Genomic DNA, 144,179 nt, shown 5'->3' on the forward strand with positions numbered 1-144,179 from the left:
CATCTCCTGTTGCCTTGTTATTAGCAATGCTTCTTAAGGCCCACTCAACCTCACTCTTCAGGATGTCTGGCTCTAGCTCATCGACCACACTGTCAAAGCTATCCCCGATATTGTTATCCTTCCTATACAGGTTTTCTGTATATTCTTGCCACCTTTTCTTGATCTCTTCTTCTTCTGTTAGGTCCTTGCCATCTTTGTTTTTGATCATACCCATTTTTGCCTGGAATTTACCTCCAATGTTTCTAATTTTCTGGAAGAGGTCTCTTGTCCTTCCTATTCTATTGTCTTCTTCCACTTCCGCGCATTGCTTGTTTAAAAATAATTCCTTATCTCTTCTGGCTAACCTCTGGAATTTTGCATTTAATTGGGCATATCTCCCCCTATCACTGTTGCCTTTTGCTTTCCTTCTTTCTTGGGCTACATCTAGTGTCTCAGCAGACAGCCATTTTGCCTTCTTGGTTTTCTCTTTCTTTGGGATGTATTTTGTTGCCGCCTCCTGAACAATGCTGCCAACTTCTGTCCAGAGTTCTTCCGGGACCCTATCTACTAAGTCCAGTCCCTTAAATCTATTCTTCACCTCCACTGCATATTCCTTAGGAATATTAGTGAGCTCATATCTAGCTGATCTGTGGGTCTTCCCTAATCTCTTTAGTCTGATCCTAAATTGTGCAAGAAGAAGTTCGTGATCGGAACTACAGTCAGCTCCAGGCCTTGTTTTTACCGACTGTACAGATGTTCGCCACCTTTGGCTGCAAAGGATGTAATCAATCTGATTTCGGTGTTGTCCATCTGGTGAAGTCCATGTATAAAGCCGTCTCTTAGGTTGTTGGAAGAGAGTGTTTGTTATGCAGAGTGAATTGTCTTGGCAAAATTCTATCAGCCTGTGTCCTGCTTCGTTTTGTTCTCCCAGGCCATACTTACCTGTAATTCCAGGTGTCATTTGACTGCCCACCTTAGCATTCCAGTCTCCTGTGATGAAAATAACATCTCTTTTAGGCGTGTTGTCCAGTAGGTGCTGCAGATCCTCATAGAACTGCTCTACTTCAGCTTCTTCAGCATTTGTGGTTGGGGCGTATATTTGGATCACTGTGATGTTAGATGGCTTGCCCTGAATTCGAATTGAGATCATTCTATCATTTTTTGGGTTGTATCCAAGCACTGCTTTAGCCACTTTACTATTAATTATGAAGGCTACTCCATTTCTTCTGTGGTCCTCTTGTCCGCAGTAGTAGATCTGGTGGTCATTTGATGTGAAGTGGCCCATTCCAGTCCATTTCAGTTCACTGACGCCCAGAATGTCTATCTTTAATCTTGACATCTCACCAATAACCACATCCAATTTGCCCTGGCTCATAGATCTTACATTCCAGGTTCCGATGGTGTGTTGATCCTTAGAACATCGGATTCGCCGTTCACCACCAGCACCGTCGGCCGCTAGCCGTCCTTTCGGCTTTGAGCTAGCTGCGTCATCACGTCTGGGGCTAGTTGAGCTCATCCTCTGTTCCTCCCCAGTAGCATTTTGACCATCTTCCGACCTGGGGGTCTCATCTTCCGATGGTATACCGACATATCTCTGGTTGTACTGATCCATTTAGTTTTCACGGCAAGAATACTGAGGTGGGTTGCCATTACCTTCCCCAGGGATCGCATTTAGTCTGACCTCTCTGTCATGACCTTCCCGTCTTGGGTGGCCCTTCACGGTTTAGCTCATGGCATCATTGAGGTGCTCAAGCTCCAGCACCACGACAAGGTAACGATCCTTTGCTGAAGTAAAAATGAATAAATAAATATAAATATTTTAGAAGCAAATAATACTATGCATAGCATTTTAACAATTAGCTGAGCATAACAGCAAGCAGACAAATTAATGATCCTGATTTGGTTTGTAGTCTCACAAATGGAATCATCTGTCCATATGTTAAGCATTAAAAGTAGCTAGAACTACTTTCAGCAGGAGAGATTCCAGATTAGACTGCTCATGGTGTGAAAGACCATGGAAGAATGCAAACCCATACAAACAATACTTCACTACCATGTGCAAGTGAAATTCTGCATTAAATTGGAACTTTCCTTGAAGCAGGATGAAAGAGTAACTAGAGGGGAGACATCAATAAGTGGCCATGATTTATTAGCATGCCTGGTGTCATTTAAGCTATCAAATGCCAGATGTATTTAGCAAACACAACCAGACATATAGGTATATAGCCTAGTAGTCATTTTAAAAGATTAGGAGGAAATCTTCTTATCACTTACTCCAATGCAAAGCATCCTAAAGCGTACACATGGAACTCTTGCATGCAAAAGGTGCCAGGGTGCAAAATTTTATTTTATAAACACAGCTCTATCACTGGGCAATAAAAATGGTTTGCTCAGGTAGCAAATGCTGTACTACACCAAAGTAGCTCGACACCTTCAAAATCAGTAGAGCAGGAGAATGCTGACCAATTGTCAGGGCTTAAGGAAGATTCAATGGTAAGTAAATGGGCAGACTGCCATGTTGCTCTTTGGCTCAAAACAACCCTGCAAGCAGACTTTGAACCATCTATTCAATTGAATAAAATAGATTCAATGCTTGGGGAAATTGGGTTTAATCAACCACAAGGCTGGCCATGGAATTCTGGGAGTTTGAAGTCCATACATCTTCAAGCTGCCAATGTTGAAAAACACTGTGGTAGATAATGCAAAACTAGCTTCATGCCCTGTTGATTCAAATTTGATGGAGAGGAACAAGTTCTGCCCTTTCTTTGCCTCTTTGAGTCAAATTTCTTCAAATGATGAGGGGTAGCTGATTCATATGAAAGGATATATGGTCAGGAGTACCTGATTACTATTAATGTAACAGATAGGTTTGCTTGATCCCTTATCTTGGTCACTGGCCATTGTGATGGTTTGTTTATTTGGAACATGCACTCTCTATCACAAATAGTTTTCTGTGCTAGTTCAGTGCTTGTTGCAAGGAGAAATTAAATTTGAGTTATTGAATTGAAGTCAGACTCTTTCACTTTTTCCTCATTCCAGCCTTCCAGACTGTAAACCCCAGGATTCTGCAGAATTTCCAAGGTATAATGATGAAACAAGAAAAGTTAAATTGGAATTCCTACTTTTGGAGTACAAATTCAGATGACGGAACAGCTTAAAAAGCAAGGGTTCTTTATTTGATCCTATATCAGCCTGTTTCCTGGCACACTTGCATTTCATTTCATGTCCATATTAATCTCCAGGTTTTAAAAATCAGCATCTATATTTGCATATTAAAGTATAGATAATTCTATATTTTTCTTCGCATTTAAACTTTTTTGCATTTGGTATACTTGTTTTGCATTAATATCTCTATGCAAATATTTGTGCAAAAGCCGGTAAATGGCTACATTTCCATGTGCACCTTAATTTAGGGCAACCTTCTTTGGTGCCACACCCTCTACATAGGATGGCATAAAACTCTCATGTTTTCAAGCTAGTGTGCTTGTTAGCCTTGTTAGTTGGATATAATGGAAATTTGGAGGATATCAGTTTGGGAAGGCTGATCTAGGAGAAGCTGATTTTATCCGTTTATATATAAAACAAATATTGCATTCCTTAAACACCCTGTATCAAGTATTTTTCAGAATGCTATTTTCCAGATGATTCTTCTTCTTTTCATCCTTTGGCTTTTATATACATATACACAGAGACACACAGAGACACAGACACATACATGTGCAACTCCAAGGACTTGCTTGATGAAGCTTACGTCCTGGCAACATTCTTAACCTAACACTGATTAGCTTCACCCCAATAGGTCCTGGTCTGTATAGGATTTGTAAAGATCCTGCAGTTCATGTCTGGAGAGTAAAGGCCTCGAGGAAGCCTAACAGTGGCTAACTTGCTGTCACTGTGTTGTAAGATTTTGTGCTACTCTGCAACCTCGGTGGTGCACAAAGCATCACCAACAGAGCTAGAGTGAAACCTTTTCATTCAGATGTTCATAACTGAACATTTCAAGTTAATTAGTGTACTTCAGTGTTTCTCAACAGCATCTCGAAATAAATAAAATCCTGTTTAACCAATTCTACAACAATATATATTAGCAATATTTAATAAATATACTTGGGTTATAATAATATACTTGGGTTATAATAACAATAATTAAAAAAAACATCAGGACTGAAGCCTTCAAATTGTGATCTACAAAGACAGCAATTTTGGCCTTCAACCTTGAATGAAATTGAATCTTGAATTTTAATATTAAAAAAAAAACAACCCTGTAGTACAGGCAGCTCCCATCAAACTTAAAGCTAAGCCATAGGGCATTATTTTATATAACAAAGTTCATTGGACCACAACATTGGTTGTCTTATATGCAATGTTTTATTTATTTTAAGGGTAGTAACAGTGTGATTAATGCTTCCCTTTTGTGTATGCAGGACATTTAAAGGATGTGTGTAAAATAACTTGCATCCTACAGATGGCTTGCTAAGTCATTTTAACTAGCACTTTGTGACTTGGCTTATAGAATAAAGTGTTAGGAGATCTGCAAACATATGTCAAAATAACAATTCCGTGTTGCTTTCAAAGAATTTCAGGCTCTGACTGGGATTTCTGGGCTACTATTTCTAAATAAATAAAAACCTAACAGGCTAAAACATATATATTGTTATGAGGCTTCTGCCAGTTGAAATTTGAAATATGATTTCTTAATCCAAGTGCTTTGTTAGAATTTCCTGACTGATTTAAATTTGGAATATGAAAGCTATCCAACTGAAAACTGTCAAAGAACAATTCTAATTCCATATTAACTATTGCATGCATTTATTTTCCACACTTTTAGATTACAACACATTCAAGGCAGCTTGCAAACTTTAATTAATAAAGAATTTGCGTAAGAAAATGATATGACCAGCATAAAAGCAACAGTAGGTTTATAATACATTGACAGTGTTACTGTACACAAGTTTCAGTTGGTGCAAACTTCATGGAGCACAATGGAGCTTACATCTAGCTAAATGTGTAGTGTACAGGATTATGGTATAGGATCTTAATAATGCTTTTGCAATAAGATGATTCTGATGCCTTACCACAGTGTTTCTCAACCCTGGCAACTTTAAGATGTGTGGAGTTCTGGGAGTTGAAGGCCACACATCTTAAAATTGCCAAGGTTGAGAAACATTGCCTTACCAGAACGTGCCATTTGATACTTTGGGTGCTATAACTGAAATGCCCTTCTGTACCCTGTGCCCACTAAGAAAATCAGCATTTTGTATAATATCTATTGCTGCTGCAGTCCATGATTTTTTTGTTTAATGCATTGAAAAATCTTCTAATTTTTCCTTTGTGTAAAAGTGACCTGTGTTTTATTTCCTCATTCTTAAGAATTCCTGTTGCGTGGTTGTGAAGTAGCATCAGGTGCTGGTCCTGTTGTGGTTTTCTGTTACCTTTCTTCATAAATCTGTGACCTCCTTAACTGTGCAAGTTTCTCAAGCTAAAAAAGCTCTGTGGGAGAATTGAATTAAAGTGCACAAAGGCTACAAACTACCTAGAGCTGCTTGTGTAATAAAAGACAGGACACTCATCCCCTGTCCTCCTCTGTCAGTTCACCACTAAGGGAAGTGCAAGAAACCTCAACTCTATCCTTAAAATTCCCCTGAAATTTTCCTTTATTTTACAAAGAAACAGATGCACATAAACACACAAGCAACCTCATCCTATCACATGAAATGAGAATGGTAAAAAAATGCAGATCTTCATCTTAGCACTTCTGTTATTTTATATCTTAATCCTTTATATTGGATTAAAGTAATGTTTCAAATTGTCAATTTAGTGTTTTCTTCCTTATCTTTAGCCCCCTTGATTTTTTAAAATAAAGGTGGGATATACATGTTTTAAAATAAACACAATGAAAATTTGAAATGGTTGAGGGCAAACATTAATTTTATCTTGCCTTTGAAATCAAAAGCCTATGAGAACGGTAGTTTCTAAATGGCTGAATGAATATTTCACAGCAGGGAAAGCAAAACCAAACTCTACTTCAAAGTATAAATTCATTCAAAGTAGCATCACTGCAGGGCAGAAGTTTTCAGAAGTCAGCTCAGTTATTGCATTCTGCTATTCTTCATGTTAATGCAGCTTTTCAGACTTGCTTACATGAATTAGATCAGGACGTGTTTGGAAACTCAGCTACTCTAGAGCAGCCTTTTTCAACCTTTTGACCCTGCAGGAACCCTTGACCCTTTCAAGCCTAGGGGAACCCCTGCACATTCAAGCTCAAATATAGGCCAGAAGTTACAAAATTATTATATTTGTTTCATGTGTAGGCCAGTATATATGCATTAACAGTGTCCTTAAACTAAACATAAATAATGAAACTTACTTCTTTAATGGGAAGTTGCCCGAATTTGAAATAATTTTTTAAATAAATTGCGATCTCCCAGGGAACCCCTTGCGGAACCCTCGGGTTCCACGGAACCCTGGTTGAGAAACCGTGCTCTAGAGGAAAAGTCAGCCCAGCTGATTTTAAACTAGCCTTCCCTCCACCAGGTGCCATTCAACTACTATGAACTAGATGATGAGATTTGTAGTCCAATACATGTGGAGGAAACTAGGCTAGTGAAGAGATATTTAAAGTGAAAAGTAACAGTGCTGAGCTCAGGAACTGTTTATGGTATGTATGTATGTATGTATGGCCACCGTTCTCATCTAAGCAACTCTGGGTAGCTCACAACAGATAAAATCAATCCAATAAAAACAAGTTGAAAACCAACGTACAAACATATAAAAACACAGAACGTGTCCATAATCAATTTAAAAAACAGAAACTCACAATCAGCAACAGGATTCATTCTACATCAGTTCAACACAGCCATTGTAAGGATTCTACAGATTGTAAGAGCCATGTCTTCAGGGCCTTCCTAAAGGCCAGGAGAGTCAGGGCCAATCTAAGGCCCAGGGGAATGATATTCCACAGGGTGGGCACCACAGCAGAAGAGGCTCTTTTCTTGGGTCAGATGACACTCCTTTGTAGACGGTACCTGTACCATGCCTTTCCTGCTAGTCCTGATGGGATGGGTAGATGCAACCGGGGAAAGGCAGTTCCTCAAATAACCGGGTCCCATGCCATATAGGGCTTTATAGGTCATAACCAGCACCTTTAACTAAACCCAGAAGCAAATCGGCAACCAGTGTAGCTCACAGAGCAGAGGTGTAGTGTGTGCTGATCAAGGATTGCTCACACTGCCACATTCTGTACCAGAATTGTGGGTGTCTTCGAGTCGGTGTCAAGTCCTGGCAACTGCCTGGACAAGTCCCTGCTGTTTCCTTGGCAAGGTTTTTCAGAAATGGTTTGCCACGGCCTCCTTCCTAGGGCTGAGAGACAGTGACTTTTCCAAGGTCCCCCAGCTGGCTTTGTGCCTAAGGTGGGACTAGAACCCACATCTCCTGGTTTCTAGCCTGGTGCTTTAACAACTACACCAGACTGGCTCTATTTATGGTATGTTTACACCAGAATTATTTATATAGACTTACCGAGTCATATCCCCAAGCTCCGCAAAATCAATCTTTTATGCCTACCTATTACAGGTAGTCTTCACTTAATTACCATTTGTTTAGTGACAGTTCAGACTTAGGAGGGTGCTGAAAAAAATGAATTACAGCTGGTTCTCACACTTATGACCATTGCAGTGTCCCCACGGTCGCATGATCACAATTTGGGCGCTTGGCAACTGGTTCATATTTGTGACTGTCGCAGCATCCTGCGGTCATGTGATTGCCATTTTTTACCTTCCTGGCCAGCTTCTGGCAAGAAAAATCAATGGGGAACTATGTGATTCACTTAATGACTGCATTATTTGCTTAACGACCACCAAGATAAAGGTCATAACATCAGGTTGGATTCACTTAATGACCACTTTGCTTAGCAACTGAAATTCTGGTCCCAATTGTGGTAGTTAAGTGAGGACTACCTGTACTGTTGCTCTTCTCCCAATTAAACCTTCTCCAAACAGTCTGAATTTCAGCCCTTAACATGACTTTTTTACATTAAAGTTTAAGTAAATTAGAATGTGGCTTCTACCAGGTCTGATCACATAGCCAAGTCCTGTACACTTTTACTGGGGTAGCTCATCAACATCTTAGGCAGGTCTTCTTCTAATCATCTTGCTTTCTATTTTTCCACATTTTTGTACATGAATATACAATACCATTCTGCTCCCTCATGCCCAGAGTAGAAGCAGTCTTGGGCAGGTGGATTGGAGGGAGATCCCTTCCTTCCTGTCAGCACTTGGAAAGTGTAGATCACTGGATCACTTCAGAACATCACCTCAGATCATCAGTACCACACAGATTCGCTTTCATCTAATTTCTCAATAAGTTAAAAAAAAAATCAAACCAGGAAACATGTAACTGCTATTATGTGGAGCTTTCCATAGTTCCCACAGTTTATGTGCTTTCATATGGAGTCCTATGCACCATGATTCTTTTACACAATCCCTAACACATACTGTGTTCTACTGTTTATTTGCATGTATCTTAGCTCTAACATGTTTTCCTACAACTTTTAATTGTACTCTGATTTTTATGCCACTTTCCGAAATGTGTATGAATTGTTAATAGACTTTTCTAATGGAATGGCTGCTATCTCACCAGACATTGCTGTGGTGGATGATGCTGTTTGAGATAAAAATAAACCTGACACAAAGAATGTTTCTTATTCCTTTTGGCAGGCCAAATTAGTACTTCCCTTCCTCCTTGCCATGGTTTCCAGCTCTTCCTTTTGCTTTCTGAGTTGGCTAACTCTTTCTATCTAGTAATAAGCAGCAGCAACCACTGCATGTTCACTAGCCTATGGAGGTCCAAGGAATGATGGCCAATAGAATTTGAACACTGAAATTATTTTGGGAAAGCACAAGGAAATGAGGATTCTACTGTGCATTACATACTTACAGAGGCAAAGTCAGTAATGTTGCTAATCCTATTAGTCTGAATTCACTTATAACAAGAAGCTTGTCAAATCAAAATGCACTACTTTTTAAAAAAATACTATTAAATGCCAAATCCCTTGACCAGTGATTGGTCATGTGGCTCCTCAGATCCTGCCCAAATGCTGATTTTTTGGCTGGCAGCCTATGACAGTAAAGGGCAAATCTCACCAAATGCTCCAAAGGCCTGCTTTTCCTTGAGACACTTTTGTTTTGTAGAAGGTTTAGTAATTATCACTGATTGCTTGTTCAACATTTTCAAATTTATTTCAGAAAATAGGTCAAATACATCTTAGAAAATAATAAGGGATTGTTTGTTTGTTTGTTTGTTTGTTTGTCTGTAATTAGGTCAAACCTCCCTATCTTCCTTTCAAGCTTGTCTTCTCTGCTCATCTGAGGTCATCTGATAATATCAGGCCAGCTAAAAACCAGAAACTGACTCTGCTAACTACAGATGTGTCACTATAAGACAAAGTATGTCTATACTTTGTACAAAAATCATCCAGAAAGAAACTGTCTCTGTGCTTAGGAACATAGCAAACTAATTAAACTACAGTAAGTCAGCAATTGTTCTGTAAAGCTCCAGATTCTCAATACTTTCCAAGATTTCAGGCAGGATGTTTTCCTGAATGGAAAAAAATGGAAATGCTAAGGATGAACTTAGGATCGCATGTATGCAAAAATATGTCCCATTGGTATTATGACTTCCTTAAAAAGTTCCAGTTTAAGAGGTTCACATTTGTGGTATCTTTGGTCAACAGACTGTAGACTATAGACCGTAGGACCAGGAAACCCTCTGTCTGCTGTACCTGGAGGACTGTCCTACCTCAGTGAAAAAGCTGCAGAAGAAAGGCCAATGGTTTGTTCCCATATTAGGCAGTTTCTATGATTAGAGGTACCAGATGTGGTCTGCAGATGCAAATGGCAGCCCTATTTGTTTTTCAATTGTTCTGGGTGAGAACATACAACTTAAAGACCTAGGAGTGAAGTAAGCCTAATGAAAGCCATCTGCAAGATGTCAGCAAAGCAATTCTTCCAGCTGTTTTAAGATTATCTTTGGCAGTCATAACATTGGTTTGAAATTATAGATGTCCATGAAAATAAATACTTGGCATCAGCAACCTCCTAAACTGGCAAAAATTGCCTTATTTTCTTCTTATTTATAAAATACTATACTAAGAATACAGTAGAAACTTTCTACTAATACAACTGAATACAATGGAGTTTAGTTCAGGATATCCATGCAAATTATTTATGATATAGCATTATTGTTAAATGCAGATAAAGAAACCAAGGTATTGCTGAAGAAGTACTATCTTTCTGTATTATATATTTTTCTTCCAAATGTACACTCTGTTGAATTCTTTTGAAAATTAACTTCATACAAGGACTAATTTATTTATTTATTTATTTATTCATTCATTCATTCATTCAATTTATATTGCCGCCTATCTCAAACTCTGAGATGGGCGGCAATACAATAATAAAAAGCCATAAAATAAAACAATAACAACAATAACAAAACTTTAAAATAAATATAAATACAGCCGAGTGATCTAAAAGCCATGGTGTTAACTTAACCATGAAATGGGGCCCTTCCCACACTCGGGGCCCCAGGCCCGGGCACAAAGCCAGGTTTTCAAGGCCTTCCGGAAAGCCAACAGGGTCAGGGCCATCCTAATATCAGGAGGGAGGATGTTCCAGAGGGCAGGCGCCACAGCAGAAAAGGCTCACTTCCTGGTCCCTGCCAGCCGACATTCCGTGGCTGACGGGACCTGGAGCATGCCCATCCTGCTGGACCAGATTGGACAGGCAGAATAACTGGGAGAAGATGGTCCCTCAGGTAACCCAGTCCCAAGCCATGAAGGGCTTTAAAGGTGACAACCAACACCTTGAATTGCACCCGGAAACACACTGGCAATCAATGCAGCTCCTGAAGCAGAGGTGTTACATGTACTGAGTAGACGGCACTATTTACAGCCTGGGGAGCTGCATTCTGTACCAGCTTAAGCTTCCAAATGCTCTTCAAGGGCAGCCCATGTAGAGTATGTTGCTGTAGTCCAAACGGGAGGTCATGAGGTCATGAGTGACAGTGAGTAGTGCCTCCCAGTCCAGGAATGGGCGCAACTGGCACACAACCCAAAGGTGTGCAAAGGCCCTCTTCCAGCAGGAGCCGTGAGTCCAAGAGGGCCCCCAAATTGTGCATCAGGTCCATCTGGGGCAGTGCCACCCCATCCAGGACCAAAGATGGAAAAACCCTGGTATTGGGAGGCCCAAACACCCAAAGCCACTCAGTCTTGCTTGGGTTGAGCCGGAGCCCATTGCACCCCATCCAAGCCCCTACAGCTTCCAGGCACTGAGATAGGACATCCACGGCATCACTCAGCCTGGGGAGGAGATATAAAGCTGGGTATCATCAGCATACTGATGACACCTCACCACAAACTGTTGGATCACCTCACCCTGTGGCCTCATGTAGATGTTAAACAAGAGGGGTAAGAGAACCGAGCCCTGCATCACCCCACACAGTAGGGGCCATGGTCTGGACCTCTCCCCTCCCACCAACAAAGACTGGAACCAACCCTGGAGGAAGGAGAAGAACCTGTTGGCAGATTGCTGGGAAAGCCTTTAGCCCATGAGAGATCAGAAAAGTCACACACACCAGGCATATCTATAAAAATAATTTATTTACAGAAAGCAAAACAAAAGCAAAACATATTTAAAGGATGTGGCTCTCATTGAGAGCAACCTAGCTTGCTACATGCCGGCACAGAAGAGAAAAAGGAACTGAAACCAATCCGGGCAGGTTCCTCCCCCCAGGTGCAATAATTAACATTCGAAAAGGGGGCAGTTGAATTCAACCTCTGCACCCGGCCAAAATGATTAGAGACAATAGCACCTTAATCTGTTAGTAGGAAAACCATTAACAGAACCAGCGCAACACTGTGCTGCCCACCCCCAACTCCCAAAGCCAGTCCAGAAGGATACCATGATCAATAGTATTGAAGGCCGCCGAAAGGTCAAGAAGAACAAGGATGGTCGCACTGCCCCCATCCCGCTCCCACCAGAGGTCATCCAAGAGCGTGATCAATGCTGTCTCAGTCCCATATCCTGGCCTGAATCCTGACTGAAAGGGGTCCAGATAATCTGCTTCATCCAGAGCCCTTTGAAGCTGCCTTGCGACCACTTTCTCAACAACCTTCCCTAGAAAGGGGAGGTTGGAGACTGGACGGAAACTATCCAGATTGATTGGGTCAAGCAATGGCCCCTTCAGGAGGTGGTGCATTACTGCCTCCTTAAGAGCTGGTGGGACCACCCCATCCCTCAAAGAGGAATTAACCACCGCCCAGACCCAATCATGTGTCCTCTCCCGGGCAGCCTTGACCACCCAGGAGGGGCACGGATCTAACTCAGAAATGGCCAAACTAACAGCTACAAGAACCCTGTCCACTTCTTCAGGTTCAATGGGCTTGAACTCCTCTCAGATGGAACAGATCCTGAAATATTTTCATGATGACATTAGCCACATAAACTGAGAGGTTTATTATACATAGAAGATATAATTCCTTTTCTAAAATAAGAACATTTTTGGAATAATTTTGACTTTTAAAAAAGCTAACATTACTTAATAGGGGAGAAAGTCCTGCTTTATTCACACATTAAATGTAACAGTTTATTCATGAAGATATGTTTTTCATAAACAATATCACGAGGAAAATGGTATTCAACAAGAAATGCCTGGTTTCCTTCCAATGAATGCCACACATTTAGAAGGATCGCTGATATTTTTATGTAATTAACAGAAACTAATTCTTTGTTTCATCTCTGTTAAACTTAGCCACACAGATATGTTCTAGTCTATTTGCATGCTATATCTATAATTAGAAAAAAGTTAGGGACAGAATATGTAGCTTCATTTCATTATTCAAATGAAATATTTATTTCATCATTCAAATATAAACCTCCCATACATTTGTTCATCTTTAATGCATTCCAAAAGTTTTTTGTTCAGTATCTGTCCATAATTGTGTCCGGAGTGACAGAGAATTCATTTAGAACATTGCTGTTTATGAACTTGTTAGGAAGCTAGGATAACTAAGTCTTACTTACACTGTTTCAGAATAGTTAGAAATACATTTTTGCATGTGTCCTTTCTTTCACTGTAGCCTCTTTGCCTTTCTATAAAACAACAACAACAAAAAAACAAATTTGGCAAAAAATGGGTTCATACATTTTCACTACACGAATCAAAGGCTTTTTCACATCTTATAAAATCAAGACTGTTGATTTCCGTGTTTCTAAATGAATATACAAAATATTGATGAATAATCTATTACAATTAGATACTTGTCTACCTTACATAAAACCAGACTGTGCAGGATAGATAATCTAATGTAGGATTATCTGTAATCTGCTGGCTGTGGTTACAGTTGCTCTTTTGGTATCAACATTTAATCAGGAAAATATATTTTACCCTCACTACCCTTTATAATAAAAATCATATTATTTTGTTGTAGCTGTTTCAGTCACAAGGCCAGTAGTTTACAGGCCTTTCTCCTTGTTCCCAATATATTTGGTTAATACAATTTGATAAATATTCTGTACCAAGTGCATAAGAGGAATTAAGTTAGCATGCATAAAAGCTTTATATAATTCTCATGTAGTTGTTTTCAAAAGTTCCTCAGTCAAGAAGTTCCTTCACTCCTTAACTCTCCCCATCCAACTGTCTTGTTTGAGGTATGTATGTATTTATCTGCCTTTTTCCATGAAGCACAAGCAATCATACAAGCACATACAGTATATATGTCTTAAAGGTGACCCAAACCACAATTAGATTCAGAATCTCTATGTATAGAAAATTAATCTATAAACCTTTTTCTTCTTGAGAAGGATTTAAAAGTTGTCATATAGCTGCCAAACTGATTCTGATCTACAAGTTTGTAATATTTTAAGTACAGAATTAAAATTTAAGTAGAATTATGATCAAAAGATCTGAAAGTTTATTAAAATTCCAGCCATAATGATCTGATCCACATAAAATAAAAATATGCTCAAAACATCTATGTAGTATATCTGGATAATCTTTAGTGGGAGAATAACAACTGATAAATTGCAATATATTTATTAAAACAAATTACCAATATTAAAAAAAATCCTTCTGCATAGTTTAGTTCTTGTTCCACCATTAATGCTGAGTACTCATTAATCAAAGTTAAGTACTCCCCAGAAAGTTTGAAATTTCCACTGACATATACTTGGCCAATCTATCTCCTAGTTAAGAGATCTTTCTCTTGTGGAATGAATTTCTATATATTTCTTGGAAGGACATCTAAAGCCTTTTACATTCCATTAAACAAATAAAGAGATCATGCTGAATGAAGACTTAAAAAAGAAAAGAGAAAAGTTGCAAAGACCAATATTTATTTGGGTCATGGGAAAGAAAGAAAAAAATGTCTAACATTTAAAAAACTTTTTAAAGGAACTCAGAAATAGCAAATAAAAAGAGAGAAAAGGGGAGAAAACCTAACTGAAAAAAAAAACTAAAAAAAAAAACTAAACTAAAACTAAAACAAAAACAAATTCTCACCTTCCCCCCTGTCTCCTTCTAGCCCCCTCCCCTCCAAATCTATTGCTGCTAGGACTTCAGGATAGTACCTGCTCAAAATATAGTACAGGAACCCCCTCATAAACCAAGATGGTCTATCTCCCTATAAAGATGAATGTTTGTATGTGTGTGTGAAAAAATATATATAATGCATAGTTTAATAATATAACTTTATTTAATACATATATTACATCTGTATGTGTGTATGTATTTATACTACCACTTTACTTCTGATGATCTAAAGGTTTCAAAGGGTTCAAAGGCTATAACTTTTGTGGCCTCTCAATCAAAAACCTTCCTGATGCAAATATCAAGCATTAAACAAACAAAAAAGTGTAATTTTTGTTTAGTGACTAAAAAAGCCTGCTTCTAAACTCTCTGTAAGTCATCTGGAAACATCATAACCCTCTTTGTTTTCCATTCCAGGGATCCCACTTGTCACAATAAATGCAGAATATGATCCTGAACCCCGGAACACAAGAATCTCACAACAGTAGGGTTGGCTTTTTATCTGAATGAAAACACAGACAATACATGGCTTCAGTTTCAAACTTATACGGCATCTGCGGGGGTGGGGACACACACCATATTTTTTTCCCATAAAAGCTACTAAGGTGTGATCATGCTCAGTATTAAGATGAATGCTTAGAAATCATAAACTTTTGTTATTTGAAATATAACTAAGTAGCACATGCAACAGTTTAAACCTTTGGCCACACCATTACATGCATTCAGATCATAAATGTGCATATCATCTTTATTCCATGGACTTTTTCTACCTTCATTGCAAATTTCTGGAATGTGGGTGGTAGCTGGCTTCTTTGGGCTCTCTTATATCCTCTGCTAATATGACTCTTGAATGCTGTCCCCAAAGAGTAGCCAAACAGATGCTTAAATGGTTGCGTTCTGAAAATAACTGCCTGGTGCTGATTTACAATAGCGAAGGGGTTTACCGCTAGTTTCCATTCACACTCACCATAACTGTATTTCATTCCCCTTGTAAATATGCATCACCTAGGAATGTTCTCTGAAGGAAAACATCCTCTTTTAGGTGTTTATTAGAACATTTATCAAGAACATTTGAATTCAGGCTTTTAGTATGAAAGCAATTTATTTCTCTTCCTTGAAGGCTCACTCACAGGATCTCCACCTAAAGATTTTCCAGAATTTTGAGTCAGAGTCACAAGAAAGTTTCAGATTTATTTATTTTTCTTATCCTTAAAAGAGCCAGCTGAACAAGTAAAAAGTTTGTAATAGCAACTTCCATGATCTACCATCCAAAGCTGTGAACACAATAGTTACCAGCCAGTCTTGCAATGGATACTGTCCTGAGTTATTATTTCCCTGTGTTGCAAAAGGAATGATTTGGAACTGGCAGCATAAAAGGAAGAAGAGCTTTACAGCACATTTTGATTTATTATTGCCTACTTATTAAATGTGTTTAAAAAGGTTTGGATTAACCACGTACAGATTCTATTTAATCCATAGTAAACTGACATTAGCTATGAATATAATTATTAAATAAACTTTGTTCATAACTTCCAATTATTAACAACAAACATGAATTTCCAAGATTTTCATAGTAAGTTGGATGTGAGATGATGAATGTAAAAGAATCCATTAGGAATTTATTAGATGTCAGAAATAGAATATTCCTTCCACCTTCCCTTAAAGTAAACAGTTTTATATATGCCATGAGATATATGCCATTCCTTTGTAAACTTTGTAGTAATTTTTATTATGGATGTTTTTTTTTGTTTGAAATTAAATTCAGTATTTTCTTTGTTGAAGAATGAACCCACAATTTAATATTTAAAGTGAGTTTTTTTTATTATTATTATATCAAACTAATTAACAAAAAGTGCATATAGTTATACAGCAGAGTTAACAATATAACACAAAATGTGTCCTTTGAGGCAGCCCAGATCAGGAAATTGACTCAAGAATACCTGGAACTCTATTGAGATAGGCTGTAGTAACAGAATCATGAAAGCCTGTCCTTGTTGTCCCTTCCTTTCCTCTTATACCCCAGGGAGTTAAGGCTTAAATCTTGTTTTTGTAACTGTTGCTGCATAGTTTCCCCAAGGTCATCTCTGTGGCTCTCTCCATAAACATTAAAAAAAAAAAAAAACACCACATGAAAAAGTCTGTGGAATGATTTCATAAACAAATAGCACCTAATTTATATATTGACAACCAAGGCACATTAGCAACCCTTTGGGTTAAGTCTGCTGTAGATTTATTCTTCCAATGATATATGATAATGTTTTTAGTGTTTCTGCATGTGCAGAATGTGTAGGGGTATAGCCAAACAGAACATATGAATCCTTAAGTTACAATGATTGGTCTAAAGGCATGTCAAGAACCCTATGGAACAGGACATGTAAGCTGATTGTTCCAAATATTATATAAATAGCTAATATCAACTTCATCAACTTCTTAGGAAAAATAATATTTTAAGAATAAGTAATTTGGAGTTAGGATTCTTCTAAACTCTTTAACAACTGTGAAACTTCAGAATCAGCAATGCCATCAGGTCTGAATAATTCAAATAGTAAGTGTTTAATTTGAATAGACTGTTTAAAAACTTTCTTAAATAAGTCAAGCTCAGCTTAAAAATCTAATTTTCTTTTAAAACAGATTTGTTATTTAGTCCAAAATAAGGATGGGGGAGGGGAGGGGCTACACTGGATATATTTAAGAAACACTATTAAAATCTCAGCATCTATAAGGATATTGGGCTATATACTATTATAAAGTCCATGTCTAATTTGGGAACTGTAGTGTTTACCTGTAATATTTCTCCAGGATTTTATTTGGAAAACATTCAGTATATTCAGTGGTGCTTAAAAGTTTGTGAACACATTTGAATTTTCAATATTTCTGCCTAAATATGACCTAAAATATGATCTGTTCTCCACACAAATCCTAAAACTTGATAAAGAAAACCCAATTAAACGAGTGAGACATCCGTTGATGAGATTTTGGCACTATTCAATTTGGAATATATATTTTTTTAATGTTGATCAATGAATCTAGGATCTCTATGTACTTTCCCACGTGTATCACAAATAGAAGATAGTACACCGTATTGCTTAATTGCTTAAGACTAAAAGAACACTAGCTTACTCGATTTCTCTCCCTTTTCTCAGTATTAGTTCCTAATGCAATGTAATAAAATTCTGTTAGAAAACGAAGTCTGAGAAGTTCATATTTAGTAGAGACTACTGGTCTCAATTGCTCAGGAGACGAATAAAGGTATTTTTTTAAATTTCTATTTTCATTATTATTCAGAAGGTAAATGCAAATAATCATGTGGAAAGAAAGAAAGAAGTGGCTATTGATATATAAAAAAATGAAAGAAAGAAAAAAGAAAATGAACAAAAGATAAATACAAAAATTAGGAAACTACTTAATTACAATTTGTACTCTTCTCTCCCACTGTATCCTGACTGATAGTTGTAATCAATATATTTGTAAGCATTAGGAACTGTTTCTGATTTCTGTTTAAATCTTTTGTCTTTTGGGGGAAGGGGGAAGTTGAATAAAGATTGAAAGTTCTTTAACTTTCTCCCCTAGTTTCTAACAAGAATCTAGCTGTTGCTTCTTTTATGGGAAGTACATGCAATGATATGATCTCAAATAAAAGCTTTTACAATAACCCACACCAGGCAGACACTGATGTAACTGGGTCACCCTGTTCCATCGGCTTAATGAAATCTTTTATCATTCAACAAAGAAACATTCAGAGACCATTTGAAAGGTATATTTAAATTATTGTCAAATAAAACTGTAAACTTCACAAGGAAATGGTATGAAATAGCAACAGCATCTATGCCACATGCTTTAACTTTGCCAAGGAGTGTAATTTCAAGAAATAATATAAATGAAAACAATTTCTATGTATGGAAGAAATGAAAATGTGAAGAATTACTACTCCAAAGATTAAATTACATATATAATCTTGAAAAAATATTAAGAAGTCAGTAACATAATTTTGGTGGGTGGATGTTATGATCTGGATTTGATTTAGATGCCCTCTAGTTATTATATTAGCTACATATATGGTATTATATGACTTGGTATATACAGACAGCATCATCTCAAGATGTAACAGACTTTCTTCATCTGATGTCTTTTGCAATAATTTACATTGTTACTTCTAGAAAACAGGGAATTTTGGTTCCCTGTTACAAAATAGACTGCCACAAGAAATAATATTGGAGCAAACAAGAGAAAAGTCAAGAGAACAAGTTGCCATTTCCATCCTGAGTACACAGAAACAGCAATATAACCATCCCACATCACAGATAAAGTTAAATAAATAAAAAATAAAAAATAGTGATCAGAAAAATACCACTTTGTACTTCTATCCATGGTAGTTATATGTATTGCAGGCAACCATGACATATCATGGCAGGGGAGATATCATGATCTTATGATTTTATAAAAAACTGACATTACTTTTTTCATGGCAGTGTGGAAGATTTTTCAATCTGTCTGTATTTTAGCATTGTTATGGCACAATGGATTATAACCTGGTTGACCTATAGAGGCTGAAAGAGCTACTGGCACATCTAGTCCTGGTTCAGTGGCATCATTGCTATTGCTGCTGAAGAATTACTGATCTTAAATAAAAGCATTTAACTTATGAAAAGCATTTAACATTTCTTTCACAATTAAAAACATGGTGCCTTGCACGTGTGGCCAAGCAAAGAAATGGAAGCCATACTGGAGTGTGTCTTTAGCACAATCATCAGGCAGATTCCAAATGAAACAACTGCCTAAGGAGATGGTGAGCTGCCCTTCTCACCATCACATCCTCAGATGTGTTCAAGCAAAAATTATATGGACCTTTGTCAGAACTAGTTTTATTTGGGGATCCTTGCAAAGAAGATTCCAGATCTGTAAGGAGACTGGAACTGGAGTTTCATTGGAGCCATTGGAGCAAGAGTCATTCATTCACTAAATCACTTACTTTATCTACAGCAGGGATTCTCAGCCAGGGTTCCGTGGCACCCTAGGGTTCTGCGAGAGGTCACTAGGGGTTCCCTGGGAGATCACGATTTATTTAAAAAATTATTTCAAATTTGGGCAACTTCCCATTAGAGGTAAGTTTCATTCTTTATGTTTAGTTTAAGAACCCTGTTAATGCATATATACTGGCCTACACATGACAAGAATATAATAAGGTTGTACGTTGTGGCCTATATTTGAGCCTGAATGTGCAGGGATTCCCTGAGGCCTGAAAAATATTTCAAGGGTTCCTCCAGGGTCAAAAGGTTGAGAAAGGGACAAAAGAAGTGGCTGGAAAAGCAGGCATGCTTTTCCTGTATGTAGACAAAGTAACATTGACAAAGGGAAGGAGAATACTCAATAAAAGAGGTATGAAAATGGAAATAAACTTGTAGTATTATGACATCCAGATAACTTTTACATGTCACAAGCAACATTGCCTATGCTCTGACAGAAACAAGAAGCACTTCAAAGAGCTGTGCCCTTTTCCCCAATATGGTTGTGTATGGCTAACTAGCAAAAAAGCTATATAACCCCCCCCACCCCCGTTTCTTTTTTTTTTCCAGACTGACCAGTTTGAGCAATGGGCATCTCAGGCAATTGCACAATGAACAAAATTACTGTAAATAGTATTTACTACTGTGCTATTTTTTGAAAAAAACATGCATAAATAAACTTTTATCTTTCCATTTCCAGCCACTTTAAGACAGAAAGTCTTATATATATTTCTCTTGGAATTAAAGCCCAGTGTTGTCTGATTTCTTCCCAGGAAAATACATATAGGATTGTATGTATACAATCCTATGGATAGGGGGGAGGGGTAACACAGGATTTTGAGCAACACTAGGTTCATGGAGGAAAGCAAAGAAGTTTCTGACTGCTACTGGAAGTCAAAAAGGGCCCTTGCAACAAAGGGGCGGGTGGGGGATAGAAACAAAAAATGGAGAAATTGCTGAAAAATTCAGCTCCTACTGCATTAGTCAATAACCCCATCAGTGGTCATGTCTCTACCCACTCAAGAACTGACAAAAAAATGGTGATTCCTAGAAGAGAAATCATTATTTATTCCTGATCTGAGTTTTCTATAGTGCACAAATGTGAAAAGATTCTTCAGTCGCAAGTTGATACATGAAGCTCCCTTCCCCAATCTGGTGCCCTCCTGCCATACCCACTCCCCAGCCAATATGGTCAGTGCAGTAACTGATCCTGAACAAAATCTTAAGACAGTTAGAGTGAATGTATTAGAATGAGGCAGATACTGAGTACACCTAATTGGTCTGGTTCATACAATACATTAAGCAGTAACATGGCATGTCTTGTTTTGACCAAGCAGTATTTGAGGGATTTGGGGCCCCATGTTGGCTTCCCAATCTTCTGGAGATCTGCAGAGGCCATCCAATGAGACAATACCAGAAGGAGGGGCTGGTCAGTCTAAGGATATCAACAGGAAGCCTCCAAGGGACAAATGCCTCCCATAACCAGATTAACACTCATGAAATCCCCATGTACAGGCCAAATTTGTGTTGTTGAATTTCTTATATTTTGCTGCCATAGACCGCCCACTACTGGGGTAGCATCCTGTGTGAAACTAGTTAATTGTAGTTTATTCTTTGGTTAAACAAAGAAGGCTTAGTACATTGTGCTAAGCCTGGTCATTATATGAAGTAGAGTTGTGTATGTCAGGAGGTTGAGTTTTACCAAATGCATAATGTACATCCTTTCCAAGTAATGAAGTTCCCAAAAGTCTGGTTATTCTACTCTACCACATCATTTCAGGCTACCTACTCATCAGCTAAAGTTATATATGTTCTATATATAATGTTATTAGTAAGAGAAGGACAGCAACAACAGTTAGAGGATATCATGATGAATTCTGGAGTGCTCTTTATGACTATTCTTCACAAGTTGGACTGCATTTGGGGAATGAATTAGAGATGCTAGGAAATTAGGAAATGAACAGTAGCAACCTATATTTAGGCTACTTAAACTTTTGCTTTATAAGATACCAGCAAGGAATTTGAGAGTTCTCATATTTGTACCTCCTATTCAAAGCTCCAGGAGAGATAGCACTCAATGGGCCAAATTGTGAACTGAGTGAGGTACTAATTCCATATGGAAATAAGTGACATCTTAGACTAAAGTCATTGCAGAAGGACTAGTTCCCTGCTAAATGGAGTGGTGACAATTCAGGAATGAAAACTGAGTAATTTGCCTTGTGATTCGCACCTCATGTGAGTCAGAGAGGAAGATGCACAGGAAAAAGAATTACTCATCATGCTGGAATATCACGTGGTATAAAAGAATTTAATTCTAAAGCCAGGTAAACCCCAACTTTGCCCAAGCAAGTCACACACACTCATGATTCTTCCAAATTAGCTAAGCCTAACAAGACTGTTAAGAGAAATTAAAAATGTGAGAATATAATAATAAAGCAATATATAACGATTAGGCATTAATAAATTATGCACTTAAAACAAGTCTTTAAGACCTATGGAGACATGTTTGTAAGCTCATCAAGTTAAATCAAAGCTCTAATGACAAAGATTGAAACCTGATGGAGTATTAGAACATGCTGATATTGTAATAAGGAAATATGTCATAATTTGAATGCATAAATAAATAAATAGATGAATGAATAAATTTCTCCCCACTGTGCACTCTCCAGATATACTCCCAGAATTTCCAGGCAGTATGAGAGCTGCAGTCCACTACATCTCAAGGCTGCCAGGCTGAGGTAAAACAACAGAGGCCATCATGATTGTGATCGCCAACAATTCTATCCTATGAATAACAGAGTGAATTCAGACACTTGAGCAACTCCACTGAAATGAGTGGGATTTTTTAGTCACAACCAACTTAAGTCTTGACTAAGTTGAGATTCGACCCATTAAGATGTCTGCTAAAAAATAGAGGGATTTTAGGAGAAAGCACTTGGAAGACAGCACTTTATATTGTATCCTTTATATGTAAGCTGAAAGGAATATAAGATATGGAGCTCTGGCAGTGCAACATTTTCTTCTATACCAGCCCTGTCAGTTGGATAGTATATTCATAAACTGCCTGGTGATAACTTCAGAAGATTGTAGCACAGTGATATTAACAACTGCATTTACATGTATATGTGCAAGAGCACACGATTATACTGTAGGCTTTAATTCTATATGGAAAGGTTTGGTAAAGTAACCTGAAGATTATTTCCCTGAAGTAATCAGTTGAAATTTCCATGCATTATTTCTTGTATAGGCCAAACTGAAGAGCTTAGTCAGAGATAAATGCAATAAAAGCAACTAATGATGCAATAAAAATTTCAAGAATTAACATACCAGAAAATATTTTTTTTATCTTCTCTTAATCACCCTGCTGAGGATTAACTTTATATATTTCTCTCTCTCTCAGTCTCCCGAATTTTCCAGTTATATGAATGAAGCTGTACAAAACAAAACAAAACAAAACCCCTTTTGATTCCACTCTTACCTGAAAAATAATTCCTCACTTCCAAAGCTTTGTTTTATGGCATGACTTGATTCTTCTAATGCATGCCCTTTCACAGGCCAAGTATCTTTCTGAGATTTTGCTCAACATGAAAGTTAGGACTTCATTTCATAGAAAATAACATCCACAAAGCTTATGCATTTATGTGCAAATGAAAAATTAGGCTATATAAATTAAAAAATGAAAAAAGAATAGATTTCTGTTATCATTTGCCAACACAATCAAATTTCTAAAGAAAGTCTCCACTTCATTACCTATATTTGGCTGTTCCATGAGAAAATGAGCCATAACTGAATAGTAGAGGACGTGCTTCGTGTGCCGAAAGCCGCCACCAGTCACTAAAGACAAGCTTTCACCAACCTGCTACCAGCCAGCTAACATGATCAACAGTTTGGAATTCTGGAAACAGTAAATACATCTGTAGGGCACCAGATTGGGGAAATATGGTTTATAATTTTCTATTCCCTGGCTCATTCCTTAAAATGATATATTCTGGCACAAAGGCCTGTCCAGAAACATTTTCCTAAGAAAACCTGTTCCATCATCCTGCTGGCAATAGCAGTCATGTTGTAGATACTATTGAGCAATATCTATTTTACCTGTCAGACTCTAAAAAAATAGATTAAAAAAACATTCCCTTCACTATGAATTGTATTCATAATTATGCCTTTTCACATGGCACTGTCACAATCAAAACTGGATGGTGCTTAGGGGCAGTCAACAACTTCTACATGACAGGCATGACAGATGTTATACCTATCATGGTACTCAACATGTGAGATCTCCCTTACTCTTAATCACATTTATCTTCCTGTAGTAAAAGTCCAAGCTTATTTCCTTATACTGTACATTGCATTAATGTATTGACAAAGATGACTAAGTGAATTACTTCTGATTTTTCACTTGTTTAATAAAGCCCCAGTACAAGACTCTACTTCTACTACAGTGGACAGATCTGTTTCCCCTTTGCAACTCAGCCACTCAGAACAGCCATTGGAGTACCGTTGAAAGCCACATTGTGGATGAGAGCAAAATGCCCAACCCATAAAACAGCTGTCAGATCTGGCTAATGGATAACTAGAGAAATGGGTCGTTACAGTCCATAAATCCATCCGTAATCGAAATGTTAAAGATTTGAGTGTGAAGGAAGCATTCTCAGGCAGAAGTGGGAGGGGGAGACTGCAAAACTTTTCTTTGACATAGGCTTGGGTTGTCCTAGACTGACACTGAAATACTAACAAGAGAGGTAGATTGACTCAACTTGAGTTGAGTTCTTTAAAGGTCATACAGAACCTGAACCCAAAGCCAATCAGAGTTGTCTAGAGGGTGGCCTTCCCCTTAAAGAAGTTGCTTGACCCAGACTCCTGGGAAGAGGAGGTTTTCCCTAAAAAGTCAGGAATGCCTCAGTGTCCAAAACAGAAAGTAGTTGTAGTTTGAAGAGCTTAATCTGGCCAAATTTCAGCTACTATTTATTTCACTAATGGAGGAAAAGATGATACCATTTCCTTCCTATCCCCAGAAAGCAGAATTTTGAAGGCTCTGTTATGTATTTTGAATCATTGTTTTAACCATATGCATGTTCACTTGGGTGCCTTTGAATATATATTTCATTTTTTAGAAATCTAATAATTAATAATATAGCACTCTTAGGTCAGCTGTTGTTTGCCAGTGGAGGAAGAGATTGTAAGTTAATGCCTTAATGGTAAATTGAAATAGAATTACATATACAGTAGAGGTCAATATGGCCTGTAATATTTATTACACTTGATGCAAAAAACAAAAACAACAAAAACATTTTATTATTTTATTTTTATTGGCCTGATGTTACAAAATGATATAAGAGCATCAGTTAACTGAGAAAAAAACAGTTACATTGTACCACTGAGCTTAATATCCAAACATGGTAGATATGTTTGACTTATTAAACTACTTTGTAAACTGTGTTTAGTAAATTGAACGAGTGTACGAGTGCTTGCATGAATGATTTTTTGTCTTAAATCTTGGCCCAACCAAAGTTCATTATAAGTTTTCTTGGACAGAAGCAGAAACATGTTATTTAGTCCAGAGTTTAAATAAACTAAGATACATGAATTTGACCAGAGATGGCTGTTTTTATAATGTTATTGAATCTTCAACTAATAAATTAAGCTTTCTAAGCCTTTTTTTGGTATAGTGTTGGTTTGTTTAATATATATTCATATAATATTTCCAACTAGCAAATTCCACAGTATGTTAGGGCACTTTCAGCTCTGTTGCATTTCCAACTACCAACATATTTAAATATAATTTGTGATTTAGGAGGAGGATCATGGCAATCAATCAATAATGCCCTTGAACACTGCTATAGATGGTTCAGAGAAAATTAATTCAGCTGCTCAGAAAATTCTATTAAATAAAAAGTGTGAATAGATTTCTCTTTCATGCAGGAGCAGGTACTGCGTATTTTACTCTCCATTTTCTTTATATGCATTGCTAATGAAGTTTCTGCACATACGGTATATCAACTGACTCCTTTTTGAAATGATTTCTCATTTGGCAGTGAGCGTGCCAAAAGTGTACAATACTGAGACCAATTCTATATGACATTATTGAAAGCTGATTCCATACTGAATTAAAATGTGTATAACAGTACTAAATCATAACAGTGTGCAAATCCTTCAGAAGGCATGCTTCACAGCACCCCAAGGTGCATATAAAAGCATCTTTTGTTTGAATCATTGAAGCGGCCGTGATTTTTCCAGACTTGCATAGCTAATTGAAAGCTACTCTTAGATGTTCCCCTATATGTATGTGTAGCACAGCCATTTTTCCCAGCAACAGGCAGCAGCTGCAAAAAGGTTCTAAACAACAGTGGTCTGCTTTATTGATTGAAAGAGATGCTTTCTCAACTTTCGGTGAGGACTTGGTGAGTTAAAATGTCCTTGAAGGAGGGGGGACAGTGTTTACGGCAGAAATCAGCGGCTGGATGCTGGATTGTGGCCAGAGAAATTTCTCAGGAGGAAGGAGAGAACATGAGATTGCCCACATGTACTCCGGACAGCTGCTCCTCATGAGTAGACTGCAGGAACCGAGGTTTTAGCAGTAGGTTTTAGTTGGGAGTCAAGGGATTCCATCTAAGGTTACAGTCATAACGTAGCCTATTTGGACATACAACTCGACCGAGGCTCATTTCTTAATCACTTTCGGAGTTATTTTTTTTTACTGCTTTTTAAATATTAAGAACCTTCAGAATAGCAAATTTTTACTGCATTCCCTGGGTGATTCTCCTTCTTAGAGAAAGAAGTTTCAAGTACAAGTTTAAGGATTTAGAAAAAAAATACTTTTTGGAATAAACAGCAAAAGGGTGTTTAGACTGTTGATTCTGGAAAATTAAAAACAGACTAAGGGTCCAGATGGATTTGAAATAAAACTTTGAAATCAATTATAAGAATCCTTCCCATGGGAAATTACTATTGTTTGGATTCCTTAGGGGGGGAAAAAGCATGATAGGATGGAAGTTTGAAGGTTGGACATTAGAGGGAGCTGGAAGAAACTAAAGATTACAATAAAAGGAGAGGAATGCTTAAAAGTTGACTTGTTAATACAGAATAGAACAAAATACCTTAACACTGAATGTTTTCAAGGATATTTCTGAACAATGGACTCAGAAGTTAATTTTAAGAATGTCTGTTATCATAGATAGATGGTATGTAAATGATGTTACAGAAGAGGAACAAGCTCTACTGGGTAAGACTGAAGTTGTTTTAAATGTGGATTTAAAATTGAGAAGCTACAAGAATGATATGGAAAAAGATGACATACTGGATATACAAATGAAACTGGTTGATGTGTTAATAATTAAAATGAATATACAAATAACAAACCAGAAGAGTGATTTGGATAACCTTTCTATACCAGATTTACAAAAGAGACGTGTTAAAAGTTTTGAAGGATTTTCTGAGAAGGGATAAAGAAAAAATGAAAAGAAATCAAGTTCTAGGACATTATTTGAAGGGATTAAAAACCAAGATTGTTAAAAGTATAGGAAAGGAGTATAAAGTTGGTTTATTTCATCAAGGTTAAAATAGATATGTTATCTCTGGTAACCCTTAATGGACTTTTGCTTACCAGGACTGAATAATGAAGCTTTAAGATTTTGTTTCTGGTTAAGAGATAAGATATGGAAAGAAGAGAGCATTTGTTTTATATTAAGGTGATAAGTTACTACAATTGTTTATACTTGTTGTGATCACTTGTTATATATTTCTATTCTATTCTACTGTATTCTATTTTTTTTCTGCACTAATTTTTTCTACATACACACATACAGTTTGTATTAGTTTTTATCTTTTCAATTGTAATCTCTAATAAAATTATTATATAAAAAAATGAAAGACAGATGATTTGTCCATGCTCCTGCACATTACAGAGCAGTTATATTGAAAGATTTATACTGGCCTATTAAATCAAGGCTTTTGAATGTTCTCTGAGCTGATTGGCTCACAATCATTGGCTTGGCAAATCAGCTTCCTCATGGATGTGTTAACATACTCTTTCCCAGGCCATATAATGCAACAGCAGTTTCTTTTACTATTTCTAGCTTGAAATGAAAGCATTCATAAGTACAAGCTGATTAATATTTTGGTTTAAGAAAGTTGATTACATTTTTGTTCAAACCTTTTTTGTTCACTAGTCTGTTCATTTCAGAAAGTATTTGAGATATGGAAGAGAATGAGAAGTTATCTATCATCATCATCATCATCATCATGTAAGGAACTACTGAGTCATTTAATATATCCACCTCATTCTTTATACAAGTGCTCTTTATACAATTATAAAGACATGGATGTGGTTTTATTATTGTGGAGTTTGATGGCATAAGAGTACATAACACTCATAGTTTCATAAGCCAGTCAGGCTGTGATATCCAACAAGAATGTAAACTAAATATTTTTTGTATGACTGTTTAGAATCATTACTGAATATGTTACAGTTCTGTTTGACAGAAGTTCCATTTTAGATACACACACAGATTATAAAATGAAACAGATGACAAATGTTCCTCAAAAACTAAGACTATCACAAGTTGTTTATATTCTAAATGCATGACTTAATGTTCCTTAAGTTTTTCTGAGACACTGCTGTAAGCAATGTACAAGTTTTTTTCATGGTTAACATTTATAGGAATGTACATTTATAGGCATGTATGTTGCATTTTGATCATAATTTAAAATATTCAGAGCAAAAAGATGTAGATTCAAATGTAATGAGAAGCAGTGACAGGTGAATACACTAGTGTCTCGTACTTCTGCTATTTCAGTTCAGCATAATAAACAGAACTGCATACAGAATATAGAATAAGACCCCTGCCCTTCTTGCGCCCAAGTATCCTGTCTAAAGCAGAACATTGTTTTATTCTGCTTTGGATAGTTGGGTGGGAGTGGTGTCTGCAGTATATTTGGGAAACGATTCATGCCTTTCTCCAAGGTAATGTTGGTACCATCACCTTGGAGGAAGTGCTGGCATACCCTCCACTGAAGAGAACATTTCTCTATTTGGCTGTATCAGAAAACTTCTGCCCAGTTTACAGTCTTTCCTTTTGGAGGAGCCTAGATGAAGTGGATTATCTAGATTCCTTCAATATTCAGACCTAGTTATGAAATGTAAATGGCACTGGTTGCTTTGGTGGATGAACAGCTTTGGGACCTGCAGGGAATAATGTATCTCTCCTGGTTCTCTTAGACCTTTTGGTGGCTTTCAAAACCATTGTCCATGATCTCATGTTGGACCACTTGCAAGGGAGTAGGGCACTGTTTTATGGTGGTTCCACTCTTACCTAGGTGGGCAATTCTAAATTATAATTAAAGGGAAGGAACAGTTCAATCTGTGGTTGCTCCACTATGGGTATCACAGAACTCAGTTTTCTCCCTGTTGCTATTTAACATCTATATGAAGCCAATGTGAGAGAGATCATCTGTCAGTTCGGGGTGAAGTATCATCAGTGTGTAATGTGTAAGTGGGTATCATCACCGTATGCTGATGATACCCACTTACACATTACCACCCCAGCTGGGCCAGAGATGTTGTGGAAGTCCTTACCTGGTATCTGGAAGCTGTGAGGTACTGGACAGGACAACACAAGCCTAAACTTAATCCCAGAAAGATAGAGTAACTGTTCAGAAATACCTTGATTCTGTGTCAATTCTGGTGATAGCTCTGAAGTTGCCTTCTTAAAGTTTAAAGCTCTTAAGAAGCAAATCCATCACTTGGTGGCCCTCTGGAACTTGTAGTTCCTTGTGGAATATCAGGTGGTAGCTGCAGCCAAGGGACCCTTTGCCAGTTTAGCCTGGTATGCCAGCTGAAGTCCTTCCTGGACTAAGAATTATAGGGACAAATAAAGGCCCTTCTCTATTATCTATATATGGACAGGTTATGTACACAGAAACCAAGGTAATAAATTAGCATGGATGTCAGAATATTTTAGGATGGGCAGTGACCAGTCACTGTTTTAAAAGTTTAGATACTAAATAAAGTTCATTAGTATCTGCAAAGAACCATGTTTAACTATGCTAGTCTAAAGCATACATGAAACCTGAGAAATGGACATGTTATTTTGCACATGTGTGTGCTGGTATCTGCTCCTGCAGGATAGACCCAATGATCATTGCTGAATAAACTTTTCTCTTTACCTGTCAGCCTCCTCTACTCATTGGGTGCATAACTGTTATTCCACAAGACAAGCCATAGACTCATACTTTCATCACTACAGACTTAGACACCAGTTCATTCTGTATGCAGCTAATTTTGAAATCAACTTGGTAAACTGCTGCTGGAACAAAATATGATGGACAAGTTCTATTGGGTAAGAACTACTATTGCAAGGTAAAATCAATTTTATGGGTTGCTGCATTGGTTATCGATAGAGTTCCAAGTCCATTTCAAAGTACTGATTTTAGATATAAAGCCTTTCATGGCTTGCCTCCAAAATACCTTAGGAACTGCCTGTTCCAGTGCAAACATCCAGGGAAAGGTTCCTTAGAGTCTAGACCTTGCGAGAGCTCAAGAAAACATATACTCAAAGGGAATCTTTTTCTATGATGGCTGCTGTGTTATGGAATACCTAGCAGTCTTCTTCCTGAAAAATGATTTTAAAAATGACTGAAGCTCTATGTAGTTTTTTTATACTAATAAAGATAGAAAGGTGTCTCGGGCCACATGTTTTACCCCTGCCCCCACCCTGGTTTTTCCAGGTCTTTTACAAATGGGAATAATAATTATATCTACTGTTAAAACATTTATATTAAAATAATCCTTAAAGTTGTCTAAAAATGATATAGGATAAAACAAAACATTCAATGTCAACAAAAGGTCCATAACTTAGAGCCCTGGAAATTGGAAGATTCTGCTGGTAGTGGCTTCTTATTACAGACATTACATGCCAACTTGTGAAGGGCTAGTTGGAGCTATGTGAACTGAAGGGAAGCATCAGTATTCAGGCTTGAAGATCTTTACTTGCTTCATCTTTGTTGAAACTACAGTAGGCATAAAAGGTAAATGTCTTATTTCCACATAAACAAACTGTTAATCACACAGTGGTAACTATATCTGAACTGAGATGTAATGATTGGTAAAAACATAAGATTTGTTAATGTCTCTGTCATCATATATCAATAAAACTATCCCAGCAAGATCAACATGATATGACAAAGCAGGCCTGAACTGCTTGCTGGTCACATGATTATAGAGTATTATAAAATTTTGGTCATTAAATGTAGATTTAGTCTTATCTGTTCTTCTATTGTTTTTTGAATAGAACAATGCAGTACTAGAATCTCATTTTTGGTCAGGACCCAGTGGGTGGAAATTGTACAGATAGAGATCCAAATTCAAAATAAGAAGGAATTTCCTGACTGTGGGAGCTATTAAGCAGGGAACAGCCTCTTCCTGGAGTCATGGGAGGTTTTCATGCAAAGGCTGGACAGCCATTTGGCTGGGATGGTCTAAGGATTCTTGCCCTGGGCAGGAGGTTGGACTGCAAGTCTTCTAAGGTCCCTTCCAACCCTATGATTCTAGAAGAAAAATGGATAGAACACTATTTTGCCTTACCCCAAGCAATTTACTTAAACCATTTTACTTAGATGCTTCACTGTGCAAACATAAATTATCATTTAAATTATGAGCTTGATCATACATGGAAAATTTCACACAGCTTTTCACAGACATTTTTAAAATATTCATACAAAGTATTTATACATTCAACTTTAAAATTTACAAGAACAGCCTTGGATAGAACTGCCCTACCACACTGGATTTAAAAAGCATGCAGACCATTGAAACATTTACAGGTTCAAATCTTTATTGTTTTAAAATTCTACATGTCTTTTACAGTACAATAATTTGTTAATTAAGTGATCTTTGTATAGTTAATGTACAATGGATTTTTTCTCCCTGAACCTTAGCCATGAAATACAATTTCATCAATATGATTTTTTTTTTTAAATAGATCAATACAAGACTTCTCTGAGGGCTGGGAAGGTGTTTCATTTAAATACAAGAGCATAGCTATTTCCTTTTAAAATCTGTGATCAACCCTTCAAAAACCTCAAAGACTGATCCATATTAGCCTAGCAAGATACTTTTTTTTCCTTTCTCTTATATTAAACGGCTTTTTAATGCAATAAAGCAAGTTGCAAGAGTTACCTTTTCATCTATTGAGGCAAACTCATGCTGAAGAAAATTATGATTATCTGCATGCAATGAACACTCCTGTATTATAAATAACTGATGGTATTATACATATTATAAAGAATCTGATAAAGAGTGAAAGTAGTTTGATAATGGTTTCACAAAAGGACAGGTGCTGGTAATGGTAGCTAACATTTAACATCTAATATGAACTAATGTATATTTAAACAGGCAATTAACATGGCTAGTAAATAAGCCATGATACACAAGATTTGTCCTTTCAGAAAATGAACTCTTTTGGTCCACATTTCTAAAGTTATCTGGATAAAAAATTGGAACAATTAGGCCAGACATTATGATGAATTTTCTGTTTCTAAAATATAACACATTAAAAAGAAAAAAAAAGGATCATATTGTGGAGCATTGCCATATGACCTCTATATAAAAAAGATGGCCTGCTACTTGAATTGATGAATGGGTACTGACGGACTAGCCAGAAAATATGGAATTGAGTTGAGTTTCCACCCTGTGTTATACTTTCTTATTCCATGGTACTGCTTTTACTCTGTAGAATTTTGTACCCAGAGGAACTTTAAATCGGTTTTGTGCCTAAGGAAGGAAGGAAGGAAGGAAGGAAGAAAAGAAAGAAAGAAAGAAAGAAAATTATTGCAAGTGTGGTACAAGATCTATAATCAAGTGTAAACACTAAGTTTTCTAGTGTGCAATGTGTATATACATGTGTACTGTGTGTTTCTATTTTTGTTTTTTGAAATACATGACATTTCAGGTACTTTGTAATTCAGTAGAACATGGCATTCCATATCCTTCCAAACAGTCTTTTTTATCTACTGCACAATATTGAAAGTATGAAGAAGCTGCATTATTCCTCTCAGCAAAATAATACTCAAATTTTGTTATACAATTTAACTGAACCATGACGAATCAGATAATTAAACCTTACCTTTTTTGCCTGACAATATTCCTTTTCCATTACTTTCCCTAACACCCAGGGTCTTCGAGATGTGCCAGAAGCTAGAAGGAAAATGTTCATGACTTGAAAACATTGTATATAAGCAACTGCCTACTCCATTAATCTTGACAACACTGTTCAAGGTCATATATAGCTGTTTAGCTATCTAATAGAACAAAAACTCCATGTGTGTACTCCCATTCTGATATTGTAGGACACATTGTTTTTTCCCCCTTCCAACCTCTAAATGGTATGATTAGAATATCCAATTTTACAAACATACATAGAAAACTGGTACTGAGAATGTTAAATATATCCAGTGGCATAATTTCATGTGATGTGGCATACTGGCATGAAAATAGGCAAGGAAGAAATAGATCAGTTTCACTGAGTTACGATGAAGTCTCTCCTGCACTTTAGTTGCCACCACAGCATCATATGAAACTTCAGACAAAAAGCACTTCCTTGATAACTTTAAAGCAATATGCTCAATAACTTTTATTAGTGAATCATATTTTTGTCTTATAGGACTATTTTCAAAAGTGGAATAGACTTTACTCCTCCACTTTACTTCTTAAATCAGCCCTAAAAAGGGTGGATGGGTGGGTGCAGAAAAAGAACAAGGAAAGTCCCACTGGATGAGAAGAAGTCCAATCACATGAGGATATTGTACAAAGCTCATAGATTTTGTTTGATGCCAATTCCTCATATATAGCATTGATAATGGCTGACTCTAGATTGATTGCTTAGTGTTAAAAGATGTCTGTGAATTCTTAAATATAACTCCAAAAATTGGAATTTATTGAGACTTCAAGAGCTGTGGACTTTTAGGTTGTGAATGCAACATTTCAATTTGTTGTCGTTTTGACAGAGGAAAGGACTTCCAAAAATATTATATTGCAATATAAACGTTACAATATATTTAATTGTACATTAAATATTTCTATTTAAGCATAGTTGTAAGTTTCTAATTTTACTTAGCTGTGTCCATACATCTTTATAAATAATTATATAATATATGAGTGTGTACATATTCATAAATACACAATAATTTAAAAAATCTTTTATCTAATGGGTGATTATATTTTTTAAATACATCAGAAAAACACTCTCCAGGGTTATGACACTTACCATACTCACCTGGTTTGAGATCTAGTGCCGCAAGGGATTCTGAGTGTAAAAAATACAAAGTTGGGCTAACAGTAAATAATACATAGTTGTCATGACGCTCGTCCAGGATTATGAGGACCAAATCACCAACCTGAAAACTAGTTAAAAAGGAAAAGGCTAAGCAGGCAATACATAATACAATACTAAGAAGATATATGTACTCAAAAGAAAATCCCAAGTAACCAAACGCAAAATTACATCCTCAGTATTTATTTTTGTGGTCCTGGTCAACAGAAATGTAAATCAGGAAATGTTGGTTTCAACTGGAAAACATTCCTTTTTAAACTCTTAATGTTAAGAAAGTGTTTTTGTTTTTGTTTTTTTTGCAGCAGCTTGAAAGTACATTCTGGAGTGGTGGGTGGGTAACTGAAGATGAAACCGTGGCACATAACTCTAGTCACAGATATGTAGTTAAAAAAAAAATGTTAAAAAAAAGGTTGCATATGTCCAACTCTGATGAATACTAACATGGGCTAATGAAATCTAATCATTTATAATGTTTCCCAGTGCTTTAGCTTTCATCGATAAGCATGCCTGATTATTGGGTTAATAATGTAATGTACAGTAAACAATATGCATACTCAAAAAGTTTCATGTTTCTTATATATAGAAAGAGTCCAATGCTGTGGCCCAAGTTAACAAAGAACAGCCATGGTATACTTACTGGTTTTTTTTCTCCTGAATGACTATATCTTAATTTTCTCAAATTTTTCAGAAAGTATATTAATTACTAAACCCAAGATCTAGGGAAATACACAACATGACAAAAGCTTCATGCAAATAGGGTTCTAATTTCACTGTTCAACCTGGAGAGAACAGTAGAAATTTCACTGTTCTACCTGGTGTGATAGAACAGATACTCTATCATCAATAGTGAGTCAAGATTTAAAAATGTTCCTTAGTCATTTTATTGGCAAGAGCAATAAGAATGCTGGATTCTCTAAGAGAAAGACATTTGGAATAATCTTCTATAGCAATTATCACTACAACTTTGACCACAATCTAACGGGGAACGAAAGAACAACTGAAAGGTTATTTTAAGGGCTAGGATTTGGAAGCAAGAAAAACACAGAACAGCAGAAACTGGATTGTTGCTTTCCTTCCATATATTATTCTTAAGGAAGGGAAATTCCTATAAGAGGGCATTAACTGGGATGCCTGAGCTAGATGGATGTCTCAATTGCAAAGCAAAGTCTGCTGAACGCCTATAGAGTACTGGAAAGTACTCTCTAAAGGGCTTAGCCATGTATCTATATGACGGCTTTAGGGTTCCATAATAGCAGTTACCTTTTTTTTAACCTAAAATAAATTTAAATAATATAATGAAAGGAATCCTCATACACAAGATAGTAGGGTTTTCATAAGGCATGTCAGCAGCTTGAGGACAGGAAATGTAATTAGCAGTGTGTGTGTGTGTGTGTGTGTACATGCATGCATATTTAATTTTCTGTAACTTGTTTTCAAATTCTTACACAAGTTAACTCCTAGATATCTATCTCAACACAAACTGCATGGTAAGTTCTATTGTGTCTTTGAAAAGTAGTAGCAGGGAAAGGATTAATTTTTTTTTTGAGTTTTTGCAAGTAAACAAATATAAACCTACTTAATATTTTTCAGATATATTGGTTTTAGTCTGTATTAATGACCACAGTAAGACAATTTTAAAGAAGAATTTAATTTAAAAAAATACATTTCACAATTACCAATATGTATACTTACTCTCTGATAGCAATTTTTTCAGAATGTCTTAGAGAAACTGAAGACATGCTTTGAGACATCTGAAAAATGCAACATTGCTATTATTTTCCTGTTACAGCATGAGTGATATAGCATATTCTAGGCATAAATTTAGATCAATCTTGTCACAGATTGACATAAGAAAAGGAAAAATTGGCTTTTTACACTTTATCTCCACTTTTTGGACAAACTTTTGTTATAACCTTAAAGCAATTTCATCATATGAAGACAAAGGAAGTTATTCATCCCCATCATAACTGATTTTTAAGCAGACTTATGCTTTTATGAATGTCAACACATTTTTCTTCAATCATACATCCTATATTATAACTTACATTTTGCATTTATCCAGATAACTTACCAATTCTATTTCTGTACTCAACGTTCTATAAAACATGAAATGCCAGGGCATAAAAACTTATTCTTTCTGCTTTACTAACTGGGGTGGGACGAAGGATGACCAATCTGGGCTGAGTTATTGTTGCAGTGGTAACTATATATACCATTCATTTGAAACATGCAAAAGGTTTATGGCTTTTTATCAGCCTTTTTAGAATTTCTCAGTTACAGCACTTAGAGTACATGTCTGTCATGAAATCAGACACAAAAGAAATTAAGATATCATTTTCCAGTAAGTCTGGAGGAGATTTGATTCTGGCCAACACCAATAGGATTCTGAAATGACATATGTAACTTAAATGAATGGAAAATTGAAGTTAAATCCTTAAACCTCTGGTAAATCTAAAACCTGAGCTGAGAAAAGATCAGAAGTCTTCCTTATTAAAAACATCTGACTTATAGTAAATCCATCTTGCTCAGCTACAGTGGTGATGAGTGCACAGTTGGAAGACTTGAAACAACAGGTAAGGGATAGATCGTTATGGAGAAAATCTATGGGGTCTCTAGGAGTCAAAAACATAATCATCATAATCATCATCAAATCCATCTGGTTTCTTAATATTGTACCAGGAAAATGTGCAGTCAGTATCTTGGTTGTTTTTAGTAGTTCAAAATGAAGTACAGGTAGTTCTTGCTTAGCTATCACAATTGGGATTGACAATTCAGTCGTCAAGCAAAGTGGACACTAGTGAATTCGCAACTGTGCTTATGACCTTACTTAAGCTTTCCTTTGCTTTATAAACCTGCAAAGGTCATAAATGCGAAGATTGGCTGTAAAGTTACTTTTTCATCACCATCATAACTTCAAACAGTTGCTAAATGAGGCAGTCGCGAAATGAGGACTACCTGTAGTAATGATAATGGCTAAAGAACTGGCAAAAACTACCAAAGCTTATTCATTGCATATTAATTATTGTTGTTTTTTATTGTGTGTTTAAGTTACTAATTAAACACTATATTTAATCAGACATTAGATGCTCCCAAAAGTTCTTTTAGGATTTACAGCCTCTTAAATAAACCTAGTTATTTCTCATGAAAAAAGGCCCCCAAACTTAAAAACTGGGAAGCAAATTATTTAAATCCATGAGATCAACTTTAATTTTAATTTTGATGTGAAGCCACAAAATGGAAATGTGTTGTCTACTGGCTCTTCCAAGTCAGTACCAGTAGTTGTGGACTATGATTCAAAAAGTAAAACTCCTAACTCCCAGCAATGTGTTGCTAACAGAAAGGGGGAAGGAGAAATGTCCTTTTAATTTTAAGGAGGGATGAAGTGAAAAGCAGAAAGAGGGAAGAACAGAACGTTTCTCTATTCTCTCTAGCCTACTGTTGGTTTCCTTTAAAACTAAAATACAGTTAAAAAAAAAAGCCTGCTAAAATGGAATGTTTGTACAAAGTGGAGAACTGCCTGAGGTGGGCATATATTCACCAGCAAAACGCCAGTTACAGTAACAGTCTGCCACAGCCACAGTTGCTCAGTACAATCCTGGTCTCTACCTTCAGCACCACAAGAGAGGCCAAAATGGCCTCTAATACACTCCAGCTTAGAACAATATATCCCTTACTGAACATTTTTGTAAAAAAATTAAACTTATTTCATTTTATTTTATATTTATCATATATTTTCAAACTTATTTTTCTATTCTCTTGAATAAGATTTTTTAAAAAATTACAAATCTTACCAATCTTTGATTGAGCCTTTTATTTTCTTCCTCTTTCAACTGCAGTGTCTATAAAAAAAGCTGGTTATTATTATTTTATTATATAAATATTTTATATATATAAATATTTTATATATATATATATATATATATATATATATATATAATATATATATAATAGCTTTATAGATGCATTCCCAGAATTTTAAAGCTGCAATCCTATTTATACCTTCTTAACAGGGAATAGAGAAAAATGAGAATCTGTTGCTTAAGAATTTCATATATGAGCACATTTTGTACCTCCCAAATAAGAGAACATAACATATGGATGTGCCCTGAAACTCAACACTTCTTAGGAATTTCTGATGTGATTCACAGGTCAAAAAATAGGCACAAAAATAGGGATACATTAGAAAAAAGACCAAAATATGCTTACACAGAAAGACTGCATAATAGGAAGCTGCATATGTTAGTAAAGGACAGAATAGAACTTATGGTTGATAATTTTTGGCAAGGAAGAAAAAGATGTCTATTTACTGTTCCCCAGAATATTCTGTAACTCTCTGCCAGCTGATCTTAATATGTGCTCTTTGTGAAATTAGAAGTTTAGGCTGAAATACTTACCTGCTCTTTTACTTAGGAACCCAACTTTATTTTTTTGTGTTAGGATTATTTTCCCATGATTACAACTAACTAAGATGATCAGTAGAACTTCAGAGGATATGAGCTAGACACTTGCACTTCAGTTCTGTTGAACCACACTATTTGGCTCAAAATACCACCAAATATAGAAAGGGAATGAGAGCAATATAAAACATTCATTTTTGTAAGCAAGCATCCCAGAAATGCTGATTTTTGGAAAGCAAGGCAGGTAAATCTACTATGTGTTCCTTACTTCTTTACTGCAACATGGCTGGGCAATGTGCGGGTGAATGGTGTAAAAGGGTTTAAAAGCCAACCATTTATCCAAGCCAGCCTTTGCAAGATAAACTTAGTACTGGCAGAATAGAAAGCTAAACCTTCCTTAGAAGAAAACTTACTAGAGATTTTTATAGCTAAATACATACATTAAATATTTAAGCTAAATACAACTTATTAAACCTTAAGGGATTCTGCAAATAAAATATGTGCTCTGTTGCTGAATTATGGGAATTTCCCTTAGTCACATAAGAGCTATCTATATCAGAAAATAAGCTTTTAAATATTTTCCCTATATTTCTAGTGTTTACCAGGAGTACTGAATAAGTTTAATTACCCATAAAGCAAAACAAAACAAAACAAAACAAAACACTTCCTAAAATCAATCTGGACTCCTAGTGGTTACACAGGTATCTTCCTAGAGGGTTTTTTTTTTTTTAAACAACAATACAAAAGTAGTTTTTCTTGGTCTTTGTTCAGGATGTTTTTCTTCCAAACCTCACTCAGAGCCTTGGGATTTCCTCGTGGTTTTCTGGAACAGTACTAACCAGATCCAGACCTACTTAGACTTCACTTGAATTAGATACTAACAACTACTATAACCCTTACAAAGTCAAGCTGAGCTCCCGAGTAACTGTTTTCTTGGCCAAAAAAAAAAAAAAGTTTGCTTTCCTCTAGCATTTTTTTCATTTCTTAGTCTAACCTACAGTCTTGGGATTTCCTGCAGATTTCCCATCCAAGACCTAACTAGGCCAGACTCTGGCCTTGAATTCCAGACAAGATCTGCCAGGTGCTGAAGCCTGCTGAGAAAAAGGTAGCATTAAGTTGAAAGGGATATGAAAAAAGGGCCTGAAATGAGCAGTCATCCAATTATGAGATAGCAGCAATATTTTGTTGGGCAATGTGGGCTGCATTATGGCACTGCTATACTTAAGGACTCATTGTCTCAGAGAACAAATGATTCATTTTAAAATATTTTTGTCCTGTCATACAATTATATCAGAGTAATCACAAGTCACAACTCAGTAACAGCTTTGATTTCTAACCTGCCTTTCTCCCCATAAAGCACAGAAATGTTTCATGTAATAGCAAACACAACAGTACAAGCAGATTAGTGCAAAATCAGGCTGCTGTGAACACATCTTCTGTGGGCCTTGTAAGTACAGATGCATGTGGGAATTGGTTCATGCAAAACCAAAGAGGCAGAGGGGCCAGGTCTGGTTAGTACTTAGATGGAAGACTACCAAGGAATACTAGAGCTATAGACTAGTCTGGGAAGTGAAAAAAAACACCAGAGGAAGGCAGTAGTAAACCTCTTCCATAGTGATGTCAAGACACCTGCATGGACATATCCGTGAAGTCACCAGGTTGGCTCAATTTGAAGGACACTTTATTTTAGTTGGTAGTTATCAACTTGAATAGTACTGGATAGGAAATGGATAGATGGGGAGGAAAAAGACTGAATGTAGGCTTCTTCCCAAATCTTAATTCTATATAACGTTAGTGCTGCTGAAGACTGATACTAGCCTTAAGAACTACTCACTTTTTCTAACATCATTATCCTCTGTTTTTCTTCAGATAACATCTGGACGTTTTCACTAAAAAAAAGAAGAAGAAAGCGAAATAGAAGGTGTTAACAAGGTATGAAGTTTTATTAAAAACTCTTCTGGCTCTTCAACATAATATATTTGTAATATTTTTTTTAAAAAAAACCTTTAATAGTATAACAAGAACTAAGAAAGATTAACAAACAGCTGTTTAGCATTGGCCAAATGGCCTTAAATAATACTTCTTATTACAGACAAGTCAAACAAACAAAACTGAGTGTATATGTCCATCTTTGCCCTTTTCATGAAAGCCTTATGTATACAGACACGTACAGGGCAGCAACTGAAGCTGCCTTTGCTATACCAAAGATTCTGAAGAAGTTGAGAGTCTTATTGAGGGTTACTGAGAGTTGGCCAGCTAAAGAGACCAAACACTCCAAGAGACAAGTGTCATCAAATGAAGCAGCTACTGCTAGTGGGATGGAGTATTCCCTAGAAACTAGCTACTGCTCTGAGAGGCACAGCTGCCACAGCAGCAGCAAATGATACTTCTGGGTATTTGGGGAGGATCTGAATGAATCACAACAGTGTTTTATTGCTTTGGCCACTTAAAGGAGTTGGCAGTACCAGTAGCATTGATCCGTGGAAGAAAAAACAGATAATGCAATGGGAGCATACCAAGTCATTGAAGGGAAAGACAATTTGATCATTTATTGACTACTTTGTTGCTGAGCAATTTCCCAAACAGAAAAATCTTGTATGGAATCCCCAAAGTTTGTACTGAATGTCAGGCCAGTGTATGAAAGAGCTATGATAAAGATACTACAGTTAACAGATCCCTCAATCCAGCAGAAAATTAAGTAATATTCCATCCTTGAGCAAAGTCTATCAGAGTCTTAAGAAACTGGATGATGCCTCAAACTGCAGATTGAACAAGGGAAGATCAAACCTTTTCTGGACTCATCAATAATTTCTAATAATATACAGGGGTTTGCAATCTTTCTGGGGTCAAAGGTCATACCTGGCCTTTGAGTGGCATGCTGAGGACCACTCTTCAAAAGTTGGTAGAGCTAGGGCAAAAATTATGCTTGATTTAATTACATTACATTACATTACATTTTTAATATATTTAAAATATTAATTTTAATAATGTAATTAAATTATTTTAATTCTGATAATATGATTATTCACCATTCATTGAGTAATTTATATACCAATCTTACAATCTGGCAGAGATCTCTGAAGAGTTTTGGTGTCCCAGCCAAAGCATTTAGAGACCACATGAAGTCCTGAGGTCTTGAATATTTCTCTGCCCCACCCTGCTGAAGACCAAAGTAGCATCCTATGTAGGCTTGCAGAAATAGGGCTTAGAGACACAGCATTATGGTGCTGGAGGATGTCTCTTTGATTTTTTGTAAAGCCAGTGGCTTACTACTATCTTACCCTCCAAGCACTTATTACTTACATGAAACTGTTGTGTTAGATTTGGTGATACCAATATATAGATGACACCCAACTCTATCCCTTCCTTTTCCTTCATGTAAGTTATTAAGGTTCTGAATAGCTGCTGAAGATTGTAAGAGACTAGATGTGGGCTAATACATACATTTGTGCTCAGCTCTTGTAATATTTTCATTTAAAAAGGAGGTTGAAGGACAATAGAACTTGGTATAATAGACGTGTTTGTGAGAGCTGCCCAGGACTGCCTATCGAGGCAATTACCTCAAATCCCAAGGGGCCATTATATGCACAACATGTAAGAAACCTCAGAAAATATGAGTGAACAAAATAGTAACAGAAACTGGTGGGTTAAAAAAAAATTAAAGTCTATTGTTAGCAACATTGTTGCATTCAATTGAATTAACATTATTTAATAATGCAGGATAAAGTCTTTATTGCTTAATGCAGACATATGTAACTTTGAACAGAGAAGCCAGTTTGAAAAGATACAGGTAGCACAATTTTCTATCTATTTATACACTACTGTTTCATGTTAAAGGATTAGAAACCCTGTGTCAGTGATGAATAAAACTGATTTCTGCAGTTCAAAATGCTTAATATAAAAGAACATTCCTCATAAATTTTAATTTAAAGCTGAATCTTCATAAAATACACATAAAAAATTAAACTGCTGAAAAGGGATGGGTTTTTTCTCCATTTGAGCAGGGGCCAAATGAAATCTGAAATGCTAATAGCTGAGGTCAGTGATCCACATTCTAACTGGCAGGGATCCACATTCTAATTTTAAATATATTGCTATTTTTTAAAAATAATTAAGCAGGTAATAATCAAGAGAGAGATGTTCTAACAATCAAATATTACATATATATAAGGCATGACAAAGACACATATTTATAAATAATGCTCAGAAAAAAAAAAACTTAGGACCACCACTTCCAATATGGGGGGGGGGGGATATATTTCATTCATTCTGTAATATTCAGATATTTATTTCAATGCAAAATGACTTACTTTACAGTCATCATGCTAGTTTCTAGGGTGGAATCAATTTTTCCTTCTTCTGCTATATCAGAACTCAGTCGTTCAGTTTCTGTTGTGAAATCAGCTGCACAAGCTCCAGAAGGTTCCAAAGTAGGAGGTAAGCATGTTGATGAAACAGAATTGCTACTTTTCAGCTTATTAACTTCTTCTTCAAGTTTCTTCTTCTCTTCAAGTAAACGAGCTCGGTCTTCAGAAAGACTTTCAATCAGATCTGAGCAAGGCATTTCAATGATTTATATTTAGCATTGCACTCCACAGCGTAATTGCTATTTGTATGCAAAGCCCAATGTATTACATTGCATGCTTACCCTTGTCCCTTTCTTGCTGCTGTTTTATCATTTTCAACTTGTCGCTAAGATCGTTTATTACGTTTTCCTTTTTCAGTTTTTCTCGTATGAGAACAGTGTTAAATGTAGTCTGAAAAGATAGTATTAAAATTATTTTTGATAACACAATGAACAAAACATAGATGCGCACACTCTTAAGTTTCTAATCCTTAATAGTATTAAAACGCATTAAAAGCTCTTAGATGCATAGGCCTGGAACACATCTAATATTACATTGCCCTATTACTAGAAGCTTGCACTTAATTCTTAATAACACATCATTGTGAAGTGTTTGTAACCCCCTTTCTGAAGTCAGTGAGACAAAGATGGTTGTAAAGCACATTTCTTCATTACCACAGAATTAAATGAAAATTTGCTAGATGTGAATACTTGTGAGATACAGATCTGACCTGTGGGTATAATTGGTTTCTTTAGCCAGGTCAGCATCTATTGTTTCAGTGAGATTTTACTTTTTCTGGCTGAACAGATACTCAAACATTTTATTTTACAATCATATTCTGTCCCTCATTCCTGCCCCACTGATGTATCAAGTCTTCAGTAATGTAATAGATATGGTTTGAGAGCTCAGACAAGATTCAGTTGAAACGAATATGGATTCTAAAACAGAAGGAATGCAATGACCTTTATGAAGTCACTGGGATATTGTGTAAAACAGCCAAAAACCAGCCCAAAAAGCTAGGCAACCATTCCTTTACATACAAAGGCATAAGGATATAATCAGGTCTTTGAAATTTGAGGAATTTGCTGCAGACTACCAAAAACAAACAAGCTTCCAAGTATTTTATATTATCCCCCAGCAAGAAAATCTATTCTGAAGTCATACAGCTACCTGCTGCTCTGCAGTGAGTAATGTTCGAATGTTTTGCATTTCTTCATTTTTTCTTTTCGCATATTCTTCAAGCTGTTCCAAAAACTTTACTTTCTCTTCCTGGAGTTTTTCTTGAAGTTCTGCAACCAAGCCTGAAGCAGACGATTCAAATGAACTTGAAAAAGAAAAAAAAAATATTCAGGATGCAATCTAACAATCCAACGTAGTACCAAAAAAAAAAAAAAAAGGCAAAACCTCAATATCATTTAATCTGGCATATGTACATATAGCCAAGAATGAAAGGCTCTGATCAACATTCGCTGATTCACTAATTATCAGATTTAAGTCAGTTTTAGGACAAAACAGGTATCAGCCTTGCAATAATAACCTACTGACAAAATCCAAGCCAATTTTAAATCAGGAATTCAGACCCACAGTAATCTGGCTTTTCCAATGGTTATCGATATATCTAGATCTGTATCTGTTGTCCCCCCACCCCAAACTGTACAAGTAGTATATAGTAAGGCAAAATCAATACAATAAAAGATACCTAAATAGAAAAAAGTAGCTCAAAGCTCAACAGTTTCTTAAGAGTATGCACAAAATGTTTCAACTGGAACAACTTTATTGACTTCTTCATTACATTTACTCCATAAATGTAATGAAAACAGAACAAGACTGGATGTTATTGGCCTACAAAACAGAAAGGGCTGAAACATGAACCTCCCACATCCATCTTACCCAATGAGAAAGAAGTGATTCATAGAGGTGCTTGAAACAGAAGTGAAAACGTGCTTAATTATCTCTTCTTTCTTCAAAGGAGTTCAGAGTGAGATGAATCTTCCCTGATGCCACCTAACCAGGCCTCTTACTATATGAGGCTAGTAATTAAAAGTCAACTGCATAATTTTTTATCTTGAGGATTTGAAAAGTGGGCACTCGTAACCTTGGTCTAGCTCTTTAATTATCATAGCACATCTGCTCAGCACACTACTGCCCCTAGAATTAATAGCATACAGTTGCATGGAAAAGAAAAAGGAGAATTATCACCCCATGTTCCTGGTCTGTCAGCTAACTATTAATATATATTTCTGACTAAGGCTTAAATATTTACCTGAATAGTAGTTTAGTTTAACTTCTCTGGATTTTCCTTCTTTGGCTGATTTATTTTCATTCAGTGTCTTGCTGTATTTTTTTAGTTCAAAATATTGCTGCTTTTAACATTTGCTTGCTCTATACATACAGTACAATGAGCAAAATGTTTCAGCATCTCCCTAGACACCCAGTCTTACTGGGTTTTGCTCCTTCACCTATTTAAATTTGACCACTAACATTTGCAGCTTTGTCCCAGGGAAAAAACATAGAAATTATACCAAATTTGCTCTCCCTGTCTTTTGATCAGAATCTGGACAAGAACAATAAATTTTCTATCATGTCAGAGAAAACAAGCAGAGTCCTGCTGGAAGCCCTAGCTTGAAACTTTGCCATCTCATCAAACTTGGGATATTAGACCAGTAATTCCATATAAATTTTTTGAGGCCCTGGACTGAAATGTGCATGACAGAAGTACCCAATGGGTGAAGTTGATTTTTATAGCTTCAGCATGCCAATATCAAAAAAGAGTGCCAGAACGGCAATTAATTGGATACAACTGTAAACTGCTTTAACATTTTAAAGTGATATACAAATGTTGTAAATAAACTAATACACACACGAGATACATATTTAACGTACTACAGTTTACTGAAAAGATCTGTATTTCTTTCCTAATTTACCTGTAAATCAAAGGGTAATTCTATTTAATTTATCTAGATACACAGAACATAGTTAAGGAGCAAATGTTCTCTCAGTGTGCCTGTGTAATTGTTTTTTTGTGAGAGAGCATATCATAAATTCAGTATTGTATTCTTTTTAGAAAAATATGGTATGTTCATGTTTATAACAGATATTATCCTAAATGTGTTGGAGTTATCTGGGGAAAAAGGGTGGAAGAACAAATCCCCTTTGAGTATTAACTTTTGTAACAAAGCCTCTTCAAACCAAAATGTACTTGTCAAAACCACCTAGAATTTAGTTCAAATCTCATTAATATTACATCTGTTATGTTGTAAAACTGTTAATAACAGCAGAATGTAAACAGTCTTAAACTATGTAACAGGAAACTCTAGATGATGAAATAGTTAACGTGGTATCTTTATTCTGCCCTTCAGTGATAGATACCATGTTAAGTATTTTGTTATATATGTTTGAAAAATATTGCTTAGAAAAATAGAAAGACATCAGTGCAAAGCTGAATTAAATTATAAATGAAATAACACTAAAAAGAAATGATCAAGAATTGAGAATTTACAGAAGATTCAGAAACTACTAGGAAACAAATGGAGTCACTCAGAAATAAAGTTAGGGTGCAAGATAGGCGAGATATTACAAGAACTGCAGCAAGGGTAGGTACCTTTTAAAACAAGGGAGTCCTGGAACAATGTGAACAAGCTCATTTAACATGCTTCCTGACTCAGAAAAGTATGTAGGTGTTACTAACCCATCAGCAGCAATCAGAGCGGAGCAATTTAAATTATGACAAAGATAGAAAAACTGAATGAAAATCATGGGATCTATTACTGCTATTACTTTGCACATAAAGGAAACAATTGTAAGAAATATTTGATTAAGAACAAACAAATGAAAATTTTGTAAAATAATGGTATTCATTCTGACACTGTCTGAAGAAAGATTGTCTCAATTTATAACTGAATGATTTTGGCATCACAATATTTGATTACTGCAAGAGTTCCCCTTAAACTAACCAGTTTTCTTTAAATCAGCTGCATATAGTTAAAGAACCTTAATGAAAGCCATCTCTCTGGGAAAATTCAGAATTCTAAAATGAACTGCTTTTGCTTTTCTTTTAAAATAAAGAGTATCTAAATAAAACCTTTTGTTCTTAAACCTAAAACTCAACAAATAAAAGGAGAAAGAAACACATATTATTAGAAAGTGCAGGCATTTTCTTTTGGAAAGTTATCTAAAATAAAATATGAAAAACATAGCATCATCCTGTCTTTTGATTTAGTAAATTGACTGTAAGAAATAATTGTAATGTTTTATAAAATCTGTATTTATGATATAGTAATTTTTTTCTTGCTTCTATTGATCAAAATTAATTTGTATTTTAAATATACATTGTGCCTCAGGTAAGCTCAGTTTATGAAATCTCTTTAAAAATATGAATAAAATAATTTTATTTATTAAATATTAGTAATTAATGTATTATAGGATTATATATTTATATTTATATTACACACTACACACATATATGTATATTTATATTACATTTATATTAAAAGATTAATTTTCCAAATAAAAGGCTGATTTATAACATTAACAAAGAAGTTAAAGAACTATCAAGAATAATATTGTATTTATTCAAACAAAACATTCAGTGATCTGGATATACTTAAATATGAGTATACCGACAGAAATTAATTATAATAATTTTACTATATTAAATTTGGGGCATCCAATCAATAGCAGAATAATTTTATATGAGCTAATTACTCATGTATGTAGCATCTCCCCTTATTTCAACAGTTTCAGGCTATTAATAGTATAAACCACTTGATAAATATGGACAGATATAAAAAATGACTAAACTGAATTGGAGATGCCTAAAGGTGCTTCATCTATATGCCAGATACAATCAATCTACATGAACTCTCAGCACCTTTTGCACTTCCCAGGTCTCACATTTTATTACCATAATTTTAAAAACTAAAACTTTTTGCTGCAACAAAGGCATATATCATATTTTTCCTCAAACATTAACTTATTAAATTTCTTCTACAACCAAGAGAAGTTTGCAAGAATTGTTTGTGCTTTGTGTTCTGTTTAACATAAATAAAATAATCTACTGGGCCAGCAGGAGACCTTGTGTGAGCTACAAATCCTCAAATTATAATCTTGGTTTTTTTTTAATTTACTTCAAAAAAAACCCCTAATATAGACAAACTTGCATTTTAAAAAGTCAAGCTACACAATGCTTTTGTGAAAATGCCTTCCAGCTATATACCACCTATCCCAATATAATATTTCCTACTATGTTGTCCAGCAGTGATCACTTAATGGAAGGTCATGATTCTCTGAAACATACTACAATCCCCAAAAGGTGAACATTTCTACTTTAACCCTTTTTTTTTGTTGGAAAAATGAGTAACTTGTTGTAATGTGAACTCTCAGTACTGATTGGAACTTAAACAATCACATAGGAATCAAGTGTACAAGAAAAATGGCTTCCCCTTAGAAGATTAATAATAATTAATCTTAAAATAATTTGTGAGTAAAAGACATGATTAAATTATTTAAAATCCTGACATGTTGTCAAATCACAAAACTCAAGACTTGGATATTACCTTAATTTTAAAAACAAAAGTGATAACCTACGTGGTTCTTTGGCAGTGGGGAGGAAGAGACTAGAGGTACAGTTTATTTGAGAATAAATATGCCTTTTGTCTTTACCATTATTGCTTCATTAGTGGGAAAGGGCTACCAAATTTGTAGAAAAAGTATGCCACATTCAAGTAAATTCCACATAATGTAATGAAGTTCTAAAAAAATGGAGGGAGATAAAGGTATTCCTCTCCAATGTGATCCTTTCCTCCTCACTTTCCATGAATGCAGCTGTTTTATCTGTGCGCAAATATAAGAACACATACAAAAATCATCATTCTCAGGCACCTGGGAAATGACAGCTTAGGGCACTCTCTTCTGTAACACTCTCTCCTTTCCTCCCCACCCCCAAACTCTGATCAAATTGATTACAAAAACTTCCTTACACTCTTTCCCACTAAAATAAAAAAGTCAAAATGCAATTAAAACTAAATGTAAGGTTGTGAATAGTCAGAATTTTTGATCAAAAAACATTTTTTCTGACACCAATTGTTGCTTGCAATGATTAAAAGCATTCCACTGCCATTTAATTTTTTCTCTCTCAAAAAGCAGTTAGGCTGCTCTATATTACATTATAATTCAGTTAATTATACTGAGATTAACTTCTGTGTATTCAGCTTATTAGTACAAAAATGACCCATATGCATTAGTAAAATCCAAATTCCAGCCTCTGCTATAGAAATAGAAATTTAAATTCAATTATATTGTGGTTTACATGACTGTAAATCCAGATTTGACATATTCAGTGTTTAAATTAAGCATTTCGTATTCTTCATATAAAAAGAAACCTGTCTATACTACCCTTTAACTGAAGTATTATAAAGTCAGTAAATTATCAAATAGTAATTGTTTAGAAAATTACTTGCTAATGAATTTTGTTCAACTGTACAATTTTGTTCATTTTCAAGTAGATAATCACAATTTTACCAAAGCTTATGCTAATCTATAGTATAAACTTTACCCACAAAATAAATTTGAGTTTCACATTTCTAAAAAACAACAACTATAAGTTGAGGCACAGCTGGTATGAATCCTAATGTAATAGCTTTGGGTGGTGGGGGTATAAGTAAATTACAGTTTGATTAACATTCTGCAAAAACAACTACAAACACAGAATTTCACCCAACCATGAGTACAAAATGTTTTGTGGGTAATTTGCGTGTATAGACATTTCAAATACGTATCAGGGAGGGGTTGAAATTTGCATATAAGAAAATCATTTGTTTGAAAAGTACCTCTTCTGTGAAATAACTTTCCACATCAAAGGGAAAGATTTTAAATGTCTCTCCTGACATGGCAACTTTTTAACATAGGACAAATTTTCATGTGCAACTATTAAAAAAAAAAAAAGACAACCTCCTCGATCCACTAGGAAAAAAAGTAGTGCAAATCCAAAGCAAATATGTGGCCCCTCATGGGATGGTTTGAAATAGCCTTTAAATCAAGATTAGAGAAAATAATCAATAAATCATGTATCCATCAGTATAACCCACAAAATAATAGAATTAAGAACTGATTTGTATGTTGGCATAGGAGGTAGGCTAAGGATATCTGAAGGAAAAATATGTGTCTGGCTGAGCATACAGACCAAGCAGTCTGACTGGAGAGATCCTCCTGTAAGTTTATAGCGTAGTTAGTCAACTCACTGCAAAATATATTCAGGGTTGTTATTATTATTATTTAAAACATTGGAAGTTGCCCTAATTCATACAATACCTCTGATTAACTTGCATCTCAAGTTGCTGGATTTTTTCCAAAAGTTCTTTTTCAACAGCATCCCTCTGTAATTCAAATTCTTTAAGAGCATTTTGTACTGCATCTTCTTTTTCACAACTGAGTTTCTGTACCATCACTTTCCTGTCTTGTTCATGGGCAGCTATTAATAGTTCTTTTTCCTTTACAAGTTTCTCTATGGTGTCTTCATACTTCTTCTGCTGTTCATGCAAAGCTAAAACCTCTTCTTTTTGTCTTTGTACAGAACTCATTTCTAATTCTAGTTTACCCTGCAATTCTTTAATTTGTTCTTCCAGGTTTTTTTGTGTTTCAAGTGCTTTCTGATGCAAGGAGGTTGTTTTACCCAATTCTGTTCTAAGCGAATTTGCTTCTCCTTCATGCCTGTCAATTAATTCTGAAATGCAGTGATCTTTCTCAATTGTTATTAAAGTCCTTAGCTCTGCTAGACCTACCTGATAGTCATCATTACTAACTTGGATTATATGCTTTAATGTATCAGTTTCTTTTCTTAGTATTTCAGTTTCTTTGTCAACAAGGGTTCTGAGATTATTTTGCTGCTGAGCTTTGTTTGCTTCGATTAGTACTTTCATTTCATCTGCTTCTGCTTCTTTCAATGCAAGTTCAACTTCCAGCTTACATCTCCAGTCTGATAGTTCAGAAACCTTGATCTTTAATTCCTCAATCTGTTGTTCTTTTTCACAGACATCAGCAGCATGAGATTCCTGCATTTGTTCAAGTTGGTGTTGATGTTCTTTTTTTAACTTCTCTAAACAATCATTGTGTTTAGCCATTAATTCTTCAAATTCTTGCATATGTCTGACATGTAGATTAGATTCCAATTCCTTTAGGTGATCTTGCTCCAAAGTTTGACATTCTGCTTTCAGAAGTTGCAATTTTTCATCATTTTCAACATTAAGTTTTTTCAAACTTTCTAATACTTTTTCACGTGACTCTGTCAGTTCTTTAATTTCATGATACAGCTTCTTCATTTGGCATTCCACTTCAACCAGTTTCTGATCTTTTTCATTTTGTAAGAACACAACTGCTTCCTTTTCATTCTTTACTATTTCAAATTCATTATCTTTATCATGTAAAATGTCTTCAAGTTCTTTTAAGTCACAATTTAATTTAGCAATCTTTTTTTTGTTTTCCTCACTATCTTCAACTAAAATATTTATTTTACCTTCATATTCAGTTTTTACAGACTGTAGTTCTCTTTGATGCTTATCTTTTAAAGATTTTTCAAGAGAAAGTTTCACTTTCTCTATAATATTCCTTATTTCTATTGAAGTACATTTTAAAGAACTGGAAAAGTTACACTGTTCTTTTTTTACAAATGTTCTAAAGTGGCAAAGGTCTTCTTTGATATTCATTAAATTCAACCGAGATTCTTGGGCAACATCTCTGCATTTGTCCATGTAAACATTTATAGTAGGATTTTCTAAAACTCCATCTTTTACACATACATTTGTGTCTTGCATCCTCCTACTATCTATTGCATTGATAACTGAGGAATAGAGGGACTCTACCATCATTTCTGGACTTTGAGGATCACTTATCACATTTGGAGATGATGGATTTTCTTCTATTATAAACTCATTCACTGCAGACATAAAATCAGATTCTGGACTTTCAGCCAATGAGTCCAGATCTAAAGACCCTTGTTTAAGAGCTTGCTCTATGTTTGGGTGGGCAATCGTTTCAAAATCAAATGTGTGAGCATCAATACTGTCTGGAGACAATTCTTCTAAAGGAGCTGGAGGACACACAGAAGGGCAAAGAGCACCCTGAAGACTGAGAGGTGGTGGAGTTTTAGGAGAGGTAGCAATTGTTGTTCCTGTTGTATTTTCCATTCTTGGTGTAGTGATAGATTGTGGCGAGGCTTGACTGTTGGAAGCCTAAAAGTATAAAATGTAAAAAGAAATAGTTAAAAACAATATTCTTTCATAACAATTCCCAATATAGGCCCCAGTCCAAATACAGCGAGTCCCACACATGCCATGGAGTTTATGAAGCCTTTTAAGAGTGTACCAGAAAAGACTGAATCTGGCAACACATCATAGTCACAATGGTCAGACAGGTTGAGTCAAACTAATAGAAAATTATAAAAGAAAATGTACTTACTAAAGAGGTTTTTTTTAAATAAGGTATAATAGCTACACTGCATCAGATTACAATTTTATTAACTGAAAACATATAAATATCAGTGAAATCTAGCCATGAATATAAACTTTCATAAATTCAAACTAAATGTTACTGTATCAAGTATGCTGAATATAAGAGCCAAAAGGAAGAAATCAATAAGAAAGGATGTAATTATTTGGAGTGATTATACTATGATGGCAACATAGAAGGAAAGGATCAGTTCAGATACAGTATTTTCTTTTATTTTAGTATGACACATACATGCACATTACAGCATCATACAATGAAAGTATGGATATACATATCAGTGTGGCATAAAACATAATATACAGCAAAGCTAAGCTTAAATAGACCTGTGCATGTATTTTTAAATACAGGCATTAAACCAGCAAAGCTAACTATATCTATCCATATGTCAGTTGAAATCCTAGGCTGGTGTGCATTTCTAAAATTGTACTTAAAAATCTGGTTTTGAAAAAAAAATCAGGATGATCTGATGCTTTCCCATTCACAACTACAGGAAGGGATCAAGAAAGAGTCTTCTTCTTAAAAGTAAAAACAAGGATATGAAAAACCCTGAAAGAGTACAATGTTTAAGACTGCTGAGGCAAACTTATTCCAAAGCACCCCCCATCCTGAAAACCATACAATATGTATGTTAACATTGGTATATCTGAGTTTATTAAGTATCAATTTAAGTAACTGTATCAATTTAAGTAATGCTGTCACAAAATAGACAAAATGTTAATCTAATATTTCAAACTGGGATTTCAATAATGACATCCAGATCTCATTGAATTTCAGTGCATGTCAAATCTAGCATGCAAATTATGATTGGAAGTGCAGTCTATAACATCTGGAAGGCAATAATTGAATCATCAAAGTACCACAAACTACAAAGGGAGTAGTGCATTTTTCTTAAAACAAAAAACAAACAAACAAAAACTGGCTACAATTAAGCTAATGATCTGTATCTGAATCCCCATTATTTAAGACCATATCTATCCATAATTATGGTATCCTAACAATACTATCTCAGTAGTTACTCTGAAAAGGACTGAATTCCCCCAGAAGGGTTGATACACGATTTGAAGATTTTCAGGACTTGCAGCTCCTTTTTAAACACCAATCAGCACAGAAACTGTGGTGGGGATTTCACCTATCTTCATCTGGTGTACCAATTAGGGCCTCACTTGAACAGGATGCCCCAGCAACAGTAACTCACATCTTAATCACCAATCAGCTGGACTACTGCAATGCCCTCTCCATGAGGTTCCCTTTGGAAACAATCCAGAAGCAACATCTAGTATAAAATGCAATAGCTAGAGTGCTGGCCAATCAATCCCACCAGTACAGAATAATTCCTATTTTAAAATTGCTGCAATGTTTACAGTAGGCTTCTGAGCTTAGTTCAAAGTGCTGATAATTACTGTCAAAGCCTTACCTGGTACAGTACCAAGTTATATCAGGGAAGGCCTTGCCAAGATAGAATCTGCCTGCCTGGTTCAATCATCATGAGAGGGCTTCCTGAGAGTGTCCTCCACCTTTCTGAGATACTAAAGGTGCAGACTCTTTATAGAATTCTTGTCCCCTGGAAACACATGCAGTTCCCAATCTCCTGTCTTTTCACAAGCAGGATAAAATAATTCTGTTATGCTTTTGGCTTAAGCTTTTGGCTTAAGCTAAAGGATAGTAATCTGATAGGATTGTTTTTAATAAGAATTTAACTGTATTAACTGTGGTTTGCTCTAACAAAAAAGTAGTTTTTGTTCTACTGTTCACTGTCCAAAGTCCATCATGAAGGCAGCTTAGAAATGCTGTAAAATACATGCATACAGTATACATGCCTACATATACACAAATTGATTGGTTGACTATGCACCATCAAGTTGGTGTCAACTTTAGCAACCATATAGATTTTCTCCATGATGATCTGTCCCTAAACTCTTCAAAATTCACAAATAGTACAGCATAACTGGAAATGATCTCAATGTAGAAATAAGAGAATATGCATAATTTGTAGCAATTTGAATATTATGCTGTATAATAGTGCTTAAATTCAGAAGGAAAAAGGGTTTCAGAATACTCTGGATTATTATTAATGTGACACCTCATGGTAAATCCTTATATCAGCTACATCTTTTTCTGCGATAGTGGCTACTCTAGCAGCTCTCACGCAATCGTTAGAAAATATACTTTTAGTTTTACACGTTGTTGATAGGTGTTACTTGTGTAGCCATTCTTGATTTGTAGCACCTTCTCTCTTCAAATCCAAAGCACTGCACAGCCCCACTGCATAAATATTCTTACACTGCTTATCTTTAATGCTCTAAAAATATGAAGGCAATTTATTGCGTAAAATTAGCAGTAGTCAGCTATGCATTCCTACCTCAACTTCCCAGTACCAAAACAAGTAAGAGTCAGAGTTTTAAAAGGTATGGAAGAAATATAATTACCAGCACCTTTTTTTTAAAAGAGCCTTTCAAAATCTGTTTTTACGCAGGGCAAAATCAACACAGCTATGTGCAAGTGCCTGCCAGTCAAAATATTATAACTCTCCATTGGTTAATTCTCCACCACACTGCATTTCCAGCATACAACTGACACAGTTCAGGAGAGACAAGCATTCCTGAGAGGACTTTCTGCACTGTAGGAGGAGGATGTAAAGAAGAAGTTTGGATGCCACAGTTTTCTTACACATATTCCCACAACTCTATGGAATGAACATAGGACATCTATAGAAGGGACATCCCCCAGCCCTTGAGAGTGATGTTGAACTTGCAAGGACTCCTGAACCTCATTTTCCACATCTTCTCTTTTCAGGTCTTGCTTAAGCGTCTTTTAAATCCTCAGGAGAGCTGTTTAAGGGTGCAAGAGTCAGAAAAATGGGGGATAGAGAGTATCCTTTGAGCAATGCATTGGATTAATCCAAAGCCTTTACTGATTTTATTGTAGAATTAAATACTGCAAAGGTCTGATGTTTTGCTCTTACACAAAATCACATATATATCTCAGATATACCTTTTGTTCATTCAGCAAATCCGTAATGGTCTGGGACATTTCATCCAAACTTTGTGCTGCTTTGACAAGGTTATGTAAAGCAAGTACATGCTGGTGGAGAGGTTCAAAATCACAAAGTATAGGAACCCTTAAAAATACAACACAGTTAAAGAACAGATTATATTACTGTCACATTACAGAACAATTAATTGCAAGGCTCCTGCCTTGTTTATTACATTTTAAGAATATCATTTCTAATTTGGCCCCTACCATTCCTTTTGAAGCCACTGTTAAGTCCTCTTGAGTTCCAAGCATAGCTAAATCAGGCCATGTAAGAGACTATATGATAAAAGAAAATGCTGGAGAACTTCAGCAAAAACAATATCCTAAATATTTTCATTTATACAATGAAAACACTTTTTATAAGTTTAATCAGAAAAGAATCTAGACTTAGTCCACGAGCAGTGTTTTTTTTAATGTTAATTTAAAAATATTTCTAATGTATTTGTTTATGTATTAAATTTATTATGGCTGCCCACTTGAAAAGACTCTGAGTGAAATATTTAACCCATATGTAAGTAAATGGTTGTAGAATGTAAATCTGTGTGAACAACAAAACAAGAACATATGAATGTTTCTCCCTTATGTTTATTGCCCAGAATTTCTGAAATTGAGTTTTTCTCTCTTGAAATTACTCCTACTCACAAATCTGATACGCAGCCATTTTAATCTGATTATAAATGTGCTATATAAATAGTCTTTTAACATTTACAGAAAGTGCTGAAAGCTGTATCTTTTTGGTTAGCTGCATATTCATGAAACAGAGAGAAAAAGAAAAACAGACTTTTCCCTTATCTGCAATTGTACTGGTTATGGTTATCTGTTGGCAGAATCTACCTATTTCATGTAATTGAAGTAATACCTTACCTGAGTAATGGTTGTACTTCTGAAGGACAAAAGGATTGAAGAAATTGCAAATCAGATAATGAAATTTCAGGAAGTTCACCATCAAACCTGCGAGGTTTTCGAGTCTATAAATCAAAAAGAAATGTATGCATGATTAAAATACGTAAACAATCAAATTCACAAAATCTATAAACAGCTGCTGAATAGCTACATGTATATTTTGTTGTAACTGAGAGTTTTAATAAAGAAGGATAATTTCTCCTTTTAAAGTGGATTTTATCAATGATTCCATCCTGGTAGTCATCAGTGGGAATCATCCCATCTGGAAACAATTCTCTCCTCAATACTCCGATCTGCTCTAGAGGATTGGGGGAACTTCCAGAGCTAATATGAGGCATTCATGAAGCGGTAAAGAGAGAGTGATTTCCTGTTGCACAAACAACCCTTGTGGTATCATCTTATTTGTGATAGAGCAGGTTACAAATGCAATTTACAGATAATGTTAATGTAAGAAATAATATACAAAATAGGTTGGAAAATAAATATTAACACAAAGATTATGGATTTGCTTACATTTTACCTTATATTAAATGTTATTAAAAACGTAGAAAGCACTGTCAGATAAGGATAAATGACAGATGAAATACCCAACCTGTTGCTATTAAAATTGATGCAATTACGATTACATAACTGATGCACAGAAACAATCCTTTACTACTAAATACAATACAACTAATTACAAAATAATCCGTATCAAAGGAAAATAAATCTGACTTTGTATACTCACAAGATCTGAACTACTTTACTTATATAGAAAATAAATTTAGGTTATAATAGATAGCTCAGTGAAAATGAGTAATACAGCTGTAAATTCTGTAATCGTACCCAAGCAGCTGTAATCCAAAACATATGAAGAGTAGCAGGTTGTTTACCCCTCTTGTAATAAATATATTATCTAGATATATATTCCCCCCTCACAGAAATCTGTATTATTGAAAGTTATAATGTAAAGCCCCACGTAGTTCTGACATAAATGAGTTTAATACAGATATCTGAGCAGTCATAGCAGGGAGATCTAAAAGTGCCCCTGCCAAGCACCTGCCAGCAAGAGGAAAGGGTGATGAAGAATTCTTATTCCTGTTCCATTTCTCTGTATTTGTTTTAATATTCTCCTATTATGAAGTATGGCCACCTTGTTACAATATCTGATCAACATAATTTTGCAGATGAGGAAGGACAGAGTTCCTCTCTTTTCTTTATCCCCCTGTTATAATGAAGGCTGGGATAGTTCAGTTATTAGTCTTGCTTCTCATCATGTTAAATAGGGTCATCAACATGTAAAGACTGATCATGTTTTTTAAAAAGCAAGAACCAAGTTTTATAACTTTCCTATTTGGTTTTCTCAGCATGATATTTACTGCAGAAAATTACTCAAGACTGCCATAAATATGAACACGCGTGTTTAGCTGTTCACATAGTTACTGAAAGCCCTGCACAAATTAACGTATCACCAATGTTTTAAAAATAAATATTCTACAGCAGGCTATAATATTAATACAACAAATGCAACAAACATAGTATGGCATAAAGAGCCTATATATATCTCTTCCTTACAAGTTTGCCAATATCAGATGTGGGTATAGGCTTCTTCCTAGTACGCTATTTATTCAAAACTCTTAGAAAAGAACTAGATTTCTTCATTAAAAAAAGATAAAATACTCACACAAAAAGATGGTGGCCAGGCATCAAGGCCCCTGAACAAACGATTCCTTAAGAAAGATTTCCCTGTTCAATGAAATAAATATTGCTCCTTTTATTCATGTGTAAGACAACCTGCTAATATGAAAGAATACTATAACTACTATTCCTAAGGGAAATAAATATTCACTTCACTCAAATTTCAAGACTGAAATAGAACAACTTTTCAAGAAAAAGTGAGAAGGCCTCAAAAGGCAAAACGAAAGCAGAAAGACCAAACTATTGTCAATGCAAAAGCATATGAACATTTGTATAATAAGGTTGTGCAAAATGGATGTTTTGTAAAGTGTAACAGCACAAGGGAAACATCTTTCTTTTAAGTATTAAAACAGATACATCCTTTGCTGCAGCTGTTTGTCAGAACGACTGTGCAGGTGGGACCGCCGTCAAATGAAGTGGCTGGGCACATACACGGCCAGGTAGACAGCCCAGAAAGCCTTCTAATCAGCTACCCCAAGGCTTGCGGAGAACATGGCTACTTTAATATTTCGAGAGATGTTTTCCTTGTGCCTGAGCCCTTTGTGAAGCGCTCCTTCCTAACACTTCACAAATCACTAATATTGCTCTATTCAACCAAGAGATCTCCTTCCTTCCTTTTTTTAAAAAAATCATTTTGATTAGAAGTATTTTGTCTCGGCCCAGAACTGCCGTGCACACATTCTGGGCAGAAGTGTTTCAGGATGGGAAGAGGAGGGAAAAAGCTTGGATGAGAATGGCCAAGGGGAGATAGGTAAAGGAAAGCAGGAGGGAGGGAGGCAGAGGCAGGCAGGACAGGTGGATATGCCACACTTGAATTTAAGGACAGTGGCATGAGATTGCAGGGAGGCGGGGAAAGGAAAGCGCCAGGAAGACTTTGGGGGTGAGGGGTGAGCAGGCCACTGCCCTTGAAATTAAATGCAACATAAACAACCAGACTTCCTGCCCCTCCCCCCACTGGATATATGGTATTTAAAGGGTGGTGTTAGTTAAGGGTAGATGGAGAAAGAAAAACACTGGGAAGATTTGTGGACAGATCAGCACACAGGCCATGTGGAGAAGGAGGAGGAGGAGGGGTAGAGGGATGAGGCCCTTCAGCCCTGCCCTACCCACCCTGTAAGACTCCTCTGGAATTTGTCTTGGCCAAAACCTGGAACAACCAAAATGTTCCTGGTTTCAGTCTGGGCAAATTTCTAAGCCACAATATGTTTGTTTCAGGATTGAAACAAACCATATTTTCCATTTTGTGCACACCTCTCTCATGAGCATTATATGCTTCTATTTCAAAATGCCAAGATACCTGAAGAAAGAAAAAAGTAAAGCATTAACAAATGGCTTGCTTAGTTAAAAAGCTTAACTTCTAGTATGTCTTAGCTCTAACCACAATTCTAATTATCCACCTGTTCTGCTACACAACACTGTTAATTTTCACTACAGCACTATGTGGTGTGTAGGAGTAATGAGACAAATTGCCCAAGCTAAATCACAGAATTATAGAGCAGAAGAGATGGAAGGGACCTTGGGCATAATCTAGTCTAACCTGCTCTTCTGGACAGGAATCCTATAGTGGAGTTGCAACAAATGGCCATCCAGCTTCTTTACACACTGAAGGAAAGTCTACCTGAGCCATGTGTTTCACTGCTGAACAACTGTTGGATGACCCATTGAAATCTGCTTCCTTGTCATTTAAGCCCATTATTTCTTTTCTTCTGGGAGAGCAATGAACAAGTCTATGCTGTCTTCCACATGACATCTCTTTAGACTAAACTTATTTAACACCTTCATTGTTTCTCTTTTTTTCCCAGACCTCCTTACCAACTTAGTTGTTCTCTTCTGGAGTGCTTCACTTTATTAGTGTCTTTTTGTAATGGTATGTGGGAATGACCTTGGGAGATGTGGGAAAAGATGCTGCCTAGGGAATGATCAGATAAGAGGGGACATACCCTGCAACTGCATAACAGGCAGAGAAAGAAACTTAGAAAGGAACCCCCCTAACCTATCAGGCTGTAAAAGGGAGGGCGGGAGATTTGTACTTTCAGACTTGCATGATTCTGTTAATGTAGCCTTACAATAAAGTAGAATTAGTTCCTCTGGTCGTGTTTCCTGTCTGGTCTACCTGGGAAGGCTCATGCTTTTAAAAAATGCAGTGCCCAGAACTGGATGCAGCATTCTGTGGTGTTGTCTGAACAACTGAAAATATTGCTACATACATCTGTTGATACAACATAAGAACGCATTTCCATTTTTTCCTGCATTATCACACTGTTGGCCTTTTAATCCACTGAGACACCCAGATTCTTTTTGTTGCCCAGTGTGGTCTTCCCCCGTCCTGTACACATGCCTTCAATTTTCCCTACCAAAACAAAGGATTTGCATTTCTCTGCATTAAGTTTCATCTTCTTAGGTTTTGTCCATTGTTCCAGCTTGCCAAAATCCTGCTGAACCATGATACTATCCTTTTAGGTTCTCACCTATATGTTGTTCATAAATTTGATGGCTGTATTCAGTAGCTCATTCCAGGTATACAGGGAATCACTCATTTATGCTCATTAGGTGTAACTGTTCAAATCAGCTCTGCATCCATCTAATGGTAGTGTAGTCAAGCTCACATTTTGCCATATTCTCCAATAGAATTTCATGGAAGATTTTGTAAAATGCTTTACTAAAGTCAAGGTACACTATGTTTTAGTACGTTCTCATGGATAGATTAAGTGGTTGCTACCAAAAAAGACATGATCTGCCATGATTTATTCTTGATAAATCCATGCTGGCTCATGGAAAACAATGCATTTTCTAAATGCTCACAAACCTGACTGCTCAATAATTGGTTTCAGAGTTTTGCCCAGTACTGACATCAAAAGTGACAGGTTTGTAGTTACCCGAGTCTTCTTTTTCCCCCGCTTTTTGAAGGTAGGAACATTTTCTTTCTTTAGTCCTTTCTGATCAAGATGATACAGTCACTTACTCATAAGGTTACCACTACTTTTATTTCTCCCACCAGTTCTTATTGGTTAGGATCAGATCTAGGCCAGGCAATTCTGTCATCTCTTCATCAACTTTTCGGAAAATGATATAATAAGACCACGGGGGGAAAAAATGGGACTTGCAGTCTCATCTAAATTGGTTTTCCAGGTAGTTTAGGTCTCCGATCATTACTATATTGTTTCTCCCTGAAAGTTCTGAAATCTGGTCCAGGAAGACATTATCCAGATCTGCTTGACTTGTATAACCTCATAATATCATTTTTTTTTTTACTTCCTTGATTGACTCTTCATGCTCATATTGCTGGCTTTCTAGGTGTGTGCATTTTCTTCTCATAAAATGCTACTTGTTTCCCCCTTTTATCTAGCCTATTCCTTTTTGAAAAAAATCATACCCTTCAATCCTTGTGTTTTGTCCCACAAGGCTTTATAATGCCTACTAAGTCATACTTGCCCTCCTGCATTAAGTTGTTCCTTTTTGTCCCCACATTCTGTGCACTTTTACAGATACCCTGGAAACCATATAGGTCATATAATTTGATCTATTCCTCCTGGTATTTATATCCTCATTATTAAGTGCTTCCACATTCCATGTTATCAATACCATTCCATTCCCAGTGCCTAGTGTTGCATTATTTTTTTGGCTCTCTTCTTCCTCCTCTAATGGATTAACTAATTCTGACCCTTAGGGGCCAGAATTATAGGACACCATCCAAACAAATTCTTCCCAGCATGTCAGGTACAGCCCATCTCTTGCCTCATCCTTCACCACAAAAATATATCCTGTGATTGAAGAATATAAACCATTCCTGCTAGCACCGTTTCTATAGCCATCTCATTCACTTTCAGTATTCTCTGTCCTAACAACCAGGAAACACACTGAGACAAGGAACTGGTCTCTAATATTTATTGCTAGTACTTAACAGGAATTCTAACAAACTGAAGAAGCGTGGGAAAACCCAGACATATAACCCCCCAGGGTTAAGGCGGTCCCGATCTGTGTCTCTTTGAATGGCTGACCAATTCCTCAGTGCTACGCATGCACTTGACAGTCTGGATGGGAGCCCCCTGCTCGCCATCCTTACTCATGACATTCTCTCTCTTACAGGACCACCCATCCTTCAATAGGAAGAAGTGAAAAGAACACTACTTGTGATTCCCAGCTTCTTCATTTTCCAGCACAGTCCTGATATAAGAAGTGGACTAGAAGAAACATGCCCAGGACAGTACAGCACAGGATAGTAAGATGATAGAGAAGAAATAGCTGTTCTTTATCTTTTTCTCCTTCAGCAAAGGATCGTTACCTTGTCGTGGTGATGGAGCTTGAGCACGTCAATGATGCCATGAGCTAAACCGTGAAGGGCCACCCAAGACGGGAAGGTCATGACAGAGAGGTCAGACTAAATGCGATCCCTGGGGAAGGTAATGGCAACCCACCCCAGTATTCTTGCCGTGAAAACTCAATGGATCAGTACAGTCAGAGATATGTTGGTATACCATCGGAAGATGAGACCCCCAGGTCGGAAGATGGTCAAAAGGCTACTGGGGAGGAACAGAGGATGAGCTCAACTAGCCCCAGACGTGATGACGCAGCTAGCTCAAAGCCGAAAGGACGGCTAGCAGCCGACGGTGCTGGTGGTGAACGGCGAATCCGATGTTCTAAGGATCAACACACCACTGGAACCTGGAATGTAAGATCTATGAGCCAGGGCAAATTGGATGTGGTTATTGGTGAGATGTCAAGATTAAAGATAGACATTCTGGGCGTCAGTGAACTGAAATGGACTGGAATGGGCCACTTCACATCAAATGACCACCAGATCTACTACTGTGGACAAGAGGACCACAGAAGAAATGGAGTAGCCTTCATAATTAATAGTAAAGTGGCGAAAGCAGTGCTTGGATACAATCCAAAAAACGACAGAATGATCTCAATTCGAATTCAGGGCAAGCCATCTAACATCACAGTGATCCAAATATATGCCCCAACCACAGATGCTGAAGAAGCTGAAGTAGAGCAGTTCTATGAGGATCTGCAGCACCTACTGGACGACACGCCTAAAAGAGATGTTATTTTCATCACAGGAGACTGGAATGCTAAGGTGGGCAGTCAAATGACACCTGGAATTACAGGTAAGTATGGCCTGGGAAAAGAAAACGAAGCAGGACATAGGCTGATAGAATTTTGCCAAGACAATTCACTCTGCATAATAAACACTCTCTTCCAACAACCTAAGAGACGGCTTTATACATGGACTTCACCAGATGGACAACACCGAAATCAGATTGACTACATCCTTTGCAGCCAAAGGTGGCGGACATCTGTACAGTCGGTAAAAACAAGACCTGGAGCTGACTGTAGTTCAGATCACGAACTCCTTCTTGCACAATTTAGGATCAGACTAAAGAGATTAGGGAAGACCCACAGATCAGCTAGATATGAGCTCACTAATATTCCTCAGGAATATGCAGTGGAGGTGAAGAATAGATTTAAGGGACTGGACTTAGTAGATAGGGTCCCGGAAGAACTCTGGACAGAAGTTCACGACATTGTTCAGGAGGCGGCAACAAAATACATCCCAAAGAAAGAGAAAACCAAGAAGGCAAAATGGCTGTCTGCTGAGACACTAGAAGTAGCCCAAGAAAGAAGGAAAGCAAAAGGCAACAGTGATAGGGGGAGATATGCCCAATTAAATGCAAAAGTCCAGAGGTTAGCCAGAAGAGATAAGGAATTATTTTTAAAAAAGCAATGCGCGGAAGTGGAAGAAGACAATAGAATAGGAAGGACAAGAGACCTCTTCCAGAAAATTAGAAACATCGGAGGTAAATTCCAGGCAAAAATGGGTATGATCAAAAACAAAGATGGCAAGGACCTAACAGAAGAAGAAGAGATCAAGAAAAGGTGGCAAGAATATAAAGAAGACCTGTATAGGAAGGATAACAATATCGGGGATAGCTTTGATGGTGTGGTCAGTGAGCTAGAGCCAGACATACTGAAGAGTGAGGTTGAATGGGCCTTAAGAAGCATTGCTAATAACAAGGCAGCAGGAGACGATGGCATCCCAGCTGAACTGTTCAAAATCTTGCAAGATGATGCTGTCAAGGTAATGCATGCTATATGCCAGCAAATTTGGAAAACACAAGAATGGCCATCAGATTGGAAAAAATCAACTTATATCCCCATACCAAAAAAGGGGAACACTAAAGAATGTTCAAACTATCGAACAGTGGCACTCATTTCACATGCCAGTAAGGTAATACTCAAGATCCTGCAAGGTAGACTTCAGCAGTTCATGGAGCGAGAATTGCCAGATGTACAAGCTGGGTTTAGAAAAGGCAGAGGAACTAGAGACCAAATTGCCAATATCCGCTGGATAATGGAAAAAGCCAGGGAGTTTCAGAAAAACATCTATTTCTGTTTTATTAACTATTCTAAAGCCTTTGACTGTGTGGACCATAACAAACTGTGGCAAGTTCTTAGTGGTATGGGGATACCAAGTCATCTTGTATGCCTCCTGAAGAATCTGTGTAACGACCAGGTAGCGACAGTAAGAACAGACCACAGAACAACGGACTGGTTTAAGATTGGGAAAGGAGTACGGCAGGGCTGTATACTCTCACCCTACCTATTCAACTTGTATGCAGAACACATCATGCAACATGCTGGGTTTGAGGAATCCAAGGCTGGAGTTAAAATCTCTGGAAGAAACATTAACAATCTCAGATATGCAGATGATACCACTTTGATGGCTGAAAGTGAAGAGGAACTGAGGAGCCTTATGATGAAGGTGAAAGAAGAAAGTGCAAAAGCTGGCTTGCAGCTAAACCTCAAAAAAACCAAGATTATGGCAACCAGCTTGATTGATAACTGGCAAATAGAGGGAGAAAATGTAGAAGCAGTGAAAAACTTTGTATTCCTAGGTGCAAAGATTACTGCAGATGCTGACTGCAGTCAGGAAATCAGAAGACGCTTAATCCTTGGGAGAAGAGCAATGACAAATCTCAATAAAATAGTTAAGAGCAGAGACATCACACTGACAACAAAGGTCCGCATAGTTAAAGCAATGGTGTTCCCCATAGTAACATATGGCTGCGAGAGCTGGACTATAAGGAAGGCTGAGCGAAGGAAGATCGATGCTTTTGAACTGTGGTGTTGGAGGAAAATTCGGAGAGTGCCTTGGACTGCAAGAAGATCAAACCAGTCCATCCAGTGAGCCAGACTGCTCACTTGAGGGAATGATATTAAAGGCAAAACTGAAATACTTTGGCCACATAATGAGAAGACAGGACAGCCTGGAGAAGATGTTGATGCTAGGGAGAGTGGAAGGCAAAAGGAAGAGGGGCCGACCAAGGGCAAGGTGGATGGATGATATTCTAGAGGTGACGGACTTGTCCCTGGGGGAGCTGGGGGTGTTGACGACCGACAGGAAGCTCTGGCATGGGCTGGTCCATGAAGTCACGAAGAGTCGGAAGCGACTAAACGAATAAACAACAACATCATCTTTTTCTCTCTCACGTATAAACACTCACGCACACCTCTTGTCAATAATGTGATTGACAGTATAATGACTGAGGCCAGGCATATGAATAATTGTGACTTATATGTGCACATGTAGTTTGTGTGTGGTGAGTTATAACATTGCTTCAACATAAAAAGAAAGCTGTCAGAGGTCACACCAAACGTGGCAATAATCTTTACTCTCCAGGAACATCACACTGCACACAGTAGCTAGTCAACTGGTAGAGCTTCAATGATTCAGTACAACCTAAATAAATCGCTTTACTGCAGACCAGAAAGCATATGTATGCAAAAGATCTGCTACCGTTAAACACACAAATGAAGGTCTCTATGTATATATACATCACCCAGGGTTTAAATCCTAAGCTTTTTCCTCTGACCTGTAAGTCAATGGATTCTTGCTCAATCTTTTCCAGCCTTGACACTGGAAGCCATCTGCTCAATGTTTGCATAATGGTTCTCTGGCAGGATACTGCCAATTCCCCCCTTGCCAGCTTCAAACCTTACAAAAATCATCATATGCTATATTTATGCTGCACATGGTTGGGCATAATATAAAAATTAATATTAATTTATTCCAGATACACATTTGTTCTAATGTTATGATGTTGTTTGTGCCACTGTAGCTTGAGGGGAGAGAAAAAAAAATTATACTTACTAAATAATTTCCCAAAAGATTCCCTTTTGGCTTTTTCTGCATCATAAAGATGTTTACCATCTTTTACTAATGCACCAGCCCACTATAAAACAAAACAAAAAAAATTAATTAAATGCAAATGTGTAAACATTATCTGTATTAAGCAAAATATATTTAAATTAAACACAAATTTATAAATGCATCTGAAGTTTAAATTATCTACTCAAGTTACTTACCTCTCTGTAGTGTTTCACAAACATTTTTCTTCTTACAACTTCAACAACTGCCAAACAGTACATCTGTGGGACATTACTAAGCTTTTCTACAATTTTCACTCTTTCTAGCAGCTCTGTTACAAGGCGAAGCAATGCTTGTAGTTTCTCTCCATCTTGGTCAGCATGAAGCATGACAAAGCAGCACCACCTACAGAATAGGTGAAAACAGGTGAAATTTTCCAATTTCACTAGAGAATTTGCATTGGTAATTAAAAGAAAAATCCTCTTTTGAATATTTATTTCTTACCTATATATCCTACCTTTTCTCTAGGAGCTCATGGAGACATGTTTCATATTCACAATTTTTTTTCCACAACAACAAATCTGTAGGGCAAGTTGGACTAAGAAGTAGTGACCAGCCTATAGCTACCCAATGAACTGAATGTGGACTGTCTGTCTGTCTGATCTATTTTCTATTCTGCCTTTATTATTTTTATAAATAACTCAAGGCGGTGAACATACCTAATACTCCCTCCTTCTCCTATTTTCCCTACAACAACAACCCTGTGAGGTGAGTTGGGCTGACAGAGAGGAACTGGACCAAGGTCACCCAGCTGTATTTCTGGAAATACAGTAAATTGGAGTATATCTAATATATTACCAATCAGTAATAAGGCTTCTGTGCAAATATGTAAATATTAGGACATGCTTTATGTGCCTCAGCATCTGGCAACACCTGGATGATTCTGTCTAGGCTTAGCAACTAAGCAGGGTCAGGCCTAATTAGTGCTTGTCAGAAGATCACTAGAAATACCAAGATTATAGGGTAAATTGGGAAGATGAAAACATCCAAGAAGGTAATGCTGAATCACTATAATACTGTTCCTAAGAGAACTGCATGGGCATGTCCATGAAGCCATCAGGAGTCAAACTCTGCTTGAAGACCTCACACAAGTCATTCCCTAACTTAATAAATTATTATCCCTGTCCTTCAAATACATATACAAACAAAAACACATGCACAGAGACTATGGAAATCTGGACTTAGCAAATATAAACTCACAATGCTTATTTTATACTATGTCCCATTGAGCTGAATAGCACTTAGCTAAGTATGGATAGTCTGCAATCTGGATATACTTTGCCAGCTTCAGCATGGAAGCTGGAAAAGAGCTCTTTGGGGTACTAACCGATTTTTTCCTTCTGTTTACAAAAATGAAGGGTCAATAAGGTCTTCCGTAGTATTCTGTAGTAACTCTCATTCATTTCAATATGCTTAGGCCTACTATTTCTGTTCAGTCAGTACGCTAGCTCATCAGGTTCTTTTCAGAGTGTGTCTGCAACAGATGGCCTCTTTTCACCAATGAGAGATTCTGACTTTTCAGAGTTTTCATTCATGTGGAGAGTCTCTGAACAGAAAAAGGTTCTCCACAGCAACTTTTACATGCCTTTTTACAAAAATGGAGGTCAACATGCCTGCCTCCTTTTCATATATTTTGTTCCTCCCGCTTATTCACTTATTTTTAATAGCACCTTCCCCTATTACCATATACTGTCCTGACTAAGCAAGAACCATGCCAAGACAAGGAAGAAGTCTCTAGTGCTTTATTATTACTATAGTAGACAGAAAATCCTACCAAACTGAAGCAGCATGGGAAAACCCAGACAGATAAACCCCCAAAAATCAAGGCGGGTCTGTTCTGTGTCTCTTTGAATGACAGCTCGAAGTCTCTAAACTACGCATGCGTTTTTGCCCCTGGATAGTGGCCCCCTCCTGCTCACCATCAGAACTCATGACATATACTTGGCAAATGCAAGATTCCCTCCACGTTAATTTGGAGGGGTGAACAGGTGCCACCATACTCTTTTGAAGATACATTCTACTTGTGTTAGGGACCTATTTAAGACTGATATTACAAGAAGAGAAACAAAATCTTATGCACTTAATTGCAAAGGAAGTTTGCAAACTTTGTGGATAGCACACTGCAAATTAAACTGATGGTTCCTGAATATAATAATTGTATAGTTCTGAATAAGCCATTTGAGGAAAGAAGTAAGTATTTGAGATATAACTTCAAAACAGTAATAATAATAGTAGTACACATACAATAAAAAAAAACACATGGGGGTGAAATGAAGTCCTGCAATAGCTTCACTTACTTCAGTCGGACTTGTAAATTATTTGCAAGTTCTTGTTTGGCAGTAGTACATTTTTGTTTAATATCTAAAAGTTTCCTGTGGTTAGTTAACATAATCATCAGTTGATTTGCATGGCTCAAGCACAAGTCAGGTAATACAGAAGGATCTTTCAAGTTCTCTGCTCTCTTCTGATTAGCCAAAAATCCCTACATAAATTGAAAAATAAATTGATGTAAGGAAAGAAACATTTTCTGTTCTCTATGCCAAATAAAATCAGTTTGCAAAGTTGTTTTGTTAATTCATTCCCAATAACTATGATGTGCTCATCTCCCAAATATCAAGATGTCATTGTTTTGTATTTTCAAATTTAAAATTACATACTGTATACATTAAAACCCACACTAATAAGTGTCTTCTTAAATGTCCTATATCTGCTTCATACTGTCAAAACAAGAACATTATTTACATTGTCTAAAGTTCCATGATGAATCAAAAAGCCTTCTGCAAACCACAATCACCTATGGATCAGTAGGTTCAGTACCTATACTAATAGCTAAAATGGTTTCAGATCACAAGGCTACAGTAGATTCCTCCAAGATCTTGCAAAGTGATAGACAATGCCCTAGAGATAATTGTTTCACACCTTCAAAGTCAAAATATTCTAAAGGACACCAAACAACTTTATTATCAATAAAAACACAGCAAGTAATTTAGGCTTAACAAGGTTGCATTATGTTAGAAACTGAGTAAAAGAATTCTTATAATATATTGCCACCTACTGACCATGTTGAATAAGATATTATATACAAATGTAATTATGCAATAAGAAACTACCTACTTTTAGGCTATTTTCTTTTTCTTTTTTTAATTACTATATGTCCAACTCTCACTTATATACAGAAATAATCACAAAGACATTAACTGTATATTGTTTAGCTTTCTGATCATTATAAATAAAGAACTAAGTACTAAAAAGTTTGCTTACTGCTACTTCAGTACTTTAGTCATAGTTTTATAATTCTACTACTGGTTTTAAATATTTAGGGTTTTTTTATTAGTAGTTTTTTCATTAGTATTCTATTATTTGCATTTATAGTGCTACAGTGAACTATTTCCTTAACTCATACTAATTTTAGAAATGTTTATGCATTTTAATTTGAACTTCTTAATTTTTAATAGTGTTGTACAATTGTATATCAGTAACAATAACACAAAACATTATCTGATTATGTCTGTGACCAACATTTCAACCTTCATTTTCCTGATGTTTCTAACTGGTACCTTAGTAAATTAAACCAATACCTTTTATGCTCTGTTTTAAAACATCTTTCATTAAGAACCAAATAAGTGCTCTAATGATTCTAGAGCAAGAAAAGGCACAAATGTGCCTCTATATCTTTAGCCCAAAATATGGGGAAGGACTTTTGAAAAAGACAATGGCAAAAAGCAATCTGTGATAAGATGGGCCCCGAAAAGCTACTGTTAAAAACAAATAAATAAGCAAAACCGCTAAAACTTGGAATGCATTGCAACTAGCTTTTTGGATGCCAGCCCCTACATACAATCTTATCTAGAAAGAAGGATTGTATAAACTAGTATGTGTTAGGACTGTGCAAAGCATTTAAAATAGATGTTTCTCTGAAAGGTTCAACATAACTGGTTTGAAGGCTTTTTCTGGTTGCCTGTATTGTGTATATGTGCACAGACAACACTTCTAATAGGACCACCAGACAACCAGGTTAAATCTTCAGAGTAGACATGCTGAGCCTTCTGGAAGATGCAACTGCTATAAAATGTCAAGGAGAGGAGTTGCACTGTGCTAATAAATTTTGCAGATCACCTCTTTTAAATTCTCTGTTCAGCTCTAACCTTTTTTAATTTCATCATTAACATGCCTATGGTGCCCTACTCCCACTGGCTTCACAGAAGAAATAGAGAATTAAAAACAACACAATAATAAACAATATACATCATAATGGCACTGACCAATAGGGGTAAATACCAAAATCTTAACATACCCCAAATGCTTTCATCCAGAACTAAGTTTTTAATTCTTTATAAAAACTCATTAGGGAGGAGGTAGTTCTTATATATCAGGCATACTATTCCATAAGGATATGTGTAGAATTAAAGATAAACTATTTCCAAATGTTGAATTGCAATTCCCAGTTTCCTTATGGTTGACTATAATGGCTGATTCTTTTGATAATGCAGTTCAGCAGCTTCTGTAAAGCAAATCTCTAATTCAGAGAAACAATAGGAAATGTATTTATGTACATCAGATGACCATTATCTTAATGCAAGTGGTCACTGACTTCAATTATGAGAACAATGCTAAATCATAAGAAAATCGTGTGATTACATCAGAGGTACAGAACTTAAATCCCCTGACTTTTCGTGATGCCTTCAGAGACTCTCAGAATCACTGAGAGTTGGGCAGCATATAAATTTATGCTAAAACCTCCACACCAAAACCACCTGAGCTAAAGAATGAGGTAGTGAGTTTCATACTCTTGAAGGAAGACATCTATATTTGTGATAAAAAAAGGTTTAGTTTCAAATTTATGTTCTATTAATATAAAGGACATTGTTTAATCTCAACACATCCACATTACTGCTGAACAGTTTTCAGAGATTTAGTGTTATTACCAAAAAAGGCTGTCTTGACCTCTTCAAAACCACTGCCACTTACCTGAGCAAGTTCTTTTTGTTCATTAACAAGCCTGCTACAGCTAGCTATCATCTGGTCCAGGGCGTAAAGCCTGTCCTCCAGTCCCTTAATAGCCTTCATGTTCTGATTATCTAATTTGGCAATTGTCTGTCGACAGTCTGCCAAAAAGGGCTGAATAATTCTTGGATCAAGCTGAAAAACAAAAAAGACAAATGTAATGAATAATCACTTTTTGTGAAAAGGGAAATTATGGGAAATATAAACATCATTATTATTATTATTATTATATTATTATTATTATTATTATTCCCTAAGGACTCCCAGTGGTGTACCGATAAAATATGTAAGAAAAAATATGTAAGAAAAAAACAAAATAAACAAAAATATATATAAATACTAACAAAAAACATAGAATAATATCAAATTAACCAGACCAAGCTATACCTAAACGAAGATGGGGTCAAGACCCAAACACTCCTAGAACAACTCTGTTTTGAGAAACTTCTGGGAGGCAGTCAGTTTGGGACCGAAATGGATGTCCAGTGGGGGACCATTCCAGAAGCCTTGCCCTCCTTTGAGTCCCTAAAGTAAGGCATTGCTAATAGTTTTTCTTGGGTAGATTTAACCAGCTGGGCCAATTGCAGCAGGAAATAATAATAATAATAATAATAATAATAATAATAATAATAATATGTTTGTATCCAAACACATGCATTGTTAAGTGATGTGATGTAATCTGAAAGCTCACAAATTTTAAACAAGATTTTCTTAATAAGAAACACAAAAGGGGTAAAATTGACCTTCATGTAATCACACTTCTTAAACAGAAGATTTTCTTCTTTCCTGTTCCGCTGAAGCACCCTAAAACAGTGAAAAATGCCTTCTTCAAGAGAGCTTACAGAAGGTGCTAGAAGGAGAACCTACTATAAAAGTTGCAGGAGGGCAGAAGTGGATTTAATGAGATTTATATATGTTATGTTATGTTATGTTATGTTATGTTATGTTATGTTATGTTATGTTATGTTATGTTATGTTATGTTATGTTATGTTATGTTATGTTATGTTTGTTGTGTTATATACAATCTTAATATTTAAGTCCTGCTGTATTCACAGAGATTAGGTCCTTAAAAACATACACCGTCCTGGTTTCTTTTAAAACAAAACAATATCTCTAACAGTGTCTTATTCTGAGCTTTTTCTCAAGGCAAGTGTCTAGGTCATAGCCATTACATATATTAACACGTCAGTATTTGATATGATAAACTAAACCCATCTAATGAAACCAACTGTGATTTGAAGATACCATTCACGGTACTCTTCCTTAATCCATAGAGTAATTCAGTCCATTATCTACTTAAAATATTTAAAGGACAGCAGATTAACTCAAAATCACTTACATTTTTGCACTGGTCCTGCATATCTTTATGCAATTCAATTTATTACATTCTGCTCTTTGTGGAAATACTTATTTCTTATATTAATTTTAACAAGTTGAGTTCATCTATCAAGAGATATTCTCGGGTCACTTACAGAGCAAAATATATCTGAAGTATTCTATTGGATTTACAATAACAATGTATCCAACTATTAGATCCAATGCTGAATTAACTGTATTTCCTGAAAACCATGTGCATTTGAAGGACAGGATGTACATTTTAAAAAAATACATGAATACATCTTTAAAAAATAAAGGGCAACCTCTTCAACAGTGAGAGCTGCAAGCCAGCTAGATGACTCTGGGCCAGTCATACTCTCTCATTCCAACCCACAGGGTTGCTGTTGTAGGGAAAAAAGGAAGCAGTATTAGGTATGTTTGCCACCTTGAGTTGAATATCTATCTATCTATCTATCTATCTATCTATCTATCTATCTATCTATCTATCTATCTATCTATCTATCTATCTATCTAGTCTCTTGTTATCCCTTCCTTTGAAAAATAGCTTGAGAGGGCAAGGGGATCTTTAGAACATTGAGAAATACTAGTTGCAGTAAAGAGAGGAATTGGAGAAATCAGAAACTGATCAGTTTCAACCAAGTTCAACTTCATACTGCAATCCAGTTAAGAAAAACCTTTCAGTGTTTTATCTCCCTGACACCCTAGAAGGGGGAAGGGGGACAGGGTCTGTGAGAAAAAATAAAAATATATTTCATAATTTAACTTGATAATTAAATTTTACTTACTTATTAGTTTATATTCCATCATATTGTTCATGTTAAGTAAATGACATAACATTCATGAGAATTATAGTCAAATTGCTATAACCTATACTAGAACAATAATTCATCAAGCCAATAAAAATTAACAAAGTAGCATTTTCAAAAATAGGAATTTTTTAAGGTTCTGAAGAACTTATAGGTCATGGAATCTGAAATGTATTTACTGCTTTTTTTATAGTAGATTCAAAATTCATTACAATTATACATTAGTTAGCATTCCTACATGAGATACAAACTGGTTAGGGCAAAATCTGGAATAAACATTTCGGCAAAATCTGGAATAAACATTTGGAACATAGAAGTACATGGGAAGACACAATTAATGTCAAATAATGAACCAAATATTTATTACCAATATACCTATAGACATCAATGTCAGAGCATTGTAGAGCATAACTTATATTACTAAGATCAACTTATGTCTTTCTATGTGATAGAATATAAATTTCACAAATAGATTAAATACAGCAATCACAAATGTGTTATAATATCTCTACCAACTGTTATGCTAAATGAGGGCTATGGGGTGTTAAACCAAAACATCTGAACTGTATCAGTTTGAGAAAGATGTTTCCTACTGCCTCTCCCAAGGATCCAAAGAAATTGGAGATCAAACCTACAGATTTGTATTTTCTTTGCTATGGAAGGCCATTATCAACATTGGCAATGAAGGAACTCAACTGAAGGACATGCAAACTCAAATGGTCTGGTGGAACAGTGGAGAGATCTGAGAGTGCCATTCATTTGCCCACAGAGAACTTTGTCTCATCTATGGCTATAAAATGAGCAATTTAACATAAAGATACTCCCATCCTTATCTTGAACATTTGACACTGCTTTAGTTCTTAAAGTAATGGTATACATTAAAACTTTCTGAAAAAAATTATGCAAGCAGCCCATCATATAAATATTAAAAAATCCTTATATATGCCAAAAGAACTTTATTGGGAGAAAATGCCTGGGAAAAGAGACAATGGAGAAAAATCATCTGTCTTCTTCCTCCAGTAAGAATCTATGCTGAATTGCAATTACCACTTTCAAACAAACATGAAAAGGCCACTCTGGATCTAACACCCTTTATGTTACTTACAAGAATAGTTACAAGATAGAAAACTATAATTCAAAGTGTTATAAAATAGAACACAATCATATTCTTAAAAACATTAACTTACTCTGCTCATGGAATCAAAGCATTTTCTGACCAAGGACTCAACATCATTAGGTCTATCTTGAACATTTATCCAGTCTAAAAGTGAAACATTAAAAGAAGGCAGATCATTCTCGTTAAGCTCCAGTGAGACATCACTGTCCTGGACTGCATACTGACTAGCTTCCCTATTTTCATTCACTTTTTCAAAAACTGTGCCATCCGGGGTTGGATGTTCCACTGACTTGCAAAATGATGCTATCAATAACTGTTTGTTCATTTTAAGTGTATCAGGAGAAAGCATAACTTCAGACGACTTCTCATTTTCAGTGTCTTCACTTTCTGTTCCTCCATGATCAGCAGAAGAATCCATTCGTTCCAAACATTCCCTGTAACTATGTCTAGTTAGGCACTCCAGCAATGGGATCTTGGCCATAATAGAAACAGCAGCCCCTAAGCTTGGAAAAATAAATAAATACTGTTAAGTATAATTAAACAAAAGTGTGATGTCTCACATGGAAAATATGCTTTTCACAGTATTTTCAATAAAAGGTAACACTAACTCTTCCAATTTCATCCAAATGCTTTATCAGACAATGAAATATTAAACATGTTTCCACTTAAATTATCTTTTTACTACAACTAAAACAGTTTATCAAATAATTTGAAATATATATGCAAATTTAAAATAGGAAATCAAGTAGTTAAAAAATAATATTTGCACTATTTTATCAATGTTATATATTTTGTGTGTTTGTGCCTTCAAGTCAGTGTTGACTCCTGGCAACTGTCTGGACAAGTCCCTGCAGTTTTCTTGGCAGGATTTCAGAAGTGGTTTACCACTGCCTCCTTCTTAAGGCTGAGAGAGAGTGACTGGCCCAAGATCACCCAGATGGCTTGGTGCCTCTCCGGGTTTCTAGGCTGACACCTTAATCAAACTGGCTCTCAATGTTATGTATATAGCAACATTAATTATACAATAGTACAGTTTTTCCAGATGTTGAATGGAAAGCCTGAAAATAAATTATTATGTAATTATCTGGAGATTAGATCTTAAAGCATTTAAATATGTCCCCTGCCTTCATCCATCATCATTATCATCAAACTAAATAATGAAGACAACACTTATATATTCTGCTGAGTTTTACTGAACTGAATGGGACCTTTCTTTATGAAAAAAGGCTACCATAATTTGTATTATACTTTAATATTATGCAGCTGATCACATGAATACTTACCAATCTAAGTATTGGTTCACAAATGTATAAATTATCAAATGAAATGCACCTCAAACGTATTTGCAATTATCTATTTTTCTGGTATTAAACCAATGACTAATTCCACTTGAATTAAGAGGAACCTGCTCTTTAGCAAGTGCATATAAACATATAATCTTATTTCCAGAATTCCTAAATAATATTAATTACAATTACTTACTATTTTCATCTCAATTAATACTAAAGCCCAAACACCAGATCTAAATAAAGTCAAAAGAAATGTACAAACTCATAAAAACTTAGTTTTCTTCTTACTGAAGAGTCTAAAGGCAAACTTACTGTGTAAGTTTTAGTTTAATATCATCTATAGATTGCAGGTAATTTGAATATGCATTTTCAAATTTGAAAAGCAGCTTTTGATAAGAATATGTGCAATCTTCCAAATTTGCCATTATAGCAGCCCAGCCTTGGTGCTGAAGATGTTCATCATGAACGAGGCCTTCACAGAAGGAGCAAAGTTTTTTGGCTATCTCATACATTTCCTGTACAAACAAACATGTAAAATATCAATAGCTTATATTTGGTGGTTGAAAAACATATAAAAATAACATCTCCAAGAGAAGAAATATGGAACATTAAAAAGAATATAGCTAAAGAAAAATGTGATTCTTATATGACAAGAAATGATCCTTTGAAGGTCTGTGAATAATAGTTTTAAACCAAAAGGAGAGATAAACCACCTAATACATACATTTCAGTTAACCACCTCAGAAAAAAATGTCTGTATGCCACCAGGAATACAGTTCTCATTTTTCTGTAGCATCCTGTCTACAAAATGTTTTCTTTTCTTTTTTTAGGATAAAGAGAAAGCAGTGGGCATATGCTGATGTCTTCCATTAAACTACTTCCCTGAGTAGTTTCAACTCCAGCTGATTACCAGGAAACGTAACTATTTTATTTTCTTTGCCTTTCTCAACCAGTGCCTTTCCATTATAGGTAGTCCGTTGGTTACAATCATTCATTCTGCCACCAATCAAAGTTGCAATGGCGCTGAATGAATGGTACTTATGATGGGTCCTCATAGGTCTGGCCATTGCAGCATCCCTGTGGTCACATGATCGCAATTTCCAATGTTCCCTGCCAGCTTCCCATAAGCAAAGTCAATGAGGAAGCTGGCAGGAAGTCAGAAGTTGCAGTCACATGAGTGCGTGGTCCTTAACAGCCTGTGTGGTCCTTGCTTAACGATGGCAACTGGGACTGCCAGAATTGCCATCACTAAGCAGTGTGGTCACATGACACTGCACTTTACAACCATGTCACTTAGCGACAGCAAGTCTGTTCCCAATTGCCATTGTAAGCCAAAGACTACCTGAGGCAGTCCTAGACTTATGATAGCAATTGGGACCAGAATTTCCATCATAAAGTGATGCGGTCGTAAAGCACGACCGCATCACTTAGCGATGGTAATCCCTGCAGTCCTGGTTGCTGTCATTAACCGAATCCCATAGTCGTTAGGTGAGGCAACTTCCTGCCACCTTCCCACAACCAAGTCAGTGGGGAAGCCAGCAGGAAGTTGCAAGTCCCAGGCTAGCAGGCAGGCAAGTGGCTGCTGCCGGGTGTGGGAGGGAGTGAGGGGGTGTGGGCAGGTTCAAGGAGGGTGCACGAGGGTGCAAGGGGGGTGCAGGGGTGCATGAGAGGTACATCTTGGGTTGGGGAGGATGCATGAGGGTGTGCTGGGGTGTGCAAGAGGCATGGCCCGGGTTAGAGAGGGTGCACAAGAGCGCAAGGGGGTGCACAAGAGGTGCAGCACAGGTCAGAGAGCGTTTGCAAGGATGCAAGGCAGTGAGCAAGAGTCAGGGAGGGTGAGGGGGGGTATGCAAGAAGTGTGGGTTGGGTGTGTGAGGGTCAGGGAAGGTGAGAGGGGATGCGCTAGAGGTGTGGCATGGGTCAGGGAGGAGGTCCAAGGGGGTGTGCAAGTGGCCGGCACAATGCAAGCACAGAGGAGCTGGGGAGGGTACGCAGGTGGGGGAGAGTTATCCCAGCTACTTGCAATCTTCCCTGTCGGTTTCTCCATTGATTTTCTGGGGAAGCCAGCAGGGAAGGTTGCAAATGGTGATCACGTGATTGTGGGGTGCTGCAACAGGTTGTAAGTTAGAACTGGTTGCCAAGTGTCCAGATTGCAATCACATGACTGCAAGGGTGCTAGGACGGCTGAAATTCCGAGGACTGGTTGTAACCACCATTTGTTCAGCACCATGGTAACTCTGAATGGTCGCTGAACGAATGGTTGTATGTCGAGGACTACCTGTAAAGGTTTAATTTTAACAGAACAAAAATCAGTGATAAGGAAAAGCAGCCTGTTTTTAATATACAATTTGGAAAAAGGGATAATTTTAACAGAATTCCAGAGTGTCTTTTCCAAAGAGAAAGATTAGACATGGAATAAACAGAAGTGTGCTGTGATGAAACGAACAAGCAAGCAAACAAAAAACCTCTATCTGTAAATGGAATTTAAACTCTCAGCATAAACTGAGATTTTCTGGTAAAACATACTTGTCCTTTCATAAATACCAGCACTATGCTAACGTATATATGTGAAACCAAACATTGTTTTGAAATAGTAATGTGACTACCCATGTCAATTTTGCTGCTGCTATCCCTGACAGGTTTTTTTTTACTAAACATAAAAAAATCATCACATAATTTCAGTTATTCATAGGGAAATAACGAATCTACAAGGTCAATAAAAAAATAAAAACCTATATAGAAAACTGTCTTAGCAGTTTTCTGTCATTAGCATTGGATGTTATGATGAGGAGGAGGACAACACAAGTACATATATGAAGTACTGCCATGTTCTTATCCTAGGTTATTACAAGGCAGAGAAAAACTACTAACCACAAAAATAATGTGGCTATTTAGGAAACTATTGAACCACTGCTCCATTCAACTGACTGCTGTTTCCCAGAGATCACAGACAAGGTGCTCCCCTATTATCTGCTATCTGACACGTCTCACTTGAAATGCCAGAAACTGAAAAATACTTCTTTCAGTATTTTTTCATACATTTCCATTATCAGCTACTACTTAAATTTCTAGTTTTAGGGAGAGTGCTGGAGAGCTCTTCCTGAATGAACGGAATTCCTTGGTGCCAAAAGTTTCTTCATCTACTTGATGAAGAAAAGATCTTTGAAATTTATTCTTACCTAAGTATCTTCATGTACAGTCATGTTTCTTTATTCTGCAAACACATACGGTGTTCACACAGCTCAAGCACCTACCTCTCCCACAGCAGAGTATATTTGCTTCTATGCTGCTATTTACCCTAGTCTCCTTCTTTAAAATGAATAAGTTCTGCAAATTTAAGAGTGAGTCTCCATTCAAAGGAAAGAAAAGCACTTTTGAAAATAACTAAAGAAAAAAACACACTTAGTAAGGGCATTGAGAGATGGATATTAACTAGAATTAAAGTCTCAAGAATATTCACTGGGGTCATGCACTTCTGATTATTCATCCTAATCTTTAGTCTGTAATTATTCCTCAAACAAAAGAAATCTGATTATTATTAACACAGAGGACTCAAACATCTTTTTGAAAAAAATTCAATTAAAGTATTATATTAATATACAAAACATATTAACATAAAAATGACAGAACAAAAATATCTGGACTACAAATAATTTTACAATATTTTAGATTAGCTTCTATTTAGTATGTTTTACTGAATATTTCTGTCATAAAAGTGCAGAATTTAAGTTGCTTACCACAGCAAGCTGTGTTCGTGAAGCTACTGTGTGAAAAACTGCAGGCATCATAAGGGATTCTTCAACTTTTATTTCCATCTCATTTTCTGCTAAAAATGTTGTTTTGGGTATAGCTGGAGGACGTTCACACAAGATCATTTCTTTATTGAAGAGGAAAATAGGGTTTGTATCCTGTATTAAAATAAAATCAATTATTTCAACTTTCTTGTCATTATTTAATCTTTTAAACATTTAAAAAATTATCTGAATACTTACCGTTCCAGCACTGTAACTACAGACTTTTCTGTCAGCTGCCATACACTCGCCTCCATTGACAACCAGTACCTGATACTGAATGGCTATCCTGTACTTGTTTTGGATTGCTTGTTTAAGATCTGCCACACTAATAACAATAAAAAGATAGTGGGTATCAAATCGCTTGTAAAACTTGGGGATTTCTAGCTCTCATTTAAAAGACAGAGGGACAACGTCAATTTTCACTTAGCTAACCTTTAATTTTTTAGTAGCAATAATTACACTTTCAGAATCATACAAGAGGCTATCCACGTTCTATAAGAATCGTCAGACAATATTCAATATTACCACTAAGTTGTAACAAAAATACAGCTTATCTGGTATATTTTACAGACAATTATCCAGAGGAAGTCATTTTCAAGCAAAGTCAAAAGAGAAAGGTTCTAGCAAAGACTCAAATATGTCATCCATGTAACAACTTTAGAGAAAGGGTTATCCCAAGCACTACAGAAAAGCTACAGATGCATTTTCAGAATAGTTCTGTGTTAATTCTCAATTCCAGACAAAGTTTACTATAACCTAGAGACAGAGTTAATCTAGCAAAAGATTCTTCTTAGAAGATTTTTTTTTAAAAAAATGCCTTACTTCTGTACTGCAAGTTCTGTATCAAAGGTAAGAGTAGTTCCAGTGTTGACCAGAAATACATATAATTTCATGGTGATTTCTTTAGGTTCCTGAAGTTTATACCTTTGACTTTGCTGTTATTATTTTGAAACTGAAAAAAAAACCACAACAGTATTAATCATATATACTGAAATTATCTAACTCATTTAGCTCTATTCAGATGTTATTCATGTACAGATTACATGAGAAATGTAAAAGACATAGAACAACACATCAGTCTCAACCTCCCTATGCAGTAGGTGGTCTCCACTCATGAAGAGTTTTACTCCTATTCAAATAAATGCAAACAGAAGCCTCCTGCAGGTAGCACAGAAAGCACTCTCTCCTACCTTTCCCCTACAACCCTCTGGGATAGGCTGCACTGAATGGAGGGAAAATGACTGGCCCAAAGTCACCCAGTGAGCTTTCTAGCTGAAGGTGGACCTGAACCTGGGTCTTCTTGGTCCTAATTCAATACCTTAATACTAAAGCATACTGACTCTTATGGTACAAATATATTTTATTTGTAATTAAACCTGTGACTAGTCCTGACTTACCTAATGCTCAGATTATTTTTCAAATTAATAATGAACATAGTGGACATATTTCTAATATCTCAAGCAAATTGAACATCAAAAGTTGTAGGCAGCAGATTCTGGGGCTATTAGTTGCACATAAAATATACTTGGGATGTGTGTATAACAGAGAAAAAGAGAGATTTTGCATTACTTCCACAAAACTGTCCTTCTAGACAGACACAAAATTAAGAGAAAAAGATAATTATACAGAATGCCATTCATTTCTCAGAATACAGAAAAAAATGGAACTACTACTGAACATAACACTAGACCCTCATTACCTAGATTTAGAGATTTTTATTAGCCACAGTTCACAATGGGGTGCAGGATATAAGAATTCTCTATATCGTTTTCTGCGCTATAGTTTTTTCTATAGTCTATAATAACCTAAATCAGCCTTTCTCAACATTTTGATCCTGGAGGAACCCTTGAAATATTTTTCAGCCTCTGGGAACCCCTGCACATTCAGGCTCAAATATAGGCCAGAAGTTACAAAATTATTTTCTTTGTTTCGTGTGTACGCCTGTACATATGCATTAACAGTGTTCTTAAACTAAAAATAAAGAATGACACTTACCTCTTTAATGTGAAGTTGCCTTAATCTGAAATAATTTTTTAAATAAATCATGATCTCCCAGGAAACCCCTAGTGACCTCTCACAGAATCCTAGGGTTCTGCAGAACCCTGCCCTAAATGGGCTCACTGGCCAGAGGCATGTAACTCATTGGAAAGCAAACTTTTTAATCTTAGATCAATTATTAAAACATAAATAGGGCTTAGCCTAGAACTTTGATATTGACAGTTGCATCACCCAAATGTCCTAATTTAAATATTCTTTATTACAGAATGTGATTAAGGACCAGTCAACAGGACTGGGCAGGAATTTTAATTGCATTCAGGATCATGGTAGTTTTCCTTACAATAATACTAGTAGTTTGCCATTCAAATGAGTCACTGATAATTACATTTTTGCATCAGAGGTACTGGGCCAAAACTATAGCTAGGATTAAGTGAAGTAATCTCTTAAGGGAACATACTGTTCACCTCACAGACCCAGTCTCGATGGTCAGCATGCAATACTTCCTTCAATCATATCATGGCACCTTAAGCACTCTGCCTATGCCCTTATCATCAATATTCACTCCTACTTCCTTCTCCCCCACCAAAAGGGATATTGTTATCTGTCACTGAGTGAGCTTCCCTAAAATTAGATCTTCATCTAATGCTATGCCATTGTATCAAATAAAAGTTGTCTCTATTTCTAAACATTTGTCTGTGTACATTCTTGTTCTCCAATAATCACTCTGTAATTCAGGTAAAATGTAATTTTTTCCACTTAAGGTATTTTGCAAACTGTAAGAAGAATGCTGATACAAGCTGACCAGAATCAATGCCAAACCTTAACTGCCAGGATAAGTCATTATAGCATATTTATTACATTAAAAGGATAAAAACTCCACAAAATTAAACCTTAATACAATAGTGAGAGCTATTATGAGTCTTATGTTGAAAGGTTTATCTACAAACATTTATAGAATGCTTACAGAATGCTTACCTTCAGGAACTGCATGGAGGTATCACTACCTTTATGAATAGCTGGATTGCTAAACAAAGTATTGTCCTCATTAGACTTCGGCAAAAGAATGACGTTTCTATCAAACATGGAACATCAAATACCTAACAGTGAGAAGCAGAAATTAAGTTGTGAATATGTGTGCAATAGGAAGCTAGTTAATAATGACATTTCACTCGGTGACAACTCTACTAAAACTACCACTAAAGTATCTTTATTTAGAGAACATTATATTTTATGACATACAGAATGGAACAATACAGGTAGTCCTAATTTAGCAACCATAATTGGCAATGGGAACTCCATCGCTAAGTGAAGTGGTCACTAAGTGGGAAATCATGTGACTGCGACTATGCTTTCCTTTACCCCACTCCCCTGCCCTCTGGAATGACACCCCCCCCCCCAGTGCTGCCATAGCCAGCTCAAAATTGGCAAGACTAATAAGTTTCACACTTTTGGCTTTCCTCTGCCTCCTAATCACTCCCCTGCCCTTTGGAATGCTCACCCAGCACTGGGATAATTAACAAGAAAGGAATTAATGTTTGTATTTACATTCATTGGAGAGAAAGGGATTACAAGACAGTAAGCAGGCACACAATGGGGAATACACATAGAAAGCAATGTATTGTTGCCAGCAGCCACAGGCGAGCTACACAAACAACCCGGTGTATTCCACATTGTGTGCCTGCTTACTCTTTTGTAATCCCTTCCTCTTCCATACCTCCAGTCCATGGGGGGGGGGGGGGACAGGCCAGGCACAGGAGACATTGCCTACAGAATGGCAATTGTGGGGAGGGGGGGAGAAAAAAAACAGGTCAAGCACAGGACAACGCATACTGACTATCATGAAAATCACATGACTGAGGGATGCTGTGAAGGTCATAAATGTGGCATCATATTTCAGTAAACTGAGATGCTATAACTGCTAGTTTTGTCAACATCCATATATGAAATAAAGGATTATGTAGTTTTTGTACAAGTAGATTCCATTTAGCTTTTTTAGCTAACAGCTTCAGCAAAGGATTGTTACCTTGTCGTGGTGATGGAACTTGAACACCTCAATGATGCCATGAGCTAAACCGTGAAGGGCCACCCAAGACGGGAAGGTCATGGCAGAGAGGTCAGACTAAATGCGATCCCTGGGGAAGGTAATGGCAACCCACCCCAGTATTCTTGCCGTGAAAACTAAATGGATCAGTACAACCAGAGATATGTCAGTATACCATCGGAAGATGAGACCCCCAGGTCGGAAGATGGTCAAAATGCTACTGGGGAGCAACAGAGGATGAGTTCAACTAGCCCCAGATGTGATGAAACAGCTAGCTCAAAGCCGAAAGGACGACTAGCGGCTGACGGTGCTGGTGGTGAACGGCGAATCCGAAGTTCTAAGGATCAACACACCATTGGAACCTGGAATGTAAGATCTATGAGCCAGGGCAAATTGGATGTGGTTATTGGTGAGATGTCAAGATTAAAGATAGACATTTTGGGCATCAGTGAACTGAAATGGACTGGAATGGGCCACTTCACATCAGATGACCACCAGATCTACTACTGTGGACAAGAGGACCACAGAAGAAATGGAGTAGCCTTCATAATTAATAGTAAAGTGGCTAAAGCAGTACTTGCATACAATCCAAAAACCGATAGAATGATCTCAGTTCGAATTCAGGGCAAGCCATCTAACATCACAGTTGTCATGAGTACTGATGGCGAGCAGGAGGGGGCCTCTATCCAGGGGGGGAAACGCATGCGTAGTACTGAGGAATTAAGCAGCCATTCAAAGAGACAAAGATCAGACCCGCCTTAACTTTTGGGGTTTATCTGTCTGAGTTTTCCCACGCGTCTTCAGTTTGTTAGGATTTTCTGTCTAATGCAGCAGTAATAAAACACTAGAGACCTATTCCTCGTCTCAGCGTGATTCCTGACTGTTAGGACACAGTGATCCAAATATATGCCCCAACCACAGATGCTGAAGAAGCTGAAGTAGAGCAGTTCTATGAGGATCTGCAGCACCTACTGGACAACACACCTAAAAGAGATGTTATTTTCATCACAGGAGACTGGAATGCTAAGGTGGGCAGTCAAATGACACCTGGAATTACAGGTAAGCATGGCCTGGGAGAACAAAACGAAGCAGGACATAGGCTAATAGAATTTTGCCAAGACAACTCACTCTGCATAACAAACACTCTCTTCCAACAACCTAAGAGACGGCTTTATACATGGACTTCCCCAGATGGACAACACCGAAATCAGATTGACTACATCCTTTGCAGCCAAAGGTGGCGGACATCTATACAGTTGGTAAAAACAAGACCTGGAGCTGACTGTAGTTCAGATCACGAACTCCTTCTTGCACAATTTAGGATCAGACTAAAGAGATTAGGGAAGACCCACAGATCAGCTAGATATGAGCTCACTAATATTCCTAAGGAATATGCAGTGGAGGTGAAGAATAGATTTAAGGGACTGGACTTAGTAGATAGGGTCCCGGAGTAACTATGGACAGAAGTTCACGACATTGTTCAGGAGGCGGCAACAAAATACATCCCAAAGAAAGAGAAAACCAAGAAGGCAAAATGGCTGTCTGCTGAGACACTAGAAGTAGTCCAAGAAAGAAGGAAAGCAAAAGGCTACAGTGATAGGGGGAGAGATGCCCAATTAAATGCAAAATTCCAGAGGTTAGCCAGAAGAGATAAGGAATTATTTTTAAAAAAGCAATGTGCTGAAGTGGAAGAAGACAATAGAATAGGAAGGACAAGAGACCTCTTCCAGAAAATTAGAAACATCGGAGGTAAATTCCAGGCATAAATAGGTATGATCAAAAACAAAGATGGCAAGGACCTAACAGAAGAAGAAGAGATCAAGAAAAGGTGGCAAGAATATACGGAAGACCTGTATAGGAAGGATAACAATATCGGGGAGAGCTCTGACAGTGTGGTCAGCGAGCTAGAGCCAGACATCCTGAAGAGTGAGGTTGAATGAGCCTTAAGAGACATCGCTAATAACAAGGCAGCAGGAGACGATGGTATCCCAGCTGAACTGTTCAAAATCTTGCAAGATGATGCTGTCAGGGTAATGCATGCTATATGCCAGCAAATTTGGAAAACACAAGAATGGCCATCAGATTGGAAAAAATCAACTTATATCTCCATACCAAAAAAGGGAAACACTAAAGAATGTTCAAACTATCAAACAGTGGCACTCATTTCACATGCCAGTAAGGTAATGCTCAAGATCCTGCAAGGTAGACTTCAGCAATTCATGGAGCGAGAATTGCCAGATGTACAAGCTGGGGTTAGAAAAGGCAGAGGAACTAGGGACCAAATTGCCAATATCTGCTGGATAATGGAAAAAGAAAAACATCTATTTCTGTTTTATTGACTATTCTAAAGCCTTTGACTGTGTGGACCATAGCAAATTGTGGCAAGTTCTTAGTGGTATGGGGATACCAAGTCATCTTGTCTGCCTCCTGAGGAATCTGTATAACGACCAAGTAGCAACAGTAAGAACAGACCACGGAACAACGGTTTAAGATTGGGAAAGGAGTACAGCAGAGTTGTATACTCTCACCCTACCTATTCAACTTGTACGCAGAACACATCATGCGATGTGCTGGGCTTGAGGAATCCAAGGCTGGAGTTAAAATCTCTGGAAGAAACATTAACAATCTCAGATATGCAGATGATACCACTTCAATGGCTGAAAGCAAAGAGGAACTGAGGAGCCTTATGATGAAGGTGAAAGAAGAAAGTGCAAAAGCTGACTTGCAGCTAAACTTCAAAAAAACCAAGATTATGGCAACCAGCTTGATTGATAACTGTCAAATAGAGAGAAAATGTAGAGGCAGTGAAAGACTTTGTATTTCTAGGTGCAAAATTATGTAGAGGCAGTGAAAGACTTTGTATTTCTAGGTGCAAAGATTACGTAGAGGCAGTGAAAGACTTCGTATTTCTAGGTGCGAAGATTACTGCACATGCTGACTGCAGTCAGGAAATCAGAAGACACTTAATCCTTGGGAGAAGAGCTATGACAAATCTCAATAAAATAGTCAAGAGCAGAGACATCACACTGACAACAAAGGTCCGCATAGTTAAAGCAATGGTATTCCCAGTAGTAACATATGGCTGTGAGAGCTGGACCATAAGGAAGGCTGAGAGAAGGAAGATAGATGCTTTTGAACTGTGGTGTTGGAGGAAAGTTCTGAGAGTGCCTTGGACTGCAAGAAGATCAAACCAGTCCAGGAAATCAAGCCAGATTGCTCACTTGAGGGAATGATATTAAAGGCCAAACTGAAATACTTTGGCCACATAATGAGAAGACAGGACACCCTGGAGAAGATGCTGATGCTAGGGAGAGTGGAAGGCAAAAGGAAGAGGGGCCGACCAAGGGCAAGATGGATGGATGATATTCTAGAGGTGATCGACTCATCCCTGGGGGAGCTGGGGGTGTGGACGACCACCAGGAAGCTCTGGCATGGGCTGGTCCATGAAGTCACGAAGAGTCGGAAGCGACTGAACAAATAAACAACAATAAAGCTAACAGCTAATGGCCAATCTGTCCTAAGTAAATTATTTCACATGTAATCTCCAAATAAACAGGAGAGTACAAACACATCTGCGCTTAAATGTGGGCATTGGTCAAAAAATTATTTTTCCAGCACCGCTGTAACTTCAAACGGTCACTGAATGAGACAGTCAGTAAGTGAAGACTACCTGTACTATATAATTCTTGCATAGAAGATTTATATTACACATTAAACAAAGAGTAGATTACACTAGAGAAAAGAACAGTGAAAGACTGATAAATGCCAACACTAAAAATGCCACTTAAATAGCACAGCTATAACCGCAAAATAGACTTTGTAAATAAGTCCACCTCCACACATCTATCTATGGTAATAATCTGTTGCCCAGATATACCAAGCAGAGAGAAAGTTTAGTCCATGGATTCAGAAATGACATAACCAACTTAAAGCCGCTCCCATAACAGAAGCACAGATGTGTTTGTACTGTCCTGTTTGTTTATTGAAATATGATGCCACATACATACATACATACATAGCATATATATGTATATACACATATATACATATGTGTATAGGTGTACACACACACACACATATATTCACACACACATATAAGCTTTAAATCAAAGAAGCACAAGTGTGTATCACTTTCATTAAGGTAACTGAAATAACTTCTAAATCACTCCTGAAACTTTATTATTTTATTTATATACCATTCTTCACTGAATCATAAAAGTTAAACAGTACAAAATACCAGAGCATTTTAAGCAATACCAAAAGCCTCAAACACCAGAAAATGCACCTGGAAGTTTCAAGCATTTTGATTTTAAACAAGCAATGAAACTAAACTGTGGACAAACAGATGATACATCTCCAAAGTTATAGTAGGACGTTTCACAGCAAGGGTGCCATTATTGAGAAGCAGAGATACAGGCTTTCTGGAAAATTCTGAAATGAGTATTTCCCAGGCAAAAGAGCATGAATACAATTAACATATTCATTTCAATGTTCCTCTAATTTTCTGTAGCTACATCTCCCTTCTCCAATCTCCCAGCCATTGGAACTAGTCAGGGACAGCCATAAAATCCCTGCTTCTCAAGATTTTAAAATGAATGCCTGAAAAGCAAATCATTCAACTTTGCAACCATCAAACCTCCCTGAGGTGGATTTTTTCCAGCCCACATCTCTAGAAGGCGGCCCTTGTTTTACACAAGTAATCACCACTCATCAAATACTGGTCAATGGTTCCACTATGCTAAGCAACAGCCCTCCTCTGGAGATCTAGTCTGGTACTCAGTTGGAGAGACGTTCAAACAAACTCCGAATTAAAAACATTCTTCTCAGACCACTAATTGATTCTACTTTTCTTAACTGCAACAGCCAAAGCACTGTAGAAATACTTCATGAAAAGTCCTATTTAATCTTAATCTCCAGTTTGGGAATATATTTATTATTTAATCAAAATGTACAACACACCACATATATGTACATCTCTCTTTCTTCTTTGTAATTAGATATCTTTCCCCTATACATATACAGAATCACTAAATACACAGAGCAATTGAAATGTTAGAGGCAAATTATTCCTCTGAGAAAGAAAACTGGGGTACTTCAAAGAAGTGGCTGCAGAATGAGCTCTCCAAACAAACTGAGGATCAGAAGCAACTTCTATAGGTGATAAAAGGACATAACAAAGCAGTACAGTAAAGTAGTCTGAATAGTTAAAGACTATGTTACCATTAACTGACACTTGATTTTATTGAAAGCATGAACATGATCAAAGAAGCTTTGCTACAGGAAAATGGTAAAATGTTGTATCTTCTCTTTATTACTTATTAACAGCACAATCGTACTTTGCTTCTTTCTTCTTCCACAAAAACAACTTGTGTTCAAGTAGAACAAATGACATACAAAGGGACTTACAATTTAGAGAAGGTATGGATATTAGTAAGAAAGCACTGAACTCCTTTCTAGGGCTTTAAGACTCCAAGAACAGATCAATTCAAGTGGTTGAAAAAGTTTGGAGATTCTATTTCAGAGCTACTAAATTAATTTGAAAAACAGAAAAGATGATTTTAAAAAAATGAAGATGGGAAGAATGTTTGTACTTTTTTCAAAATAGGGAAAAAGGTAAATCCAGAAAAGTACATAGCAGCCAGCCTATTATAAGTATAGACCAGACTCATTTTTCTTTGTGCATACATATAAGCATATGTGTACATGCTTATTATTACTAATATAGTAGATCACAGGAATACCAAGGACATGGTATATATTTATTTCAGCAACTATCTGACATGATATCCATGTTGACAAGATAATAATGCAGCTGTACAGGCGATTTTAGGTGCTTCAAGATCAGCACACATTACTCCTTTGCTCCGTGAGCTGCATTGCTTGCCAGTTTGCTTCCAGGTCCAATACAAGGTGTTGGTTATCACCTTTAGCTCTACATGGCATGAGTCCAGGTTACCTAAGGGACCATCTCATCCCCATTACATCAACCTGTCCCACCCAGTCATGCAGAGAGGGCATGTTGCGGACCCCGTCTGCAAGGGAATTCCATCTGGCGGGGTCCCGCCCTTTGGAACATCCTTCCCCCAGAAGTGTGGTTAGCCCCCTCTCTTCTGGACTTTAGAAAACAGCTGAAAACTGGTTTTGTCACCATGCTTGGAGTGGGGAGAGGAAGAGCCATTCCTGGGGTTGGTTGGTTCCCTAGTCCTGCCGGGACCGGTCTTATCCCCTTATGGGTTGAATTAATCTGCTGTCACCTGGATTTTATTGTATTTTATGCTGGTATTATTGCTTATTGATACTATTTATACTTTTATTGAATTTTAACTGTTTTTATTGTGAACCGCCCAGGGCCCGTGTGGGGGAGATGGGCAGTAATAAAAAATATGATAAATTAAATAAATAAATAAATAAACTTGTGTGGGATATATTACTGTTAGATAATTTACCGGCTGGTTAACCACAAATGCATGTCCTGCATCAATTGCTGTTCAACTTTTTGATGTGACCTAGAAGAATGTGAGAGTGGCTATTTATCAAATCTACAATTGATATAAAAATAGGTGGTAGCAAATATGATACCTGACAATCAGGACTCAAAAATGGATTAACAAACACTTGGTTAAAGCCAATAAATGATATTCAATTAAAGTGGAAGATGGAGACTCAACTCAGCAGTACACAGCCTAAGTATAAGGTACCAGTGCATAATGTGGTTGCTGAAGAAAGAACCAAAAATCTTAGGCTATGTTAAAGAAACATAGAGAACAGTTTAAAAGACATTATAACTTTAGTTTATTGTACACTAGTGTGACTGGTTTTGGAATACTGTGTTCAGTTCTGCAACTTACATTTTAAAGAGGATATTGACACTCTACATTATGCCTGGAGCACACCTAGTGACCAGGATTGTTAAAGAGCTGGAGAAAAAGTCCAGTAGAACAAAAAGTATGTACAAGACTAAGAGGAAACCTGAGAGCAGTCTTTAAACAAGTACCTGAAAGGCTCTCATGATGTAGATGGGACCAGAGTTAATTTTTGTCGCTCTAGAGGACAGGATTAGAGCCAATGAGTAAACATTGAAAGAAAGCAGATTTTAGCTAAACACTTCAGGAGGTGCCTGAGGTATTGTCTTAACTGGTAATTTGGGAAGAGTTTGAATCTGTTAGTCCTGATAACAGAGACTCGGAACTGTGAATTCAGCCACCTGTACTTTAAATTCTTGCCCCTCCTGGCTGGTCAAGGCCTCCCAGTAGGTGACACATGGCTGGATTGATGTAGAGGTTAATATTTCTTTGTGGGAGAGGGTGGCACCACCTGTTCTAAAAAAGGCATTTATCTGCCTCCCTCCTCCAAAAGATATTGCTTTTTCATAACACAAAGAAAAAAAAATTAACAGCCAATAGTCAGATTATATACCTACTAGTTCAGAGATCAAAAACCTGATGCTATGATTAGATGTGATGTTTGATGCTAAAATTGCATTCTTGCAACAATGTATAAAAGTGTTATGAATATTAGCAACAGATGGTAAAAGTTAGAACACTGAACCATTACTCTACATATAAGGCATGCTATCAGTAGCAATTTGCATTGTTTCATTTCTCCCATCATCAACGTTGTTTAAGTTCTTTAACAGTAATAGCATGCTTACATGCTATGAGAAAACTCTTGCTGTTTATTCCAATGTCAAACACATTTTAACTTTCTAACATAGCCTAAATCATGAGATCACAGCACAGTACTAAATATATCCCTTGAAAGTAAATGTTACTGAGTTCAATGGAGCTTACAGCTAGGTGAATAAACATAGAATAAAAATATTAAAACACTTATGGATAAAAATAAAAATATGCACAGAACAAAAACATCTCTCAATCCAAGCTGAAACTTAAATCAATCCTCAGAAAATCCAGGAACACACATTCAATACTTACATTAAAATAGCATACATGAAAAGAATACAAAATTCTGAACATGGAATATTGTTTCCTCATTCTACTATGCCTGATCTTTTAAAAAAACCTTGCGAATTAGAGAAGGTATCTTAAAACTATGAGTCATTTATTTGATATATACATGAGACCCAGGTGCATTATCAAGGCACAATTGTGCAGCAATAATTTTATACCAGCTATAGACCTGAAATATTTGTAAGAAATGGCAACGATTTATAATTGCAGGCAAAGGTTTAGGCACCCATGGGCAAATTTTATGTTTCAATGAATCCTGAAATGAGGAAAAGCAGACACAACCTCTCCATGGCACAGAACTGAACGTAACATCTTTCTACAAATTTGAATGCATGTTTACCAATTATGTGCAGATGTTCAGCAATTCAAAACAAGAAAATTGTGTATATGGCAGGTGCAGAGGTTTGGACACCCTCTCAGTCATTACTTTGGAACACCTTCTTTGGCAGAAATAACAGCTTCTAAATATTTCCTGTAGCCAGTTAAGAGTCTTCATATTCTTGCTATCTGAGGTCTCTGTATGCACTACATATTTTTCATCTACAGATATTCAGGTCTAAGAACAGTCAAAGCCATTCCAAAACCTTTGGTTTTCTTTTAAGTATGTAATGGTTGTTCTGGAGACTATTAGATCACTTTGTTGCTGAAATATCTAACCTCTCACACTATTTTTTTTTTAATTTAAACAACTGCACATAAATATTAAGTATGCATTCAAATCTACAGAAAAATGTCATATTTAACTTTGTGCCATGTAAGAGTTGTGTCAACTTCTGTTTGCTTAAAGAAACATATTATTTGCATATGACAGAACTAATATGGATTCCTATCAATGCATTCTACCAGTTCCATTAGAATTTCCCTCCCTTTATAAAATTATTTATTTATTTATCTAATTTATCCCCACCCATCTCCTCCCGTCTCTAGTAATAATGTAATTATTACTCTCTAAAAAACAGAATGCATATTAGAGTAACACAATACTAAAGGAAAACATTTTGAGGAAATGTTAAATAATGGCTATTAATTTTATCCATCATTACTTTAAAAAGCAAATTAACATATTTGTAAGGGGAATTTAACACATTTATAAAGAGAATGCAAAGGCTTGTCAGCTAAACTCACAAACTAATCCAAGCAACACTGTAGGTGTCTAGTTCAGAATAATGAAAATTATCAACTTCTGGCAAAAACCTAAGCTAAATTTTACAAACCAATGTTACAGATTGTGACTTTATAAATAAAGTTAACTGGAATGTATCTTATATTGGTGTTACTTCCAAAAATGTCTATTTAGTATGAGACCATTACATATTTATAGATTCCATTTGTACCACAGCTAAACGTAATACATATCAGTGTCATTTACCATCACTTAAACAAACCACCATCCACCTGAACTAGTCCTGATGAAGTCAAACATGCAGTCACAACATGGCACTTAACCTCTCTAGCAAATATCCTTTTAATTCTCACACTTATTTATAGGTTGGTATCTCAGCATACCAAGGAGGGGAGGAACAAATTTGCTATGCTGACTGATCTCCCAGCTATGGGAAAATCAGTCAATAACAGACTTCAGCCACGACCAAGACAAAAAGAAGAGTCAAATCTTCTAACTGGCCATACAAAGAAACTACGAACTGACATTTCTATACAGGCTCTAAAGGAAAAGCTATCAAGAAGACATGAGATTAAAAAAGAAAAACAATGAAGGGGTGGAGGAAAAGGAGCGACTTCTCATATCCACATAAACTACTTCAAATGATAGCACTTAGTGGAAAACAGAGAAGGAAAACACCACCACCACCCTGAAATTACACTGCCTCCCTTACACAACAAGGTGGGGTAGGCGGGACTACAAAAGTGCGGGACGGCTGAGTCATCCCCGCACGGAGTTAACTTCGGAGAAAAGGGAGTCCGGGGACAAGCTCAAACGCTACATTTGCGGGACCAAAGTGCCAAGTCCGCTCGCGCAAAAGACACCGGCCCTTTCAGGGGTGGGGTGGCGTGGGGGGTGCGCAGAGGGCGGGCGTTGGTCGCCCCGGTGACAGCAGCGGGCATGGCCGGAGGGCTCCTCTGCCTTGGGATGTCCCCTTTCCCGCGACTCACCCCCAGGAGGCCATCCCATGAGCAACAGCTGGGCGGCCCCGGGCACCGTCCCGCGCCGGGGACCGGCGGCTGCGGGAGCTCTTCCCCTCCTCTGCGGCTCCACACAGAGCTTCAGAGTCCGGCGCCCGGAGAGGAAAGAAGTATGAGGGACGGCAGCGGCGCGAAGAGACGGGGCTGTCGACCAAAGAAGGTGGGATGATGCCCGCGGGAACGGCGAATGTACTGAGAAGGTCTGGGCTGTCTCGGGCCCCGCGGGCTTACGCGCAACCCTCACCACTGCTGTTTGTTATTGTCGTCGGCTTCTTCCGCCGCAGTGCACGCTGGGTAAAGTCACAAGCCGGATGGACGGGATGGGGAGGTGCAGAGCAACCATAGAGAGAAGCGGGTGGCCTCTTGGGTAGAGTGGCGCCAGAAGTCATCTGAGGTTGATGGAAGGAAAAATGGGAAGGTAAGGTCGAGTCAGACTTAACTCTTCCTGGTTTCATGAGGGTGGGGGCGGTGTCTGTAGTTCTTTAGGCAATACGGGGAAATGGATTGGCTCAGTCTTCTGAGAGAGAGAAAAAGAGGGAGGGAGAGAGATGCATGCATGGTTGCCCTCCTAATTCAGTTCAGTGTTTCTCAACCTTGGCAACTTTAAGATGGGTGGACTTCAACTCCCACTTTGCTGGCTGGGGAATTCTGGGAATTGAAGTCCACCCATCTTAAATTTGTCAAAGTTGAGAAATGCTGATCTACTCTACAGCTGTAAGATTTCCTGGTAATCTTAGTTTGAGTACTAAGCACACCTAACCCAGCTTAGCCTTTTCCATATAAGCCAAGATCAGCTAGATGCTGCTTTATACAACCCACTTTTGGAAATGCTGGTTGAAATCAGTTCTTTCTAATAAAAACAACAATTTAAAGTATACCACAAACTAGGGAAGCTTATAGAAAGAGCACCAAGAATTGATAATCCATTTGCCAAAATCTTGTTCTTGATTAAAAATAGTGGTTCCAAAGCCCTGGTGCCATTACAGTGGAAGTCCTGCTTGAAATGAGAGCAGGTGAAATAGGCTTAATCCTCTGTGGGCTAATCCTCAGATGCTACTTACCACAGGACAAAGATGGCCTGCTAATCATTTTTGGAGGATATATTCTCATAACACAGCCCTCATCTCTTCCCTAGCCCACTTCAAGGCAGCTTACATTTGTCTTCAGTTGTTCTGGTTTTAAAGTAGTGTTTTTCCTCTTCTGACAGAAGTCTTGCTGAACAAATATTCAGTGATGATTCATGGATGATTTTGGTGATGAGGCAATGGAGGCAGGAATCTGCCCCGCTACCTTTGATCACTCTTGCGGTCTGTAGGTATGGTCCCTTTCCACCAGTTTCTGGACCGTTTTGGCAAGGAGAAATTGGACATGTGATTCTGCAAAGACATGTGACTATAAAAAACAGACTATACAAAGACATGTGAATGCTGTGTCTTAGCATTCTTCTAGAAGAGCATTTGATCTGTTTTTAAACACATGGTTAGTGGTCTTTTGAAAAAGTGGTAAACCTGGGTTTAAGAAAGTGGACTGCAAGGAAGATTTCAACCAGGAAATAAAGCTGGGTTCTGTCAGCTGTGTTGCTGGTTATGCCCCCAAAGAGTGCATTACAGGTTTTCTGCTGACAAGGAGTTTATTTTATCTGTACTTTCTACTGTATTCATAACTGCATTCTGCCAGTTTCCTCTTGTAACAGGTTACACACCAGCCAAGAGGCATGAAATGAGGTTGAAGGGAGTCCACCTGATATTTCTCAGAACTGCTCCATTGTGTCTGTGACTTGTGACTTGTCCTATTTCTGATCATAGGTCTACTGGTCTTCTGGAAGAGTGGTAAAGCTGCATCCCAAAATATCCCAGCTAATAGAATGAAGCAAGATGCAGCTCTCTCATTGTGCCACGCAAGATCACTCCCACTTCATTGTGCCTCCTCCCACATCCCACCAACCTGCCAGTCAGGAATTTTTTTTAGAAAAAACATGAATAGTGACCTTCAGGCAGACTGGTATTCCCATGTCCAAAAATATCCCAGCTAAGAGATTACTAGGGCATAAGAAGTGCATGGGATGAAGAAGGAGGGAACTGTTTTGATATGTCCTGCAAGCTCATTCCTGCTTCATCCTGTATCTTCCTATGCCCCAACATGCTTGCTGGGATATTTTTGGATATGAGAACGTTGAATTTCCAGAAGATAAATAGGCCCAGACTTAAATATAAGTGAAAATACATCAACAAATCTCAAACATGTAGTGCATGCAAGGAGGCCTAAGAATATTTCTGAACTATAGTACAAGAATACTGCAAGGGGACTTCCAGGGAAGCAATGGAGAACTGAAGTTGGCTCCACTGAGAACAGAACCGATGACCGTAGCGGAATGAGGAGCCGGCAAATGAACCAGCTTCTTGGAATTCCTCTCCAGACAAGAAGATTCAGGATTGCCCACATGCACCCCAAATAGCAGCTCCCTGCAAGGAGACCATAAGACAGCAGTCTCTGGTGAGTTTAGAGCTCTGGGAGCTGAGGGATCACCATCTTTGCCCAAGCCACAGTTGGTGCCTTCAAAAGGACACTTGGTTCACATACTTCCTCTCTTAATCACTTCTGAGAATTGCTTGTTAACTGCTTTTTGGATGTTAGGAACCTTCAGAAAGGCAAGTTTCATTACATCAGGTGAGTTTCCTTCAGTCCTTGGCAAAAGAAGTTTTATGCAAGTTTAAGGACTTAAAATTTCTTATTTTGGAATTAACAGCAAAAGGGGGATTAGAACGTTGATTTTGGAAAGTTATAAACAGACTAAGGGGTCAGTTGGATTCACAATAAGATTTTGAAATTAATTACAAGAATCCTTCCTGTGGGTTGTTTAGAATTCTATAAAAATATACTGTATGTATGAAGATTTCAAAATTAAGTACAAGAAACCCTCCCATGGGAAAATGCTATTGATTAGGAAAAAACATGATAACATGGGACCTTGAAGGTTAGACACTAGAGGGAACCAGAAAGAACTAAAGATTATAATCAAAGGACAAGAGACCCACTAATACAGAATGGAGCAAAATACTCTGACTTTGGAAGAATTCAAGGATATTTGGGAACAATGCACTCAGAAATTACTCTTAAGATTGTTTGCAATTCTAAAACTGGATTCAAAAGAGGTTATAGAAGAGGAACTGGATTTACTGGACAAGACAGACTGAGGCTGATTCAAATGTGGATTTAAAAATGACAGTTTACAAGAATGATATGAAAAAAGATGTTACACTGGATTTATTTATTTATTTATTTAATAAATGAAACTGGCTGATGTCTTAATTATTAAAAGGGATATACAAATAAATGAGTACAGTGACTTGGATAACTTTCTTATTTTGGATTTATAAAAGAGACGTTAAAGTTTTGAAGGAGCTTCTGAAAAGAAACAAAGAGAAAATGAAAAGAAATCAAGTTCAGAGACACTATTTGAGGGAATAAAAATCAAGTTTGTTAAAAGCAAAGGGAAGGAATGCAGGGTTGGTTTATTTGATCAAGGTTAAAATATATGTGTTCTGTTGTTGTTTCTGGTAACTTTGAGTGGATTTTTGCTGACCAGGAGGCTTTAAAAAGTTAAGAGATGAGATATGGGAAGAAGAGATTTTTTGTTGCAGTGACAGAGAAGGTGATAAGTTACTAAAATTGTTCATACTTGTGATGAAGGAGGTAGTAATTTCTTTGTATATCTCTTTTCTTCATATAGACACACACACACACACACACACTTTTTTTATTCTTTTATATTTTTCTTTGTATTAGTTCTTTATCTTTGTACCTATAAACTTTAATAAAAATTATTATTAAAAAGAAAAGAAGTCCGCAAAGAAGAGTAGGGAAAAAATTGAAATGTAAGGAAAAAAAGGCTCTTAGCTGGCTACAAGAAATTGCTGGAGGTGGAAGTGTCATAAACTACCAACTAAAAGGGTCTGCAAACTTCTCCACCTGCCATATTCATTATCAATGCCACATTAATTCCTTGTTTTGAATCTGAGAACAACTGCACACAAATAATAGGTATGCATTCAAATTTGCAGAAATATACTTTGTTTAATTTTATACCATGTAGAGATTGTGTCAGCTTCTGTTCACTTTAGAATTCATTGAAGCATACAGTTTGACCTAAATTGTATAATACTGAATGGACCATTGTTGATTTGTTGCTTAGTAAGTATAAGGAAAATAGGAAGGGATGTTATGGGCAGAAGAATATTTTTAACAGAAATTTCAGGTGATAAGATCCCTGCCCAGAGAGTTTACAATCCACATTATCTGTGTACAATGTTTTAGGACTCTGTCAAAATATGTGATTATGTAATTAAAATGAGCCACATTGATGGGTGTGGTTCTGATAGAAAATTTAATGTCATACTATGGAGCAATGCACCCTGTGAAGAAATATATTTTTGTTTATATTTGTACTGATTATAATGTTTTGATAAGGTAATGGTGTCTCAAAATAAGCCAAACACCTGATTTTTTTTTTTTTGCTGTGCATTGGATATCATCATAAAAGCCTTAATTATAGTTATCATGGGAGGGAGTCTTTTGCCTTGTTTATACATTGTGCAAAGCAATTTTGTTTAATCATAGTTATTGAATAAATCACAACTGGATGGTTTCACATACGACAATCAGCCATAAGCATAACTTTTTAAGTGGAGGTATAATCAACAAAGATTTTACTAAAGGTAGTAAAACACCCTGAAACTTCTCAATCATCCCAGAAACTTGAAGCAACTAGAAGAGTTTGAGATAGGAGATGGTTGGGCTCTTGGTCCTTTTTTGCCTGCCACTAGTGTTAAAATCTCATGTCCAAAAAGGTTTTTGCCTGCCACAGACATAATTGATTGATGCAATATCCTTGTTATGATTATGGTGTGGGTACATAAATTTGCAAAGGTAGCTGTCAGCCATCGATCAGTAACCCTAATCCTAGCCCATTTGACAGAAAAAAAATGGCAAGACAGCCAATATAAGCAGACGTAATTGATTAGCGGGCAAAACTCACTGGCAGGCAAAAAGGGAACAAGGGCTGATTGCTATGTATTATAGTTTTGACTGCTTCAAAAGGGATTTGGAAGAGATGCTTCAGAATGGGTGGGAGCATGAGCGCAGCATCTCTTTAAAGCAGTTGGGTCTTTTTTCAGGCTTCCTCACAAGATACAGCCTTGTCTTTAATAGGACTCCCTAAAGCAGCCATATTTTTTCAGGGTCATGCAGAAAAGGCACATGTTTTTAAGAGGTGTTATGCTTGCATTCCTGTACATTCCAAAACACCTTTTTCTTTAAATTTTATGCTATAATAGTAATGCCGTTTACGAACAGTGGACTAGGGTGAAAGGAAAACTGACCTAAGGAAAAAGCTACTGTACTGACCTGATTGACATGACATAATGTGATGTTAAAGCCTAGAGCACAGGTTAAATACCTTTGTATTCTGCATTAAACATAGTTTGTACCCCTGGTTTGTTTTGTATCAATCTTAACCATGGTGCTGCCTGTTATCCCAACCCTGAAGAAGTGGAGGTGATGTTAATCTACAATCTACAGTAAATCCCCTTTTTTGAACTCCATATACAGTATATAATAGGGAGGCAACAGAAGCAAAATGGGGCTCTTCCAGCTGCAGCACCTCTGCTGCTCTTGGCTCTGATTTCACTCTCTGCAGGTGCAAGAAACAGAAACACCAAGGAGCTAGGGGAAGTTCCACTTTGCAGGCAGTGGATCATTGGATCTTTCATGTGTTTGCTTTAACTTCGGTGACAAATACACAGTCATAGGAAGTGCCAGCTAGTTAACCATACCAATAGTGTCTGGAATACCAGCCAACATGGGAAGTAATTAAGTCTGCCATTTTACCTGACGGTAAACCCACTACACACCCATTAAGAATATATTGAACTCGAGAAAACTGAGAATGGTATGTTTATCTTCCTCTAGATCATGTTTGTGGAGCAGAAAACAAGTGCCTTTGGGTGACATGGATAGGCCAAAAAAGGTCCTCTTTCTTAGCTACAGGCGAACTGTAGGTCCTATCACTGCCAGACTTCAGCATTCCTCTTCCTCACTCAGGGTTTTTTTGCTTTCCTAGACTGTTTCTGCTTCAGTTCCAACTTTTCCCCTTCTCAAATGGAACACTCCTAGCTAACCTCTACGTTTCCCATTGTTCTCCAGTCCTGGTTCATTTGTCTGTCTGTCTGTCTGTCTGTCTGTCTGTCTGTCTTTCTTTCTTTCTTTCTTTCTTTCTTTCTTTCTTTCTTTCTTTCTTTCTTTCTTTCTTTCTTTCTTTCTTTCTTTGAATCACGCTCTAGGGCCCCTACACTTGCCTGCATGAAGCTCATTCTTATTTTTGTCATGCAAGTATGTATGTGTGTGTGCCTATGTCCCCATCGTTGTCTTTGCCGAGGATGTTGCTTATGTTTTGTCACATTGGGAAAACTGGGGCAGCATGTTTGTCCAAACACCCCCATATCAACCTGTGTTGAATGAAAAATGTTTGTGAAAGGAAGTGTTCCACTTGTTCTCCAAGGTTTCCTTTTAAGTTGTGGCTACCATTCACAATATTCCATGTGATCTAGAAGAGAATGAGGTCCCCCCAATATTTTATGAGAAGAGGAAACATTTTATTTCTCCAGTCATTATTACAAAAAAAATCAAATTGACAGGGTTGGGGGAGAGATGAACCAGAGAGAAAAAAACTTGTAGTACTGGATGTTTCCAGACATGGACCAATGTGAACTTTTTTACATTTGACAATAGCCAAGATTATATTAGGCAATTCCCACACATTTGGTAACAGATAGCCACCCTTTGAAAGGAGAGGGTCCATCCCAATTTGGCAAAGAGACAGGGAAAGTTTCTTCCATTACTGAAACTCTGATGTAAGTGCCTTTGGTGGACCCTTGTCATATTTCAATATTTCTGCTCCTACCCCTTTTAAAACTGCTGACATTCCCTAAGGGTAACAGCCATAGCAGAAGTTATCAAGGAATATCTATGCTGATCTTAACTTTCCATTAAAGACAACAGGGAAGGATACTTTCCAAGTTAGTTTTATTGCATGTAAGTATGGACATAGACACAACTTCAGTACTGTTCTTATTTTTTCTAAAGCTGAAAGCATAGATTAAATCTTGAGATGCTGGAATAATTTGTAATTCCAAATTTTAAAAATTGTCACATCCTGCTGATGCTGCCAAATCTGATCATCCCTCAATGAAGCCCTGTTTCTCACTGATATCGCTAATTGAATTTGATGCCCATGATTCATTGTCTCAAGATTCTGCACATGTGTGTTCAGTTTACATATATGTAATGCACATGCACTGAGAAATCAGAAGTCAATAAGAAAGGGTGGAGGTAAATGAAAATCAGCCCACTGAAAATGTGGGATGACAGGAGTGACAGACACAATGAAGTAGGACTCCACCAGTTGGGAGATACAAAAAGATTCTAGGCAGAGTTTTGCTAAATGCTGATGTTGCAAGAGAATCTTACATCATTCAACTGGCAAAACAGTATTTGGATATGGAATTACTGTATTAGGTTTTCATGCAAATTTATAGTTATAATTATCAACTTTTCATCTAGCAAAAAGCATGCTTAGAGCACACAAAGACTGAACAATCACATTCTGGTCTATCTCACATTAGCACGGGCTGGCAGAAACATGCAAAGTAGTGAAGGGAGCATAAAGAGACGTGGAATTCAAATCAAAATCATCACAGTCAGACTTGGTGACATAACTTTTTACTTTTCCTTTCTTGACATTTCTTAACAGGAAGAATACTGAATACTGAACGAGACGCCCAAAAGAAAAAAACTCTGTGCCCCAAAGAAGTTGAGAGCAGACTGGGAAGCCCAGAGAAGCAGTTTATCCTATCCATCCAAGTTCTCTCCATCCTCCCTTTCCCCATAGTTCCAAATTATTTATGTTCTCATATATATTTAAATAAACCTGGGTGGGAGAGGTCAAAAGGCAAATGGTTTTCTCATATCTTTGTTTTATTTTACTTATTTGTAGTTTATGTCTGGCCTTTCCTCCCTGGATTCTTCTATTTTTTTTCCCACAACCATCACCCTGTGGGGTAGGTTAAGCTGAGAGAGAGTAATGGGCCTTAAGTTACCCAAAGAGCTGCAATGGCTGAATGTGTACTTGAACCTGAGTTCCCCTGGGCCTAGTCCAACAAGTGGGAATGCATGATGCACAATGTTCTCCTCGGTCTGTTGTTTGTCCATCATCGATGAAGATCTCAACACCATTAGACACAGTAAAACTAAATGTGATGTATCCGAAGATGACTGGTCAGGCTAACTGAGGCCTGGAATGTCCTGGAACATGTTGGGCAAACATGTAGACACTGCAGTCGTTGCACTGATGGCTCTAGACTTGTGCAGCTCACGTTTACGTTGTGCTTCTGCAGTGTGCCTTACTTCATAAGCTTGACCGTTCTTATGGATGAGGCCAAGCCAGGTAGAGCGATTTTGTACCAGTGTTTCCCAGGTGGTGGTGTGTATGTCAAGTGACTTCAGGGAGGACTTGACTGTATCTTTGTAACATTTCTTCTGCCCTCCATACAAGCATTTTCCAGCAAAGAGTTCCCCCAAAAGGAGCTGCTTGGTATGCGCTCATCTGGCATACGGATGATGTGACCTGCCCACCGGCTCTGTGCTCTCATCAGCAGTGTGTGGATTGATGGTAGACTTGCTCTAGACAGAACTTCAGTGTTTGATACTTTATATCTAGCCATCTGATGCCTAATATTCTGTGAAGATAAGTCATGTGGAAGTGGTTCAGCTTATTAACAAGACAGACAACAAGAGCACCTCTCCCTCTGCTCACTGTCCCTGAAGAGCAGATGTAGAGGTTAGGGCTGAAAAAACTGGTTTAATGCTCCAATGACACATGTTATTTGGCAAGCAACCATGGTCTTCCCTGGTAGTAGATAAGCCAACAGGGGGCATACAGGGATCTCAGCACACTGAGGCAGGAGGGCTGTTTATGTCTGCCAGCACTGTGTTTTTGGGCTTCCATAGTACAGGTGCTTGATTCTATACTGTGGCTCTCTGCGTTGTGTTCTCCACATGACCCTAAATCTAGGTGTTCCCTGTTCCGTACTCGGGGATATACTTCTTTGGACTCCACTGCTCACCCTGGTTTCTGCTTTGATTCTTCCTTGATGACATGGCCCTTACCCTTTTTGTTGCAACATACTCATTTGCTTTCCCAGGAAACACAGCCTCCTGTTGTCCTTGTTCGAAGCAGTGGTAGTCTTGTGATAATTCCTAAAATTGTGGATGAATCCTCCCTTTTCTGATAGATCTTCTAAAATCTGTGTCTAAAAGACCTACTATAAGTGGTGTAAGATTAAAGGAGGGAGACTTCAAATATTCACTCTTCTTCATCTTCCTTTCTTTTAGTATGGAAGGCTAGCACCTCCAAAAGCTTTACATAGTTGGCTTTTAGTTACATTGATTACCAGAAGGTACCACATGACCAGGTTGATCCTATTTGAGACTCATAAGATGTGGGTAAACAGATGTTCTACGAGGTTCAAATTCTCTACCAGGAATTGCACTCATGGACCTTTGCACTTCAGATAGCTATACACAGTACACTAGTTTAGGAGCTATCCTACCTAAAGTAGGATAGTTCAATTCTCAGTAAAGTGCTTGAACCCCATTGAAAAACATCTGGCTATCTGTGTCTGATGAGTCCAAATAGAACAAAACCAATGATGTGATCAATGTAACTGAAAACACCACACAGGATTTGTGCTGTAAAAATAAAGAAATGGAAGTCATGTAAAACCCCAAATATGGGTGCACGACATAATGTGACCTGTAATTATCTGCTCTGAGAACTTAAAGGAAGGTGGACTGTATATACCATACTAATGAAAGGTGGCTTTTACTGCTTTGCAATCTCACATATATTTATCTAGTACAAGGGAAACAGCCAACAAGAATAACCTAAGGCCCATTTAGTCCTCCAGTGGCCAACCAAGTGTGTACAGGATGCAGAAGCATATTCCCCTCAACGCGGAGGTAACACTGAGTCTTATTCATAGACCATGAACAATTTATACAGAGGGGAAAATACCCATACAAGAGGTCCTCAAATCAACCCTGTTTATATTGTATGTCCAACAGTAAATTTATTTGATAAATGAGACATCTGATAAGCACCTTCAAAGTCCCAGGACCTCACCTCACCTCACCTCACCATGATAACTTCTGGAGATCTGGAGCTTCTCCCTCAGTTAATCAACAGTATACAAAGGTTCTTCTGTGAACACCTTTCCTGGCTTGTTAGCCAAGTTTTTATTTTTAACCAGCAACATATTTCCATTCTACCATACTCCCTTTCTCTTCTCCCACTCTAAATATAAACTTTAGCCCACTCCCTTCCTTTTCAGCTGTTTATGCTCAGAAGCGGCTGAACCACAGTGAATCACTTGCTGCCTCTTCAGTAGCCAGCTTCCTCCTGCTCTTGAGCCTCAGCTGACTTCTCAATTGGAGAAGTGTCACAGCATGATTTGGTTATATTGAAATAATTAGTGAGTATTCTGAAGCGAAACCCATGCTGATAGAGATGTGAATATTTACTTCTTCATCAGGAAATGTGACTTGCATAATATGCCTTTGCAAACCCACCTCTGTAAAAATGTAAATGTTCTTATTCACTGACAAATATAGATGGTGACAGCAAGTATCAGTGAAATCTACCCAAGTGAAAATGACTTTAATGCATCTATGGGATGCAGAAACCCCAATGTTAGTGTTCCCTTTTCAGGAAAATTATTTAATAACCAACAATGGATTTATTAAGTGAATATTTTAGCCAATTTTTTGCTATTTGCTAATTTATTATTTATTTATTTATTTAAATCAATTTATATGGCTCCCCATCTTACAAATGTGACCTTGGGTGGCTGACAAAGATGAGAAAAATACATTAGAAATACAAAATAAAAGCATAGTTCTATGTTACTGTTATATAAAGCACAGCACTTTTAAATCACCACTAGAGGGCACTTCAACCCATTGTTTACTTTTTATGCCTTTTAAAGACTTGAAACATTTTTTTAGAGAGGATACAATAACTTTTTTTTTTCTGAAATGATTTTTGTTTGTTCAATAACTGAATGAAAGTTATTCTATCTCATTCATAAATGCAGCAACTGGGAAAGTTAAACAGACTGATGCATCAGTATAACATGCTAGTCAAGTTCCATAAGTAGAAGTGTTATAATTTTCTTTCGCCCTTGTCTAAAGATATTTAAAGAAATTTAGAAAGCAAGGCAGTTTGGCCATTCTGAACTTTATTTAGGTCCTGTTAGAGATATAATTTAACAAGCCGGTTATAATTTTTAAGGTCCTAAACAGTTCAGAGATTGTCATAAGGGTAATTCTTGTTCTAAACTTGTGATAATCTGACACTCTGGGACTATAGTTCCAGAATTCCCTGCAGGCTTGAAATTCTGGGATTTGGAATCCACAGCTACAATGTTGTTGTTGTTTTCATGTTTGACGGAATTAAATGGAACCTTCAAGTCTAATAATAACTAATATATTGATTATACTAAGTAGATGAATAGGTACAATATAATCTGCTACTTGCTTTTAAAGTTTATTTGCTTTTTTTTTAAAGGAAATTATCACCCATCTTTTATTTCTTGCCAGAGATTAGATTAAAATTGGAGAGTCCTTCTAGTGGGAGGAGATGGGTGGTGACAAATTTGATAAATCAATCAATCAATCAATCAATCAATTTGCAAGTGAAGTTGAATCTTGGGAGGGGCTAAAGCCCGTGTGGTTTCAGTTTGCTATTTTCCATACAATGTGGAGGTGGCCCTAAAACGTGTCAGAAGGATCATTGCAATGGGTTATGCAGAGGAGTGATTCCTCCTCCATAGCATGTTGCTTGTTTGCTTATTTGTTTGCAAATTGTATGAAAATGGCATACACATACACTCACAACCTACAAAATTGCAGAAAGATAAATGCAGAGTAAAATAACAAATTAGAGCTACAGTGTTTTTTGTTCTGCTGGATTGGTGCTAACTTTCTACTGGATTGGATTGGTGCTAACTTTAAGGAATGCAGGAGGATAAATATGGATGATGGATGTGAAGCAAACAAGACATAAGCAAAACCTGAATGTCAGCATATCTACTGCCACAATCTCTTCAGTAGCATGTATTTTGCCAAAACTTTCTCTTTCCTGCTTCTCAAGGGAAAAAACTAGCAAAGAGCACTGGACGCTGGAAAGAATTGTAACTGGAAAGCTTCATAAAACCGTTGTGGAAGGTAGACAATCAGTTGCAAAACTGCGCCCTAGTTTTTCCCCTCTCATCTCCATACCCCAGTGTTTTCTTATTATGGAGATCCTAGGAGAAATGTGCTCAGTTTTGCAGATATACTATCTCCGAGTTCATCTGAGTTCAGAATCTCCTACCAAAAAAAATTAAATATGGGTTTGGAAGGCATCTTTTGACTCAGATGCCTTCCAAATCTATCTGAAACAGACTGATTCAGTTGTCTGGGATCCAAGGTATAGCTATTATTTAGAAGTACACCTTGTAACATAGGATATTACTGAATAAAGGAGCAAGATGTAGATATATAGGGCAATAATCCAGACATCTGCTAGATGTCAGCAAACCACCCAGAGTCCCCCATTGGGGGAGATGGGTGGTGATATAAATTAAATAAATAAATAAAAGATAGCAAAGCATCTTTCCTGCCACATTATGGTCATTCAGATTTTGCAGGGCAGATTTAATAGCTCTGTGCAAGATGTTAAACTCAAAGTCATGCAGCTTGGCCAAATATATTCATTAAACTCCCAATGAAACTTGATTCTAGTTTGTGGTGTGTTATTTTCTCTAGAAAAAGGAACATGTCGACTGAACACAGCAGAGCTCAGGTAAACCTCTGTTTTAATCAACCACTTGTATACTCATCACTCCTTTTCCTTTCTTACAGAAATATTCATATATTTTAATAACTTGCTACTTTTCTCTCTTCCTGTTTTTTTTTAAATGGTCCACTATAATATGAAAAATGATATAGCGAGAAAGATGAAGCAGAATGTGATTTTCAGCAATTTTCAGACATGTCTAGCAGCAAGATGAATAATACAAGACAAACTGAAGTTTAGCCTTTTGAAATAGCAGTTCAGTGTGGTTTTTTTAAAAAAAAATAAAATTTCCTGTCATGAGGCAGCACATTTGAAACTAGTATTACAAGTAAAAGATGGCAACTAGCTTACTTATCTGAGGTGAGCTCTCCTGAATTTCCTAGGTCATTCTCAGGTAATATGCAGAGTGTTTTTTCTTCCAAACAGTCTGGAAATAAAACATGATTTCCTGTGACATTATTCAGTTTGAAGGGGAAGGTTCTATCACCCTATATTCTTTTACTTTTTAACCTTCCAATAGAATATTGTCATTTGTACCTTTCCCCCTCTCTTGGATATGAATCTAATGGTCCATGACAAGGAACCTGATTTACCTCCTTTGAATCATCTTTCTTTTGATATCAGATTTAAATTTCAATAGGAAAACAGCTTCATATGACTTCTACTGGGGAGTAAATATCTGACCTTTCTGAGCACACTGATGTTATGTAGCCAGAGGCAAAAAACTGAAAGTTACAGTTTAGGAAATCTCCATTACGAAATGCAGCAATATGAACCCATAGTTAGCTTTGCTTCTTATTCCAGTTTTGTGCTAATGTAGTGTCACATGACTAGGTTTGACGTCCTTAAGAGAAATAGTAACTAGTAGGGAAGTGTTGCCTAATCTGGCAAATGATTGTTTCTGTTTCTCTGAGCATACTGTCCATCTTATTGGGCAGCAAAAGCTGAACACATTACTGCAAGAAAACAGTAATTCTTCTTTCTTAAGAACAAATCTCCTTTGAGCTGAGTTCAACCCCTGCTGATTACATGGACCAGGATATGTTGCTTTCTCACAATATTCCAGTCAACTCTTCAACCCTGGTTTTCTAGGGTGGAAGGGGTATCTCCCACTGAAGCACTAGGTCAGATCATGCTTAGCTTTGTGTGTGTTTGTGTGTGTGCGTGTGCTGCTATTGCTGTGCTTTTAAAAATAAATATTAAGAAACATACAAATTACAAATATAGAGTTGTGCAAGTCAATTTAATGACACATGTTGCAGCTGCTGCTCTCCTGAACAATGTAAGAGCTTAGTTAATGGACTGCAAAGATCAGTAGGAATGAGGAATATATGCTGATGTTATATATTCATCTGTTGTGTGAAAGGAGTAATACAGATAGTCCTCATTTAATGTCCACTCATTCAGTGACCATTCGAAGTTACAACAACAGCACTGAACAAGGGGTATTTATGATGGGTCCTTGTAGTTGCAGCTGTCACAGTATCCCTGTGGTCATGTGATTGCATTTAGGTTCTTGGTAACCAGCTTGCAATTATGATGTTGCAATGTCAGGTCACATGATCACCATTTGTGACCTTCATTGCCAGCTTCCTACAGGCAAAGTGAATGGGGAAGCCAGCAGGAAGTTGCAAATGGTGATCATGTTACTGCCAGACCAGCTTTCGTAAGTCAACGTGGTCGGATGACATCATGCTTCATGACTGCGTTACTTAGCAACTGAGTTCCTGGTCTGAATTACTGTTGGTAAGTAAGGCCTACCTGTAATTGTGGCTGCTCAGAGGGGTCAGCAGGGCCTTTTTAATGTGTTCAGCAGAGTTGCAGAAAAGAAGAAAAACCACCAGTAATGAAAGGAGGATGAAATGGAAAGGGAACCAAGGAGATAGTGAGCAAGGGCACAGGCAGGAGGAACAGGAGTTGTTGGAGTGGGAAAAGAAGTCTTGAAGGGAAAATAAACTGACAAAAGAAACTTATCAACAATAAATCAATAGAGGGCACAATAGAGTGACAGACAAATAAAGAAGGGATTAAGGACACAAAACAAAAGATTTTGCCATCTCCTAAGTAGATCCTGACTCTTCAGAGGCAATAGATAATAAACATACCTGGGACAACTAGGAAAAGATAAGAACTCGAAATACAAGATTGCAGCAACTGTGCTTGTTAGAGCAAACCATCAATCACCTGGACTTCAGGAGGAAAATGAAGATTCCTTGGGAAAATTTGGTCCTGAGGGGTCTGAGAAGCATCATTCATTGATTTATTTCATTTGGATCTAGATTTTCTGTCAGAGCTCAAGACATTGTACATAGGGGTGCAATGGCCAGAGCTTCAAGGACCAGTCTTACGTACTACTCAGTCAGTGCAGTTGTAACCTCGAACAGTTGCTGAATGAGTGGTTGTTAAGCAAGGACCACCTGTATAACTGATATGGGAAGCATGGAAAATCCAGCTAAACAAACACAGGCATTACTTATTAGCTCATATTTCTTCTGAACTGCTGCCTCTTTTATATTTCATCATCATCAGATACTTAAAAAGTACTCTAATGGGTTTTGCAAGTGGTTTGGTAATTTTTCTTCTACAACTCCTAATCAAAATTTCATCATATTATACTGTGCTGGTAAGAACTGTGAGTGATGCCTATAATGAACAAGGCATATTACAGAAGCACCTTTTCTTTTAAAATGAATTATTCAGAACTTTATGTTAATATTATGATCATACCTGTGTGTTTTTAAAAAATGCATGAGGTTTACTTGCTTGCTTGAGGAGACATTTCCATGAATGTAACATTAAGAAAAGCTATCTGTCCTAGAGAATGGCTCTTTAATAATTTAATTGCTCTGCTTCCTTGCTGGAAATTTTCCCAAAGAAAATTAATAGAGACATGCTCAGCAATCAGAGACACGCTGTCCTAGTTGGATCAGACTCCATAAGCAAATATGGCTTTTTCAGGTGAGAGAGTCAAACTGAAGCTGACACTTGCTGCTATGTAAGTGAAAGCTTTAAGAGCTCACCTTTCCTCCAATGGTCACTTGGCTAGCTATATATAAAACATCTCATTTTGCCAAGGAAGTGGACATGCTCAGTTTTGTTTTTTTTAATCAAACACAAAACATCCCTATGCAATCCAGCATGGACACATTTATTCACTCATTATTATTCATTCATTCATTCATTCATTCATTCATTCATTCACTCATTATTTATTAATTCTCCCTGGATGCCTTTTGATTTCCCAGTTCATCTACACACATAAACACGCACATATATACACACTGTATATACACACATACATACATACACAGGCAATTACAAATACGAGTATATTATAGAAAATATACCAAGGTTGTAAAGTCACATCACAGTTTCCTTTTACAGGTAATTGTTCCTAAGAATGTGTTCTGTTATCTGATATAGACCATTGATGGTGTTTTACTCTTTATTTGTGAGGTTTATATACTGTAGTGATGTTAGTGCTAAGTTACACAGTATCTTTCTGTTTGTTATGATGATATGTGCAGGGTATTGATCAATATATAAGCCGCATTAATAAAAGTAAATAAGAGAAACAGTGTGTTAAGTTTGGAGTTACTATTGAAATGTGCTTTTGACAGCAGCAGGTTTGTGGACTGAAGAGATATAAGATCTACGTAAGTACGTTTTTCCCATGTTTCACCCTTGACTTGGCACCATTTTCATTAGGGGACTATGAATCTAATTGTAGATTACCAAAATAATAATAACAACAACAGCAGCAGCAGTGAGTTTGGTTGTCCATAGCTTGCTTTAATCATAGCATTGTCGAAACAATTTAAAAAATAATTTGCAAAAGTAATAGCTCACATACAAATCAGTAATAGCTCACATACAAAACAAAATACCGTATGTAAGGAATGAAGCTGGTGAAGCAGAAATCAACAGTTCCCAGATTAGAAAGAACCATTATGTCAACATATACCAGGTTATCTCTCAAGCTGAGGCAAAGAACAACCAAGCCAACAGACTCAGAAGGGTGCTAAAAAAAAGCCTAGAATTTAATGCTGAAGTACAGACCTGTATACAGCATAACCTTTTACTCCAACAGTAAAGGTTACTGCAACAGGCAGATCTTCTTTGTAGGTATGGCTTCATTCTTCTCTGCAGTCAAATCAGAGAATATTTCTCAATAGTGACAACAGTGCCCTTGAGACGCTGTCATGTCCAAAGAAGATTTCGCCTCAGCTGAGTTTCACAACTACTGTCAAAGCAATTTCACCTAAAGTTTCAGTATATACTATCACTTCTATGCCATCTACAGTATTCAGACTTTCAGGACTATTAACTGCTGTGTGTTTCCAGATGTGAAATATTAGGATTTCAGGCACACATTTCACCCATGGGCAGTTATCAAGCTTTCAGATCCCTGTGTGGCAAAAGTGATTTTTCTTTCTAGGCAAATAGGAAATGATCATTTCCATGTACTTTAAAAAATAAAATTGAAGTTAAAGGAAATAGCTGTGGGATTTGGCATGTTGTCATAAAGCCAACAGAAACAAGGATCTTGATCTTTTTTCATAACTAAATTATAGCTGTGTATTAAATTATTCATCAGCATTGCAAGTTAATACCTTTGAGATTAAGTTAGTAGGCCTGAAGCCAAAAAAGGAATGAGTTGACCTCACCAGCAGGACTGCTGGTCACCAAATTGAACATTCAAATGTGTTTTGAATTCAGTTATCCTATGCATTAAATGGGCTATTACAGAACAGTCCAACAATCTAAACAATTTGTCTACCCTTTTATTAACAGACCCTTTTCTACAAAAGGAGACGGGTTGTTGTAAAAGCTGAAGCTGGAGAGACAGGAATCAGCAGTTTCCAGGCTTGAGAGGGCTGTTACATAAACATATCTCAAGCATCTCCCAAGATCACCAACTGACCTAAAACTGCCCTTAATTTAGAAGGGTAGGAAGAAGTCTTGAGTTTAAACCTTGGAGTCTGGTGAGACTACTATTTCCTAGCTGTTTAATCTAGCTTTTCATTATACAAATCAGCTGAATCTTCTCATTCAAAATTAAATTATGGACAAGGAAATATTATTATTCATTAACCTGGCATTTAATAAAAGCTTCAGCAGAGTAGAGAGGCGGCCATGGTGATTACCACTTTATCTGGATGAAGGAATATCTAGAAAAGGGATGGGGTGTGTTAATCTCCTAATGCTATACTTCACCTGTAATTACCATACCTAAAGCCCTGTCATCCATTTACACAATATTATAAGAAGTCTTTTCCAAACATGTAGATTAAAAACAAGTAGTAGAAAATAAAGTTCCCTTTGCTCTTGTTCCACCTCCAAAGTGACTTCCAAAGGAGCAACTTCCTTCTGTCTCTCCCCCCAGGGGTCAGCCAATGCCTGCTACAGGCCTGGGAACAATGCCCAACTCTTTCCCCATAATCCCATTACCCAAGGGCTCCCCTCACTCATACCTATATGGAACATGCTTTGCCACTGGTAATGGTGCTCTATCTTTACTGCATACCTTTTTTCAGTGAATAGTTCATGCCAATTAGCCAAGACAACTAAATATTTCTACTGCAAGTCTGAAATAGGAAACAATGAGAAAAATCTGAAGATTATCCATTTCCAATTACTTTTGTAGAGTAACTTAATATTTCACAGTCTGCTGCATTTCTAAATATCAACTTAAAGTATCAATCCCTGACTTTTTTTAAAATTGAAAATATTCCTTAATTTTTCCCTAAAAGCATTTTTCATGTTAAATTATTGGCTTTATTTCATTTTAATTTCCAAAATTTCTGATCCCATATATAATGGCCAATGCCTAACTTTCAAGATTAACTGTACTGCATCCTACTAATTATATTTCTGTAATGAATATGTCACCTTCTATAATGAAAAAGAGTAACAGGAGTTCATAAGAACATTTTAACCCAAGAAGTGAGATTGATAATTACAATAATAGAATCCAAGGATACTGGAGTGTCCTTAATATTTGGTTTTCCTTTGTCCTAAAATTTACTTCCTTGCCACTTGAAGAAATGGCCATAATTAAAGCAGAGACATCTGCTGAACCTGGAGGTTTCATTTAGGTGAATTATATTGGTGACGTTGGAGTGCAAGGTCCACTCCTTAAGTATAAAAGTGTGGTGGCATGATGCATGTACAAAAGAGGCAGTTTTCATTGTAACACACTTTTTTTTTTCATTTGCACCCCCTTGCTACTTCCTGTGGATGCCAATATATTGAACAGCCTTTTATTTAGGAATAAGAAACAAGATGATTTTCTTACTGTCAGTTAAGAATTAATTAAAAAAAGATGCAGGGCAAGATTAAATTTAAAATGCATCAATCCTAATTATACTTTGTCTTAATTTATATTTAACCTCTTAGAATGAAGTAATAAATGTAAGCAAGAAGATATTATTACTTCCAATGAGAACAAGAAAGACACCCACTTCTTGATTCCTCTGTTAAATAGCTTGGACACTTCCTAGTTTTCTTGAGATGATGGCTGATGAAGTCCAAACAGCGCTGTGGAATGATAAAGTATTTTATTTTTAAAACAATAAATGCCTTGTTACATACTCTTTGGTGTAATAGTAAATTCCTGCACTGGGCAGAGGGTTGAACTAGATGATTTCCAAGGTCTCTTTCATTCTCTGCTTCTATGATACTTCTGTGTCTTCTGACTTACAGTGTCCTTTCATTTAATTTTTTTTCTCTGTTAGACTGACCCTTTGCGGGGATGCCGCTTTTGTGATGTTTTCTTGGCAGACTGTAGCGGGGTGGTTTGCCATTGCCTTCCCCAGTCGTCACCTTTCCCAGCAAGCTGGGTACTCATTTTACCGACCTCGGAAGGATGGAAGGCTGAGTCGACCTGAGCCGGCCACCCGAGAATCCAGCTTCCGCTGGGATTGAACTTGGGTCGTGGGGAGAGTTTCGGTTGCAATTCTGCTGCCTACCATTCTGCGCCACATGAGGCTCATGACTCGGTGCTTGCACAGGTGACCTTTCACCTTTTTTTTTTGTTAGACTAAGAATATTATGCATTCATTCAGATACAGTTTATATCTAACACACTATATCCATACATTTCAGGTAGTCCAATCAATGAAACCATTTTTTTCATCATATTCAATTGGAATCTGCCTTCTTATGATTGGAGTTCATCATTCTATGCTCCGCACTCTGGTGCGATAGAGGACAAAATTTTGACTCTTGTACGGCATTTTTCCAAGGATGTATTCTCCTTCTGTCTCTCTTCTCAAGGCAAAACATTCCCTGTTCTTCCATTTCTCTTCATAAGACTTAGTTTCCAGTCCTCTAATTCCAGTATTTTCTGAACCTGGTTCCATATAATTTTAATCCTTCTTTAGGTCTGCTGCCCAGAAGTGGACACAGTGCTCAAGGTGGGGTCTGACCAAAGCAGAATAAAGTGCAACTATTAGTTACTATGATTTGGAAACAGTATTTCTATTGATAACCTTAAATTGCACTGGTCCTTTTTGCAGCCACATCACACTGCTGATTCATATGTAGTTTGCAATCAATTACTGTTCCAATATATTTTTACAGGCACTGTTTATTTATTTATTTGTCAAATTTTATCACCGCCCATCTCCCCCCTAATACTGTACTTGTGCATCACATTATTTTCCAAGTGAAAATTTTTGCATTTGTTTTTGTTAAAAATCAAGTAAAATATGCCCCTGACCCCAACATCTCTTTTTGGGGTAGAAAGGGAGGACACTGGCTAGAATTTCTGCTGGCAATGTTCATCCCATCGGGCATGTTGTGGAAGTAAAAGATCAAAATTTGTCCCCGTCAGGATCCAAGATAGATTTCATTTTAATCCCTAATCTATAGAAAAAATTATGTATAGACCTGTATGATGTCTCCCCAGAATAGCAGTGGAGGGACAGAAGTATGACAATAGATTGGATGACTATCTTGACCTTCTGGGAGAACGTTATGTTTCAGGACTTAATCATTTCTTTGCTGAGGCCCTGGGTCTGCCAATTTGCAGAATCCCTTATGAGTCTATTTCCTGATGATTCAGGGAAATCTGAAAAAAAAAAAAGCCAACATACAGTAATTAAATGTATAGCCATTTAACAAAAAAACATATTTATTTGTACGTATATGAAAATAACATCATGTGCTTTTAGTGTGTATTTTTAATCATTTTAGGTGACTTGAGTCACCAGGACATTGTTTCATAATCTCAACCTCAGTTGTACATTTCATTCTTATCCATCATTGTTCATCTATTATGTTTTCTCCTATTACATCATTATCCCTTAAAAATCAGTCCAATCAGGGAAAATTGGGTATGATGTGTGTTTTAGGGAAGTTCTATATATAAGCCAGCATTTCCAGAGAAAAATAATAAAAATATTAAGCCTTTTTCATGGAATAGACTGATAACTTTCTCTTTCTTAAATGGAATGTGCTGAAGGGTATTTTAAAAATTGCATAAACATTGTTCTCGATCAGTTCAGTAAACAGCAGCTAAACTCATTTACTGTAAACAACTAGTTTCAGCAAGTCTGCGTTAAGCAACCATAGCCAGCTTCTATTTACTTTTAATAACTTTTCTTAATAGAAACATGTTTTGTAAAATGGAATAGACAAGCATCTTCTCTGAATGGCATGTACAGTATTTTTCAATGACTTTTCAGGCAATGCAATCTTATTGTGCAGTTAATAAGAGAAAACAATACTCTTGAGAATATTCCACAATATCGTATTTCATAAACAGATGAGAAAAATGCATTTTTTAAAAATTAGAAATACATGTTTATACAAAATTAATAACCTTAAATGCAAAATTAACAACACAACCCTATGCCTAGTTAGTCAATAACTCTATTGTGTTCACTACAGTTTTGTTGCAAATAATTGTGTTTAAGACATTCAGGATTTCTACCATCTTTCTGCTTCAATTTCTAATGATTTTGGAATTACCCCCCCCCCCAAAAAAAAAACTAACCATGAAATGTTAGAGAAATATATTGAATAATACTGGACCAAATGTATGGTATATTAAGCCTCTTTCAAAGGAAAAAAAAACCCAAATTGTATGGAAATTTGAATGAGGAAGAAGAGAGGGAAGGTCACATTACTTTGGTTTGTTGAGTAATGAACACTAAGGAAGATGCCAGGATGCTTACAATTAATATAGGTTTATTAAAATTGTCCCTATACTTACAGCATCAGAAATTACACTCCTCAGATCACCATGGTGAGTCCAAACAACAGCAAGGACGGTGTTCCATGGAAATGACTCACAAAGGGATGCTTTCATTAGGTAAGTTTTATAGCCTATCAACCTCTCTCTCTTGCTCTCTCCCACTGTCATCCAGAATTGCTTAATTCAGGCATAAAGGGAAGATTACATATTAGTGAGGATTAAAGTGTTAGCAGGTATTGGGCATCTTCTAAGGCAGACAGGTTTTGTTTTGTTTTGTTTTGTTTTTGGTGCCTTCAAGTCTTTATTAACTCCAAGCAACTGCCTGGACAAGTCCCTGCAGTTTTCTTGGCAAGATTTCGGAAGTGGTTTGCCATTGCCTCCCTTCTGGGGCTGAGAGGGAGTGACTGGCCCAAAGTTACCCAGCCGGCTTTCACGTCTAAGGCAGGACTAGAACTCACGGTCTCTTGGTTTCTAGTCTGATGTCTCAACTACTACACCAAACTAGCTCTATTAAGATAGACAGTAGTGGGAAATAATTATCTAATTGTGGTAGAGCAGGAAGTTCATTATCCCTCGACTTGCAAGAGTAAATAGGAAGAGCTAGCTTGTCTAAGCAGCTTCTCTTCCAGGTATAAATTTTAAAAAATCAGGTCAATTACAGGACAGTACTCAATACTTTATCTTTTTGCATTCAAAATAGGTCCTGTACATGCTCACTGCTACAAAACCCTACTGGGAATTATTTTATATCAAATGAAAATATACATGCATATATACAGACATACACATACACAAAGCAGAATTTCTGAATTCCTTTTTTGCAACCCTAGAGCATACCCTGACTCCTAAAAGTTATTGGCAGAACTGCCACTTTAAAGCAGGAAACCCTTTAAGACTAGGCTTAAGCTGCCATTACCTAAGGATGGAGCAGACAAATATGCAGAGAGGACAAAAGCCAGGAATAATCTTGTCTAAAAGATCCCTTCAGGGAGGTAGATAAGAAGGAAGCAAGTCATTAAGGAGACAAAGGAAAAATGTCACCTGAACCAGACAAAGGAAGTTGGGCCTGAGCACATGGAGAACCCCCACCCCCAATCCCATCTACAGCTACTGAACTTGTGAATCAACAAAGCAAGGACTTTTGGGGATAAAAGGGGTCCCGAAGCCCGCTCACTCATTGAGTCATCTTTGGATCCAGACTTGGATCCGTCCCTCTAGCTAGTGCCTGGCACCTTAGTTGGATGTGGGTAAGTGTGGATGAGCATGTGTGTGCATGTAAGAACAATGTATCTTGCAACCAGTAAAGTTTTGCTGTTACTTTAAATTCTCTGGGTCTCCGTGTATTTCAAAGAACCTGTTGTGCCTCAGTGTTAGGTTGAAAGTTCTTTGTGTGTGTCCCTAATTACTTCCTCGCTGTTGACCAGGCTTGTGTGTCTTGTCTGCTCAATCCACACCCATCTGGAAAACCCAGTTAGAAAGCAAGCGGGGCTGACAAGATCTGTGTGCCTCAACAGGCTGTGAGTCTGTGAGTGATTGACCATAAGCTGAACCTGGGAGCTTGTGTGTGTAACAACCCAAGGATGTATAACTCACAAAAATGTTTGTCTCTGTAGTTTTTTAAATGCACCTCAAGTTGAGCTCAGCTTCTGGTGACTATATAGACACACCCATAGAATTTTCTTGGCAACAGTACAGATGTGTTTTGGCATGCCTCCTTCTTGGATGACTTCCAAAATGTATAATATCAGGAATATATTGATATACTTACTGAAATAAATTAGTTTCAGATTCACAGACGTGAATGGCGTAAACCATATCAAAAGTATTGAACAGAGTACCAGATCTCACAAGATTTTAAAATGAGGTCTCTCAAGGTATTTAAACCTTTGCAGGAGTCTAACTTACTGATTGGACTAGCTACAATAGCAAGCACTGACCACATAGTTACATGGCTATGTTCTTGAGAAATCTGCAGGCTGCAGGCATTAGTGGGTTGGCATGGAGTCACGGAGCTGAAGGATATCCCTGCCCCCTACCCAAATACTGAAAGGACTGTACTCTGGCTGTATTTCCTGCAGGTACCCACAGCTGGAATTTTAGTTCCTGCTGTGCCAATGTTAACTTTGCATTGAGTTTTCTTTTTCCCCTTTGTTATCTTCCATCCTGTTTAGAGTCCATCTAAAGTTTTGGCTTTTGTTTGTTTTGTTTTAAAACTTTAGAAGTTGGTTGAGTATTTGTCTCATTCTGCTGTTGTTGTTGTTGCTGTTTTAAATGTCCTACCCCTGTGTATTAAAGTAGAATTAAAATCAACTTGTGGATTCCATTTGTTTTCAGTGTATTGTTTTGTGCTGTCAAACCTCTTGTGCTAATAACAAACTTTACTGTTCCTCCTAGTCAGAATGTGCTGTTATGACACTAGATAGTCTGAAAGTCCAAGAATCAAAGGCCAGAATGGATCATCTGGGTTAGAACAGACAATTAAGAGACATTGAATTTTTGGTCTCTATTCTGAAATGAAATAAAGATTAATGTTATTAAAATTCCCATTAGTGCTTCTGAGAAGACAGAAACAACTTTTGGCATCTGTGCAATTTCTTGTATTCCTAGATCGTTACAGTTTAAGCTTCAGGACAAATTAATTCAGTTTGAAGAATGAGACAAAAGAACTAAAGATTTAATTTTAAACATCAATCATGCAATGCCTGAATAAGTTTTGGAAAAGGAATGAACACAACTACTAACCTGGTCTGAAATGAGTAAAATGAAATTACTCTATCCTAAATACTAATTTCAGCAACGAAACTGTTAACAATATTTGAAGAATAGTGCATATCTACTTGAGTGAATAGTAAGGGAATTTCTTCAGTTTTATATAAAATTATTGCATTAAGCATGAGAGATTACCTTGAAAGTCTTCAAAACCTTGAGAAGGTGATTTGGGCTTTAACTTGATGAATACTTCACCCCAAACTGGCAGATCACCTCACCCAGGGGCCTCATGCAGATGTTAATTTAGAGGGGAGAGAGGACCAAGCCCTACAAAGTAGGGGCCATGGGCTGGACCTCTCCCCCACTATCAACATTGACTGGAATTGACCCTGGAGGAAGGAAGAGAACCGGCACAGCACAGTGCTGCCCACCCCCAACTCCCAAAGCCGGTCTAGAAGGATACCATGATTGATTGTATTCAGTGACCCAAGTCCTTACATTAAATAAGAATGTATTCTCAATTTATATAAATTAACTCTGTCCTCAACTATCTTAGCAAAGTTAAGACTCTCAATAGGCAGTAGGCCATATGAGCTGGAGGGCTTTCTTCTGCTTGTACACAATCTTAGGATCTGGATGACATTTTATTGAATTTTCAGGTGGTACATTTTGGAAGAGAATTAAGAAATGATTTACCTGAAGGCAAGGATGAAGCCACTGAGTTTTCTTCAGATATTTTTTCATTTTTTATACTGATATTTTATATTTGTATTTATATTTTATATACTATTTATGGTTATTGTTTTTAACTTGTTAGCTTTTTTGGAAACTGCCCACAGTCCCTCTTCTGGGGGGAGATGGACAGTGGCAACATCTGAATGAATGAATGAATGAATGAATGAATGAATGAATGAATGAATGAATAAAACAGGTCTGAGGTAAATGAAGGTCTGAACTGAATCCATGATGTGGGCAGTATTCTTTGCAAATAGTCATAAAAGATTAACCAGAAATGCCATTTTATAGAGATGAGCTGAACTGAAATACTCTGATGATCAGCATTTCTCCAAAATTTGAAATATAAAGTTCTCAGACTTTGCCAGTTAAAAATTATTTTAGAATCTTGTACAATAACAACTTTGTCTGGGAGAAGTACTAATCTGTAAAAATTAATGGAGTGGAAAGAGAAAATGGAAAAGAAAGAAGAAATCGTCTTCTACTGATTTTCTTCTCCTTCCCTTCAACTGACTCTTCGCCTTGAAGTCTCACTGTTGCTCCTCAATGTCTATGCTTCTCTCTTCAGAAGCAAGCTTCTTATCATTCATGAGACATTGATAGATGTACAGTTCTATGAAGACTTAATGGTGTAAGTCTTACACAGGCCCGTTCAACGTAAGCCTTGTTATTTACACTTTGGTAAACAAGATTATTCCTGCTGTCCCATATTCATGCAATAGGTAAGGACCAGTAAGGTTTACCTTCCCAGTCCCTCCTTCATAAGAAATGCTGTTTCACTTCTCTTTGACTCATAATGTTGATTTCATTTAGTGTTTGGAAGTATAATTTATTTGTTATACAAATAACAAATAAATTTGTTTGTTTACGTTTTCCTTTACTTACAATGAAGATGCATCTTAGTTCTGCAGTAGACTCAGCAGGACTGTCGATTCTCATGAGGCAGGCATTTTGGAATCTATTAAATTATTGTACTAATATACAAAAATGCTGCATTAAGCAACACCAGATTGTTGTTTCATGCATACTGAAGCAGAATCAATGCACTAATCAGGGTGTAGATAGATAAATGTTATTACAGTCACAAAAATAGCACCAGTTAGAATATAATGTAATTTGAACAAGCTCTGAGAATCACATCAACTGACATCTGAAGGAGAATTAGCAAGGCATCAGATCTCATGGGGGTTTTCTTTTCTGCAAGTTGAATATAACAAGAAATTCTGGAAACAAGCAAGCTAAAAAAATATGCTGAACAAAAGCTCAAAGGGGGAAAGCAACAAGACTGTTTTTGCCTATTTTCTCTGAATGTCACAAAATCAATTTAAACAATTGGTGAGTCCAAAAATGTGAGGCCTTTCCAGCAACCTCCACTGATATTTAAGCAGGCACAGTGTCTAGTAGGCTGAAAATAACAATTTGCAGTGCTCTCCAGTTGTTCATGTTTTTAAGCAGAAAAAGTAAAATATGTTTCGTCAGAGAATCTGCTGTTGCTCTTCAATAAAATGTGTTCATTTCTTTTGGCTCTCTCTCTGTATGCCACAGTTAATGTCAACATCATCATCTAAAGGAAGCAGATAAAATGGAAATGAAGAAATAACACAGTTATCCTAACAAGCTGTTTCAGCTTGCTTGGCAGCACATAATGTAAATGTACTGGGGATTAGAGCCAGTTTAAGAAATTTGGGGGCCCAAAGCAACATCAGGGTTAGAGCTCAATGCCCTTCCTCTCACACCAGCCCTGGGTTATCACTGCAGATAGATTCTAGAGAAATGAGATGTTAAAACTCTGCATTCAGAATGAATTCCCACTAAACCTGAACTAAAAGTTAAAGATGTTTCTAGAGGAAACAGATAGGTAACTGGCTAAAAGACAGGAAAGAATGATACCAGGATTTTACTTATAGATACAGGAGGACTTGGTCTCCTTTTTTCCTGCTACCCATTCATGAGAGGGCCTCTCCTTCTAATACACAGCTTCTGAATTTATTTGGTGAAGGACCAATGGGCAAACACACAATGTGTGATGGATCACCTATCTCCATGTCTGTAATACATGATCTTCATCATTCTAGAATTCAAGATACAAAATAATAGATTCAAGTTAATGAAGGCACATTCCAGCTGAATGTTAGAAAAAAACATTACTAACAGTAAGGCCAGGGTGTGTGAGGGTCTGCAGAGGTGTGTGAGTGGCCTGCCCAGTGTGAGTGCAGAGGGGCTGGGAGAGGGTGCAAGGGTGTCTTACTCTAGCAACTTACCCCAGCAACTTGCGACCTTCCCTGTTGGCTTCCCTGTTGACTTTCTGGGAAAGCCAACAGGGAAAGTTGCAAATGGTGAACATATGATCGCAGGGCACTGCAACCAGTCATAAGTGCAAACTGGTTGCCAAGCACCCAGATCGTGATCACGTGACTGTGGGGGTGCTGGGACAGCTGGAACTCCAAGGACCGATCGTAGCCACCATTCGTTCAGTGCTGTTGTAACTTTGAATGGTTGCTGAACAAATGGTCATAAGTTGAAGACTACCTGTACAGATATGCCCTAAAAATGCTTAGTGCTTTTCAGATATTTTTTATTGCAAGTATCATAATCCATTGGCTAAGCTTGGTGAAGCTGATGAAAGCTGAAAATCAAAAAATTTGGAAGCCAGCAAATTACCTCTACTGTACTATAAAGAAAGTTTCTTTAATTAGTCACTTCAGTCTTGATGTTTTTCACTGGCTTGTTAGATCCATGTGCAAATGTCCAGTTTTCTGAACCACTGAAATGCATGGACAGCCCTCACAAGTATCCTAAGGCAATGGACTATCTGTTCTCTCTCAGGCTGTTCACTGGATCCTCAAAGGCAAGAAAGAGTATAACAACCTTACTGTTCCAGCTGCTTGAACAAGAAGATCTGTAAGACCTCAGCTGTTTTTGGCATCCTTCCTTGTTTGGTCCAGAGTGCTTGCTCCTTTATTCTGGGTGTAGCTTTCTGACATGATTTGCTCTTTGGTTCATTCTTCCTGCTCAGTCTTCCCTCTGTCTTCAAATTGTTTGTTGGTCTTAAGTTTGGACCACGACTATCACCTATTCTTGATGCTGGATGCTGGATCCTGTTTTACTTTAGATTACTGCATACATTTTACTTCCGACACATGCATGACTAAGGTCTAAATCAGCTGCTGTTCTATGGATTGGACTTCTAGACAGCTACAGCTTCTCTGCTCCCAATCTTTTCTAACAGGTGACTTCTTATCCCTGTGCAGCATTTTCTATGACCACAAAATACACCAGACTGCTCCATCTATAATTGTTTCACTTTGAACAGTCCGATTGCATGGAAGAGAAATTAGGATGAAAAACAATACAATTAAATCTACTTGATTTATTACATTATTATTCTGTCTTTCCTTCAAGATGATGCAAGTGATATATATGACATTCCTCAATAACTGGAAGGTTGGCTCAATTCATTAATTCATTTGTATTCCTTTCAAGCCAAACTCATATTGTTATTGAGCAGTCCAATGAATCTGGGGAAACATTTTACATATTATGAAAAATTCTGATCTTGTAAAATATTTTACTGATAAATCAGTAGCTTTGACTGATTTTCTCTTTCTTCTACTGTATGTATCTGCAAACATTATTGTGGACTCAGGAAAAGATTTTCATTGGAGCAGGAATGGGCAACCTGAGGCTCCAAGCTCCTTTTATACATCCTCTAAGGCCTTCTCCAACCACAACTGTTGAAAATTGGTAACATAATTATCTTTTGGTTTGAGGTGAGAAAAAACACAAATTATAATAAAAGCTCTAAAGTAACTTAACATCATTTAAAATAAACAAACTAAATTGACAATCCAGGGAAAGAAGATAAACCACTTCCTTGCTCCCCAAAATACATTATGTGGCTCTATTCCCCTTGCATCAAACCCTGCCCATGGTGGCCGTTGTCCCCCAAAAAATGTTAAATGTAACCCACAGCCTCCAAAGAATTGCCCGCCCAAGGCTTGGAGCACCCTGAATGGAACTACACTCACAAAGTATTTCTGCTAAAGGGGAAAATTGAAATGGCAGAAGCAATCCTAGGCCCAAGCATTATATTTGTAGCAGAAATGCTCTTCAATCATTTAAGCACAATAGCCAGTTACTGCAAGCATTTTTAGCCAGGCTTTTATGCAGCAGACACTGTCTTTCAAATGGCTGATAATTTAAGAAAGGTTCAGTTTTATAAGGAAGCCATATTCTTTGATTCTCACAAGACTGGCCATATGACACTGCCATATGACACTGCCCCCAGCTGGGTTTTTGGTGTTCTCTGAGCGTGGGCTGTTGCCTTGCAGACGTTTCATTCCCAGGCTAGGCAACATCATCACTGTGAAGGAGAGTGCATTTTGCTGGCTGTTTAGATACAGCTTGCCCTGCTAGTCTTGGTTGGGGTGAAGTTTCTTCCTTAATGGTTCACTGATAAGATGTTCTTTCTTTCCCAACCGTTTGTCTGGTGCTGTCTGCTGCTTATCTGGGGTTTGGTTGCTAGGGAGAATGTGCTCTGCGCTATTTGTCCTTCCTTGACTTTTGGTTGGATCTTGTATGCAGATGGGGTTGATCTCTATGTGTTTGTGGGTGGCTGATTTGTCTGAATGCCAAGCTTCTAGGAATTCCCTAGGAGTTTTAGATTTGGCTTCATATAGAATGTCAACAGTTTCCCAGTTGAAATGTGACTGATGTTGCCTGTATGTTGAGAGATTAATTTTCATCATGCCCTCTGACTGCCAGTTAATGTCCTTGGGTGTGTTCTGCCAGTCTTCTACCTGTTTGCCCTATATAGTGGCTGTTGCTGTCTTTGTATTGCATGCTGGAGATGAGTTCTGATTTTTTTTCTTCTTTGCTTACTGGGCCTTTCAGTTTGCTGTGTGTTCTGATGCCCAGTGCGAGGTAACCCCTGATATAAAGCTGAGGCACTCACTAAGTTTTTGATTCTAACAGAATGATGTGACTTAGCTGTTTAATTGTACCTTTAAATTGCTACTTTACTTTTGACTTAGTGGATTAGATTTAGAGTTTCAATTCTCGGCAGCAAGTGAAGTTTCTAAATGAAGTGCCACTCAGAACGAAAAAAGCAGTACAAGAAAGGCACAATTTGCACTGATTTAATTTCCTTCTCCAGCTCCCAGGTCAACCCCATGTTCAGAGATAGGACATGCTGCTTGGCTGGACAGAGCAACAACCACTCTCCCTAATCAGGTAGACTGAAGTGTGTCAGGAAGTTCAAGCTGCCTAGTAGTAGCTACCATAAGAATATTTTACTGGGGACTTAAGGTAGAAGGGGTCTGTCAGGGAGTTTTAAATTACCTTACTGCCCAGTTTACAACAGGTGGCCATTACTTTCTCCAGCAAGAAATCTAGAAGAAAAGCTCTTTCTAGTCCATTAATCTGTTATTGTTATTCAGCACTTGGAATATTAAGGCAATATTTCCTGCATTTCTATGAATGTCCTATAGAGACATACTCCTTTAGTAAATATTTCAGACAGTTATTTGATGTTTCCTGGTTGCCCCACCAGGTGGCAACACCTAGCTGACATTTGCTGATCTCAAAATGCTAAGCAGTCATATTCAGATAGTAATTAAATGGGATTATCACAAGGGAACCACAGAGCTGAAGGCTTAACTAGGAAGGTGAAGAAATGTCTTGGAAGAAGGCACTGACTATCCATTTCCTTATTGTTCCCAAGAAACAACATGGATATCTCCATGAAGTCACCATCAACAGAAACTTTATTTTCCCTTCCTCTTTGGAAACATTTTTGAGCATTTCAAAAGCAGACCTATGAATTGCAATCCATGCATATTTGGTTTTCTTTAGCTAGAAATGTATGAATTCTCTTTACAAGTGACCACTATTTTGTAGCCTAGTGAAATAAATAAAGTTTCATTTCATTTTATTGGCAACAATACAGAAATGACTTGCCACTGCCTTTTTCCAGGATATATTTTGACTTCACAGTATAACCTATGCTCTGAGATTCCTGAAAGAGCTCCATCCAAATACTAACCAGGCCTGATCCTGTTTAGCTTTAATGCCCAAAGTTGACCAGATAATGCTGCTTAGATACTTATAGGTTTTATGATTTTAAAATCTGCAAACTTCTTAAATAAAATTTGTAGAAAATTTTAGTGGATAAGATTTGTCAGTGTCACAGTGATCTTTCTTATTCAACTTGACAAAAGCATCATTAAAACATAGAAAAGTAGATGAAAATACATTTTCAGAATCTATCAAAATGCCATTCATAAGTGAAACTGGATCAAGAAATAACATCCTTGAGACAAAAAGATTAAAATCTGTGGAGATTTATTGTCCTTTCCTTGTTGAAACAATTGCAAAATTGATATGTTTTGCTGAGTTAAAATGTAGCATTATCCTTTGAAACGTTTGTCCTTATGCAGTCTAATATCAACATAAATTAGGAACAGTCTGGAAATTTCACAGCTGCTTAGCACATTACAATTTTCTTTCATGGAGACAATCTCCGAATAGTGGAAAACATGGCTACCAGAATATTTCTGGTGTAAGATGGAATTGTTCTGCCGCTGTATACTAAACAAGTAGCTGATACACACACAATTGCTCCCAAGGTCATAAGCTTGCAATGCCAGTTTGCATCAGAATGAGAAACTATTTTGACTAGACATCTGAATTGATTCCAGTGGGTGAGTGTTTGCATGTGTTTGTGTGACTGTGGGGCAAAAAAATTAGGGACTGCATCCCTGAATGGAATGTTGCTTCTTCCAGAGACATGATGACGAAATATGCATTGTGACATCACAATCCAAGCTTTGCCCTTTTGTGCTTCCATCATGATGATGCATGCATTATGAAAAAAGCAGAGCTGGGTTATGATATTTTGTCATTTGCCCTCCCACTTTGCTGCCCCCCCCCCAATGAATGCCACTATATTCACTCATACTCTCTCAAATGTCAATGGTCTCAATGATCAAGAATGATTGGAATTGAAGTCCAAAAGTTTCTAGGACCCAAGTTAGGAAGCAGTGAGTTAATTTAAGCTCCATACATTCATCATTTTCCTTGGCCTTTCTGCCTTGTTCACCTTTTCTGCATTGGGGGGAAATGATGAAACTGGACCAAGAGTTGTATTAATATTTAACAATGTATATTTATTTGTTGGATAGTCTAAGCCATGTATAGACTCTATTAACTTCAAGACAATGAAAAATTCTCTGTTGTCCAGAATGAACAAAAGCTTTGTGGAAGATATATAAATGCATGTGGAAGGTCCAAATGTTGTGCATCCCATCAAACTTGACTAATAAAATGAATACTATGATGTATAATAGACTGTAGCAATCCAGTTTTCTCCTTTCCTTCAAGGCAGTCTTACAAAGGCAAGGAAAAAACAACAACTCTACCAAGGCTACTTTGCTATGCTTACCATAGTAAAATTCTATAGCCAGCCATTAAGAATTATTTCTAAGAAGCTGTAACATGAAATCAACATTCTAGATTAGGAAATCAGTTCAATTGCTAGAAGAAGTAAGAGAAGTTGATCTTCTGAAGAAAAAAACAAAACAAGAGAAGGAATAAAACAAGAGAAAAAATAATTGTTTTTATCGTCTACTTTTTTGTCCACCCAGAATTTTCTCTAAAATTTAAACCAATACATGTGATGGTATTATTATTTCTTTGATATATTTTATGCATTTTACCTTTTTGTTGCATGGTATGCTACTCATATGCACTTAATATATATTTTATTTCATTTCGTTGAAACAGTAAAAACAGACAAAATTAAGGAACAGACTAATGAGGATTTTTTTTTAAGAATTACTTTCTGATAGATCTTTTCTGAATCACCAAAGGTAAAGGTCTGAATAATGTAAGGCGAAAACATTTACAGGTTCTGGAAGAGAGATAATTAAGTACATGAATATATTTGTGTTGAGAACTGGTCTGAACAAACAACACAGGCTGAATCCCTTCATTGACTTAAACTGTTATTAAATATATGATGCACATTATTTAAACATTGTTGCTAGTCTCCTCCTATAATAAAGAATAGCAAAATCAATACATTGAAGTAAAAATGGTAGTAAGACAGCCTACATGACTGTCTTATAATTACCATTTGTATCTTCTTTAGTGAGCTGGAAATTAGCTGATTTTCTATTCTCCCTCAGTGGTTGTAGATGATCTAGATGAGGACATTTGTTTATACACTGTCTGTTTCCACAGCAATTCTGCTTTATTCTGGAATTCCTATAAAGCAGATAAATAGTTCAATTAATAGTTCAGTGTTCTATACAGTGATTCATTCCCCTATTAATCAGATACCATTGATTTTTCAGCACTGAAGTAGCCAATGAATACACAAGTATAAAAGCAGTACACAAAAGCTGAGGAAGAGGTAGGACCTAGACATTCCAAATATCTCTGATAAATGTATTTTCTATTTGGTATATATTAGGGCTGTACAAGGACTGTCCAAATTGGCTTTCCTCAGTGGAAACCAGAAATCAAGTGTGGAATGGGTTTTTTCTTGATGTTTTTAAACTCACAGCAAGCGAAATAGGTACCTCTAACTTCCCTTGTCCCTGATTCAAAATTATCTATGAAGGTTCATCTTCAATATGTAATTCAGAAGCTCAACTTATTGGATAGAAAGGAAATTGTAACCTGCCCAAAAAGAGTAAAATGTTTTTAAATGCTATCTTTGGGAACTTTCTATCATTTCAAACTATATTGTCAGGAAGGGAAATAACAGATTCAATGGCTGATAGATTTGACATCCAATCTGAACTTGGTCATTAAACTAACACCAACTGCTCCAATTACAATGTCTTGCAATTGGGGCTAGAGAGTTTAACTACTGTAAATGGTCTTCTTACTATTGCTCGACTTTTCGTCTTCAGAAGCTATTAAGACATAGTTTTGGAGAGCATAACAGAGTTAAATAAGATATTGAAGTGGTGGATAGCTTCTGCCTTTTAGGATCAACTAACATTAAAAGCACAAGCAGTCAAGAAATATGCCACAGACTAGCACTTGGTAGAGCAGCCATGAAGGCCTTGGAAAACATATTCAAATCTCGTGATGTGTCTATACCTACAAGATCAGAATACCTCTATGGAAACAAAATTTGGACTTTAAAGAAGCAGGATAGGAAGATTATTGATGCCTTTGAACTTTGGTGTTGAGAAGACTCCTGAGAATACTGTGGACAGCCAAGAAAACAAACAAACGGATCATTGAACAAATCAACCCAGAGTTCTCACTTGAGATGCAAGTGACCAGACTCAGATGATCCTACTTTGGACACATTATGCAAAGATGGTTCTCTGGAAAAGGGTCTAATGCTGGGAAAGGTAGAAGGAAAGGGAAGAAGAGGATGACCAGCAACAAGGTGGATGGACTCAGTTACAGTAGTGATAGGTGCATCATTGGGAGACTTGAAAGAACAGGGATAGATCATCATGAAGAAAATCTATTTGTGTGGTTGCTAGGAGTCAAAAATGACTTGAGGGCACATAATCAATCAATAGAGGTAACTACCCTTGAAGAACAGAATTCAACATTTGCCATAACTGGTATTATATATTATTTTAAATGAGCATTGAATGTGTAGTGAATATTCATTTTTGGCACATTTTTATTTTCTTAGATGAAATTTTCATCAGAGTTTATAAAGAAGTCCACCGCGCTTTTATTTCTCCATTGCTTGTCATGCTGTTGTTGTTGTTTTTCCCATAACTTTTATTCTCATGCATAGTGAAATCAGATCTGGCATCACAACTTGATATTGATAGGCAGAGCCCTAAATGGATTGAGTCACTTGTATTGACGTTGCCCTAGATCTGATTTCAGAGCATTGTGAGGAAAAAATATAAATGTACTTTTACGGCTGTAGTGGTATAATTATAGTTACTATCTAAATTAGATTTCATTAGGATATATTAAATATGTACAAGGTAAATCCAAATTATAGAAAAAAGGATTAGAAGCTGTGCCATGTAGATAATTAAAATACTGTATCATTCATTATGCAAAAACCCTCAAAAGTGCAAAGGAGTTCTGGGGCTGGCAAGAACAAAATACAAAATATGTGCAGTCTTCTTCCTTCCTTCTAGTCCTGCCTTTCTCAATTTTTTGACCCTGGAGGAACCCTTGAAATATTTTTCAGGCCTTGGGGAACCTCTGCACATTCAGGCTCAAATATAGGCTTGAAGTTACCAAATTATTAGATTAATTCCATGTGTAGGCCTGTATATATGCACTAATAGTGTTCTTAAACTAAAAATAAAGAATGAAACTTATCTCTTTAATGTGAAGTTGCCCAAATTTGAAATATTTTTTTAAATAAATCGTGACCTCTCAGGGAACCCTAGGGTTCCACAGAACCCTGGTTGAGAAACCCTGGTCTAGTCCATGTGCTTATCTTGTCCATTCTGTCTGTCAAACATGTTACTTGCATTTCATCATTCAGACTGCAAATATAAATAGCCACTTTAGCAAGTAAATACATTATGATTGGAGTGCATCTTTTTTTAAGAGTCAGGGGAGGTACTGCAGAATGTAGTAATCCTAATTTCTGCAATCACTTTCTCTCTCTCTCTCTCTCTCTCGCTCTTTCTTGCCTGCTCAGGCAGAGCATATATTCATGCTTCTAAGAAGGTCTGATAAAGCTTGAAAAAGCTGCCCTTTAAGATAGCTGAACATGAGCCAGGGTATTTTTAAAATGTCATTCCTCAGTTCTTTGGGTATAAATAATCCCAGCAAAATGCCTTTCACTACAGTATTTCACTACACTATACATCCACTATATGGATGTGGATGAAAAAAATGTATCTAGTTTGATTTCTACATAACCTGTAGACAGAAAGAAAATAATCTGACTATTAATGCTAAATTAATAAAATAAATATAGTTTGCAGAACTGTTAATCCACAGGTTTGAGAAGATGCAGTGTCTTAATGCTCCATCTAGGGTACTGAATCTTCTTCCCCATCAAAGTGTGCATAAGCTTTAGCCTGATTGATAGCACTTTGCCCAGCTTCAGAACTCAAGAGTTCATCCAATTCTTGTAAAATAGCTACTGAAATTTAATGATTTATATATGATATAATATTCACAAGTGTTAGATATAAAAATAATGAAAACCCGGACCAGAGATCTCTGAAAAGGCACCTACTTTATTTGAGCGGTTTGCAAAGCGCGGTGGGCACCTCGACCAGGCTACGCAGAGTCTGATCAAAAGGAGAGATGCCACACCCAAAATTACAAATACACACTTTCTTATACCTTTCCCTGTTTTGCCCCCCCATCCCCTTTCTGGCCTTTTTCCCCATTGGCTGGGTACTCTCAGACGCACAATCTTCCGACCGCCTCATCCCCTGGACCCCTCTATTTGATTTTGCTTACGCTTGTAAAAGCCTCATTTTGAAACATTTTAAACATTCCAAGGCTTTCACACATTGAAATCTTTATAGGCCAATCTCTCATATGGTGACATTTACTCTATCTCCTTGCTTAGCACATCCTGGAGGAGCCTCCGTTTGAAGTTGTTCTTATCACACATCTGGCATATGTCTCCTCTGTTGGTCAGTGTTAGGCTACAAGACATCTGAAGGCTAAGCTTTTAATTAGGCCCATTTCTTCCCTTTGTTCCTTTTGAAAGCATTCTAAGTTGTTACCTTATTTGTAAGCCTGCCAGTTTCCACCTCATTATCCCAAGGCTTTTACACATTTAAATCTTTACCTGTGTTAACTATTGCCATTCAGTGAGTTTTCCCTACTATCTCTTTCTGTCTTCGTGTTAGTTTAATTATTTAACATTGTGTTACTTACTAGCTTAAACTTTGCTATTAACTAATGTTAGTATTTACACCTTAAAATCTCCCCCAACCAAGATCTATATGATATTGCTTTATATGGTTATATATATAGATCTTCCTTGTTTACAAATTGTATTTTTCTATACCTTACACAAGCAAGAGTAGCCTAAAATCTAAAAAAAAATGTGATACTTTAACCTTTCAGTTAATTGCTGAGAAATCAGTATACCTTTATGATGGCTTTATATATATAATTCTTTTATGCTTTAAATGTGAAGCCCAATTAAATAGCACAAAACTATTTTGGCCATAGACTCCAATAGAGCCATGATGATCTTGCATGTGTCATAATGCCATTGTACAAATGACATGAGTTATGTAACAGGTGTTATTTGTGTGATGCCATTATGATTCAAGTGATCTCACATGTTTCCCTGTCCTGCAGATACCCATGACTTCAGAGCTAATACCCTTCTAACTGCATATGATGCTTATGTCATGGACAGACTGACCTTATGTATAAAATTCTACCGAATTCAAAGGAAACTACTGTCATATGCAAGGCTTGCAATCTATATCACAGAAACTTCTTTTCTGGCTATATCAGAGCTATAACCTTTCCATTTTAGTACCAACTCAGCAATCAAAGGGAAGAAATACAATGTGAATAGATAACACTGATTCATTCAAATGATAAATTAAAAATATGGACATGGAAATACCACTTCTATGGTAGCTTTTACTACAGCTTTAAAATAATGTTAAGGATTTCATAACTGGCTATATTTACTAGGATTTGGCCTTCCTTTAGTAGAGCTTGAATTCATAAAGCATGAATTAATTGCTATAATTGCAGTTCACCGAGTGATAGTAGGTCCCTGGTTAACCAATGCTTCAAAGCACTGAAACATCAAAAGAAATGGAAATCAGCATTCAGTAGACTATTCCACACATCCACTCTCCCATTTATGGACATCGTTGTGTTAATCAATCTGGAATACTGAGTTATTATTCTTAAATTAAATATTAGTATTAAATTAGGGCTTATAGGCAAACCATTATAGTCCTTAGATTCACTCTGTGGTATGATGGGCTGAAAGCAGACATCAGATAGTTATCTGGTCAATATAATTTCATATAAATTGCACCAGGCTTTTAAGGCCCTGAGATTTCAAAGCAATGAAAGTCATTGAGAAATATAACATTGAATCCCACTGGCACAAAGGTTCTGTGTACTGTGCAAGCTCTGCCTCATTCCTTCCATTATTGTCACTTACCCATTGGCAAAATAATAATAATAATAATAATAATAATAATAATAATAATAATAATAATAATAATAATAGTAATAATAATATGTCAACAATACTGAACAAGTCAACCCATGGCTATCAAACATCAAAAACATCTGCCAGGCTATCCCACCTCCTTTACAGGGATGATATGAAGCTGTATGGAAAAACACCCTCTGAAATAAAATCGCTGCTCAACACTGTCTGAATATACAGTCAAGATATTGCAATGGATTTTGGACTGGAAAAATGTGCTACCCTTACATCAACAGGGGAAAAATAGTGAAAACTGAAGGAATCAAGATGCCCTATGGAAATAACATCAAGAGTCTGGATGAAGATCACTACAAATACCTGGACATCCTTCAAGCTGACAACATCAAGCACATTGAAGTCAAGAAGAAGGTTAGTAGTGAATACATCATGAGAGTGAAGTAGATCTTAAAGTCCAAACTCAGTGGAGTGTGGAAGAGCAGGCTACTGATGGACAATTGCAGGCACCTGTGCTTCCTCCCTCCTCTCCTATTTGAGCCTTCTCCCCAGCATCAGCACGGTAGAGTTACTTATAAAAACTGCAACCTTGAAATGGGGGGGGGGAATAGGTGAGCGGTGTGTGTTTTAGAAGCTCAGATTCAGTCTTCAATCTCCTATCTGTTGTTTCCAGTTTTGTAATCACAATGATTTAAACCAACTTTTAATGCAAGAAGTAGCAGCATACTGGGAAATATGCATATTTTATAGCAACTGATGGCATTGCTAATTTATAAAAACAGACCTTCGATTTATTTATTCCTTCATGTACAAACCAAGGTGACTTGATGACATCCTCAGCCAAAACTCTTGATAAGTGTACCGGCTTATACCTATTCTACTGAATCCCCTTTTTGTAATACTTCAAATATCAGAAGCACCCATATCATTCTTTGCTATGAAACCTGTTTTCCAGGAGATGGCATGATAGCATGAAAAGTTTCCAACTCCTGCCACATCATTTTAGACTCTTGTCACCGAGCAGGGAGGCCCATAGTAAAACGTGAGTAGAATGGATTACATACAAAGAAAAAAGAAAATAAGGTAATGCAAAATATGAACTGTAAAGGCAAATTGACTCAGAATTATTAAAGTACTAGGTCAAGTAAGACCAAAGCAGGTGGGAAGGTGATCTAATCAGATTAACAGAAAAGAAACACAGCCTTGATCAGAAGCATTATGAAAAGATACCAAAAAAAAAAAGCCACAAGGGAAGAAAATGGAAACCAGAAGAAAAGCTATTGTAGCCACGATATAGTTGTAACATGGCTATGGATTTAATACTAAGTTTAAAGACAAATAGTAGGTTTAAAACAATGTTTACATTAGAGACAGAGCACAAAGGTCTCAATCCTTACTTCTTGTTACCATCTTAGTTAGAAGCTTGGAACAAAAGGCTATGTTGGGGACCATTTGGCAAAATCTGAGTGGTTTAACTTCCAAACTCTTTCCTTTTTGTTTCTTTGTTGCTGCTGTTGTTCTTATATTCATTATTATTTTCAAACCAATCTACTTCAACATGAAAGTCTCTTCAATGAAGGTTATAGACTTTAATTCATCACACTGGTCTGGTGTGGGTTGGTAGATAGAATTTTTTCTGACTTTCCAGACTAGGACTGGGAGGAAGTGACTGGCCCATAGCCACCCAGCTAGTTTCTGTGCCTGAGGGAGGACAAGGACCTGGGTCTCCCCTCTCCCAATTCTTAGTCCAGCACCTTTTTCTGTATTTAATAGCAATAGAATAATTATTTTTTTAGAATGATAGGCTTCACAAATTTTTCTGTTCTGGTTTTGCAAGTTGCAGGACAATTTGTGACAGCTTTGTATGTTAAACAGGCCACTGTGGCTTCACAAAATGGTGGTTGAAACAAATAATGGCATGGTATGGTATAATATCTGAACCTAGACACTCTCTCTAGTAAATAATGTCTAGGTTGGGTGCCATGCCAGCTTTCAGAATTGCTATAGGCATAAACATTTTGAATGTACAGATTGGATGTAACATATGTGACCATGGATCTGGCTCCATGCATGAAAAAAAATATAAGTCTTCCTTACATTTTTCCTGTTTATGTAATAAGGATATATATTCCCAGTGGCAGGTGTTAAGCTGTATTTACTTTGGCCTATTGAGTGATGTGTGCATCAGCATGCTTGCATAAAACAACAGAAAACAAACTGTCCAGATGGAACTGATAAAAATAATTTAAGCAAATACGGTAGATGAATAATGCATTTTTCTAACTCTTTCAGTTAGAGTAATGACTCATCTTCTTTTTGGAAGATGCATAACGCTGAGAAGCCAGGATCAGGAATAAAAGTCATCTACTCTAAACATAGAGGGTGCAAGTCAGAAGTTATATACATTTTGCTTTATCTGAATATTTCATCTCCATGAATGAGTTAGCCTGATAAAGCATAGCACATATTTAAACCAGAACATTCAAGAGTTCTGAGAAAATATCAGTTCATTAGTTGGGAAAACATTATAGTTTGTATTTTATGCAATTGCTATAACAGAGCATCCCCTAAAGATGTGGGGAAAAAACAGTGTGAGGGCTGAAGCTGGCAAGGCTGGAAGCATGAGACCAGGTAGGGTCATTTTCAAAACGTTCTGCAGCTGTCTTCCACACCCAAGAGTGAGAAAGGAACAACTAGAACTCCTTTACCACATAAGCACATGATAAATAAATTAGGATGTAAACGCTGGGTCTGCTATAAATGTGGCTCGATTTCTATATCCTACAATTGCTGATCGTTATTAGAGCTTCTTTGGTACCAGCAGCAAAAGCAATTTATCAAGCTAAGCCTTGTCCTTGACTTCTCTGCTGCCAGTTTCTGAGTGTGGGCTAGGATTTCTAGAGACATGTATGGCCATGCCCTGGGTGACGCTCTGACATTCAACTAGCACTGCTGAAATGTCTTAGTTAATGTCGAATCACTGCTATTTAAAGTCAGTCCTGATCAATCCCAAATAATTACAATAATGGTAAATCCTCTTGTGACTCGTTGAGAAATTACACCTTTTCTGTTTAAAAAGTAAAGAAAGCAATCAACCTCCATGCTGAATCTATCCATGTAAGAACAAGGACAAACTAATCTGATCTTACGCCTTAATGTGCTAGAGATGCCACGGTCTGGACTACAGACTAATAAACTACACACATGATAATACAGAACAGTCTTTATACTTCATTGTAAGGGCTAATTAGAAACGAGGAATAAACTGATTCAATAATAGTCTAAATGGAAGCTTCTCTGGGAATTTTGTTTTAACTTGGGGTGTTTTTAATAGCAAAAGAGATGAGAGTTAAAGCATATAACCACATCCTCCTAATTAATATAAATATGTTAAAATGTTTTAAAACATGATGTTATATCAAGAGATATGCTGGTGGCGTGAGGGGGTGAACCAGCCAGTAGTAGTCACAGTTCCCCTGGAGGACTCCTTTTTGAAAAAAGATGACGCTCCCAAATGCTAACAAGCGAGTTCCTCCTAGAAACTGAAACTGGTGGTATTTGTTTCTTTAAGGGAGCTTGCCCAGGTATTTTCTGGGGTGCAGAGAACTCCTCCTTTAAGACAAAAGCATTCACTGAGGAATCATCCAAGGACTTCGAGCAGTAGCAGATACAAGCTCAGTTAATGACCAAGTAGAGGAGTGGCCACTAAGTTACAATTTTGACATCGCTGAGTCTTACCCAGAAGAGGCCAAACTCTGTCAGTACATGTTCCCGACACTGGCACCCCACCAGGTTTGCCAACCAGCTATGCCAATTTTGGTATCCCACAAAACAAGCTCAGAGGCAGCAGGCCTATACCAGCTGATATAGGTAAACCAGTACTAAGTCTGGCACCCCCAAAAAGTACAAAAGTTAGGTGTTATTTTAATCTTGCTTTTATCACATTTTATTAAACCTTTTAGATAAAATATATAAACAAACAAATACAAAACAAAAAGAATAAAAGAGTAAAGCACAAATAAGTAAAAACGGGATCTAAACCTATCAGGGAGGTTACAGGGTTTCAGTATATCATAAGTTAATTATGGATGATTGAATATATCTCTTTAAATTACTAAAAATCACCATTAAGCTTTAAGTGAGGATAAGTATTAAGCACCATGGTTAGCACAGTCAGTTTACAATTATAAATCAATTTACAATTATAAACTACAACAGACTGATTCAAAATGAAGAACATATTCTGCTTTAAATATCCCATAAAATTGAAATATACAGTAGATTCTAGTGTTACTGTTTAAAAGGTTTTGGAAACTTGTTGTTATTTTGGAGTAGGATACTTTCTACACTGGTTCAGTGCAATTTCTCTATAAACTGTCAGAAAACTGGGAGGCTGCTATGCTGTCTCTTCTTCACCACTGTTATCTCTATGTTAAAATAGGTACATGGGGAGATACTTCACAAATTTATTTTGGTGAAACTCTTAAAGGTATCCAGAGAAAACCTGGCCTGATATATATGTCTATGACATCACCAGGAGTCAAGCTCATTTTTTAAAAAAATTATGTGGAAAAAACATGATATAGTATAAAAATAAGTAAAATATGCAAAGGTGGGAATTTATGTGAGGGCTGCAATACAGGACACCTGTTGTGTGACAGTCCTGATTGAAAATGAAAATAATTTAGTAGGGGAGAAAAGACAACACACAAACACACAATACATATATGGAATTTGACCAGCAGAAGGTTTCTTCTTAAAATTTTCAGCATTTGATCAGAAAACACAAGTTCCAAAATGGCATTTCTCTTACAGGTTTCACACAAACATGCTTCTTCTTCTCTTTATTTAAAACATTTCATACTTACTTTCTGACATTAATAGCAAAGACATTAACTATTATGAATCTTCTAATGCCCATTCAATTTGAACTTATGCAGAAATATTTTAAGGGATGTTTATGTCAGATCGTGTTGTGCATTGAAGTTGTTTCTGATATGTAATAGATGTATCCTAGTTTTAAGTTAAATACAAAAAGAAGATCTGTACATCACTTAACCTTTACAATATAAAAAGTCATGCTTTTAGTCATGTGTCAGATATCTAAAATACTTTTAAAATACTGCTGATTTCAAAATCAATGCCTAAGTCCAGCTTGCTACGTACACATATCAGCAGAACTTAAATGAATTCGTTTTGGGGTGGGTGGGAGAAAAAGACAAATCACTTCAAAATAAGAAATTAGTAAGATATCCATTTAATCATGTTTGATTCTTGGTCCCTGCAGTTTTCTTGGCAAGGTTTTTCAGAAGGGGTTTGCCATTGCCTCCTTCCTAGGGCTGAGAGAAAGTGACTGCCTCAAGGTCACCCAGCTGGCTTCGTGCCTAAGGTGGGACTAGAACTCACGGTCTCTCGGTTTCTAGCCTGGTGCCTTAACCACTACACCAAACTGGCTCTCCAGTTTTTCAGATATATTAATTATATATTAAGGTTAATATAATCTTCAGATATATTAGCTGTAAGCAACTCCTTCCTCTCCCTGGTTCCAATGAAGATCTTCAAACAATCCCTTAATCATTTAAATATGATGTTGGTCCATCTACAGCCCTAAGAAGCATCAAAGAACTCACAAATTTTGGAAAGGTCCAGAATCACCTTTGGCAATTTCAGAAGAAATGCCATCTCATCTTAGAGGGCCAATAAATCTCTGGAAAGGAGGAAGGTTATCTACAGATCTGACCAAACCTGGCACACATCCCAATTTCAAGTTAGTCCCATTGATGGCTCTTTTTATTGTTTCACAATCAGTTCTGGACCTGTGTATTTCTATGGTGTCAACTATGTTCATCAGCTGAGCTGATTAATTCCTAGTTCAGTTGTGGTGTATCTTATATATAAGAAGTGATACTTCTCTTTGCAGCAGTGAAGCTCCCCAAAGTTTATGGACCATCTGTTTTTCCTTTGGCAGGAACTCTTGCTTCATCCCTATTCCTGGGCTTCAAAAAAATAGCTTTCTGTTCAGTTATTTTTTTTTTTAATGTAATGGTAGATTGACAGCATCTTAGATTCCTTTCAACAGCAACCACTCAGATTTTGTTTTTGCATATGATGAGCAAATGCACGTTATTCTGCTGATGCCAATTTAAAATGCAGCAAAGACTGATCAAATAACAAATAACAAAGAGTTATTTTAATTCTTCAGAAATCTTGAAACTACCATGCACTGAAGCTCAGGTAGAGGAAGCTGGAGTCCAATTGACAAGATCTCCATCTGTTTCACACTTCTCTTCTGAAAAGAGTGAAGACTGAGCTGAACAAAAGCTGAAGCGATGTATGATGAATCATTTAAAGTATGAATCTCAGCCATTTTAGGAGATATTCACACCATTTCTTTGCTGTCCTGGACCTGGCAGGAATCATGCTACCCTAAATCTTGCTGCCCATATAGTTTCCAGTATAGTAGGGATGGGGAACCAGTGATCCTCCAATTGCTGAATGGCAACTCCCAGCATCTCTCCCTGTTGCCCATACTAAAGTGTGGATCATATAGAAAGATAAAGGCTCCACACCTCAATCTATGGAAAAAAAAATAGAAGAACTAGATTCTGGAGATGGCATTTTGCTGAATTTCTGCAGTGATGTCCAGAATCAATTGGATTTTAAATGGATATTCCAGACACTATAAACAAAATGCATGGCATAATGGCTGTATTCACATGAAATGCTTATCCATGTTTAACTTAACCATGTTTTAATTCACCTACCATTGCATGATATACTGAACAATAAGCAAATTTCACAGTCTGGGATCACAAATCATACTAGGTTAAAATATGTTTGGATACTTTGTGGTTCAGTGTGCTGTGCAAACAGAGAACAGAATTCCATGAGAGAGATCCACATGACTGCCATTCAGTCAGAAGCCAGCTACCTGTGGACCTGGCCTACTTTGTGCAACCTCAGCAAGCCAGCAACTTGGAGAAACTTCTGAAAAATTAGATTGCCCTTTCTGTCACAGCCAACTGGATTGGATGATGACGAGCAAGGGAATGGAACTCAAGAAAAAGGGAGTCACACTTACCATTGCTGACTCTTACCATTGCTGGCTTAGGCCCCACCAGTATTTGTCTCATAAGAGATCACCCTTCAGGTTATGTAGTTCTTAACCAAAAAGAAGGAAAAGATCCACTTTTGCATCAACACCAGAAATAAAATAGGTGATATTCTAAAATCTAGAAAAGGATCTGTGCATATGAGAGACAGGAATCTATCTATCTATCTATCTATCTATCTATCTATCTATCTATCTATCTATCTATCTATCTATCTATCTCCCTCCCTCCCTCCCTCCCTCCCTCCCTCCCTCCCTCCCTCCCTCCCTCCCTCCCTCCCTCCCTCCCTCCCTGCTCAGAGCCATTATCGTTTCCTTCTATTCCTGCCTTCCTTTGTTTTGGGCTCTGAGGACCCCCAGAGACATGGGAGCAATATAATGATATTGCTGGAAAGGGCAGTGCTGAATCCCCTCCCATGTTTGCCTTTTTGGAGAACATAAAGATGTTTTTGTAAAACAAAAATTAAGTGTGTTAAATCTTTCAGGAGGCTTAATGCACTGTTTTTATTTCATTTAATTATAATTTTATATGTGTGTGTGTGTGTGTGTGAGAGAGAATATATATATATCCTCTCTCTCTTTTTATATATACACACACATATATATACACACATATAGATACACACACATACATACTGTGTGTGTGTGTGTATATATATATATATATATTCATTAAATAACATCAGCTTGCTACTAAATTTTAGCAGGTGATTTTGAAGGGCTCAGTCACCCACAAAGAGTTATCCATCCCCCAGCAATTAATCTAATCCTACTTTACCTCTCCACAAAATCTAACAGATGGTGGACAGCCATTCACTGATCCACATGTCTTACTGCAGCTGGGCTCCAGAACTGCTGTTTGCAATTAATTACATGTTTCTATGTGTTCTGTTTTATCATTGTGCAGATGGTGGCCATGAATCTTTTTGATTGTATATTTTTGTTCTGCACTAATTTTACTGCACAGGAATTCATATTCGCTGTGTTTTTGTTAATAATACTTTGGAGAAGGGATATTTTATGTCTATTGTTAACTGTTAACAATCTTCTCCATGATGTTTTCTGTGATACTTTGTGATCTCATTTTTTCCCTATTTGCTCTTGATGGTTCTCCAGGTTGAATGTTCCTGGCAAGATGCCCAGTTTAAATGTTTAGGTATGTGAATGGCTGGCAGGATCCCATACAGGATAGTAAATGTCAATAAGTATTGGGGGATCTTTTCCTGGTAGGAGTGCACTAGATGGGATATTGCTATGCTGGAAACTATTAGTGTCTTTGTTATTTATTTATTTATTTATCAAATCTGTCACCGCCCATCTCCTCCAACCGGAGGGACTCTGGGCGGTTTACAACACAGAATAAATATACAATAAAAACTCAAATAATTATGATTAGAGAAGCTTCATAGCCTGGAGCATTGTGCTTGTAGCTTAATTCATGTAGCTGAGAATTAGCTGTCTTTCATGATTTCTATGATGGAAGTCATAGCAGTGGCAGCTCTGTTTATCTAGTTTGTATGAAAACAACACAATATGCCTATTAATATCTTCCAAACTTACTTGCAAAAAGATTATGTATTCTCTTTCTTCCTCATCCACATACCCCCACATATATTCATTCTGTGGATTCTCACTGAATTCTCAACAATCTCAAAATTGCCCTAATTCTTTAAGGAGACAATTCAACCTGTATAAAATGAATACCCAAATTACACTTCCAGCAAGGATTCATTTGGAATTAGCACAGCACATTAAAATCCAGTGAAATCTAAAAATCAGAAGCTTTAGTCCTATTCTGCCAATGTAAACTTTGATGGCCGGTTGATACATTTGCAGTTTGGCTAGCATGCCCTGAGCATTTGCACAAAAAGACTACCATGAGGAGAAGAGGTCCATTTATTCACAAAATTCCTGCTATTTGGGGGATGGCCGGTCACAAACATCTTTTTACTGGCATTCAAAATGGAGAGCTTGCCATGAACTATTCCTCTCCCTCCACCCCCCAGTATGCCATGTATCTTTTCTACTGAAATTTGTTTCTGAAGTGAATATAATTTCTTCTTCAATGGGCACCCAGATAGATTCTTATAAAGATAAGATGATGCCAGAGCTAACCTTTTGCTTTCCAGTGCACCAATTTTCCATTTTATACCATTAAAAGGACATTGAATGAACCTTGAAAAAGAATTTCAGCTCTGATAGGAAGCCAGGGGAAGTGTCCATGAATTCATTGGTTCCATTAGCACCACAGGGTTTCCCCAGAAGAAGAAGTCAGTAAGCAAAGAGCAGATGCGTCAGCAAAGGATTACTTGGACAATATCATTTATCTGACAAGCTTGGCTGGCATAGAATAGACTCCATGTATTTCATATTCAGACAAGAATATAAAAACCACCTTTTTGTATTTGGTTAAAATGGGCTACTGGAATAAGGACTAGATGGAATCAGTAAAAAGGTTAATATGAAAATCCTCAAGTGAGAGGGAGAAAGAAAGTATTTGATTAACTCCTCCTAAGAGCTTCTTCATCATTTCATTTGTAAGACAGAAAATAACCATGCACTTTTACAAGCAAATGCTTATAACAGCTGTAAGTTATAATAAATTCCATTCCTTTAGTGTTAACAAGGAATATGTAAAGCTCAAAGGGATAAATCCAAATTGTGTAGACGCTTGAGAAAAAGAATAATTTGAAAATGGAGAGGTGCCCATGGTCAGCTCTAATGAGGCTCACACAGTAGCATTGCTTACATTTTTACAAACAATGCCTCCCTGCCTCCTAAAAGTCAGCTTTAGAACCATTTTCAATAATACCAAAGGTCCCTTTTACTAAGTCTGTGAGCAATCAAAGATGTTCTTTCCATAGCATGTGAGGTGGTCCATTTCCTTTAGTATAATTCACAAAAGCTGTTCTGTTCTAACTCAGCCTTTGTATTCACATGCTAGTCATCAGTATTCAGGGGCTTAATTTTTTTAAAAAAAATGATGTAGCAGTCTATCATGAAAACTTCTCTCAGCTGTCTGAATGCATTGTAGCCCTGGCATATAGTTATTATCTCAGAATTAGTCTATTGAATATTTAAACTCATTTAAAGGCTGAAAAAAATCCTAATTCATGACCTAATGAAAACAAAATCAATTTTCAAAATTTATCTTAATACTGCTAAGAGCTGGTAGAAACATGAAGACATTTCCCCATTTTAGGAAGATGTGGAGAGGTTACTGAGAATGCATGCCTATGTGCTTCTGTCAGTCGAAGCTGGTGGAAACAAATTGGAGCTTTTAACTATTTCTTACAGCTTGCCCTTAAGACATTTGGTTCAGATAACTGAAATATACAGACAATTTTTGGAGCAACTTGCCCCTCCCTTCCTCCCTTCCTCCCTTCCTTCCTTCCTTCCAACATGCTATTATCAGCCACACTATTCTGACTGTTCAGAATATTCCTAACACATCTGTTAATTTTTGCATTTAGCATCTTTTATGCCTTTGCTTTTCTTGATCTCCATCCCATAAAACTTGTGTAAAACAACTCCAGATAAAAAGACTTGGTATTTGAATAATTATATACATTTCCTTTGTGGGTTCCAAGTTTGAAATGAGCTTCAATATATGAAGAAAACAAAAATTACAGAACTACTGTATGTCTATATCAAGATTATTTAATTCCCAGCATAGATATTGGGAGAAATATTGGGAGAAATTGGGAGAATAGTAATCTGTCTTTTAGTTTCTTTATTATATCCTATAAAGCACCTTCTTTGGGTTATATTGTGCTGTTTGTACTACTGAAATTGTCTAGGTATTTTAATGCAAGTAAACTACAAGCCTGGTTCCCCGCCCCCCCCGCCAAAAAAATTAAATATCAATTCTGTCAAAAGGCTGAAAAATATTTTTATCTGAATCCATTTACTCCCCAAAATTCTTGAAGACATTGTGGGCAGTTTAATTAATACTTGCAAATAGTTTTCTCTTAGAACAAATTATATCATATTCATAATGAAACTAGATTTAAAAAAATACTTACCTTTAGGCTGCAACAGGTAGTACTAAGTGCATGAACTTGAGTTTTGTTTTTTAAAGAAATAGTTCAGAAACTTAGATTTTTCTCAGTATATAGATATGCTTGAAACATGATACAGTGTATTATCTAGTTAGGTCCCCCAGATATACAGTTTCCCCTTCTTAATTCCTTCAACTTTGTCAAACGTAATAACTTTTTCTTAGTCCATCATCTCCTTGATTAAAGTATGTAAGTATTTCCTTGCTAATCATTACCTAAAATGAGCAGTGGTCTCTATTAGATCCACGATAGTTAGAACAAAAATATACTTGATAAAAATAAATAAATATTCAATTTATTTTTAACCACAGCTAAGATATAACTTTATATAACATATAAATTTTCTACCATTATACTTGATAGTACATAAATTTTAATAATCTTAGTCATGTCAGACTAAAAACCAGACATTTTTTTTAGACATTAATAATCTTAATCCATATAGTTAAAGGTAAATGAAATCAGCCAAACCCTAAAAGCAATCCAGATAAATATTCTTAAACCCTTATCCCACCTCAAAATAAACCAAAGCATTTACATATCCCCACAATACACACGAACCGTTTTTCTTAAAGAAATCAAACAGCCCAACTGTCATGTTCGCCGTTTCAATGTCTTTGATGCATCGTAACGTTTCGCATGTCATTAATTGGATGCGTGTTTCATCTTTCTCGGGAGGATGGGAACGGTTATCTTTTGGCTTTGCTTTGGAATGTATTTGTATTATCTACTGCGCTCAAGGTTACTTTCCCAGGCTAGCAACTCTGACGATTGCTAGCACCTGTGTCGGGCGGGGCTGTTACGAGGGAGGCGGGATACGTTTGCACC

The 144,179-nt window shown here is 37.0% G+C and overlaps 1 protein-coding gene across 5 annotated transcripts; it reads right to left on the bottom strand.

Annotated features, from left to right (window-relative positions):
• Nucleotides 1-31,378: 31,378 nt before the first annotated feature.
• On the bottom strand, nt 31,379-93,737 carry RB1CC1 (RB1 inducible coiled-coil 1). 5 transcript variants are annotated; one of them, XM_063299278.1, is made up of 24 exons: nt 93,432-93,737; nt 82,284-82,405; nt 80,133-80,262; nt 79,509-79,635; nt 79,254-79,424; nt 75,829-76,031; nt 74,298-74,730; nt 70,930-71,100; nt 68,259-68,443; nt 66,120-66,306; nt 65,905-65,986; nt 57,736-57,797; nt 56,034-56,137; nt 55,128-55,254; nt 49,944-51,859; nt 43,806-43,959; nt 42,938-43,046; nt 42,600-42,840; nt 40,124-40,178; nt 37,684-37,731; nt 35,585-35,643; nt 33,836-33,963; nt 32,687-32,757; nt 31,379-32,334 (listed from the first exon to the last, which is right to left on the bottom strand). In XM_063299278.1, exons 3-24 carry the CDS (start codon nt 80,201-80,203, stop codon nt 32,257-32,259), a joined length of 4,782 nt encoding a protein of 1,593 aa, XP_063155348.1. In that variant the 5' UTR covers nt 80,204-80,262; nt 82,284-82,405; nt 93,432-93,737; the 3' UTR covers nt 31,379-32,256. The 5 variants fall into 5 exon arrangements, with proteins under 5 accessions (XP_063155348.1, XP_063155347.1, XP_063155349.1 ...); XM_063299277.1 differs by having other exon boundaries at nt 33,827-33,963; XM_063299279.1 differs by lacking the exon at nt 37,684-37,731 and having other exon boundaries at nt 33,827-33,963.
• Between the last annotated feature and the right edge of the window lie 50,442 nt (nt 93,738-144,179).

This window comes from Candoia aspera, chromosome 3, assembly GCF_035149785.1.
Source record: "Candoia aspera isolate rCanAsp1 chromosome 3, rCanAsp1.hap2, whole genome shotgun sequence".
Classification (NCBI taxonomy): domain Eukaryota; kingdom Metazoa; phylum Chordata; class Lepidosauria; order Squamata; family Boidae; genus Candoia; species Candoia aspera.

Coding starts and splice junctions, on each gene's coding strand:
- RB1CC1 (XM_063299277.1), bottom strand. CDS start 80,203: ATGAAATTATATGTATTTCTGGTCAACACTGGAACTACTCTTACCTTT. Junction 65,987..66,119: donor TTGTGAAACACTACAGAGAG/GTAAGTAACTTG, acceptor TTTGTTTTATAG/TGGGCTGGTGCATTAGTAAA. Junction 55,255..56,033: donor GAAGTACAACCATTACTCAG/GTAAGGTATTAC, acceptor TGTATTTTTAAG/GGTTCCTATACTTTGTGATT.